Below are 122,451 nucleotides of genomic sequence, written 5' to 3'. Positions count from 1 at the left end.
AAACTATCATTATAATGTTTATACAGCAGCTAAAAATATATGAAAAAGTTATAATTTTGAAGTTGATACTCGTGGATTTGTTGAAAATACCCTGAAACTACTGAATATTTATGTAATTCAGTTTTGGGCTGGATATCTAAAGCTGGTTGAACATTAGAAATTAAGTTGTTATAGAGGGTCTCTCAAGTAAAATGTCACATGTGATCAATATAATTAGGCTATATAAATGGTTGTGTATCATATTCATAAATATCATATTTCATAAATTCATCATCCATCAGGTTTCTCTCCCAAAATAATCACTGTCTCTTTCTGAGGTGTTGCCTTTTAAATCTAAACTAAAAACACACTTCTTTCTGAAGGTATATTCCTAAATTTACTTGGTGCCAGGTTATTCTTGTTCTTTTATCTCTATTATTATTATAATTGTTGAGTGATTACTATTATCATTATTATTTACGTACGTCATTCAGATTTTTATTTGTTTTCTGTGGTGCAGCATTTTGTACTTTGTGTTTGAAAGTGCTCCATAAATAAAGTTATTATAATTCTGTCGTTGTATACAAGCTACTGTTTCCACACTTGAGTTTGTAAACAGAGTTTGTTCAGTAAAAGTATGTATGAATCATCTGCTAATTATTCGCTGCGTACTTTTCCATGTCCTTAACTTTTATGTTCGAAATAAATAAATAAAAGTGGATGAATGAATGCCTTTATTTTATAAAACAAACTTTGGTAGGTGTGTGTATTAAGATCATGGGGAGTAGTGTGGATGTTCCGAGGCGACCTGAACACGTCGCAGCGGGCTGGCTGGTCGTCAGCAGTCAGTCAGGTAGCGGTGCTGCTCGCTTCACGGCTTAAACGATGCCTGGGAAATGCAAGTTCCAGGACTCGTGGCTCGCCAAGCGCATCTACCAGGACTGGCTGGTGAAAGACGCGCAGGACATCCACTTCGCCCGGTGCAGAGCCTGCTGCAAATCCATCAAGCTGCAGACCATGGGCGAGGCTGCGCTCACCAGCCACGCAGGAGGAGCTGGTCACAAAGCTGCGGTGCGCAAACTCGCGGAAGGTAAAACCGCTGCGTTCGCTTCCCTCATCAGAACTACTAATACAGTTTAACAGCACGAGACACGTGCACCTCTGAGTGCATGTGGTAGAGATCAGAGGATGATCGGTGTTTCCTCAGCTCGTTTGTGTGTATGTTATGTAAATGTGTTCGATTTCTGCACGACCACAACATACACATGTTCTAATGTAACAGTTTGTTATTCATAATAATCCCTATTATAAATTCATAGTAATAAGCCTTGCTTCTGTGTTATTATACATTTAAAAACACCACTTTTGTCAGAAACTACAGTCCAAACAACTCTGATGCAGTAATAACAGTCACGATGATGTAATTATTGTGTGTTTAGGGTTATTTGCTAAATTTATCTATATGAAACTTAAGATGCACACATGCTCTACCCAGTAATCTATTAGAATAATATATTTATCCATGAGTTGACCCCAGATTAAGTTTAAACCTGTCAAATACCCAATTTTTTAAAATATTATTAACTTCACAAACTGTAACATTCAACCACAAACATATGCACCCTCAAATAAATATGAAGGTTATTGTATTTAGGTGTAAATACAGAAATGTTTTTCACGATATTTGGCAACTATTATTGTTACAACCTATTATTGAATATGTTTCACCATATATTTCTGGTAAATCAAAATATTTATATTTATCTTATCTATATTCATCTTAAATATAATATATTTAAGACCTGGTTATTATATTCATTCAGGAGATTACAAAGACCTTCTCTGTGTCACTGCTTGTGATCAGAAGTTTTATGCTAAGCAGGTTTATACATAAAGTTTGCTTTGATGTATTTGTGAAAGTATAAATATAAAAAATATAAAAACATAACATAAAACATACTATAAGCACCAGGGGAGGGATTGTGCAATACGTTGTAACAGGAGAACACGGTGAGGAGAAATTCAAAATGGTTTGAAATGTGTCATTGTTTAAAGGACAAGTTCATTCAAAAACAGGCAGCAAAACACAACAGTGTTATCAAGAAAATCTGAGATAGGTTTGTTTCTGTGAAATCCACATATCGGTCTCTGTGAACAGTTCATTCATATAGTAAATCCATAGTGCAACTTTAGAGTTTCCTTTTTCTCTTGATTACTTTATCAGAATCAGATACAAAACCTTTTTCTTCAGGGATGTGTTGTAATTCTGCTCAAGGGCACTTCAGCAGGGAGTATACTTGCTGCCATGGCAACTTAATGCCTTTTCTTTTTATTGCTCTGCTGCACTCTCTCTGTAGCAAAATGCATGTTCAGTTTGCTACACAGTTAGATTTTGGGAAGTGATGAAATAATGCATGAATTAATGATCACAGTGATCATGTGTAGGAGTTCTTAGTACTCGGATCAACTCAAATTACATCACTGACTGTAAATTTGTAATTAAATCTGACATTTTGTACTTTTTCATTGTTAAAATGAATATTTATTCTCCAACAATATACCCACGTCTGCTTCACATGCACATATCTAATTTGCAGTCATTCTTCATGACTTATAAAGTCTGAGCAGTTGTACTGATGCTGAGTGTGTTGGAAACACTGATAGTAAAGTGCTGCCATGATGCTGTAAGATGCTTTGGAAACGTGTGTTTGTGTGAAGGTGATGTTGTACCAGGCTCCACCAGAAGGAGGCGCTCTCTGTTCATTTTCCTGAAATGTATTCATCTGCAGCCTCTCCCTGTCTCCTTATTAGCAGGAAATGTGATGATGATAAACGCCGCGGGGCAGGTGAACGGCAGCGTCAGTCGGGTAAATATTTTAAAAGTGATGGTTTTGTGTAACATTTATTTTAGACACATTTGCAGAATTTAAACGAACCCTGAGGAGCTCAGAGACACAACACAACATTAATGCTAGAAATGACAAACATGACACCAGCATGACACGACCACTTAAATCAGCTCGTTCCCCTCCTCTCAGACGGAGGACACCAAGGAGCACGTGGCCATCTGCCCCCAGCGGGACACGTTGGACAGGGTGACAGGCAGCGACTGGTCACACCTGCACCACGGCCCCACTAACAACTCCACCTCCCACAATGCAGAGCTGCAGGAGGTGACATTCCCCTCCGCCTACTTCACAGCACCAGGTACCCACACATGAAGCTGTGCCAGCTGCTCCACTATTTACTGCCCAGAAACACTCATCGGATGTGGGTCCAGACCTATGAATGAACATGTGATATTCCAGCATTAACCTGATTAAGACAGATCAAGAAACTGTAAAGAGCTCAGCTCCACAGTATTTTTATTGGCGGGTCAATCAGAGGAAAAAGCTGAAATGTGAGGGAGTGGTAAAACATCCATGCAGCCCCTGAGGGTCTCTGAATGAGTTTGAGTTTGAAAATTATGTGAATCAATGAGTCAGTGATGTCAGTCATGTTTTTATCTTCAGTTCAACACCTGTGGTAAATATTGGAACAACATGTTAGACATCACACTTTTCCACCATCTTCAAACTAAATGACGCGGGAACATCTAGTGGAAGAGAGATGCTCCATCCCTCCAGTAGTGTTCAGAGTCTTGAAGAAGAAATAAAGCTGCAGACTTAACATTCTGCTAAAACACATTATATGAGAGTTTTTCATCTAATTCTTATTGGAATATCAATTTAAATCATATTGATTTTGTGACTTGGGGAAGTCATCTTCACACCAGTTTGTAGAACTCCCTGCCAGTGTGTTTTAACTCCATCCATTCATTTTCTTTACTGCTTATCGTTTTGAGAATAATGGGAGAGCTGGAGCCAATCCCAGCTGACATTAGGCGAGAGGCGGGTACACCCCGGACAAGTCGCCAGTATATCGCTGTGTATCGCCATTCACAGCCACATTTTAATTTCAGCAATTTATCTAACCCCAGTCTGCACCCAGGGAGAACAAACAAAACCTATGGGTTCATTTCCCGATCGTTATCTGAGAGCTGATGTTTCACGTGCGAGGAGAAGAGCTGAAGCTGGAGCACAGGAAATCCAAGCACAGGCAGGAGCTATTTGATTGCAAGCACACGGTTTTGAGTGATAGCATTAAAAGATCGGTCCTGCTCTCAAACTGGAAGACTACGCTCTTAAATAAAAAAAAACATCAAAACCCTGGCGGAACCAGGAACCTTGATGTAGTGAGGTGACTGTGCTAACCACTGCACAAATCATGAGCTTTATAGGGTCATCTAAATGGGTTTATAATTATTAGTCTATTGTACTGAGGAACTTTAGTTCATTCATCAGTAAAAAAAACTTTTTCAAACAACATATTCTGGACCATCAGGAGCATCAAGTTCCCCTCACTGACCTTTTTTCGAATCTGACCTCTCAGGCACCTCCAGGCTCATCAGCCAGCATCTCCTGTCGTCAGGCAGCGAGGCCGAGGAGGCCGGCCATCGCTCGGTGAAGCCCGACTCCGTGGAGCTGTCGAGGCTGGAGCACCATCAGAGAGCGGAGGCTCTGGAGCAGCAGCAGCAGATGAAGATCCTGGAGTGGGAGAACAGGATGAAGGTGCTGGCGTGGGAGCAGGAGCTGGTGAGGGAGAAGAGGAGAGCGGCGCGGCAGAAGGAGAAGGCCTTCAGGATGAAGAAGGCGTACTACAAAGCCAAGTTAAAAAGGATGGGAGAGGACGTGCCGCCATCTTCCTGCAGCAGCAGCGATGAAGAGGAAAAAAGATCTGATCCGACAGGATGAACTGATTTAATAGATTTTTTAACAGTGATTGTTTCACTCATTTATTGTTTTGTCTATATTGAATTAACTATTTTTATACTGTACATTGTTTTTGTACTTGAATGCAAAGAGAGATTTCTTTAAATTAGCTGAATTTACACAAAAATGAGAGTGAATCTACTCTAGAAGTACTGCTACTTAAAAATAGAAGTACGATAACTTGGGTTCCCCATCACTCAAAAGTATAAACATAGCACTTATAAAACTACAATAAATGACTTTTTCCAAATGGTCACAATAACTAACAACCAGTCCCCAGATAATCTGAAGTTATTATCAGAGAAATTCAAAGAAAAGTTTTTATTTGAAATTAACTGACAAAGCTACTAATTTTAGAAAAAGCTATTAAAGTACATGGGAGTTGTATGAAATGCTGATAATACTTTTGATGAATAATTTTGCACATTTTGTAGAAATTAATCGAATGAAAGGTTTGAGATATAAAATCAGGTCTGTTTTTCAATCTGTCGTTTATCATCATGTGGCTTCAATGTTCAAAATCACACAACATTCACTGATGTTAAAGTCTGAGGAGAAGGTGTTTTTAAAGAATGTACTGAAGTTAAATCTGATCACAACAGACGAGGAGACGAAGTGACATTTATAATCTTTTATCAGATGTTTCTATTGGGGCTTCTTGTGCATGTTGCCATGAGAATGTTTACTTATATACTAAACTAACTGTTTTCTTGCTTTGTAAATAAATTAGCATTTTGTACAAAGTTTAATCCGATTACAGACTATGAATATTAGTGGAGAATCATGTGGCCAGAAGTACTTGAACACAAAATTGTGTGATTGCTGAATATCTCATTATAATACCAGAGGCCTGGTGTGTAATGTTGACTGGTTTTCTCGTTGTGTGAGACAAGAGCTTTAAGGGGGTTAGCCTAGCTTAGCATAGACAATTAGTGGTTTTAGAGTCAGTTATATCTATTTCTGAGCTTTGGAGGTGACAGGAGATGTATTTTTGAATTTTGGACAGAATCGTTTGCTATTCCCACTTACTTCCAGTTCTCATACTGAGCTAAACTGAGTTTATCACCTTTTGATGCCCTAATTGGCTGGAAAATGTCCAGTACATTCAACTTTCCTATTCCGTTCTTTTGGGTTTCATCTGTGTGTTTTTTAATCAAACATTGCTTTTGAATTTCATCATTTAATCACGCCCCATGGGTGAGGACCAGTTTTTGCTTTTATCAGGTTTATGTTTCAGGCCTGATGATATTCAGTCTGCGCTGGGTGCCTCTATCTTGGACCGACTCTTTGCTCGTCATCAGTGACAGCTGAACATCTCTGCACCTCTGAACGTGACAGGATGCGTTTAGAGTCAAAACCAGTCCAATGGGGAGCCCTCCAGAAAAACATGTCTCTCAGTCAGGAAGTTTTCTCTCATCTGCTTTTTAGCCTCCAAAACATCTGCTCTCATGAATATCAAACAGAACACAAACACACACTCACTCAGGAAAAATACAAACATACAGTCTTTGGAATAAGCGTTTTTTTTTAATGTCCAACATTTTTCTGCGGTCACAGGGTACAGCTGTTTCCTGCCATCGGCAAGGGGATGGCAGGATAGCGACATCCCATAAAGAACACACAAGTCAACAAAGACAATCTCCCATCCCTCCTCCTCCTCCTCTCCCCGCTGTGCTCTCGCTCTGTTTCTTTCTTCTGTCACTTTCTTTATTTCAGAGCACATCACAACCAGCTCGTCTCAGCTCAGTCTCTGTGTCTCCCCCACCTGTGTGTCTCCTATTGGTCCAAACTATATTAACCTGAAGCTGCAGTGTTCACTGCCTGACGCGTGTGAAAGCAGGTGAGTAATTGGAATTTGTGCTCGTGAAGCTTCAGCCTGGGATCTATGAAAGTGAAGAGGAAGAAAAAAGGTTCGATTTGGGATAAAACGGCACCATTTACACCCAGAGTGAATCTGTCAGTACAGACGTGTTGACATTCAGCCTAGAGAGGATCAACAGGCGTTTCTAACAGCAGCCATTAAAGATGCTCCGCCCACTAATTAACTTCATTAGTTACCTGTTACTCTCCCTGCTGTCACATGTCAAAAATCTCTGCTGTGAAAAATACATTTGCACCAGACTCATGCTCTTGAGCTTTGTTGAAGTCGACCAATTTAAAGCAACACTGTGTAACTTTTACTGAGCAAACAGCGCCCTCTGCAGGGACGTGTCCGGGCAATTATGTGGTTTTCATCCAGAAAATAAACCAAGCTTATCGAGCACTGCCTGTGTAGCCCCAACACACGTGTACATGCTAATGTTGGTGTAAAGAAGTCACTTTGAACCTCTCGCAGGAGATTTTACCTGATCACCAAAGTTACATAAAGCACGATGTGGAGTGGGAGCAGCTCCATTCTGAGAGCCATGAAAAACATTTTGAAGCTGCTATTGTAAAGTAAAGAAGTTGCATAGTGTTGCTTTAATAAACCTTTATTTTGCAGATGTTAAGGCCAATGGTTAAAAGCTCAGCGAGGATCTTAAATCGCCACTGGTTCGTAAATCTGTGTGTAAATAGACACATTTTACCTTCACATTCTCCTCTTTTCTTGTCCTCAAACTCCAGATCCGGAGAAACATTAAATGTAAACAAAAGGAACATCTGAACAAAATAAATTACAAATACTTCTTCAACAACCGCCTCTCGTACAAAATGGCAACATAAATAATCAATACAATGTCAATAAATTATCGATAGATAAAATAAATCTCATGTCTGTACAAGTTAAAGGTATTGTCTGTTGGAGAAAAAAAAAATGGATCGTGAAAAAACTAAAAGGAAATGAAAGAGTAAGAGGGAATGAATGTAGGATTTTTTTTTTTAGGTGTGCCACTCTTTTAAAGGACTAGTTGGCAGTGGTCCCCTGCAGGAGCACTTGGCAATAACACAGGCGCAAGAAGAGTCATTTGTCACATCCCAGAGGAATGGGAATGACAGGATGACCGTCAGTGTGTGAGATGTGAGTGTTTGTTTCTGCTGTTTGCATTTCCATCCATTTCTCTGTGTGTTAGTTTTATTCCTCTGTGATGAGTAACGTCCACACCTTCCTCTCTGCGGTAACGTTTTGCACACAGTCATGGTTTCTGACCTAATTTGTTCTTCCTCAAAACTTGTCTGCTTTTCATATTATGTATTTTTTTTGCTAATTGTGTTCTATTTTATCCCAATGTTTTATATTCACTTCCTCTCTTGTTGCATTATTGTTGTAACAAGTATTTTTTGACTGACACAACGCTCCCCTTTCGTTTAGACACAGGCAACACAATCTGACAGGGCCGAAACCACATTTTCCTTGAGTTTTTGCCACCCACTGCATTTTTCGTCTTTCATGAAAATATTTTCAAGTTATTCACAATCCCTCAATCCCTCTCAAGACTTTTGCTTCTAAATGCCTGTGTAATGTTACCTTCAGGCGTGTTCTCCATGCTTGCTCCAACAGCTGCAGCAGCTGCAGGTGGAGAGACCTGCATCTCAAAACCACTTAAGAGGCTTTTAGCACTGACATAACTGACATCTCCTCTCCTCTCCTTTCCTCTCTCCTCTCCTCTCTCCTCTCCTCTCCTCTCCTTTCCTCTCTCCTCTCTCCTCTCCTCTCCTCTCCTCTCCAAACTGCTGCCGAGCTGCAGAAGCTGTGTCAGATCATGAGACCACATCTATGTGCACCGCCCAAAACAACGAGAGCAAATCTGTATTAATGTGTTCTGCTGGGGATCCCTTCATTGACGACATCTCATGTTGGAGGAGATCGGAATTAGCATTAGCTCTAACTCAACAGAAATAAAGCCTGTGCCTATTTTCGGAGAAATGTCTTGAATATAAAAGATATTGTGAAATAAATTCACAGCAGCCGTGTTCAGCCAAAAGCATTCTGGGATGGCAGTCATGTGCTAGAGACATGAGCTAATACTGTTACAGGTTGATACCATGCTGGATATGTAGTGCAGGTCTCCAAACACATGAGCACACTGCGATTCATAATATCTTCCCTCTGAGCTGCTCTCCTCCACGTTGACTTTAGACATGTTCCAATGGTACAATTAGTAAGAAAAAACCAAAAGGAAATCAAGATTAAAACAAAACTGTGAATTACATCCATAACGTTCACACCCTGCACAGTTTCAGTTTCATCACAGAAAACTTAGGATGGTTGATGTTTTATAGTGATATTAAGCAGTCGTCCCTTTGGCTTGGATTTGCACAGAACCTCTGCTTGAGAAGCTTCTATAAATAAGTCTCCCGGATGCTGCTGGGGAGATTTGACGGGGCCTGCGGCGTCTCCTGAGGCAGGCTGAGTCGCGATGCATCCAAATGCAACGATACCTTAAATGGTTGTTACGTGATACAGCCTCATGCAGAGAGGCAGGGAGATATCTACCTTCACCCGCCAGGTCCCCAGAACACCAGAGATAAGTTGTTGTGATATCAGTCGACTGATATGGTCTGCTTCAGACAGCACCAGGCACAAACACACACAGACAGATGAAGAGGTCACATTCATATACAGTGGATCACAAAACAGCACAATCTTGTGAAGGAGCTGACACGTTGACACCTTTACAAGCTGAACTCTGAACCTTCACGTGTTGTTTTACCTTCTTCTGCACATTTGATTCCATCAGATCTATTCTCTTATTATAATCCCTTCCTCTATTTACAATCACTTCTCACTACTTGATATTTTCCCATTCAACCACATGGTTCGTTAATCTCATCAGATACTATTGCCGGGCCCCTGATGCTATACACAAGGTTGACGTGTTTGAGGAAAGGTTTCTGAGGAAATGTGTTTTTCGGGGAGAAATTTTGGGGGGGTTTTCTGTTTCTTTTTTTTTTTCTTCAAGGGGGAAATCTCTCCCTCAGCCACAAACAAGACTGCACTCGCACTGACCTCAATCACAACCTCACATGGACACAATCATTTAAAAAAAAGAAAACATCACAAGAGATTTTGTCTTCATCTCCAATGAAAAAGATACAAAATGTATAAAAAATGTTATTTACAGTCTTTTCTTTTTTTCCCTTTAGACCGATCTTGTCTGGAATAGGCTGAAGTTTGTGTTTGAGATCTGAGGAATTTGTGTTGGACAGTTTTAGGTAGTAGAGGTGGTTGACTCATCGTCCAAAGAAACGTCAGAGATCACTGTAGGCAGAATGACTCGACAACCTTTGTACAATCTGCCTACAAACATCCTCCTCTCCTCTCCGTCCTTCTATCCATCTCTGTCTCCTCTGTCTTTAGCTTGTTTCCCGTCCTCCGATGTCTCAATGAACCCCAGTGGTTCAGGACCATCCATGACCTTTGAACTTGTCCCTGGTGAGCCGAGCTCAGTCGCAATGCATAAAGGGATATGGAGGCTGTCATCAAGACTGTCCTTCACTTCTGTTGGCTCTGAGGTGAAGAGAAGGAAAATGACTCATTGTTAAGTTCATACAGCGACTCTTCTACTGATTATAAATTCACTTCCACACAATGAGGACAGAGAAAATATCACAGCAAAATGGAAATGAGCTCCTAAAGGCATAGGGACAACGAGAGAGGAGGGAGATGGTGCTGGAAAATAGAACTAAACCGACAAGGGACCTGATGATAAAGAAGCTGAGCAGGGAGTGGAACTAAGGGAGCTGAGGAAAGTTAAGATGAAAAGACAGAAACAGAAAGAGAGAAGAGGTAAATAGTTGGATAGTGGAAATGAGGGAATCTAAACATAGAGGGAAAGGGAGAATACATAGGAAACTACAATTTAAAAGTGTGTTTACAGAGGATCAAAGTTCAGTTACAGACCGATGTAAAATAGAGGGGGACAGATGGAGGGTAAATCGAGGTTTATTTATTTCAATAAAAACTTACTCAGAGTCTGGGGAGACTTCAGATATGCTGTGGGAGGTGGCAGACTGGGGAGGAGAGGGGGAGTGTCCGTGGGCAGAGCCATTGGGTCCAGGGTTAGAGGCAGCAGGGGACGGAGGGAGGACAGTGGAACCGAAGGACGCCAGGATGGAGGACAGAATATCCAGGTGTTCACTCGATTGCGGTCGACTCAGAGGGTTGATATTTGAACTTGCGACCTGGGGCACAGTCTGACCTTGATACCTACATGGAGGAGCCGAGTCCAGTCGTCCTCTGGCATGAGGGAGCTGCTCATGTGGAGGCTCCTCGGTGATCGGGGGAGGGGGGGAGGCAGAGGGAGGCTGGTCGGGGTGTGAGGGCTGACGGGGAGGCAGAGTGCGAAGCCACTCCCGACACGGCTGAGCTGAGGCTCCCACTCCATTGGTGTCCAGCTCCTCCCTCGACCTACTGCTCATCACCGACCCTGCCAGGTGCTCCCGGGATGAGGCCTGCCGCCGGGTTAGCGTGTTCAGCTGCGACCTCGATCCGCTGAGGTATCCCTCCATTCCAGCTCCACTCAAGTCCTCCCTTGAGGCGTGGACACTGCCTCCGTGGTGGTTGTCCAGTCTGTCCCTGGATCCTGACAAATTTTCCCTGGATGATGAGACTCGCTGGTGATCAAGCCCCAAGCCCCCTAATCCTGGTCCCTGCCCCAGTCCCAGCTCCCTCCTCCTGGGTAAGAGATCCAGGTTGTCTCTGGAGCCCCTGGAGTCCAGTCGGTCCCTCGACCCCCCAACCGTCTGTCTACCGAGTGGATCCCTGGACAGCTGCCTCCGGGCAAGTGAGTCCAGGTGCTCCCTGGAGGAGTAGCGAGACGCTGGCTGGGACAGAGAGCCCGTCCCTCCTCCGGCACCAGCTGTGGCAGAGTACATGCGACCATAGGAGGCAGCAGGAACACCTCGATGGCCCAGAGTAGAGGTTCTGTACCAGTTGAGCTCACTGGGGACTCGGCCCATTGTGGACAGACCCTGGAGCGCTGGGGGACAGCCCATACGATTCTTCAGGATGCCTGGAAGAAGACAATATGAACATGAGAAAAAGAGTAAAGAGCACAAGTGGAATAAAATTAGCAAGAATTTTGAATTCATAAAAAAGTAATGAGATTCTAAAACCGGGGAGATTGGACAGAAGTGTACTAAAGGTGTTAAAGATGAGGGTGGAAAAGCTGTATGTCGAGGAAAAAACGATGTGAGAAGAAAGGGAAGAAAAGAGACAGATGTCACAGATGAAGAGGAGTGAATAAGAGTAGGAGACAGAAGTGTTTTGGACTAATTAATGACAGTTTTAGATCTCCCTACATTCACTGTTTATATTTTATGAATCATAATACCATCTGAGTAATCTGGAAAATCCTGAGGGAAACTTGAAAATGAAATTGCACGATTAAAATACCTTCACTATTGTAAGTGAGGTTTCCTGCTGTCAGCTTCTTTTTCTGTGTGAGTGTGTGCGAGTGTGTGTGTGTACATATGTTGTATGTTTTTGTGTAGTATTACGTGTCCTAGAATGTCAGCCTTTTCATCTTTCAGGGTACTCGTGTGATCTCCTGCCTTTCTTTCTCACTCCCTCTGCGCGTGCCTTTGCATGTGTATTACACCTTCGTGTGCACATGCCAGTTTTAAATGTGTTCTGAGCATACTGACTGCACAGTATATATAAAAGTGTCACCCACGGTTTTAGGGCCTGTGTTGTATAAGTTATGTTTTATGCAGACAGGCCACTCTGCTGACTCCAGAAATAGAGTGCTGTGTGGGGGATACACACACTCCTGCACGGTTAGCACACGTATGTCGAGAGTGAGTCATGACATGCTGACCATCTTATTATATTCTGACTTTGACTTCAGACAAACATGCTCTGATTTGCTCACCCCAGTAAGTGGGTGCTAGGTCAAATGGAGGGCGTTCAGAAACAGTTAAAACCTATAAGGTCTCAGCTATTGAGCTGTGTTTGGATTCAGCTCCGACGCTGACCTCATCTCCATCTTCCTCTTGGCACAATGCCCCATTTCATCACTGCATGATGTCTGGAGACCACACACTGATATTCGAAGATGCACAACCCAAAACATTTGCCTTTGAAGACTCGTATGTAACACAATCATAAAACTTGGTGCACTGGTAGATATTTAACAACGTGAAGTAAAAGAAAGAAAGACAACTAAAACTCAATGTGTTATTGGTAATTGTCTGTTAATTATTATTAGCTACATGGTTTTCACAACAAAAATATCTTCTCTGCTGCATCTTTGTTATCCAATTTTCCAAAGTATGTGTCATATCCAGTATTCATGTGCCATTTAATTTATTCGACAAGCAATGCCTTGGCAAACTACAAGAACAGAAACCTATGACTAATTTAAGAAGGATAAACTACAGATTATAATAATATTAAAAGCAATTTCAAATTCAGTGTGCTCTGTGTATTTTTAAAAATGTTTTTCTGTTTTTCTAACCCTTGCGGTGCCTGTGTGGCTGCGTGAGGCCGTTCTCATCCCCACTGGTCAGTGCTGCATCAAGCTGGTTGTTGTTGGCAGCATCCTTGCTGTAATCTGCTCCCAGGGGGCGCTCTGAGCCCCACTTTTGCAGCGTGTGCGTCTCACACTCTTCCAAAGCTGGCCAATAGGACAGAAGGTCATTTCCATCCAGATCTGGCAGACACACGCACACAAAACCACTTTCTGGTTACTGGAAGTTAAAAGGATGAAATCTGTTCCCACACCAGGTATAACTGTATTGACCAATGACTTCTGATAAAAAGCTCATTAAGTCGAGGTAAAGAAATTAAAAAGCCGACATTGTGGGAAACTCACTATTACTGCTGTCATAGCTGAACATAATTTATCATTGAAACCTGTAAACACCAAATATGAAAATCTCTCAATATGTTCTCTTGCCTGATTCATCTTTTTAATTTGACATTAACTATTCTGCAACATATTTGAGCATCTCAATGAACACAAAACAGATGCGTGTATCAAATACTGTAGCAGGTGTCAGCAGAGAAATAGCATGTACTGTATGTGCTGTGCTGTACGTGTTGAGCATGTACAAAGTGAATTAAGAAAAAGGAGCTGATGAGGAGAGGTGTCTAGTCCAATAAATGAATAAACAACATTTCATCATTGATTTTTCAGTGAGGTAAATAGACGGGAAAATATATTAAGGCTGTTACTTTCATTCCTTCCGTGATCAATTAATCTGTAAAAAGTGCTCTCATGTACTTTGGCCATTAACAAGTCTAATGGCCTCTTGAATAAAACCAAACGCCCCTCTATTAGTTTGACATGCAGACATGATCACTTGCTCAGTTGATGGCTCAACAGAATTGAGGAGAGGGTTTCATGCTTTGTCACAACGAACAGGAAACTGTGACCCTTCAGTCAGAAGCCTGCTCTGTTCTAACCCTTCACTTCGCCTGCACTGACCATCTGGATCCTGTCCTCCCCCATTTTGACAACATCAGTCTGCATTTCCCTCTGAATAGAGGTCATGTCATCCAGATGGCTTGATTAGCTGAGAATTGATTACTTATATGGATTTATAGATTTCCATGTCTGGTCTTTTCTCACAGTGAAACCTTTCACAGACCCTGTGTATGCATGACATTTATATTACACACTTCGAGGTGCATTATATATATATTATCAATGACGTCTTTTCATTTTTGATAGAAGAACTACAGGTATTGATAAATTACTACTTGCACTGACATTTCCGCTTTAATATATGCGTACACTGTTATTGTGCCCACACATGCTTCTACATATCTGAAATTTAAGATTGAACTTCTTCCTACAGCAGGAGAATACTGCTGTCTGGCAGGTACATGCGTTTTCTTATCAACTGCTCTCATCAAGTGCCTTTTACTCACTAGCTATTTGTAGCTTTTTGCCTGAGGAAAAGAAACCTTCAATCATCTGAATATTTAACAAATTGCTCATCTACCTTTGGTGCCGTTGTGGGTGGGCTCGGTGAGCAGGCGCTCACTGTGATTGGAACGCTTGAATCGCCGCTGGATGCGTCCACGGAGTCGGACGTTGTCCTCGCTCTCAGAGGAAGGGATGGAGAGACTGCGCTCCTCCTCCATGGAGAGGTCAGAGTCTGAGTCTGAGTCCTCACCTGGAAGCAGGGAGGGAGAAGAAGGACAGAGAGAGAAGAAGACAGGTGAAAGGAGAGACGGAGACAAAGAATTATAAAAGGAAAAGATAAGGGTGATAAATTGTTCATGTCAGCGATAGTAATAGATTAAAAGAAAAAAGCAGAGGTGACGAAATAAAGAATGTGTTGTGGCTGCTTGTCACAAGTGTGTTTTTGTGTCCTATCTCAGGGTGTCTGAGTGTGTGTGTGTGTGTGTGTGTGTGTGTGTGTGTGTGTGTGTGTGTGTGTGTGTGTGTGTGTCTGTGTGTGAGTCTGTGTGTGAGTCTGTGTGTGAGTCTGTGTGTGAGTGCTGACCTCCGTCTCTGTGGAACATGGCTACATCCAGGTCTGTCGCTCCGGTGTGGACGATGTTTTGTTCCAGAGTCTGACGAGCTAAAAGATTTTCTCTAACGGGCAAAGAGGAGAGCGGTGAGTGAACTCATGAACTCAACTACATGTGCATACAAACACACTCATACAGTAAGTTGTATGTGTACTAATACAGTCTGATACCAATTTTAAAAAGAGAGCAGCCACAGATACAGTATCTATAACGTGCGCCCACAAAAAACACACATATACACACAAACACACACACACGCACACAGAGTCACTGAGCCATATCAGCCCATCTTAGAGTATATTAGTGTTGCTCTACATACACTAAAGCACATTGTTCCATTCAATCTTCTTCATCTTTACCCCACTGACCCACAAAATACATGACATGATTTTTATTTGCAAGAGAATTTCCTCCCTGAAGCAATCTCATCTCAAATCAGAGCCACAGAGAATCAATGAAACCTGACAGATTTCTATTTGAGTTTTGAGTCATCATTCACTCAATATTAATTGGCCATTTTGATGCCGTTGGTATTAAACCATTCACTCTTGAACTACTATGATGAAGTGTATTTGGAATCTTCTCTTCCTGCCACAATGTGGAGGTTTTCCACTGGCTTCTTGTGTATGTGTCTGTTTGAAGATTGTTGTGTTTCTGTGAGTTGTATACTGTACCTGGCGGAGCTGACAGAGGAGATGGTGGAGGTGCCCAGGGTGATGCGATGCAGTCCGCTCTGCTCCAACAGAGATGCATTGTGATACGGATTCTGAGACAGGGACACATTGATTATTTAGAGGAGGGAGAACCATTTTAAGAGTCTTTTTGTCTATTGTTCGGAGCTGTTTTATATAGATCATAAAATTGTCTTTTATTTAACATCACAAACTGCTCGGTACAAAGAGCAAAAATCCCAATTGTATAATGGGCAAACCTTCATCATTTATTTCTACATGAAGGACATCTTTATGACACTGGGGTTTTCTATGTATTTAGTATTTATATAAAATTACTGGGTGATAATAATAAGCAATAAACTACAGCCCCCATTATATTTCAGTGTAGTTTCCAGTAGTTTTAAATGCTGAAAGCTGATGGAAAAAAACAGAAGGAGGCATGACCTCAGCTTTCTCTGCTGTATTAGGCCACTTTATGAATAAGAAATGATACAGTATGAGTCAGATAGTCAGATACAAAATGATGCTAATAGATGGTCATGGTTTGCGAGAGTGTGTGTGTGTGTTGATGTGGTGCAGTCATTTGTCCCACTTGGGAAAGTTCTCTAATGGGTAGGAAGAGCATTGGAGGGAAAGGGTGTTAAAAGAGTAAAAACTAACACGCGCTCACACACATCTGCATGCACATGAACATCTTACACGCACACACACACACACACACACACATCCAGGCTACAGATAGAGAAGATAGAAGAAGGAAAGAAATTAAACCAGGGCAGGGTCACACACACACACACACACACACTCTCTCTCTGAGCAGGCACTGCACTTTGCTGTGGCTGAGCGTGGTTAAGGAGCAGACAGGGCTCCACTGGTCGGTATTCTGTTTTAACTGGGTCAGCAGAAAACCCTGAAGGCAGAAGGAGAGGAGAGAGGGAGGACGGGGAAGATGGATGGACGGAAGGAGGAATTGGGGGCAGAAGGACTTTTGTGCTGTCTAATAATGGACAGTGAGAATGTGCATCCAGAAAAAAACTCTACTGTAGAAAAGATGCTAAATGCCTTTGGGATCATGTAGTGAGTTGATTTAAAGCTTCATCAGGCTCTTAACCTTCAAGTATGTATCGTGTAATATGACAATTTCATTATAATATCATAACTCATGCAAATAATGACATTTGAATTATTTTGTATGGTATTTTTACAAACTTGCTGAAAAGGTAGTTCAGGTCAAGATACAAAACCAGTTGAGAGCTTTTTGGGTTCAGAAGAGACGAGCTCCAACGTGTGCGTGGGACTCACTGTGTTCTGAGGAGCTCTGGGTGGATCTTCTCCAGGACTCTTCTTACCGAGAACGGCGACTCTCCAGGCCTCCTGAACCTCTGAGTTAAACACTGTGAACACCAGCATCACCGACAGACCCTGGGAGCGGTAGAAGGACAGAGAGAGAGATGGTTTTAAGGTTTTAATCTACAAGATCCTTACACTAAAAAGTTCGGCACTTCCCAAAGATAATACAATTACACGTATAAAGTGAGCAATATTAACACGTGTCAAATTAGGTGAAAGCAGTAATAAAAAATATTGTTTGAATTACTACTTTTTTTCTAAACTGTGAAATCTTATAGATTAGTTCTTCCCTGACTACAAACATACACTGTGCTCATACCTGCACTAGGCAGAGGACATCAAATATGTAGTAGAAGGCAAGGATGCTGTTGTTCACGGCCATGAGACCACACAGCCAGGTGGCGGTGGCTACCAACAGCAGAAGGATGGCATTACGGATAGTCGAACTGGATCCAGAGATAGAGAGACAGGGGAAACAAAGAGGGCAGTGGGGGAGAGCAAGGTTAAATTTGGATTTACCAGGATGATGTAACACACTTCCTGTGAGCTGTGCTGGAAGACTTCAGAAAGCAACAGAGAGTCAGAACGAACGGGAACAAGAGCCCTCAGATAAAACCAAAGGATGAATGCTGAGACGGAAATGTGGCAGTGAGGAAAAGAGAGACAGACACCAAATAGCTTAAAGTCCCACTCCGGTGAAAATCAGGTTTGGCTAACATGTCCCCCTTGTGCCTTTCATTTGGTAAAAGACACATTTTAAGTGAAACAGGCAGTCAACACCATGAATCATAACCTGTACCTTAACAGTGCAGTAAATAAATGCCACTCAAGAAATGTACAGTTTGTGATGTCACAAACCTGAGAAACCAATCCAATCAACTTGTGGGTGGGGCTCAGCAGCTGAAAAAAGGCCCCTAACCTGAATGTGAGCTGTTAGCATACTAATAGATCTTTGTCCCATAGGAAGGAAGGTGTAGAGATTTAAGCCATTTTTGGGCCATAACTTTTTTCCTGACAAATCTTTTGAATATGCAATTTTGAGGAACAAAGAAAAAGGTTTTGATAAAGAGTATTAAAGGTGTAAAAGCAGCTGGAGTGGGACCCTAAGGGATTTTCTTTTTTGCTGTTCTTGCAATTCTGATGAAAGCATGTGTCCACAGACTATTTCTATCTTTGTATCGTACTCTGACGCCAGTGGGTAAGTACTCACATGACAGGCAGCTTCTTGGTCTCCTTCTGCGATGGGTTGCAAGACATCTTGGCAACAGTCGTGAAAATCCCTCCATTCACCTAGAAAGAGGCAGATCAGGCAACTTTTTAATGCTTGTATGCTAATCCAATACTGCCACTAACCAGGCATAAAGATAAACAGACACAACAAGATCAATGTGGACAATATATACATATGCAAAGAAAAAGGAATAGTAAAGGCAAGTCATTTGCCTTTACTCAATGTGTCTTGAGTAAATGAACAACACAAACAATACTGATCATTTCAACAATACTAATCATTTCAACTATGACGACAATGCACTGAAACTATTCATAAGCATCATAAAACCCGGTACACTTTCTTATTTAAGCATTGCTGTGATGTTGTAAAAGGACACTAGCTTGATGTGGGGAGCAATTCAAATTATGGTCCAGCAGCAATCAAGAACAACAAAAACAAAGAATCACATCACTGATTACACAGCATTACATTACTCAGGTTTTTGTGGACACAACATGAAGCATATCAAGACAGTCAGGGAGACAGTTACCAGTATGACGATGGCAATAGGTCCAGCGAAGCTCCAGATGAGTTTGTCATAGATGGAGATCCAACAAAAGTCTGGGTTCCCATAACCCTCTGGGTCTAATCCCACTGCCAGGCCTGCAGTGAGGAGACACAGGCATGACACAGATCAGACAAAAGATCAACTCTAGAGATCTACTCAGAGAGACAGCAGTCAGAAAGGGTTTTACAATATCACAGCAGTCATAACAGGCATTATCTGAGTGACAGTGGCGGAAAAATGTCAAAGAATCAATGTTAGACATTAATCTTTTAATGATTAGTCCTTATTATATGATTAAGTAATATATAGTTATAAAGATAATCATTTAGGTGAAAAGCCGCATGCTGGTTTATCACATGTTTTATCACAGCAAACAACTTTTTGATAAATCCATCAGTTGTGCACATCCGCCTCTCTTGAGCAGACCGTTGACCAACTTCCATTAAGGTGCCGGCTGAGGTCGTCAGGAAATGTGTACATGAGCAATTCCTTGTATGTCCTTGTTTGAACACTGTCATGGTTGTAACAGTAATTCATTAATATAGAATTAATTGAATTAATTGAATTTCAAAAGTAAGAGAGTCACAACAGACAAACACACCTCTGAGCCTGAGGAAAGAAACATACTGCCTGTGTGTGTGTGTGTGTGTGTGTGTGTGTGTGTGTGTGTGTGTGTGTGTGTGTGTGTGTGTGTGTGTGTGTGTGTGTGTGTGTGTGTGTGTGAAAGACGGGAAGAAAGCAGACAGATATTACTTACTTACTGAGTGTGTCAAGGAAGAAATTGCTTGCGTGTGTGTGGATGTGTGTCTGCGCTTTGCTATCGCTATATTAAAATGTCACTGAAACCTGCTTAATACAAGTGTCAATAGGAATCCTTATCCACACAGCCAGACTCACTGTGAATGTGTGTGATGTGTGTGTTGGTGCATATACTGTATATACATACATATATATGTTGTCATATATGTTTTCACGGATGAGTAAATGTGGCAAGGAAAACGTTTTGACTGTGAGTATACACTGATGCAAACATACATTTGCATGTGTGTGTGTGTGTTACCTGTGATAATGGCGGGCACGCCCCAGCCGATGGCGTAGTAGAATCTCATGGCTCCATAGTTGATATTGCGCTGCTCAGTCTGCATGCGGTAGATATGAAGGCCCTCGACGAACATCCAGGCAAAGGTGGACATGAAGAAGTAATGGAGCAGGATGGCGACGACTGTACACAGAAACTGGAGGGAGAGAGAAAGAAACATATTTGAAAAGGGAAGGATAAGAAAGCAAGGAAAGGAGCAGAAAATGTGAGATAGCAAAGGAAAGAAAGATAGAAGGAGAAGAAGTAATAAAAAGAAGAAAAAAAAGCAGGGAGGAAATAAGGAAGGTGAAGGAAGGGGACGGGCAGAGTGAGGCAGCAGGAAAGTGTCAAATAAAAAATTGGAAATAAGAAGGTGAGAGGAAAAAAATAACGTGATCCTTTATATTGATTTTGTGACAGTTGAGAGCAGAAGTCTCGGCAAGAGACCAATACGTCTTTATTACAGCACAGCAGGTGTCAGCAATGAAGGAACAGGCATGTATGATTTAATTAGCAACACGACTAATGAAGGGAGTTTATGGCAGCGTGTTACTGTATATCTCCAGGAAATGCACAAAACAACTGATATGAATTCAAATGAATGTTGTTAATTTGCGGAATTATAGTAAAAACGCTCAAGAGCCTGTTTAGCTGTGATTACGGGCATGAAATTAAGCAGCATCAGAAGAAGAAAGCTCAGAAAGTATGAATAAATGTAGAAATATAGAAATAAATAAATGTTGAAATGTAAATATACAGAAACAAATACATGTGGAAAAAAATAAATGTAAAAATAAATAAATAAATGTAAAAACGTAAACAGTTTTTTTAAATACTGAGTTAGCAATTACCAAATGTATTTTATTTTGTATTTTTGTATAATTTTTTTGGGGGGGGAATGCATACGTTCATTTATTTATTTATTTGTGTATTTGTTTCTAATTTTGGCAGTTACAGTCCTCCATAGAATTATCATCTCAGTGCATGTTTGCTTAAATTCTTTGTGTTGTTTGAAATATTGATGAAACACAAGTGATACACATGGAGAACTTTGTCTTTTTGCCATCGATGTGATGCTGCATGAATCCTGAGGACACGTCAAGTCAGAGTTAAGTGATGCCGTAATCTGCTATAACTTGATATTCTGAGGTCAGTCAATTGGTTTGACTGCACGTCATCAGGAATGACAATGACAATTATTTTTTTGTCAGGGCAGAGGAAACTTCCAAATAGCTTTTCTCAGTCAAGTTCTGCTGTTTGGTTTCGGCAGCAATGCTGAACGTCTCCATGAATAATGCAGGGAATTAGCATTTAAGCTTTCTGTGAAATTACCCTCAGGCTGCAGTGAAGTCTGTTTGGAGAGGTTTATTCAGACTACAGCCTTTGGTCTGTTCCCTTTGTTTGGCCTGTTGAGACGATGCCATTCAAACTCAAGTGGTTCTGAAGCACAGCACCAATTTGTCTTGTCTGTGTTCGGCATTTTGGGTTCAAAGCTGAAATGATGATAACAGGCACTGTCTTCTATAACTGTGTTGTTGTTTGTCAGAAGGAAGAACAAAATCCAAACCAACCACAGGGAACAACTTGAAAACACACAAGTTGAAGTAGATAGCTGGCAGCTATCAGCCAGTTTTAAAAGCCAGAGTTTGAATACTAAGTACACTGTTACTTCCTGACTAATATAAGCACCAGACACAGATGGAAGCTTAAAAAGCCAAAGCAACCCACCCCAGAGAGATTCAAACTTTCCCCCTCTACCAGAATCTTCCATCCATCCACTATCTATAGCGCTGATGCATTGAGGAGAATCCAACCCCAGCTGACATTGGGTGGGAGGTGGGGCACATCCTGGACAGGTGTGAACTCAGAACTCAGAACTTTCTCCGGGGGTTTGCCGTTCACACATGAACAACACAGCAGGAGATTCTCCAGTCAGACATGTTTACAGCAACAAAGACATTTCCAGAGCTTTCAGGTGAGAGGTGGTGCAACATGCAGGAGGCGGGACTTAACGTATGAATTCTTCTGAGGATATTAGGTGTTTTTGTTTAGATCACATCCACACTGGTGTCTGCATTTATCATCAAAAGCTCTCTTGACATCTTCGTCTGTGTCTTCAACGTGCTTCTCTTTTTCTTTTTCTTTTAATCAGTTTTGCCTCTGTCCCGTGTTAGAAACGTCATCAACACGCCCACTCACTTGTTGAGAATCTTCCGAAACACCTCCTGTTGTTTTGTCACATGAGCTCATTCAGATATTATCCAGAGTTTTAAAGGTTCAGTGTGTAGAATTAAGTGACATCTAGGGGTGAAGTGGGATGTTGCAGCTGAATACCCCTCACCTCACCCTCCCCTTCCAAACATGAAAGAGAATCTGTGGTAGCCTTTAGTTGTCATAAAAACTGAAAATGTGTTTAGTTTGTCTAGTCTGGGCTACTGTAAAAAACATGGCGGCCTCCGTAGAGAGGACCCGCTCCCGAAGTTAATATAAATTAATGAAATATAAAGTTCCCATTTTAGGGTAAAGAAAACAACAATTCGGAAAATTTAGATTCTAACACATTAGTTAAAACACCAATAGGGTTATTTAATATTCAATTTCTGCCACTAGATCCCTTTCACACTGGACCTTTAACAAGACGACTGGCAGGAGAAACGTCTGAGAAAGTCTGCAGCTTCTCACCCGGCCCTTTGTGTTCTCACATACAGCCCCTCTGGAGATTATCCAGAGTTCAGTGCATGTCTGAAAGCAGCTATACAGAGACAAAAAAACATTTATGCTCACATGGTCCCAAGTCAACCTAACCCCAATATGCATGTCTTTGTACTGTGGGATGAAGGTAGGGGAATCAGGAAGGAATCCGAACCAAGGCAAATGTTCTTGCTGCGAGGACAGTGCTAACCACTCCACCACCGCGTCGCATTTACCAAAAACTTAATCTTGAATAATCTGACGAACGAAACAAGCATCTTGGGAATCAGTTTGGGTTTTTATAAATTGCCTGGCTGCCAAACACAATAATAATCTGTTTGTACATAATAATTATAGAAATGCATCAAATTGAACTTTTCCATTTGCGCTTAAGAAAACCATGGCAGCATCCCTGAGTTGTTGAAGGATGAGAGCAGTGGGAACAATTGAAATGTAAGATACGTCTCTCAGCCTTCGTGGGCTCTTTGTGAAAAGAGAGAGACACTTCAGTCATTACACACAACAGTTGAGCGTTTTACATCTTTACGTTGCGGGAAGGAAATGTATAACTCCCAGATTTTTTAGGTTAAAAGGAGCTCAGAAGAAATTCCTGACAACACAGCCAAAGACGACACAGAAATAACTGCAGCCTTGGCAGTGACAGAGCCAGACACTGAATTTCCCACTCCCACTCACACAAACACGTTCACACATGAATACAACCACTTCAAGGTACACACACACACACACACACACAGATAGATAAGCTAAAATATGCACAATCACATGACAACTAGTGTGCACACCAACACACACGGCTGCTGAGAGCACTGACATGTTCTCCCAAGCATGATGAACATGAATTAGAGAACATATTGTTCAGCTAGAAGTAACCAGTTGCACTCTAAGAGCCATACAGTCGACTGTGTGGGGGTTCCAGCTTTATTAATTAGATTTCATGCTGAGTGAGAACATATTTGCACTACTCTCTCTACAAGACTGCTCTTTAAACACACACACACAGACACATGCACACATTTGTGATGTAACCGAGACAGAAAGTGGTCAGAAGGACCGGGGAAGGAAACAAGAAGAAGGATAACACGAGAAAGACAATGACACCAACCAAACTGTAAAGGAGCAAACATTTAATGATAAAGATGAATAAAATTGACTTTATCCTTAGACCTGCACCAAAGTGTATTATGTTTTATTGTTTGAGGAAATTCTCTTAACTTGAATGTGAGCACATCTCTAAAGCTGCTTTCAGACATGCACTGAACTGAAATTCAGGGGCTGTATGTGAGAACGCTGCTCCAGACATTTTCCTGTCAGAGTGTGTAAGTGTGTTGAAGTCTTTTCTAACCCAAATAGACGTTAAATAAAAAAATAATAATAATACAAATTTCTAAGTATGAAAGAGAAGTGCCATACACGTAGAAGACTCAGACGAAGGTGTCGTCTTGGAAAGACAATGAAATTCGAGAGCTTTTGGTTTTTGCAGCCGTTCTTGCATGGTCTACCCAGTCACCACCTCATGTCTAAATGTTCTGGATATTGCCATGTTATTGTGAGCCCGTCAGACCCAGACCATCTCCTGCTGTGTCCGTAACATGTTAAAGACAAAGTCTAGAAAATGTCAAGACCAAATTTACCATATCTAAAAACGGCTTAAACCTGCATAATGACAATCCCAAAGCAAATGTTGGCCCATTCAAAAAGCTGCAAGCTGGGAACCGGGGGACAGTGATGTGGCAGAAAAAGAAAAAGACAGGAAAGCTAAAGCCAAAACCTACCTGTTGTTCTGTCTGATTGACCCCGATCAGGAACACCAGCTCCGACAAAAACATGGCCGCTGCAGTGTTTGAATGGATGCTCCTGGTGTTGGACTTGAGGCCTCGCAGGCAGGACAGCACCAGGACAGTTAGGATGAGGGCCAGCATGGAGAGGCACAGAAAGGAGTATGTGACGAGCGCCAACGTCTCCAGATCGCCCTCCAACTGCTGCTCGGAGGGAGATGACAGAAGGGAAAAGGGTGGAGAGACGATATAGAGAGGTCAAGGCAAAGCTGTCAGAGGAAAGGAAGTAAAGAGAGCGAGCTAAGAATGGAAAAACATGAGGTGAAATAAGGCAAAGAAAGCATCTAATCTACAGCATCTTAAATGAGTAAAAACGTCTCTTCTGATTCTGCTAGACTGATGATATTCAATAAATATTTTACAGAAGAGCTAAATCCAGTATAAACCATGTACGTTCAGAGAAATGTACCACTTGAAAATCATCACAGCGAGGATTCTGACTCTACAAGGTTCCTATTCTCTCGTCGACAAACGTCAAGATCTGATACACATCGTTGCTCAGTGTGCTGGTGTGCGATGGGCAGAGGGTTTAGCATTAAACCCTGAAAATCTGCTACAGCTGTAACAAGACTTCCTTTAGCCTTCAAAATGTCATCCACGATTTAATTCTTCAGGATTTCAAATTTCTACACCGACTAAATCCAGAAATCACTAGCGAAGAGGGTTCACTAAAAAAAAATGAAGGAAAACCAAGAGCAGTAGTATTGATGGTAAATGTATAATGAATCCACTAAAACTCGTACTGGGATAAAGAGACATAAGAATGAAATAAAAATGATTATAAGTGTGTGGTTCCTAGAGTAAAACTGAAAGTAGCTCTGCACTGAGAGATCACTAACCTCTCTGTGTGAACTGTCCATCAGCACGCCGATGGTGCCCAGTCTGTGGCACTGACAGCGGACATGAGAGGTGTTCCTGTAAACCACCGTACAGTCCCTCACCGTCCAGCAACCTCCTGTGTCATACCTGCACAGAGAGAGAGAGAGGGGGGGGGGGGGGGACTTATGAGCAAAATGTCCACTGTGAACCATATCAGGCATTTAAGGTTTCTGTGTACTATGTGTATGTAATATACACAATAATACTGTCTTAATAATTTAAATCAAATAATTCTGAACTGATTATTCAAATCATCTTATCAACAACCGGATCCCATTTCTAAAGAGCGCAGGTCTACTTCAAAGTGTTTCTAAATATATATATATCACTTTTCACAGCTATACGAGATGCACAGATTTATTACATTGATAATGACTGTATTCCATTTTAGGTGCCAGTTTCAGAATGCCATTAAAAGCATGCTGGCTTACTGCAAAGGCGTACTTGGATTTAAGAAACCGATCCATCATTACTATTACTATTAATTAAACTGTTGCTTTAGCTACTGTGTCAGGTCTGCAGAAAGGAAAGTGTATTATAAATGTGGCTGTACAGATATGTGCCTTTATTACACCGATTTATTTGATGAAGAGGACTTTAAAAACAAAAAGTGGCTCCATGCAGAGCCATAATATCTCCAATTATATATTGATTCATTCATGTTGCCATATAACATAATAAAACCTATTATCAATATCACATTTTATAGAATTTTAGCTGTTTCAATACTTCAAGCTTCATACAATATCTCAAGGTAGCAGATAATACCAGTCTGAAAATACAATATATATACAGATATGCGTGTGGGTGTGTGTGTGTGTAATAGTATATGAACATGCACTTTATATGTGTACTCACTGGCTGCTGTGGTTCCACTGTACACACAGTGGCTTACTGCGATTGGCCGTCTCCAGCAGCTTGAACTCCAGCAGGATGGGCTGGTCCAAGTGTCCGCCCACAAACGTCTGGTTGTTGTAGACAGAAATAGTGACCACCGGGGAGTTCATTACCGGATGTCTGGGCAGCCTGGGGGGGGGAGAGAAGGAGCAGAGTTACCGTACGTCTCCCACATCAGACGGTGGAAGAGTTTGAAATCCCTGTTAGGATGGTAAAAAAAAAGATGAGCAGAGAGGAACGAGACTTGTGTACTTGATGAGACACAAATTACTGTTTATTGAACACCTACTGAAAACCGCGCAGTTTGTTACTTAGTAATTATGCCCGGAGGTGAGATGAGGAAGAGCAAGACGGGAGAGAGATGGGAGGTGAGGGGGAGAGAAACAGAGCCAAAACAGTGAGTGAGGGAGAGAGAGAGAGAAAAAAACTGATGTCAAGCCAGGTGAAATGGGAATTAGTGCTGAAGTTATTACTCCATTGACCTACTGCTCAACTGACTGGCGTTAATTACCTTCAATTTTCATCAGTTAATCATGTTAGTCATTTATCAAGCAACAAGGATAAACATGGTCCAGCTTTAAACAGACTATCTGTGAGTGCTGGGACAGACACATATACAATGTCACCATTAACATTAACTATGTTCCGGCCCAATTGCTGCTGAAGGAAATCCAAGGTTTCATTTACCAAAGGAGCTGAAGCATATCTGAGCACAAGCAGGTTATATATGAGTGTGAAATCAATAAGTCCTGCTCTTCAACTAAAAGACCACTCTCTTGAATAAAGATAGGGGAAAAAAACATATTAGGTAAAGACATTGAATTTAGAATTGTTTGTGTAGTTTACATTGTAATTATCTTTACTAAAATCTGATCACATATAATCACCAATCAATACTGAAATTGAAACAATATATATCATATAACATATACACATATAACAGAAACTTTGTTGTACTGTTCACCACTGAATAAAAGGCACGTTGCTAAGCCAGATTTCTTTCTTTTATAGAAACACAACACAGTTCTGAGAGCTGCTGTAAACACATATTTATTGTTCTGAGTGTGACTGATTCCCACCTCACTCCTCTCCGGTCTGTGTGATACTTTGGAGGTAGAGCTTCACCCACACTTCTATAGATCAACATGATGATGATGGTGATGGGCGGCTCCGGCAGCGAAACGGTGCGTCTCGCTGCAGTGTATTCTCGTGTCTGATTGACTGAGGTACCAACAAGGGCTGGAGGAGCGTTCTGAGGAGCTGAGGCTGAAATACAGAAGTGATAGTGAGTATATTCTCTTGGTTTCAGCCACTTCAAGCCTTCATATCTACTTGTGCATCTCTTACGTTCTTTCTCTGTCCGCTCCTTCTCCTTCCAGCTGTGTTGTTGCTGCCGCTGTGGCACCAGGGCAGCAGGGGGCAGTATCACATGGGTGTAGGGATCCCACAAAGCTTGACTACGAAATAGAGCGTTGTGGTAACGTGGGAAGCGCCGACGCACATGGGTGTGGTTCTCAACGCGGTCCAGATTCATAACTGAAGAACACAGAGAGATAGGCATAAGTTTGGTTATTATATGAGTCACAAGTGTTTGTTTGTCTGCAGAATAAAATTCCCACAAACTGGAAGTCAGTGCTGAGAGGAAGGGTAAACAATGACGTCAGCAACATCCTGCATTCCAAAGCAGCGTTACACCATATTCAGCTATGGACAGGTAACACACTGATTGCAGGTTCATTCTTCATCAGAAGACAATTAATTGTTGATTACACAGCCACGCCATACAGATAGCAAAGTTAGTGCTAGCTCGCCGTTAGCCGCCATAGAACAATCCGGAGGAGGGGCAGTATTGGCGTTTCAGAGAAGCAATAGGCCTATTCTCTGAAGTTCTTTACTGTTTGGTTTTAGGGTCATTATTAGTAAGTCCGGAATAATAAGTTATTATTTTTTGAAGCATAGTGGTGAAGTGCGGTATAACACACCATTTCCCTGTTGAAATAAGATTATATCTCACACAACACAACAGGTGTCATTATCCAATTTTCTCACCACATATGCTTCCTATTGTCCTGTTCACTTTTTAAATTAGCCCCTGTTCCAACAGAGAATGTCATTCCTCATAAAGGGTTATTGTCATTGGTCCAAAAATTAAGATAAATGCGGATTACGAAGAAAACAAATAAAATCATTTCTATTTTGGCTAGCAAACATATCAAAGGCTCATGGGACCTGTAGTTGTTGAAACACAATAAAAAATGTTTTATCTTTGTTTAAATGATGGAGACTTTACAAGGAAGTTCATCAGTAAACACAGATTTAACTCAGACAAAGGGCAGCCTCTGTATAATGTGTCTGGTTTTGAGGAAGAATGGTGAATCAAGTCGTGTTTCCGTAGAGCAATGAAACAGCCTGGAACAGAATCTAACCCAGAAGTGAAGGAGGGGATTTGATCCATTGTGTCCCAAGTGTGTCTGCTTTATTTTTGTCTGCTGTGGTTTTTTTCAACTAGGAGTTCAAGTAACAGAGCAACGAAATGTGAGAAATCCCTCTGCAACACTAAGTAATTCAGTGGGAAATTTGTCACTTTATATCATAATGTGTTTTGGGACAGCTAAACATGATTTGATACCGGGCCTTTTTACTTAAAACACTGATTCACTTTAATCTCTGCTGCAGACACTTCCAGTGAACCTGTGTGGTTGTTTTTCAGAAATACAAGATGAGCAAGTCGAATTTTACATTGGCTTTTCAATAATCGACATATCAGTATCGGTCTGCTGATCAACGCCTGTATAAAAACTTTTAAATAACAAAATAAACCATGCATAAAGGATATGCATTTATGTTTACATGTTACATGCTACATAAAAAGATCATTTTTTAATTCAAGTTATATATGTGTATTATAATAATGTAATAATGAAGACTACTCATTGGTTGGAGTATCAACATGTTGCCAGGCTTTACAACTGGTCTGACCCCACTGCAACATGGACTCTTGTTTTCTGTTAACTTCAAAGGTAAAATTACAATTTTTACAAATAGCATTTTGAGGACTGACAAGAACCACAAAAAATGTTAAAAAATAGAGATTTGAAACATAGTCTGTGTGTGTGTGTGTGTGTGTGTGTGTGTGTGTGTGTGTGTGTGTGTGTGTGTGTCGGATCTATCAATATTCCTTTCAATGTTATCCATTCTATCCCGTTTGGCTAAGAGCATTAACTGCCTGTGTGTGAGGGAGTGTGAAATTTTGTGTTGGCTGTGTTTCTTATTCCTTTTTCTCTCGCTGCTGCTGCTGCTGCTGCTGAATCTACACGCTCCATCTGGGAATGTCTTTAGAGCTGCTGCTTTAAGGTTATTTAACAGCATTCTACATGAATTACAAAGAGGAAGCAAATATAGCTAAACACAGAGGAGATGAGAGTCACAGAGAAAAACATGAAAGAAGCCAATTCAGGTTGGCTAATACAGGCAAGGCTATTTTCTATTTTATCATTTCTTCAGGTCTGAGATTAGCTGTGTTAACAAACCACACTGGGAGAAGCTGGTGAGCCAACATACAGTAGCTGGTAACTTTGATGTGTTTCATGAGTTTTGGTATTTTACAGAACTTCAATCTGCGTGTGCAGCTAAGAGCATTAACTTAGTGTGAAATTCATTGTCTGGTTTCATCTCTGCCAGAGCTGCTGCTGTTGCTATTTCAACACCTCGTGTTGTTGTACGTGGTGCCGATTATTTACCAGTATTTTCAACCCAGCTAAAGTGACAGAAATGTGGGAAGGAGTAAAAACAGGATGAAAGAAACTAAAACTGTTTTCAGCCATGGTAAATATCTGGAAAATTGGGTCCAGATGATTTCCAGACTTTGCCTTTAATGTATGAAGAACGCAGCAGGAGATTGTTGAGGCGTTCACAACGACACGAACATGTCCAGAGGTGGCATCTGGCTAATGGATGTAGGAGGCAGTACATGGTGACGTATAAATTACACTGCGGGAATCGTGTAATTTTCAGTTGACATTTTTTTCGGCGTCTTCTAAATGTATGGCTCCTGTTTTTCATCGTGAGATATTTTAATTCTTTTTGTTTTTGTCTGTCACCTGTAAATTTTCTCGTCATTTTTCTTGCTGTGTTCTCACATGGGCGCACTCTGACATTTTCTCGACATTTTACAAGGGGGCTGACAGAAAAGTCAACACAGACACATTTGTGTTCTCACATGCAAGCCCTCCAGGAAAATGTCCGGAGTTCAGTTCATGACTGAAAGCAGCTTAAATGTCACAAGAACATGGCAAAAACCTGCAGGTGTGTGTCTTTCTGCGTGCAAAAGAGTGGAAAACCTGCTTTCCATTTACATTACATATCATTTAGCTGAAGCGACTTACAATAAGTAAGTAATAAGTGCATTCAACCATGAGGGTAAAAACCCAGAACAGCAAGAATCATGTACATTAGCTTCAAAAAAGCCAAACTACAAGTGCTACATGTAAGTGCCATATATCAGTGCAACTAAACTTAAAACATTTTTTTGTTTTTGTTTTGTTTTCTTAACCAAGGTGGTTTCAGAAGAGATGTGTCTTTAGTCTGGGGCGGAAGATGTCGTATGTCAATGAGGAGCTCGTTGGGAGCCAGCAAAGCAAATAGTCGTGATTTTGTTGAGTGGCTAGCTGTCCCTCGCAGTGAGGGAGCAGCAATCCGATTGGCCGATGCAGAGCAGAGTGGATCGGTTGGGGTGTAAAGTTTAACCATGTCCTGGATGTACACTGGGCCCGAGCCGTTTGCAGCACAGTACACAAGTACTAGTGTCTTGAAGTGGATACGGGCAGCCACTGAAGGTTACCAGTTACCATTTACAGGAAATGCTAAAATAAAATAACTTTAAGGATAGGTGTTCAGTAATGTTATACTCCAATCTATCAGAGTGTGTGTGTGTGTGTGTGTGTGTGTGTGTGTGTGTGTGTGTGTGTGTGTGTGTGTGTGTGTGTGTGTGTGTGTGTGTGTGTGTGTGTGTGTGCTGGAGTCATCAGCTGCTCAGCGTGTGTGTGTGTGTGTGTGTGGGAGTGTGAAATTCATCTCTGTGCAGCTGCCAGTGCTGGCTTAACCGTAATCATTTGCATTAACACCGTTCATCTCCCGCTTTACAATGAGTCATTCTGGTTGATTTCACAGCAGTGTTTTGCTGCATTATAAAGAAAACCGCTGCAAATCGTCTGTACAGATTAAGAGTCTATTAGTCTCTTCTCTTTTATTGCATCGACTAGTGAATAGCTATTGCACAGTGCCTGAGTGTCTGTGACTGAGTGAAGTCATTTTGAACTCACCAATGTTGGGAGCAACCAGCGCCACGGGGTTGAGATATGTGAGCTTCATGTTTTTAGCCAGAATCTGAGTGTACTGCTCCAGCAGCTCAGTTAGCTCGGCCGGGCCGCCACCTGGGACGTGGTTCTGACTCTGAGCGAGCGCCCGCCAAAGGCCAGAGGTAGCAGGGCCCAGCAGCACGCTGCAGCCTCGCAGGATGTTCTGGGAAGAGCAGAAAGTGGAAGCATTATTAAAAAAGGAAGGAGGGGGAAATGAACACTGGGAGGTTGCTGAGCCGGCAGAGAAGAAGCAGCTTCTGTTGAAAGCCCCAAAGGAGTCAGTGGCCATATGTGATATTGTGTTTGCGAAAACAGAAGAGAAAACACACAAGATACAAAATTTACAAATATTTAACCCAAGAGGATCAGGAAAGGGAAAACATGAGGGAAGGCGTTCTTTTCTTTTCCAAAGACTGGAGAAAAGATTTGACAACATTTAAACACAATACCCTTGACAGGGACATTTACAAGGGTTCTTCTATTTTTTTCTCTAACACAGATTTAAAGCTCTAATGGCTGCTATTAATGTTCCTCGGTTACAGCAGTGGTTCTAACCTCAGGAGAAATTACATCGATAACACATCTGAACATTTCTACAATCAGATCGTAATCCCGTTTAAATAAAGATAAAGGTACAGAACAAAACTATAGACACACGTCACAGAGGACAAACAAGAGGCAGAAGAATATTGAGGCAGAAGTGGATTCAGAGTTGGGAGGAGGGAAACATGAGAAGATTGAGAGGGTCACCAAAGAGGTAGACTTAATAAAGCATCAGATCTGCGCACCATGTCAGCGAAGGCAGAGGATATCAGGGAACTGACGAGGGGAGGAAAGGGAAGACGACTTTTGATACAGAGCCCGGGTTGGGGTTTGCCAAGGAATGACTGATAATGCACGGAAGGCTTGTAAAATATTCTGAGTGCAGACGGTGAGGCCTGAGGGGCCCTTCACATGTGGTGTATTTTGTGTGCAGAAATTCATTAAATGCAACGGAGAGGAGGGCACGCAAAACCGAAAGCGACGCCATCAGGGCACGTGTTCTTAGAGGGAGTGGCTGGGTAAGAACGATCGTAACCGATTGTGGTTCGAGGGAGAAGAAATCTGAAGTCCTGATTGTAAAGGCTTCAGTCTAATTCCTCTGACAGGGACCTGAGAACATGGCAAAAATAATTGTGAAGAAGTGACTGTCATGTAGCCATTTGTGCACAGTGCCTCCATTCCCATGCTTTTCTTTGACTATTTGTGATTCCGGATGGAAGCCTGTCTTGGGGTCTAGAATGAACAGAGTTTTAAAATGTTGGGAACAAAGAGTCATATTGGGGAAGGAGAGTGAGAAAGAAAGAGAGATACGGAGAGAGTGCTCGGTGTAATTCTTTGCAGTCAGACTGCACCAGGCCCAATAAAGCACTGCAGTCTCACACAATGCTCTGGGGAGAAAAACTCAGCTTCACACAAACACAGCAAATATCATATAGAGCTGAATAGGAAGAATGCAGTGAATTGTTGAGGGAGACGAACGGAGAAAGAGAAACCCGAATTGTGGATCAGTGAGCGACAAAGGGAATAAATGAGAGAACAAGAGAGATATGAAGTCGTGGACAGAAGCTTATGCTCGGCTCAGAGATACAGGAAAGAGAGAGGGAGGTGAAAAGTTGAAATGGAAAATGTGAGTGAATAAAGGGAGGAGACAGAAAAAAGGAACAAAATGGATGACATGGCATCATTACGTTACTAAGTGTATTGTATATTACTTATTCATGGCATCATTTAACTGTTCTTAAAAACACATTAAGATGTTGAGCCGTGTTTAACCGTTGATGTCTATTTTTGTAAGATGACCTCTGTGGTGATGTAATACGAACAGTAAGAATGTGTCATCCGCTGAGCCCTATTTAAGAGACACTGCTGGGTATATATAATGAAGCCTGACAGAGATGAAAAGTCATTGCTATGAATAAATGATTTTCTGTGAAAGCATGAGATCATGCTTGTTGTGTTATTAAAATGTGAACTGTAAATGCAGACTTGTGTGATCTCTTACCCTGCAGTGTCATTTAGAGAAAAATCAGGAGCACAGATTTACTGCAAAGGTTGAAAAATAAGGTGAATCTTATCTTCGGCTTTAAATGTACAATATGCAACTTGGACAGCTTCAACTTCGACTCAAGGAAAACAAAACAAAAAACCTAATTTGATAATGGGAAGCAGCATGGGATCATGGGAGTTGTTGCCTTCACCACCCATGCTGATAAAAATCTACCTGACACGACTCAGGGGCAAATCATGTTCACAGATGAGGAAAGAGTTTCATTCACGTTATGCAGCAAATGTCAATGAATTGTCATGATCCATTACAAGGGACCAGTACAAACAGTGGCAGGAAACCACAGGCTCTGTCACATGTCGATTGTCCCATAAGTTTTAGCAGAGATGGACAAAGCCACGAGTAAAGTGGATATGATGTAATTGAAAGGAGATCGAAGTGAAATTTCCTGTTACTTTAAATAAAATTGGGGATTTCAATGGGTTTGAACATTGTTGAAAACGTGCTGGATAATATAAGTACACAAGTCAACAAAATATATAACTACTTGTTGTCTCGTTGTTGTTAATGAAGACTTGTCATATGTTATTTATTTGAAACCAAGTACACTCAAATAGTTTTATAGCATCTTTTCTACACTTTACATTTCTAAATGTATTTGTATTTGATTAAAAAAACTAATTTTGCTTTGTCTACTCTCAATAACCCGTATTAACAAAGGAAATACATGCTTAGAATTAGAAATCTTGTTTAAAAAAGTGTTTTACTGTGAGAGCTCACTTGTGCTGTGTTTATCTGTGGAAAAGAAAATGGATGAAAAACAACAGATGAAGCAGAAGTGAATTAAAGAGGCGGCAGGTGACGGGATGAGAGGGAAGATGAAGCAGGTATGAAGCTGCATGGACGACAGGTTGGAGCATAATTCTGATCAGTTCAACAAACACGTGTGTCAATTATCACACTGGAGGTCTTTTCTCCATCTCTCTCTTCTCATCCATTCATTTGTCATGTGCAGATCCCACTATGAGAAACAATTACAGCACAGCCTGTCAGCACCACTGTGCAGAAGATTGTGTCATTGTGTCGTGCCAGATGTTTTATAAACTAGTATAGAAAGTATGATATTTGAGATTCTCTCCCTCATTCCACACACTTTTACTGAGACCCTGTCTAAAGGTACAGATTTGATCACAGGTTGAACATGAAGGGTTTACCTTCTTTCCTCCCTGCTGTCCTTCATTCCTATTGCAGCCACTGGGCTCTGTCCCCGCCGCTGTGTTACTATAGTAACTGTGGTCTACATTACCTGTGAGTCTGGACAAGTAGCTGCTTAAGTGAGGTGTCAGACATATGACATATATTTTTTATTGTTAAAGTCCTGTCTGCAGAGCCACTTCACTGCTGCCAGATTAAACCAGAGCTGCTGCATTAATTCCAGATGATGGGATGGACGCAGCGTGACTGATTTAGAGCCTGAGGTTGAGGTTGAGTCAGACGCGTTGAGGTTGTAAGATGGATAATAAAAATCACTGCTGTGACACGACTATTGTGACAACATGCACTGTAGCAGTTTCCTGCTGCTGTAAGCAATGTTAACTCCTGGCCATGTTTCTGATTTACAGTCAGACGCCAAATGTCACACAGGGAAATATTTTCATCTCACCCATTATAAGATTTCATTAAGATACTCCGGTGTTGCTATAGCTACTATGTATTGATGACATGAAGCTATGCACTGTACTTGGCATCCAAGCAAATGTTCATACAGATTGAAGACTGACGTGAAAAAGTCACTGTTTTTACTTCCATAGTCTAAAAACATCTAAAGCTTATATTGATAACAACATTATCAACAATAATGCAACATCATATGATAAGAGATATCAATAATGGTGTCATACTTGATTCAAAAATATATTGCATCTCATAGGACTGTAGAGAACGACCTAAAGCTTATATGGATCTAAAAGTAATTTATGATAATGACAGGAGTGATGTCATCATGACGTCACTACGAAGACAGAAAATAACATCAAATATCGTCCAAACGCATCAACTTTTGCAACAAATCACATTGACATGTCCAAACCACTGGTTTAGTCTTTAACAACATGGTTAACCAGCTTGTTAGATTATCTATTATTTAAAATCCTCATTTTAAAAGGAACTAAAGCAGTCAAATAAATGTAATGGAGTATAAAATACAACATTCTCTCTGAAATGTATCAGAGTAGTTACATACATAAATTATATTTACAGTATTTGTGGCGTTGTGTAGTGTAAACTGTCGAGCCTGCAGAAGAGGAGTTATCATGTATGTCTTGGGGTGCACATGTTGTTAAAATAGACTTGTTTAGTGTATATAAACCCAATAACAAGCAACTAGGGCCAACATAATGAAATCTACATTTTTTAATAAACTATGACCAGCAAAATCTAATCAGGTTCTCCTTGAGTCCAAGTGAATATTGTTTTCACTTAGACTCAGGGGGAGATATTGCGTTCACGAGAATGGGACCGATGGACGGACGGACAACCGGTATACATAATGCCTCTGCATTATTATGACAGAAGCATTGCGTGACTGGGCTATAGTGTGGCCACAGGTTATGCATGAACCCTCTGATGCGTCTCATTAATTTTGAAGTGATCTGTGATTTGTGTTCATGGTTGTCTTACTTCCTACCCTTGTGTGTTTCCTGCTTGTGTGATCGCCTGCATCGCCCAGATTATTTTCACCTGCTCCTGATCTCTGCTCACCTGCTCTACATTCATCCTTCCCCACTTACTATTTATACCTGTCTTTTGTCTTCTGTCAGTTGGTGTGTGTACGCTCCTGGTTATTTTCCTGTGTTAGTTCCTGAGTGTCTTCCTATGGAATCTGCGTTAGTTCCTGTGATTCATCTCTCCCGTTTGTTCCTGCTCATTTTCGCCAACCTGCTTCTACATCTACATCTGCAATCCGCCCTTCTGCCTGCAACTCACTTTTCCTTCTTTATAAAGTAGCTTCACAGCCCCTACCTGCCTCGGTGGATGTCTGCGTTTGGGTCCTGAAATCCAAGACAAGTGTGTGGTAAATCAGATTAATGTGAGTGCATTTACATTTTATAGTTCACCTCTGAGCTAACGTTCTCGTCTCCTGCCTCCTATCCACTGAATTTACAGCAAAGAAGATAAATGTCTGAAATTCTTTTGAGATGCTATCAGAGGTTACCATAGCCACTCAGTTTCTATAGCAACTCATCCTTAGCTGTATAATGATGATATTGTCACCGAGTGTGGCTACTACTGCTCCAGTTTTCATCAGGTGGCGAAAAAATCCTCCCTGTTAGCAGAGAAAATTGATGTAATGTAAACAGAAAAATCCATCCATTATCTGTATCACCTCTTCATTGAGGGTTGGGGGGGGGGGGGGGGGGGGGGGGGGGCTGGAGCCGATCCCAGCTGACATTGGACGAGAGGCACTTCATCAGTGTATCACAGGGTAAAGACAAACAACCATTCACACTAAGGGTCAATTTAGAGTCTCCAGGCAAAAAAAAAAAAACCATGAACATCCTTTACTTCTGACAAATATATCACTGTTGCTACTACTTCTAGTAATACTTGTTACTGCAAAAAAATTAAATGCTGTATACTGGAGCAATCTAACAAATTGTTATTGACTAATGGTGGTAGAATTAAAAGGAGGGTCTCATAAGATTTTTACAAAGATTGATATTTAGAGCTTGATCGATTGACAGTACACAATAAAAATCTGTTGATTTGACCCTCTCACAGACACATCAGTATCAGCGTTTGTTTTCTGATGTGTGACTATATGCAAACGTTAAAAATATGAAAAAGAAAGTTATGAAAGATGTGAAAAGATAAACTGTCCAGAAAATTATATAAATTAGGTTTATATTTTACATCTGAACAACGCTTATTTTCTATATTATTTTCAAGTTGTATGTATTTGGTTGTATTTGTGTTTTCTCTTTATTCATAGTTGTTTATAATAAAGTTTAAGGATAAACTGTAAAACATCAAGCCTCAGTTACATTTCTTGGTTTGATAACAACACCAGGAATTACTGCCAATTATTTTTTAATATGTATGTTTTAATATGTATATCTGCACCAGCCCCCCAAAAACCCACATCAATCCAGTTCCATTCAAATATTTGAACAAAAATGTCAACAGTATCATGAGGACATGGAGTATTAATTTCATATCCCTGCTTCCACAGCAGCAAGCAATTTGTCAATTACTGATACACAAGCCAGTAAAATGAAACATTCTTTAAAAAAAGGTAAGATGGTTTTTAGTCTATAGCTTCTGCCACTTCCTTGTGATGTATGGACAGCTCATTTCCTGTCAGCTAAACGATGATGTATAAGATAAATATTTGTAGCGGAGCGACACACAGATTTGTCTCTTGGAGCTTTTGTCAAAATGCCAACATGCTAAAATGATCCTGTGTGAGCTCGCCGTGCGTCCACAGCTGAAGCAGACGTATCAGGTGAAATGAGACTGTCAGTTAATATGTGGAGATGACATGTTGCAATATTTCATCTTCATTTCAGCTCCTGTCCCTCAATCACCATGGCAACATTACCTCCCATTTCAGAGGAAAGACATCTTGTTGTATTTGTGTTGTCACTGGGTCTGTACCTCATAATGGTAAAGGTATATGAATCATATTTACTGCTCTAGATAACACCAAATGTTTTGTCTTATGGCAGATTGTGTGCAGATTTCTAGATGCTACTAGCAGAAGTAGAGAGGATGTCTGGGTTTTAAATAACTGCAACCTTATTGATGGAGTATAAAATCATTTGAGATTAGGATTCAGGCATTATCACCTTCATCGTGGTTGGAGAGCTCGTTTTAATCTACTTTTTTAACCTGATAATCAGCCTGTTGGTTATATACACTCTGATGAATACAGATCCTGCACAGATGAATGTTTAGGATTTCCCACATTAGGATCCAGAGCACAAACTGATAACTGACCTCTGGTCTGCCAACAACCTTTTATTTACTTGCATATTTGCTATATTTTGAACATCATTTCCATTACTTCTCCCTTTTATGTAATATGTTGAATACTTGTAACGATCAAAAGATCAATATTACAACAAGTTTAGTGAGATAACCTGTAAAAAAACAGATTAGATTAGAAAGCTGTTGCAAACTCTTGTCCCAGAGGAGTCTCTTGGATGAGAGCACCAGGTGAATAATAACAGTCAATAAAAGAACTTTGTCCCAGTTTATTCCAGTTCAAGCCACTGCAAGAAACTCTGAAGGCTTAAGCTGGACACCTGCCCCCCACTCCTCACAGCTCCTTCTACTGTCATGTATGTAAAATGTCAGGGGGTGAGAAAGAAAATGTTGTTCTTCCTTGTACCTCATTAAAGTGTGCGTCCTGTGTAGCGGTGAGTCCGAACCCGGTCTGCTGGGTCTCAAAGGTCAGGAGGCGGGATAGTAGTCGTTCAGCGATCTGCAAGTCGTTGCCGTAGAGTCGAGTGGTCGCCTCAGTGACATCACGGAGCTGGTGGGCGAGCTTCTTCTCCATGATGGTGTTCAGCTCTGTCTCATTACGCTCCAGGGAATCAAGCTAAATGCATAAAGATAGATGTAATTTCTGGAATTTAATGACAGAATTAATATGTAGTGCAACACCATTGCATGTCTACAGAGAGGTATTTTACGCCTCGTTCATTCAAAGCTGCATACGTATATAAAATATCTGCATATTTCATGTCTGCATCCAACTGCAACAGCGAAATAATAATAAAACACTACAAAGGTGCTTTGTTCACCTCATTCCAGGTCAGATCTGACTTCACTAGTGCTTCCTTTCTATGCCTGAAGGAAAATAAATCCCACTTTTCCCCCAAAACAATATTTCAATAAAACTATTGTAATTGTTTTGAATTTACATGTTCAGAACCAACTACTTTTTAATCGGTTGGGAGCTGGACATCCGTCATAGACACAAGCAGAAAGAGTTGATCACAAGATTCTGGCTCAGTCAGAGATGACTTTTGTGAATCCTACTTTTTTTTAAACTGATGGGTAAATCATAGATTTGCCAAATATATGGGCACAACCTGCACATTCAGTTTTGATGGGTGCTGGATTAACTAAATAGAACGGAATATTTCAAAAAATGTCCGAGTTTGAGGAAGAGCATTGTGGTCCAAACATCACTTCAGCAAATTAATCCTTTTACGTGTGTGGATTTTCTCCTTTTGTCAAATCACAGATTCATCCAGAATTTAAAAAGATTTAGGTCAGGTACAAGTTGTGGGAGGACATGAGGCCGTGTTTAGTGGCAGTACACAATACTCTACTTACAGCAACATTGAGATCCACAAATGGAGGAGAGGTGCAGTTGTAAAGATCTGGCTCCAGCCATCCTCTCTCTGCATCACAGTGTCTGATGGCGGCACCTGTACAGTGAAGAAACAGGAAATATTAAAAACAAATGATCAGGAATTAAAGAATAAAACTGGCATCAGGTCGCATGTGAGTATATTCATATCTGTGTGTTGAATAGTCATTTTATTGTGTATTAATGAACCGACCGACAGAGCCTTTGGGGCAGGGCACTGCAGCAGGCAGGTTGAACTTGGTCCGAGGCCACCAGATCCCCTGAGTGATGGTCTTGGGACAACCATCGTAAATGACTGCAGAGAGAAAACAGTGTTTGAAATTAGTCTTATCATTTAGACAAACTTTTCCATTAAAAAAATGGCAAACAGTTACTGATAAAGTGGACATGTTTTTCTTTTGAAAATGAAAATTAGTGTGAAAATAAAACACAAGCTAGAAATTAAAGGAGGTTTTACAAGCAGCGAAACCAGAAAGTGACAAAACAGCACAGAAGAGTGACAGCAAGACAAAAATAAATGGAAGATGTTAAATGGGAAATGAATGTTATTACAGTTCTCTGTTATTTCAGTCAAGTTTGATAAACATGACCAGTTTTTGAAAGACTAAGTAGAAACTGAAATCCTGTGATTACACAGAGATGAATACAGGGGAAGCTCAGTGGTGCCTCGTTATTTCCATTCATGTTAGTCGATGGATAATTTACTCAGTTTGAACACTGGTTTTAAATGCATCTGGGAAATTATACATCAACTTAAAACTTACACAAGACACAGTCTTGTCTACAAATAATTCCTAAAGAGGCACAATAATTCTGACCACTGCTGGAAAACAACACACTATTGTTCATCAGCAGATCTTTTTTGTCCATGATCACAAAGGAGCTGCAGGATGGTGGCACATTTTTACTGATCAAAATCAAGTTGATGGTGGAACAATTTCAATCATTAGTCATTTTCCCACAAAAGACTAATTCCCCAAGTCATTAACAATATGTGGTTTTAACAACAGATCTTAGCACCTCCTGCGATGCACGTTACTTTTATTCTGGAAAGGACACAATGCAGCAGTGAGGCGCTTCATTTCTCTCACTTACAAAAAAAAAAAATCAAATCTGCTGTGTCTGAGACGTGATGCTGAGCCCAGGACAAATGAATGAATAAATGATCTAGCCCCCCTATTGGGTGAAACAAAGTACTTTTGAAATACATCATTGAGATACATGATTTCCCCCAAGCTTGATCAAAATGAAATGAAACAAAGAAAACACTGAAAGAAACCAACAACGAGCACCAGTCCCTGTCTGGTGAACAACTGAGCGGAAGTAAATCTGACTGTCTTTCATTCTCACCTTCACAGCCAGAATTTGTGACCTCGGCAAAGGGGCTGTCACACGCGTTGCACTGGCGACCAATCACACCGGGCCGGCACTGACACTGGCCGGCCTCTGGGTCACATGAGCGTGAGAAGGAGCCGACAGGGTAGCAGTCACATGGCAGGCAGGTGTCAGAGCCCCGCGGATGATAATGAAACTCCTGAATACACACGCAAACACACACACAGGTTTAATGCATAAGTGGGCATGCAGATCAAACTCAGTCAGACAAATGTTAAATGTCATGGCGCCGAGAACAGTGTCAGCAATTACACCATTCCCATGCATTACGGCAAGATTTACAGCATGACACAAAGCAAACGCTGGTGTGAAAGACAAATGAGGAATTCATGAACAGCGTGTTAATAATGATGCCAGTTAATTATCTAGTTTGTCGAATTTGCATTAGAATATATGTGAAACACTGCATTACTGAAAAAGTAGGATGGTGCTACAGAAAGGAATGATGGTGCAGGGGACGCTGCCACCACCAAACATAAAAGATTACCTCTAACAACAGTGTCAGGCTCCAGCGGCTTTATGTTCCATTTTACAAGTAATCTGCTGCGACTTGGAGGAACAACAGTGTTTATGGAAAACGTGGCTTTATCACAACTTACTTTATTATCATTACGAAAGATGCATTTTGCACCTTAAAAGCAATAGACTAACCCTAACCCTTTATTATGAATAAAACCTTTATGACAACACAAAGCCACTCTAAGATGTAAAGTCTAACACTTGATGCAGAGCTGGGTGTTTCAGCCTTGACCTGAGTGGCTCCATGTAGACTGAATGAGAAAATGTTTACCTTGTGAGCACGACACACACCAAAAAAATCCATTTATTTCAATCTTCATTTCTAAGAAGGTACAGAAAAGGAAGCCAAAGGCCAACAGAAATAATATGTGTAAGTCTTTTGCTGTAGGGCACGCTGACAGTTTTATTTTTCCACTTAAATGTTCAGTGACTGTACGATCAACAACCTCCATGTCTCGTCTCTGAGCTCCAGGTGCCAGAGTACAAATAACAGATTGTGGGGGGGGGGGGGGGCTGTGCTAATATCAGTGGAAATCCCTCCGCTGTGTATTTAAAGTCTACGGAAAAGTGTGTGTATCTGTATGTCAGGATGAGAGTTTATAGATTAGGGTCAAAAGATCAGCTTATGGCCAGGATAATATAGGGTTCAACATGTCTACAACATGTATGTGCACTCACACAATCATAAGAGGCCGAAATGGCAATATGAACTTAATATGAAGGGATGATGATGCTATCATGGTTGGTGTAGTGTTTCTGGATTAGTAGCCTGTCAGACCATCCGACTGAGGTGATTACTGTGTGAGCGGGTCAAACTGATGCCACAGGGAGCTCTATGAGTTATGATGAATTCAGAGTTTCCACGTCCACAAGTCCGCTGGGGTCCACTATGGTCCTCATGACACAAATTGACTGGAACCAGTATGCAAATTTTAGCTGAGACGGAACGCTGAAGGTTTGGTCAAACCTTTACACCACTGACATCCTTCTCACGGTAATGATTCATACCAATAGATCATTAACTGTTTAATCAGCTGATTAATATGACAAAAGGCTCAATAACACTGATAATGAGCCTCTGATGCTTTAATCCTCTAGTTCCCATCTGCTTTAATGTCATATTCTCTTTACTGATACATCAACTTCTTCACTTCTATCAAGTGTTAATGCCAACAGATGTGTTTCTTCATGTGATGTACAAATTAGCAACCTAACCATGAATGGCTCAAAAGTTGTGCCGTGTATGTTGAGTGTGTTTCCTGCTCACCTTGCAGTGACAGTGTCCGCTGGTCTTGTTACAGTCAGGGTCAAAGCCTTTGTTGGTGTCACAGTGACACGGTCCACAGGTCGGAGACCCCCACCAGCCCCGGGGACACTGGTGATCAATCCTTCACACACACACACACAAACAGATAGAATCAGCATGGAGAAAAAAACTCATTTCATGTTTGCCTCTGATCTCTAACTGATAACTAACTTAATAATGAGCTGAGAAGAAAGAGATTAAACAAGAAGAGAGATGCAGTCAGGGAGAAGACTGTGAAAGAAAAACAGCCAAAAGAAGAAGAAAATATAAAAACTGACATTTATGGCACGGTTTCTTAATTTCCTTTCTCAGTCTAGGACATCATACAAGTTCGAAAATATTCCAGGGACACCCTCATATACATCTATTGGAATAATTTTATTATAACCTGGTATCTTTACACGTCTACTTTGGTATGTAAGAGAACAACACAAGAGAAATGTCTATAGATATTTGAAATGCATTGTAATTTTTAACCATACCAACACTAAATACCCATATATCATAATTATTTTCATGAATGAATCTGGAAACCTTTTACAAACCCCTGCAGTGTGTCATGGACCCCAGTTTTAAGACCCTATGTTTCCTTGGATTCATAAAAATTCAATCATCAATAACTACATTTTGCTGGTCCAGCCTCAGAGTGAACAGTAATGCACTAAAGAAGAGCTCCTCTTCCTCCCATCAACAGCGGTTAATGGAGCTAGTCATAATTGCTGTGGGACCGAGAATGTTTTGTGAAACGTCTGAATTTCTGCTCCTGAGAAACCCACCTCAGAATTGATCACTCTGGTTTATTGTACTTGTCACTTAGCTCTTTCATTCTCTTTGTTCACATCTCACTTAATGTGCTCTCTCCATCTGTTCTCTGTGTTAAATGGATCACTGAGGAGATGAAGGCGGTTGATGCAGATTCTAGCGTTTCCTTATTGCTCTGCACGGGGAGTTTAAGAGAATTCAGATGTCAGTGATCTTAATAGAATAGTTAGATTTACTCGATTCCTCCAGAGACATTTTATGACATCTCCCAACTGAATCTCTTTTCTTAATAAAGTGTTCTTCCCTGCTGCGCAGGTTTGCTGCTTCTAGGGCTTAAAAGACAAATGTCTTGTGTTGACTAATGGAAGGAGGCTTGGCCTTCACATGGAGCTGCAACAGCTGTGTAAATATGTCTTACAGGGGTTTCCCCTCAGTTATAAATGAATTCAAACTGTCAGGTGATTTAATAATATTTATCATGTTAGTTTCTCAGCTGGTAAAAGTATTTTTTCTCATTTTTGAGATGCTATTCATCTGAGCACAGCAACTGTTACTACATATTTCTATTGATATATATGATGATTTTCTTGACAATGTAAAATGTCTTAGTCTGTGTGTGTTATTACTTGCTATTAACACACACACACACAACCACAAGCTAAGATGACCTGCAGGGATCATCAAAGAGCTTTACTCCGTATTGGCATCTCCATCGGCATCGTGTGTGTGTGTGTGTGTGTGTGTGTGTGTGTGTGTGTGTGTGTGTGTGTGTGTGTGTGTGTACCTGTGTTGACAGTACTGCCCATAGTGGTTGTCTCCACAGTCACAGATGTATCCATGGGAGGAGCTGGGTTTCCTGTGGCACTGAGCCTCATTTTCACATGGATTCAGATGGCAGGCGTCAGTGCAGCCTTTTCCATAGTAACCTGGGATAGAGAATGAGACAGTGAAGAATTAATCGGACAATGTTTCAGGTACTTTTGGTTAGTGGAGTGGATTTGTGCCACTGGTACCATCCCGTCAAAGCATGTTTCTTAAAGTGAGTTCATAAAGAAATAGTTGACATTGTCAAATACATGTTGGAAGAAACATAACTGTTTTTTACAATCTAAGTGTAACATCCTTGTAGTCCACTAATGGAGAGGCAGCTGAGAGGAATGTTTGTCAGTCTCACGATTCAAGTCAGAAATACATTTTAATACTCATAGTCCTAATGAAGCAGATTAGCTGAATTTTCTAAATTTAAACTGTACTACTAATAAATTATAACCACAGATGTTATTTTTTCCATTCTTGTGTTTTGAGGGCTTTTACCTCAAGGTGGCAAAATCTGTTTGATGTTTGAGTTATTTAGCCGTGAAGAACATCATGGAAGAAGAGCATAACACTAAATATGCAATCAAATCTAAATATGCTGTCGTTTCCTCGTTTATTATTATTATGATTATTTACCTTTGGTACATAAATATCGAAATAACATTTAAAAGACGTGATATTCGGCTGGGAAATAGTTATGGGTATTATTTTTATTTGTTTTACCTTTTCAAATATTTTATAGCTTAAACAGTAAATAAAACCAAACACTAAAAAATAATAAATGATTGTCACTAAATTAGTTATGACAAAAATCAACAGTTGCAGTCATATCATGAAGTATTTTGGATAATTCCTCTCTATAACAGCCATCATATTGAATTTTCAGGAATACATTTGTGCAGCATCAGTGCAGGTGTGACCACCAGAAAGTAATTTGCTTATCCTCCAAATTAATGTTTGTGCCAAATATGTAGAAATTCCCTCAAGGGGATTGTCTTCACAAAAGTGGAATGGACAGATAGACGGAGAGGAGGACGGACAATCTGAACGTGTACTGGCCACAGTTGTCGCTGGTGTGGAAGCATTCAAAAGGAACAAAATCAGGTGGAGCCAAAGAAAAACAGATGTTAAACGTGAATTGGAGCAAAACCTTTAAATGCCTCTTCATCATAATAGCTCATAAATGTGCTTTGGTTAAAGCAAAGACGGCACAATCCAACAATGCTAATCGAGCCACTTCGACACAACAATGTACCGCACACACACAGTCCCACTGTACACTCCAGTGTGTGTGCTGGTGCAGCATGGTGAACAAATCCATCATACACTTCAATGCAATCCCCAGACACTCCACACAAACACAGCAGCATCTTATATGGTAATACAGGCCAGCACACAATAGCCCTCTTTAGTCTAATGACTACAGCAGAGTGCTTCACACACACTTTGAGGTGTATTTGACAAATAAAGAAAACCTCTCACCCAGACCTGCTGTTTATCTAAAAAGAACATGTGTTGTATTTAGTCTTTAACGTACCTGTATTAATGGTGGAATTAAAATATTACTGGACTGAGCTGTTCCATTGACACCTCACTTAAAGGGGACATAGCATGCCCATTTTACCACAAGTTGATATGGTTCCTTGGGGTCTTAATGAAATGTCTGTAACATACTTTGGTCAAAATACCACAAGGATCATATAAAACAGCACCCTTTTTACCCTGTCTAAAACAGCCCTCCACAGAGTGACCTGTTTTGAGTGCCTGTTCCTTTAAATGCTAATGAGCCAGCTCCCCCCTCCCCCCTCTCCCCCCATGATTTTAAACGATATAAATTACATATTTTATATGATATAAATTATCAAATATGCATCCCATACTTTGTATTCCCCTTGTTGTCCTGGAGTTTTAATTTTCCCAATCACATAATTAAATGTCCCCCTCTGCCCATCCACTACAAGCACACAAGCAGACAGACAGAGAGAGAAAGAGAGGGGTGGGGGGGGGGCTATGAAGACCATCATTTACCCCCGAACCCCGACATTCAACGGGTACAACAACAAGCGGAGAAAGCAGAATCGCGGGCTGACCTCATATATACAGTCTATGGGGCTGACCAGCGCGGAGAAATGCTCGTCCCGTGTGAACAGCCAGGCGGCTGCGCGCTTGAGAACGGCGCTGCGCTGCCTCGCTGCGGCGCTTCCGCGTCCGGTGTACCCCGGCGTAACTACTGTAACCCGGCGTAACTACTGTAACCCGGCGTAACTACTGTAACGCCGGGGTACAGTAGAGCTGAACACTGCGGAAGTCTTCCACACAGCTGGCAGTGTGGAAGACGCTGCGAGGCAGCGCAGCGCCGTTCTCAAGCGCGCAGCCGCCTGGCTGTTCACACAGCAAGACCATGTAGGGAGACTTCCAGTTCCTTGTTACGACACAATACCCAGGAAGCGCAATCGAGTCGCTCAAGCATGACGTTTCTGACTTAGAGGAACTATAACAAAATGCGCGAGTGTTTTTTCCCCAGAGTTTTTGGGTTGGTAGACATGCCAGATACCCACATTAACCTGTAGAAGCACTAACAAAGTGGAATTTGCATGCTATGTCCCCTTTAAAAATCGGGATGCAAAGAAAAGCCAAAAATATACAAGATATCACATTTATATTGGATCTGAAGGACTGAGTTAAACTTCTGGTCAAAACACATATACCAAGAATAAAAATGATGATCAAAAAACACAAGAAGACGTAAATTACCATATATCTATTAATATGTCTGACACATTTTTTGAGATGATCCATTTGAGAATCCCAACATCAAGGTATTCTGAGATCTTAACAAACAGTATATTTGAATCGAACCATAACCACATCTTCATTTGGAAATAAATAAAAGTAAGCAAGAAGGCTTGTGGTTCGAATCCCAGTTCAGCCGGGGTCTAAGTCTGTGTGGACTTTCTGTGTTGTGTGTGCAGTTTGCATGTTCTCACCATGTCTGTGGATTGGGTTACGTGGAGACTCTAAATTGACAGTAGGTGTGAGTGTGAATGGTTGTTTGTGTTTTGACCCTGTGACACATTGGCTACCTCTCCAGGGTGAACCCCGCCTCTCACCCAACATCAGCTGCGATTGGCTCCTGTGACCCTCAAAGGATAAGAGAGATAGATAATGGATGGATTGATTGATTTTAATTGTTTGTCGCCATCTTTACAAAAAGGCTCTGCGCATATAATAAACTCATACCTGAAAATATATTAAGCATGAAAGCTTTAAATACAGGATTCGATTTTTTTCTCTCTTTCGCTTTTGAGAAATATTCTTCCTCGTGATCAAAAGCCCTATAAACACTCAAGGACAAAATACCAATGTATATTATTGTATCAAAATAAATCATCCAGTGACAAACAGAAAACAATATTTGCATTAATATATCACATGTTGCCCAAAGCGTCACACTGAACACTTTCACCAACAAGTACCTCTGCCTCACATGTAATCACACCCCCCTCCCTCCGTGAGGGTGTTCTGCTTTCAGGCAACCCTTTTAATTTACAGCCTTGAATGGAAAATGTCTCGATAGATTGAAGTGTGACTTGAGTGTGTGCAGTAAAGGTCTGAATCGCTCCCTCTGGATCTGACAAGCGTGTGCGAGGTCTGTTTCTTGTGCTCCTCTATAGAAAATACAGAAAGCACTCTGCATTCAAACCTGTGGCCTTGGCTGCAGCTTTAGACACACACAAGCTTTCCAATGACTCTCTCTCTCTCTCACACGGTTATTATGTTCTTTGTGAAACTACTAATACATACATACTGTAATGTGGCTACTGTGGCATACTTCTTACCTTCAAACTGTCAAACAAAGATTTTTTAATTTCATCTCAGTTTCTTTGTCTATGTCTTTCTGGAAAATATTTCAAGAATAATACAAATCATCACAGCTATTGTTCACTATTTAATTATTCGTTTCACAGTCTTTTTTACACACACACACACACACACACACACACACACACACACACACACACACACACACACACACACACACACACACACACACACACACACACACACACACACACACACACACACACACACACAGGTATGATTATGGGAACACACAGAAACAATGGCAGTGTTCTGTGTCTTTGTTTGTTTCATCAGGTTCCTCGCCTTGGCTTCTCCACCTCTGATGTTTTCTTTTTCTGTTGCTCTCTCACAAACAAACACACACTTGTCTCTCTATATTTGTGAGGACACTCATTGACATAATGCATTCCCTAGCCCCTTACACTAACCTTAACCATCACAACTAAATGCCTAACCCTTACCCAAACCTAAATCTAACCACAAAACCTCAAACAACCCTTAGAATTTTTGAGGACCAGCCAAAATGTCCTCACAATGATTGTATTGGACCAAAATTGTCCCTCGTAACTATAGAAAGACAAGCACACAAAATCCTTCTCTATCAGCCCTACACATCTTTACACTTTCACCATGGCAACTGACAGAGAGAGGCGACGGCGGCCTTGGCTGTTTTCAGACACTTGTAATGACACTGGCCTTGTTACAACAATATGAGAGAGAGAGGGAGAGAGGGAGAGAGGGAGGGAGAGAGAGTTTGTAAGAACAAAGAGCTCTAAATCATGTGTGTGTATGGGGCATGTTTTTGTCATTCACAGTCAGGGTCCAGGCCTTATGCCTCTTGAGCTGTAAACACACACACACACACACACACACACACACACACACACACACACACACACACACACACACACACACACACACACACACACACACACACACACAGGGTGACTCACAGCTTCTGGTCTTACACTTTACTGTAACATGACAGCTTGACTTCTCGACAAGACTACGATGAGGAAAAGACAGATGAGTCATCGGTTCACTGAACCATCCATCCATTTGATGTCTATCCGACTATTTCTTTCTGACAGTGAAAAGATTGCGGAAATCTAAAATTATCCAATAAAAATGTGCTTGTGGGAAAACACTAAACATCAAGTCCAACGACTGTGGTTCATCACCATGAGCCACCACCTGCACATAACACAGTGCAGCTCTACAGGTCTCTGCAGCCTTTTCTGACACACGGTTTTGGATTGGGAACACATTGACTGAATGGTTCTGTCTCATCAGTTTTATCAACCCCATTTCCAACAGCTGTTTTCAGCCAAATATTCTGTCATAAACCCGCAGTCTGCTCCCACTCAAGTAGTAAGTAAAGTTAAGCTGGGGGAGAGAATGGAACATCAAGCAGCCAGTGGGAAGGTTTATTTTTCATCTGCTCTGAACCCAACCGTCAGTAGGACAACATTGGTCAGTGTCTTTCAAAATTCTCACAAATCACTGTTGAAATGTAGAAATATTGATAATGTGAGAACTCTATGGTTAAGTTAGTTTTTAGAATATGTGGTTTGGGTTAGATAAGTAATTCCACTAGCAAGGACCACGCCCCGATGACATGTAATTTAAAGGTTTGAATAGAAATTGATACATTGAATGTTGAGGAGAAATGAATGGACAGTGAGAGCAGTTTTTTTTTTCTTTTCTTCCTTTGTTCTTTTCTCTTTCTCTAGGGATGGGAAAGGGTGGGTTGGAGAATCTGAGTCCAACAGAGCGTGACGGGTTGACCGGGTTTATGCCTTGACAGGTGATTAGAGGTGTGGTTAATGTGTGGCCCTGCTCCTGATCCGAAGTTAACTAGTTAACATCATTTGATGAGGACAGGAGACCTGCATCGTCATGGTTACAGTAATAGGGATAGTGAAGTCATGCTTTAAAAAGAAAATGAGCCCATTGGAAACAGGAAATTAATGGCAACTGACAAGCAGCCCATTTTTCTCTTTTAACAAACCTAGCTTTATGTCCAACAGTGCTTTATGTCCTTCTAGTGTTGATATCAAGGCTGATCAATAAATGCCCTTTCTCAGTGAAGCATGATTTGTCATTGAGAACAACTTTGCTCCAGCTCTGCACCTTGAAGATACAGTGGCTACTGTAGGCTGGAACAAGTGAGTAACAGCTTGAAACTCAAAAATCTCTCAATCCAAGCTTAATACACTGCGGCTGAACACCACACACATTAAAACAGGCTCCAGCTAAAGGACAAATATATATTTGTCATTTGTTGTTTTTAATCACTATTTTAGTATCTTGACAAAAACAGGAAACGCTGATAAATGATCAGAGTTCTGGTTCCAAAACCCTGAACATATTTTTTCTGCATTTAATCATGTTGGTATTTTAAACATGCTCCGGGAACTGGAGCGGACATAAATCAACATTGCTGTAATTTATCTTATTAAATTCAAATTTTCACCCTGGTGAATTAGCCTGTAGCAACTGGCAGCAACTGTCACACACACACACACAAACGCACATAGTCTTACTACATATTATATACTGAATCTGAAACACACAGACATGCATGGTGAAGAGATGAGAGAGCAGATGTCTCTGTGATTTGTCATGCACAATCTCGTCTGTGTGTGTGTGTGTGTGTGTGTGTGTGTGTGTGTGTGTGTGTGTGTGTGTGTGTGTTTTCTAGGATGCTGTATTGCACAAATCAGAGGCGCTGTCAGTTGGATGAGAGACCCATTAGGCTTGTTTCAGTACCAGCACAAGCCACACATAAACACACACACATGAAAGGGAATTATTCAGCGTGCACCTCTGTCTTTTTTTGTCCCGCTGCTTTTATTAAACTTTGATTTGTCTCCGAGCAGCAGCAGTCATTGTGGAACAGTTTTCAATGCTCATTGTGCTGATGAAATATAATGATAATGAGAGTGAGAGTGTGTGTGTGTGTTTACAGTAAATATACATGTACATCTGGTGTGTGTGTGTGTGTGTGTGTGTGTGTGTGTGTGTGTGTGTGTGTGTGTGTGGGTGTTTACTCTCTCTGAGTCTCTGCTTCATGTTAATTAGCCAAAGTTCCCGCGTTAGCTTGCGGGCTGGTGCAGGATGCTACAGGGATAGCAGCTCCTCTCTGCTTCCGCTCCCATAGTGCCGACCCCGAGGCTCTCTCACTTTAACAAACTATATCTGTCACCTGACACAAACTCTAGCACCGTCTCACTTTCACTCCTCTCCCCTCAACTTTCATCTCATTCTCCAGTTCTTTCTTGAACGAGTTTGCTTTTAAAACCCAAATAACCAACAAGTACAATGCTTTTAACGTGCCACTTTGTTTAGCCACAATGAGTTGTGGTAAAGAACAAGTGGATTTGAAGCATTAACAGCCGTAAACTGTCTTCAGAGGCCCATAGCAAACAGGAAACTGGAATGGTGAATAACACACTCATCATCAAAAGTCCCTTAAATATGTCAGATTATTTTTAATCAAATGAATAATTCACTGGGAAACGTGTGAAAACATGAAAAATGCCTCACAATGTCAAATAAAGTGGTAAAAGATTCCTGGTTCCTCATCAACATTTAATCTCTTCTTTCCTGACATAACACACCAGTTTACCAAGTTTCGTGATAATCCGTCCTGTAGTTTTTTTGTAATCTTACTTTCAAACAAATAAACAAATAAAGAAAAAACATTTAGAGAGTCGGGGTTCATCAACTTTCTTGTTTCTTTTCAGTTTTTTTAAGACTTTAATTTTAAGTTCAGTGCTGTGTTACCGCCCTGCAGAGTTCATAACGTTTGAGCAGTAATAATGCACCGTTATCTCCATTGTTTCCTGCAGATAATAAAATTGGAACATCATCAAATGTTTTGCATAAAATCAGCGCCTGACTGAACATTATTTTGCACTTAATGAGGAGGAAATGTCAGAGTTTCACAGGAGGAGAGGGAAAGTAGTTTTTAGAAAAGGCTGATCAAAAGCCAGCTCGAGAGGCACAGACGGAAGGTGATTGATGGGGAGAGAAGAGGATCAATATCCAGACAAACTCAAGTGAAAAGGTGGGATTGGCCATTTTCTCTCTCTCTCTCTCTCTCTCTCTCTCTCTCTCTCTCTCTCTCTCTCTCTCTCTCTCTCTCTCTCCTTTGTCTTTCATGTGGTTATTTTTCAGTTAATTTGCCATCCAATCGCTTTTCCTTTCATTATAATATAATATGAATAATCTCTTTTAATCATCTCCGCTCAGAAGTGAACTGCAGCTGTTGCATCAGTGGCTGCTAATAAAGCTCAAAACAAATATCAAATAACCTTCTTCATCCTCTACTTCACTGTCACACTTCTTTATGTGTGTGTGTGTGTGTGTGTGTCATGTTCATTTACTTGATTTGTGTGTGTATATGTACATATATACGAGTGTTGTGTGGATCTTTTCCCAATTGTGTCACCCGTGCTTTCAGGCTGTTTGATTTGACTTTCTCATGCCCTCTTTCTTCTCCTCTTTCTCTTTGCCCCAAAACTTTTGGTGTTTGTTTTACACTATTTCTGTCAGCCGCCTCTTTCTCTTCATTAATAATTAACGTTTTCAGCTCTCTGTTCATCCTCTGCCTCTTTTTTCATCTTCCTATTATTCTCTTTCTCCCTCCACTTCTCTGGAAGCTGAAATTTGAATATAGATTTCCTTCCCCTCTCCTCTCTTCCGCTCCTTCTCCCCTCACACTCTCCTCCTTTAATCAGGCTCCTCTCCTCCACATTACTTCTGCTCCATTATATTCACCTGACTAAGGAGATTTTGGAAGTTAGCCCGAAGTCAGACTCTTTTTCTTGGTCTCAGGTGGAAGAGAACTCATTATGTGTTCACAAATATCTGTTTAACCCAGTTAGAGCGCTGGAGACACCTACGAAGATATGCCCACATTATAATTATTCCCTCTTTTTTTTTTACCTCTCTCTAAGTTATCAGGCTTCTGTCCCCTCCTTCTCTCACTCCTATTTTCTTTCACATGCTGTATAGAGTGAAAAATGATGGACTGTTTTCCTGCTGCAGAGGTTAAAACATTATATCATATGATTAATGTGGGTTTTGCGTTACTTGTCTTGTGAAATTTATTTCTAGAAAAAGTGACACAATTTCTTGGTTTGTCCAACAAAACATCCAAGGTTTTTTTCACAATAATATCAAACAAGCAAAAGTAGCAAATCCTCACAAATTAGAAGATGGAATAAAAAACTTCAGAATTCAGATTATTGGCCTGAACCAGTAACGCCCTGTCAACACTTGGCTGATATTTTTGTAGACAAACATTTCCCTCTGCTTTTGGGCCTCTCGTCAACACAAACAGCCCTTTAAGTCACTAAAGTCGAGATCTTTTCAAAAAAAGATTTTTATGCGATTGGGAAACAATGATGTCACAGCTTACTTTGCACATGCCCACTGTTGCTTTGTGAAATGTGCATGCACCAGAAATGACAACAATAATAGTTATGGCTATATACCCGTTTCTCTAGCACTGCTAGGTCTAATTGCAAGTTTGCAGCTAAATTTAGAATCACTGCAACACATTTCCAGCCTTCACAGGCGTCTGCCTCGCCCAGTATCATTAGGCTTTAAGGATTCTTCTCTGGTATTTGACAAATCGTTGAGGGAGACTTAATTGTCACCTGGCCCGGCATGATTACTTAAACGCTTGGTTTTGTGTTCTCTTTTGGACGAAGATCTTTTGTAAAATGAAGGTCGTGTGGACAGAGATTTATTTTCAAACAAAGGAGAAGATTTCCATCCAAAAAATATCTGCAGTAGTGTAGACAAGGTCGACTTGATCAACAAAATTGTTGCGGATTAATATTCTGTCAAATAATTATTCATGCAGTATGTAGTAACCACCTATGAATGAGGTGTTGTTAAAGGTAAAATCAGTAACAGAACGGTTTTGGACATGTATTTTTTATTATTTACTATTAAAAACTTTTTTTAATAGTAAATCTCAGTAGCCTTTTTCCAGAGGTTGGTAGTTTTAAATGAAACAGTTCCTTATCAAACACTGTGATCAACCTTATTCATTGTTCTTGCTCACTCAGCAGTCAAGTAACATCGCTGCTTCTCTGTTGCCGTTATTATTTTACTGTGCAGTTAAATAAATGAGAACAAAGACGATTCTTCGGAGAGGTAAAGTCCAACTGGCCGGACACTGGGTAGCGTCATGATGTCACATGTCAGTTCACAAGAGGAAGATAATACATCCTGCCTCCTTCGTCAATTACATCAACCTCAACCAGCAGCATCATCGCTCTGTTTACTCACCAGATTCACAGTCGCAAGAGTGCCTCTCCCACTGGTCGGAACAGCGGCTGTGGGAGGGGCAGGGAGACGAGACGCAGGGGTTGCCAACATTGCAGCCAGTCTCCACTTTGACAGTTTTTGATGGGCGTGGCAGGGCAGGGGAGTCGGGTCGTACACCCAGCCGAACACCCTGCCGAGACAGAGGGAGGTTTGCGTTGACGGTTGTGTTGGAAAAAAAAACTGACAGCCTCATTAATTTATTGAAATCAGTGTGTCCCAGGCTCGTGTCTTAGCACAATTCCATCTATTATTTGTAAACATTTCCAGCCTCCCTCCACCCACCCATCAACAAACATTAAGCATTCCATCCATCCATCCCTCCTCACCTGTATGCAGCCTCTAATCCCGTTCTGAACCTCTCCGGAGCCCAGCACTCCTCCCACATGCAGATGTTTCACCTTCAAGCCATGAATCTCATTTCCCACTATCACTGTTCCCTAATGGGGAGAGAACGGGGGAGAGAGGTGGGGGACAGATGGAGGGCAAAGATTATCATTATTAATAGCTGTATGCCAAATGTTTACCTGCACAAAAATACACCCAATGCACATTGGAATACAATTTCACAACGAAGAAGAACTTGGGTTATTTACTTGATATGAACATTATCAGGCAGTCAGGATGAAAAATGTGTCACAGGGAAGGAAAATATCTGCCACAAAAGCTTTGTGCAATATTAGACAACGAGAGGTTCATTTTTTATTAGTTTACAGAACTGAAAGAGTCTTTCACCCAGAAAGAAAATAGATTTTTCACAAACTGGAAGTCACTATTCTTCCATATTTTCATTTACCACGACATCTCTGAATAGTCAGTTTAATATAACGCTTACATCAGAGAATGGATGAGAGGGGGGGAGGGTGTGAGCAGGTGGGATACTAGATCTAGAGCCGCACAGTAAATGATGCACCTTTGTCAATAAAAGAAAACAATAACATGCAGTCAGTGGTGAGAAGGTCAATGCTCAGCTGATAACAATGTTATGGACTATGACAATGTTGATGGACAACAGCCATGAAAACACAATCAATGAGCCCCATCTATCAGCATTTCAGCAGCAGTGGATCATGGGACTACACATTTCAGAGGTAATTACTGTTTAATTGGCAGTGATGATGTTTAATACTTTCATATTTAAAATGTGTTCTGTATCATTTACTCAGTGTGTTTCTTTTGGAAATAGCCTGGTGAAGGAACATATGGAAGATAAAACTCACTGCTAGTTATTATAAGATATAAATCAACATGAGAACAAAACACAGTCTGCGCTTTTCCTAAATCACAGTCAAAAAATACAATAATATAGAGTTTGAAAGTGTTTGCTTCTCTCTGTGACTCTCACACACACACACACACACACACACACACACACACACACACACACACACACACACACACACACATACACACACACACACACACACACACACACACACACACACACACACACACTTAATAGACATCATCCAGTACAATGTGATGTTAGGAAAACTAGGATTACCACCGCCTGTTTATTAGAGACTGAAGCCATCAAGGGTTTATAAATCTGAGCAAATTGTGAACGTTGTGTGTTTTCACAGTGTGTGAAATTGTAAATGTCTTTGCACAGAAACGGGAAATTGTGTGATGGGATAATACAGTTACAGACTGAAGCAGAAAAGTAGGTGCTGCAAAATGGAAATCTCATTGTGACATTAATTAGATTAAAACTGACTTTATTTAATTGAATTAGCCAAATGTCATTGTTTTCATGACACATTTATTTGAAGAGCCAACAGAATGGCTGCTGACAGCTGAGCTCAGATAGACTACGTTATATACCATGCAATAATCAGCACAAGGTTAATCCTGCCAGCAGACCCAAATTTAAGTTTCTGGGAGCACAAACGTTTTCATGTGAAATACTTTACGATCCTAATTTCAGTTCTCTGTCGACAAGACTGAATAAGTTGTCCCTCAGAGTATCAGCAAATCAAAGCCCCCCAAAAAAAATCCAAGCTGAAAAAAACCCCTACCTATTTCTAACTGAACGTTTAATTAAAGTTGTGAATCTATTCTGGGAAGTGTTGGAAGAAAAGGACACAAGGAATTTAACTATTAAGATAAATTAGGTCTTTGATTTTGATTGATTTAGTGAAGCAGAGATGATGAAATCCTAGTTATTCATTTGTCGTCTGTGCTTTCAGGGCAAATTAGACGTGTTAAAAAACTGCAATTACTGTATTTTAGTTAAATTGGCTGCACTTAAAGTTTCCACTGTATCAGTCCACATAACAAATTGAGGCCTAATCACTGGAACATTTGTCCTAAAAACCTTCCCTTCAAGATTTGTATCACACACGTTACCTGATAAAGTCCAAAGTCGAGCCGCAGGGTGGCAACATATCGTGTCTCGCGGCCGCTACGAACATCTCGCAGCTCCAGCTGGAGATCGTGCCACCGTCCATCTGCCACCTGAACCTGATCCAACCGCAAACGCACCGGCCTGGTTGAACCGCGGGTCACTGAGAACACCAGCTGACCATTTATCACCTGGAAGAGGAAGAGGAAGAGGAAACACACAAACACAAACAAACACATAATCAGACAGAGAGAAAACACAAAGAAAAACATGAATACATGAAAACAGGTTAAGAATGATTTAAACTGTGTGTGTGTGTGTGTGTGTGTGTGTGTGTGTGTGTGTGTGTGTGTGTGTGTGTGTGTGTGCGCGTGTGCGTGTGTGTGTCTCTTGTCTTGGCAGATTGCATTCAGATGAACAAACAAAATTTAAACAACACATATTTTGAAGGAGAATTCCAGAACTTGCAGTTTTAGATGTTTGTCTTTCATATAGAAGTAGAAGAATATTTGGTATTAAAAACTAAACAGTATCACATTAACCATGAGATATAATTCCCATAATCAACATGACCCTGCTAACACATTAAGTATACCACATCGCATTTTACACACCACTGTGCCACCTGATCAGATTTGGCTTAAAATGGGCAGCATTCAAATGAAGAACAATAATTAGTTTATGGTACAAAAGAGCAAGAAGGTGTTGCCATTTATGTTTTGTAGCATTAGTGGAGCTAAAGCTTTCAGGGCTGTTGGTGACGGTGACAGGCAGAAATGTCATTAGCCAGAGAGCGAGAGAGGCAATGACAACAATCAAACAGGAATCAACAGGTTGATGAGAAGCTTGGCCTTGTTTTCAGACGCATAATTATCCCTGGTGTGATCCGACAGTTAGTTGATGATTATCTATGTCTAATTTGTTAATATACAAAACTCTCACCATTAATTTTGTACGTCATTGTTTGTGTGTTAGCGGTTGGATGACTTCAACATGAACAGTAATGTGATCAAATCGAAGTCGGCGGTGGTGATTACCCGATGCCACTGACGACGTCACGATGACTGATGGTTAAAAAATAACAGGAGAAGCAAATGCTTTACAACAAGCTACAATCTGTTCTCACAGAACTTGATGTCTGTTCTGACAACAGACAACTCATAGACGTCATTAGCACAGAATGGAACGACAAGCCACGATTCTGGCTGCAGTATGTCTCGCTATGTCGTCCTTCAGTTTCCATGTGTCACTGACATAGTGGGAAGTTTCTATAATGTGGGGCTCCATGGTGGACAATGTCCACAGGTCTGTTTTTAGAGACACAGAGAGTCTCCAGCTTTTCATTTCATTTCATTGCTGGCTGTCGTATTGGTGATTATAAGTATTCCAGTGTGCCAGGATTTAAATAAACTGCATTTCTCTAGATTGTCTTTTTTCTGTTTGGTAGTGTGACTAACTGACAACTGTTGGATTTGGATCGTGTCTCAGCTACAGTTAGAAGATGCTTTTACAGATGAGTGTGAATGGCACTTGTACGTTTGTTGTATTTCTGAAGGATTTGCATATTATGCGAGTGATAGTCGTACAGGTTTGAACTTTTTATTTAACACACCTGATGCCCCTGGTTTGCTGTATGACCCTTCAGGCTCCTCATCTGTTGCTTTTTCTGAGTTCTTGTGTGTGTGTGTCATAAGCACGTGATGTCGATGTCAAGCTGAATTCATCATCACAGAGCAGGCACCTGCGTGTGTGTGTGTGTGTGTGTGTGTGTGTGTGTGTGTGTGTGTGTGTGTGTGTGTGTGTGTGTGTGTGTGTGTGTGTGTGTGTGTGTACCTGGAACAGCAGGCTGGTGTACTGGCCAGCCTGAGCCTGCAGCAGCGTCCCCTCTCGTGCTCTCGTTCTGAACACCAGACCCAGGTACCATGGCGTGGAGATGGTCACGTCGTTTTTCAGATCCCACCAGAGGGCGCTGTTACCCAGGAAGCGGTGGGGGTGTGGCATCACTGAGGTGAAAGGTGAGAGGGAGGGTAAATATAAAGCCGAAGAATGTCATGTTAATTATCAGTCTCTCTATTTGTTGAATTTGCCTTACGTACGAATTTGTATTTGTGTCTTGCCCGTTTTGGACTATATTAGTTTTTGTCCTCGTAAATGTAAAAAAATGTTGTTATCGTGATAAATAGCTGAGAGACATGATGCCTCACAAGCGGCTTCTTGGTTCAAATCTGGTTTGGGGCCTTTGTGGAGTTTGCAGGGATAAAAAAATGGCTCAGCACTAAATGAAGATGACTGGATTATTATTATATTTGTTTTTTTGTTTATCTAAATGCGTGAATAACAAAGAACCACATTGTCAATTATTATCTAATCATGATAAAACATCAATAAGTAATGCCACTGAAGACGGGAGCAATTTCGCTGCACTCTCATCACCACAAATGATACCACAGCCGGACACTAGATGTGACCACAGGATGAGCACGAACCCATGCAGTGTCTCACCGTGGCTGCAGTCCTTCCCTCCGTACCCCAGAGGACAGTCACAGGAGAACGTCTCCCAGCTCACCCTGCAGGTTCCTCCGTTCTGACAGGGGTTGGACTTGCAGAAGGGCAGCTTGGCACTGCAGCCTGTGAGGAGCAACAGAGACAGAAACACCATCAATGACCTTTTCAGAAATGTGTCACCATGATATGTGATGCAGGGAATAGTAGTTGAGAAGTGAGGACACTGAAACCTTTCGGCCTTATAAAATGTTTCTTAGTTAACAATGTGCATATCAGAGGAACCGGACCTTAAATATTGCGGCTAGACAATCTTTGGTTGTTTGTGTTTTTTTCTTTAAAATAGTACTTGAATTTTAAATATTAAATAAAATGGGTTCATCAATGTATAACAATAAACAAAGAGGACATTAAACGCTAACTTAAACAGTCATGTGTCATCAATGAAAATTCAAATTCAATAAATACAGAGCTTCTTCAACTGATTACAATAATTTGTATCTATTAATTTAATGAGGGCCAAAGAGTAAATATGAAATTGATAAATGTTATTCATTTGCCATCCTTCATGTTTTTAAATATAATTTGCAGTGCTGACCGGGAACTGTTCCATTGTTAGCGATAAATCCGGCCAGGTCCAGCGGCTTGCTGTCAATGTGCAGCTCCTTCATGCAGCCGATAAACTCCCTGGTGGCGAAGGGGAAATTGTCGGGCACGTTGGGGACTCCACCCAGAAACAACGGACCAGTCAGATCCAGAGACCTGAAAGAGGAGGAGATCAAGGAGAAGAAGAGTAAATAAGGTGCAGAGGATGAAGTCATAAAAAAAGGGAATAGAGGATTATCCCTCAATGATTGAGGGGAGGAGGGAGGAGAGGGACGCAAGGAGCCAGGAAAGGAAAAACATGAAAAGAGGGTATGAGAGAGGAAAAGGGATTAAGCTAACCCAGAGATTAAATATGTCACCGTAGGTAAATGTCACATGGAACAAGATTCAGTGAATAATAGAGGATGTTGAAGAGATACGAGGTGATGATGATGATGCTGCTGTTGAGGATACAATTAGGAACAGCAGGAGAAAAGAGAAATTGAATAGATGGAAAAGGAAAGGAGACACACAGGAGATTAAATATGAATTACAGCAACTATCAGGAGAGAAGAGGAAAAGTTGGATGAGAAGGCAGAGGGAGAACAGAGAACGAAAGCCAGCGACAGGAGGGGGTAGGTGTGAGGGAACGTCAGGAAAAGCAGTCGCAGACATAAAAATGAAGAGAAATGCAAGAAAAAAAACCCGGCAACAACAAACAGGGAAATGTGGAGGCAGCCAGAGAGGCAGATGAACAAACAAGAGATTAAGTGTGAGTTACAGCAAATATCAGGAGAGAGCGAGCGTAAAGGCGGATGACAAGACAGATGGAGGATGGGTAGAGAGAGAAAGAAACATGGGAAATATGAGGAAAATAACAGTTAAGGGACTGGAAGTGTGAGACAAATCGAAGAGACAGGAGCAGTTGTCAGTGTTGTCATTCTGAGAGCATGATATGTTTTTTTTTATTCACCACTGCGAGCTAAGGTATTTTTCTTCTATTTAGCTCAGTTTGGGGACACATGCATGTGTCGAGCCAATGAGCTGCTGTGGAATATAAATCGAAGGAAGCTCAGGAGACAAAAGGCGCTGGAGTCAAACAAAGAGATTAAGAGCGAGTTACAGCAAATATCAGGGGAAAGCGTCATTAGAAGAGGATGTCGAGACTGAGCGAGAGGAGCTTTAGCTGTTAATGAGAGATGGAGGAGAGTCGGAGGAGGAGGAGGAGGAGGAGGAGGAGGAAAGTGTTGAGACGTTAGGCTTTGGCCTTCGCCTTTGATCTGTCTCCTCCTCTCTCAGCCTCACTTAGCGCTGACAGAACACGGCCGCCGTGATTATAGCTCACACAGACGAGGCCAAGTGTCAACACTGTCATGACACCATGCTTTTTATGTGCATGTGTGCAAATGCAGTGTGTTATATCCATCTATATTTATATAGATATATATAACACACTGAGTAGACTGAAAAAGTTTTACGAGGTCAAATAGAACAGACACTTCAAAGTCGAGTCAGATCAATTTAACTTATTTATAAAGAAATGCGTTGGATTTAAACTCTTGTACGTCTAAGAAAAAGTAGCGGAGAGTAATGAAAAGAAATGAAGATTAACACCCGGCAGAATTAGTAACACGCCCATCAGAGAGATATAGGCAGAAGTAAAGGAGCATCAAGACGTCAAACATTCTCTCCTCATTAAAGCCTCAGGTCCCCACAGATTTGCTCTAGCATCACCTCATCAGCCCGATCTGACATCTGCTGAAAATCCTTCGCAAAAGCAACAGTCAGAGTTTTAGCAGGAAGCAGATTAGACTCCGTAAATCTTAAAATGTGTGCTGAACATACTTTTCATTTCAAAACAGCGATGAGCTTACAACCCTGTTTAACCTTACTGAATTAATGAAATAGTTAGTGTGTGAAATCGAGTTTTCTTCTGAAGAATTGCGTAAACATAGACACAAACGTTACATTGTACTTGCTCTGTGTTAAAATGCAATTACTTTTATAAAATAGCAAGCTAGAGCTATTATACATGTCTTCTTAAGGAGCCTGGAGCAAAAAACATTGAGTCCTTCCAGGACAGAAGAAATACATAATAAATAACAAAAGTATGGAAATGTATTTGTACGAGTACAAGTGTATGTCTACAAAGTAATTTTTTGTGTTAAATAAATTGTGTTATTTCTAAATGGGAAATAAGTCCAAATATAAATTGCAAAGACACTAACAAATCTGTTTTATGCTACAGACTGGTGTGAACATCCACGTTTTTGTAAACAAAAAACTACATTTGGTGCAATTTGGACACAGAAAACGTTTAATTAATAAAATTTGAATAAACAAGCCACCAGCGCTCTGTAGCAGCAGCGGCTGGGACTCATCAAGGAAAGTGAACCTTTAATAAACAGGTGGACAGCTCTTTGTGCAGAAGCTTCAGGGTTCTGTGGAGTCCAGCAGCCTCAGTCTTTACTTGCCACAGCTCAATTACTGCAGGTCATTTTTACATGTTTCATGACGAAAAGCTGCAATCAGCATCACCACAGGCCAAACAAACAGCCCATTCCAAACAGGCAGAACTGCACTAGTACTTGTAATGCAGCAGCCACCAGCTGCCTGTGCTGTGTGCTGCTCCACACACTGACACTGACCAGCTCTATTGGTTTTCTACTCAGTTAAAATTGCCTCTGAATATCTGTTAAGCCTCTGCTCAGTCACAGATGATGTTTAATGAAACTTGTCTCTGCAAAGAACTTAGCACATCCTGTGCAAACACCGCTCACAGCTCGGGGTCAATGATTACTCAGTCTGAGTCTTTCAGTTGCTGCCGTGGTGGTGACAGAGATTTATGCGTGAATGTACTTCACAGAATCTAATTGATCTAATTCTTCCACTAAGCTACTTTGAGTCCGTTTTTTTCATGGGCTAATGGTTGACGTCATCCATTTCAGAGAAACACCCTTGTTGTTGGGGCGATTTCTCAGATGTGTTCAAGTCAACACATTTAAGAGAAAACACAGTGTAAAGACAGACAGGAGATGAGAGAGGTGGAAGAAAGATGAACTCACTTCTTGTTGCTGGTCTGTTTGCCCTGCGCTGCACAGCTATAATTTCCGAGCTGTGTACCGAAGCGAAGCGACAAGGCGGTATCACAGTCGTCAACGCTCACCACAGCAATCTTCTCATCTGACGGACCCTGGGCCTCACCACTCATACTGCGCTTAGGCTGAAGACACACACACACATTCAAGATTGAATACAGACTCAGAGAGAACAAGAAAACATCGTGACACCCGACAACATGCAAGAAATAGAATAGACTACATCTAGAGTTTATAGGACTGCAGTCATTCACCAGGTAACATCAACACATCAGACAAAGTTCAATATCTACATTGCCACTGCGTATTATGTTAGAAGGAAAAGGGGGGAAATTGAGTTAGTAAGACAAGAAACAAAAGTAAATTTATGCATGAAAAAGTATATTTATATGGAGTGGAAGCAGAAAGACTGACAACACACTCGCTCTTCACTAGCTGACTGCTGGTGGGAAATAAAAGACAGAGGGAGAGAAAAAGAAAGAAAGAGGTGGATGGAAGGAGGTGTATGTGTACCCTGACACACACTCATACTCACATAGCGTGTAGCTGGCTGAGGAAAATGAAAGAACATGAAGAAAATTAAAGGAGATGTGTGGCGAATATGCATGAATAAAGTGTTGAAAAGCAAACGCCCACACACAGTATGTACACACAAAGACGTCAGCTTAATTGAAACTGCTTTGTTGGTGTGAAGGCTGAGAAACGAATCCGCTGATGCATCAGAAGTAAAAATGATCACAACAAAACTTCAAAAACTTCAAAGGATAACTGATCAAACAGACATCGCTAACACAAAATGTGAGATCAGAAATCAAAACGGTCTCAGACACACGCACAAATTGAGATGTAAACCCACCTTGTTGTAATAGTGGATGTGAACTGTGTGCCAGTTTCCATCGCTCACGCCACCGGGGAGGAAGGGACTCACTTGAGTGGATGATTCACCTGCAGGGAGGACATTTGTGTCAAAACATCCGCAGGTAATAGTTACACTGACTGAATGGATTTCTATTAAAATCCACTTATAGCGGCACAAGTTTAATTCTATTTGTTTTTACATACCACTGCATAAAAAAACATTTAGATGGAGTATGAATAAACAGCCTCTAGGTTAAATGTATAAGAATGATTATAATGCTGATCTCATTTCCTCCCATTTACAGCTTCACGTGAGCTGTATGTGAAGGTTCTAACTGCTGAAGTCGGCTCAGTCAGGTGTAGAGTGATGAAGGATTTTTAAAGCAGGACACCAGCTACTGCTATATTTGATGAAAACAGACAGAATGCTGGAAATGTGGAGGGGCAGAAAAACATTAGCTGCTATGATGAACTGTACATTGTAATTTTCTATAGGAGCGCAAATACAACAAATACGATCACACGCACACAGAAACCATACCTGTAGAATATTTGAGCACCACTTGTCCTTCTTGGATCTCCAAGGCCATGAAGTCATGTTTCTCATTGAAGCGTCCATTATAGAAGAGAAGACCACTGTTCTCCAAGGTGGCAAAACTAGAACATTCATGCACATAAAAAACATTGTCTAAAATAAGTTTATTGATAAAAATTCTGTATGTAATATGAGATTTATCAAATGTTAACTGTAGAGTACATTTTTACAGAATATTGTATGACACAGTGATACAATTTATTGACTTAGTAGATACAAAGTTTGATCTTGACAAAGCAAATCATTCAGGACCAAATTTTATATTGAACAAAACAGGAACGATTCACGGAGGCTTAAAATGAAAGAAAGAGGAATTCAACCTGCAGCAGAGCTGATTAACCATGATGCTACAGCCCTCCACTCCCTCCAGCTCTTCAGAGTCATGTAATTATAATACGTTTATATTTTTATAAATTCATTTATAATGGAAAGCATAGGAGGGGGCTATAGAAATTCCTCAACTTTAAAAAGTACTTTTTATTGTTTTGATCATAACATCTGTTGGACTGTTCACTTTCAAGGAGACTAAAATCAGCTGTAAAATCGTATTAATTACACATATATTATTCCACTATTACACTGGTAAAAAAACAAACACCCGCTAACATCTGGCTTTTGTCTGCAATAGGAATGGATTCAGTCGATATTCACTCCCAGGAGTTGCTGCTCTGATCGGTAGTGATGGAAACCTGACTCCCAGGTGAGAGGGCTCCAGTTTTTGCTGCATCAATGAGGTTGAACAAAACACGCTGAGGAAAAAAACTGAAAAGCTAATTCTTCTTCTGGCTTGTGATATAAAAGAGGTTTTCTTGAGAGTATAAATGCTTTATTTGTGCACTGACTCTAAACAGTTACACCCGACACCTGCAGGTTCAGTAAATTGTTATTCTGGTTTAGCTCCGTCAATGATTGGATATAACCCACCCTGCTGGTCTGCAGATGATGGAGGTCAGGTTCAGCTACAGAGGAGCAGCCCTGGAGCTGAAGGCTGCAAAATGTTTTGCTCTGTTTTATTAACTGGTGGCTTAAGCCCAAGTCCTTGAATAAAAATGTTCCTATTCGTTCCTGTTTTGTTGAGTGAAGAGTCTCTGCATTTTACATCCTTGGCTTAAACATTGCAAAGATCACTGCGGCTGTAAAAATAGGTAAGTTGCTGCAATACAGCAGTGTGAGGAAATGTACTGGAGAAAAGGGCAAGTTATCGCCAGTTCTATCATGACAATGTTTTACTGCTGTTATCTGAGAGTGCTGTTATTGATTAAAATAAACACTGGGTTATTCAACAGCTGACATGTGTCTTATTTGCATGGCTCCGCTGTAATTCAAACAACATGCTCTCCTATCTTGTAGTATGCAGATCTAATCTCCTCGAGCCGCCAGAAATATAGCTGGAAAATAATGTAACCTTTGCCAGAGTAAATGGAGTCTGTGAGAGGAGTCAGTGAAGTGGAGATGCAGAGGGGCCATAAATAAAGAGCAAATAAATGCAATACAGCATGTCTTATACATTATGTCTGTTGCAGTTAGTGGGCCCATTGTTTGGGAAATGTATTATGTGAAAGCAAAGAACTGCAGATGAAAAAATAATATCAAGTGACTGTTCTTCCTGAAAGCAATAAACTTAATGAAGTTAAATCATGTATACACTCAGAGCCCCTTTAACTGAGCAGCAAGATACAATTTCAAACATTACTGAGGAAATGGAAGATTTCCATGATAAACAACACCGTCATGCCAACACTCTCCAGTAAAGACACGACTATACTTTCACAGCTCTGCACAACCGAGCCTCACTACCCATCAAACTTTCCCAGGCAGAGATATAACAGCAAAAACATCTGAATCAGATAAATTCAATAAAAGGAAATCAAACGCTGAGAGGAATAAAATGCTCTGGGAGAAAGTGAGTCACATGAACAAAGATTAAGGCCAAGGAGGGCAAGGACTGCAGCAGTAAACAGGACACTCCTTTAACACTGGTGTCAGGGGAAGAAGGACGCTAGTCTGTGAGAGTAATGCACATCTACAGTCAGACACAACTGACTTAGTGACCAGATAGCATTAAAGAAGCTTTCCCCATCAACAGGATCAATGGTTAAAATGAAAAGTATTTCACTGCCTTTGCAGGCGAACTCTCCCAACGTGGAGCCCTAGAGCAAGACGGGACCTAATCGTTTGTTGAGCCAGTCGACTAAATGTGTCTGAACAAGTGGAGCAGAGCAGTCCTGTAAAATACTGTTCAGTATCTGCTCAGCTACATCCCTGTCCTCCCCAAGGACAACTGGATTGTCGATGTTGAAAGGAAGGAGAACATTATTTATTTTGTCGACCAAATATTTCAAAACACTTTGAGAATTTGAATAATCAGCTGCCACCACTGGCCTGCAATGCAACATTTGCCTTACATTTCTATCTTTTCTTTATGCATCCTGATTAAGCTCCTGCTTTTCTCATGACATCAAGCTCTGTGCTGAGACAAAGTACTTTTCATTAATTAACAGATACCTGTGTGTAGACTCTCCCTTCTTACTTATAAGATTTTATTCTTACATGTGGATAGAATTGACCAGAAACCACCCCTGATGCAGATAGAGGCTCCGTTCAGACTTGGTTTTAGTTGTGTTCGAGGTGTTCTCGGTCTGACTGCAGCTGACTTCATCTGCCTATGTGAACTACAGGCGGCTGCCGGGGTGGAGCTGTCAAATTGGACACTTTCTACTCCTCATAGAATCAGTGAGCCGAGAACAACGGCTGGTCTGGCGTCCTTGCCTTCGCTTTTTTTCGTTGGAGATAAAAGGATGCCTTGGGAATCAGGAAGAATGCAAAGAACAACGAAGGTGACTGAGAACTTTCTTTCAGCTGAAAATTAACTATAGTGTACAGTGACCATGTGTAAACTGTCAGAGAGATGAAATTCATCACATCCTCTTAGAAGAGAAATAGTGGGTTATACTGATTGATCTCTCATCTCCAACTTAACCTGCTCCGGAGCAGGTTGGCTGTTCAGCACAAGTTACCATGGTGATTTACCCTGACAAGAAGTGAATGAGGTCAAGAAACCCCGAACTTAACCTGAAGTTACCCCGATAAGTGCAAAATCCGGCTTCGGAGTAAAGGGCCCAGTTCACACCTGGTACTGAAATGCATCCACTATGTGTCTCCTGTTACCACTTGTGATCTGATCTCACTCCCCCACTCTATATGAAAATAAACATGTACGACAGTTGTGTTCGATGTCGCTGCAAGTGAGCAAGTAAGAGAGAGAGAGCGAGTGAGCAGATCGGAGCTCAGGCCACATTGAAGATGCACGTGGGTGTGTTCAGACCTGAGCTTAGCGCTGACCTTGCTCTGAATGTGCCGCATTGTTGTGATCTTCTGTCTCCACTGCACAGTGAATAAAACTCCTCTGAACTAGCCACAGAATTTAACCTGAAGGAATTTTTATTCCTCCACGACAGCCACATCTCCTTTTGTTCCATAATGTACCATCACCACTCTCCTGGGGCTCGCAAATCAATGGAACAGATCACAAACTGTACCTTTACGTTCCTTAACATTGCACACAAACTCAGTCAGTTAGAATAACTTAACCACAGTGTCTCATAGCAACCACTACAAGGTGACCACATAAGCCAAGCAACAGCCCCATGGGCAACATCACCCTAGCAACCATCATTAAACCACATCACCCATGGCAACCATCCCATAACCCTGCCTGACCATTCTTAAAAACCACTTCAGATCTCCCATAGACGACCACTCGGTATGTCAAGGGGCAGAGAAGAAGCAGGGAAATGATGGAGGACCTGAAGTAAAGAACATGATCACTGACCTCTGCAGGAACATGTATATCACATTCATCTCCATGTACAAAACCTAAAGCTCCTTTTTCACTGGTCAAAAAACCCAATAACATGTGGCTTTTGTTTGCAATGGGAATGGATACAATTGACAGTCGACAGGTTTTTATCAGCTCCAGCTCCAGTCAGCAATGATGAAAGCATGACGCCAGGGTGAACACACTAATGAGTAAGACAGCGAGGTGAGCGAGCGCCTCAGTGGTCGATGCGTTTGAGACATCCAACATGATGCCTGGGGGGGGGGGGGGGGGAACAAAAGCAAACTCCTCTACACTCAATGGGAAATGAGGCAATAACCTTTTTAGCAGATTTACCCATATTTAAAAAATCCCACATTTACCCAATACATTTTGGTATAAAAGAGGATTAATATAAAACAAAAAAATACTCTTTGAGCAAAATAAAATCCATGGAGATCTCCTTTCAGTCACATATCTACGGGTTGCATGTAGTCCACATTTACATTTTAGGTAAAACAAATTGTATTTTCAGTTTGAATCTTCTCAATAGGTTAAAAGCACTCGCAAAGGTCTGATACCAAGCCTGGTTTTAAATATTAATATTAACTAACCACAATTACATCAGTAATGTGAGAACCTTTCTGTAGAAATAAGTCAAATAACAAAAATAACAAGGGATCTGACCCTGTCAAAGAGAGAGCGTGAGGTCACCAGAAATCTTATACTCGCTTCAGAGACTTTGTGGAAACAGGAGAGTACAAGTGTGATGAGATAAAAGAGGAGAGGAAAGAGCGAGAGCAGAGGAGACGTTAGAGAAACCAGTAAATTGGCAGATGAGAGAAGAGTGAGAGGAGAAACCAAGAATAATAAGATCAATCTCTGAGACGGAGATGACATAAATTGATTAGAGAGGACTGAGAATCAAACAGGAGTGGTTATGGATTCCTGTCTATTTGAAGAGGGACAGGAGCTCCAAGACAGGGAGGAGGGAGGGGCTATTGCAAAACTCAAAACCACAATATGAATTTTCAAAGATAGAAACTTAGAAACTAAAATCTACTCACGTTAAAGAGAGGGAGAGGTGAAATCTCTGCCGGAGGCCCCTGAACATGACGAAGGATTTGGGTGGGAAGGATCGGGCGGTGACGGTGCAGTATGGACGCTCATAGCCTCCTGCAGGGCACTCGCAGCGGAAGCCCCCACCTGAAAGCTCCCGACACGTTCCTCCATTACGACACACGCCTGGCACACATTTGCCCTGTCGCCGGTCAAACTCACATCGGTCACCTGGGGGTTTACAGAAATGAATAAATGAGCATCAATAAGAACAGCAACAAAACTGAAAAGTCAAAAAGCAACTCTCAAAACAATCAGTGACATTGGAAACCCACGTTAGAAACCAAGCCAGATAACTGCTTGGCATTAGTTAGTGTGACGTGTCAATAGTTACCTGTTAAAGTTAAATGATAACTGCTGAGTAAAAGCCTGAAGGGCCCTCAATAAAGGAGCTGCAAGTTTATTCTTTCTCCACATTAAAAAAATTGTCAAAACATACATAGCTATGGTTTCACTTATTCTGTACCATTAAAATCTGAATCAGTGAGCACATCTGATGATTTTACCACATTTATCAAGTATTCATCTGAAAATATTATTATTATAATATTATACTATTATTTTAGTTTAAACATAACATTTTACATAAATAACTGCAGCGTAAAGAAAAAGAAAAAGCAACCAAATATGTACAACTTGAAAACAATACAAACAACCATATTATTATCGTGTAAAATTGTTAACATAAAGGCACATCTTTTCTGCATTGTTTACTGTGTAAAATTGTGTAAAATCTGTACATATCGGCAAGCAGATATTGATATGCCTGTGAAAGGCTCATATTGGTAATTTTTTCTCAACCAACCAATGCATCAGTCTAGCTCTGCTTAGTTTGAAAAGTTAGTTGCGCCTTCGGGAAAGCAGTCAGCTAATCAGCGTCACTGAGCTATCACCACGCTCAGGAAAGGTTGTGTTGTGTCTGTCACTCAGGAGCCTTCTGTAGGTGTTGAAGAAGGCTACTTCAGAGCGCTGCTGGTTTCCTTTCCTATCAGGCAGTGAGCTGCATTCACCAGATGCTTCAGATGTAAATGAGTCTGTGATTAGACAGTGGAGGCAGCAGAGTGCTGAGCCCTGTCAAGCAGGAGTAAGAGCTCCTGTTAAAGAGGACCAACCTTTACCTTTAGACTAGACAGTGAAAAGATACTCAGGGTACAGTATTTGGAATCATAGTGTTTTCCTGCTGACAGCGATTCTGCCGTTTCAGAAGTGTGGAGAAAACAAAAAAACAACACAAACAAATCTGCAGACGAGAATAAATAGATTTAGCTGCCAGTCAAACAAGCGCCAGTCTGTAGTGTCTCAGGAGGCAGAAACACCCACGCAACACACACACACACACACACACACACACAAGAAAGATATGTAGAGGTGCACAATCACTCTGAACTTTCCTTGAGCATATTTGGACACACACATTGTCCGATATTTAGCAGCTGCACAAAAAAACACACCCACACGCTGAGCTCTCCATGTAACGAGAGCAGACGGGGTTCAAAACTAGCCTTAAGACAAATGGCTCCTTATGGACCCACTTTAGAACCTGCTGACGGCTCCAAACACACACACACACACACACACACACACACACACACACACACACACACACACACACACACACACACACACACACACACACACACACACACACACACAGAAAGAGAGAGAGAGAGAGAGAGAGAGAGAGAGAGAGAGAGAGAGAGAGAACTAACAACTAAACACAGCAAATGCAACATAATATAGAAATGAAAAAGGTTTTTCTCAAACAAAGACCTAAACACACATTCAATCTCTAAAGAGAAGTATTTTTTATTCCCTTCTTACCCCCTCTCCTTTTCCCTCTCACAAACACACACACACATGTTTGTACAGCTGTCTTAGTGAGGACACTCATTAGCATAATGCATTCCCTAGCCCCTTAACCTAACCAATAAATGCCTAACCCTTAACCTAACCCTTAACCTAACCCTTAACCTAACCTAAACCTAATTCTAACCCTAACCGTAAAACCAAGTCTTAATCCCTAAACAGTCCATTAAAGGGGGGGTCACAAAGTGAGGACCGGCCAAAATGTCCTCACTTTCCCAAAATGTCCTCACTCCGTAGGTTGTAGACTCAAACTGGTCCTCACAAAGATAGCTGTACAAGAGCACACACACACACACACACACACACACACACACACACACACACACACACACACACACACACACACACACACACGGATCATTGCCCCTGCCCTCGAGGCTGTTGGGTTTTATCATGTAGCTGTCTCTGTTGGCACTTTGTTTGTGCTGCTTTTAGATGCCAGAGTACCCACTGGCAGAGTCCTCACATCTTGACAGCCACACACACACACACACACACACACACACACACAGACACTGCAGTTGTAAGTCAATAGAAACCTTCACCTTTCCTCATGATTGTTTGGATACTTATATTGTCTGACACAAAGAAGACATGGACACACACAAACACACCTGAGGGCAAGTCATGACCACACACACAAATGCACGATTCATACACAGAGACACACCCCGAGGGAAAAGCTGCAAAAGCACACACAGGCATGTTTGATACACACTCTCATGCTGACTTCATATCACACAACTAAGGTTGTAGCTAACGATTAGTTTGTATTGATTATTAAACGTATTGTTTTTTCAATTAGTCGATTATTCATACAAGGTATCAATTATTTCCACTTAGCCTCTGTCTGAGACACAAAAAGACAAAGGAAAATCAATGACATGTTTTGAAATCAAACAGGAAATCTATTAATGAAGCAATCTTTTCACAGTTTCACTCAATCATTCAATTCTTTCATCCTTTAATTAAACTCATCCATCTATCAATAACCTAATCTAGTCCTGTTTAATCACTCCCCCCCTTTTGTCACTCAATTGGTTCATTTGTCCATCCTCTTCTTCATCGCTCAATTTTCCCACACCACCTCTCCCCTCATGCCAACGGCAGCTGATATCTGCCAGGTTTGGCTGACAAACGTACTCTCTCACACCACCAATTCACCCCGAGGACACGGACAGACACACAGTCACCCACTCAGCTTGATTACTAATGCCAAAGGACATTCAAATCATCACATCTGTGTGTCCCTGTTTAGCTTTTACTCGTCCTCCCACCCCTCTCACATTAAACATATAGTTCTGTGTAAGTGCACACAACAGGGAACCAATAAAATAAGGACACGGACACACACACACACACACACACACACACACACACACACACACACACACACACACACACACACACACACACACACACACACACACACACACACACTTCCTTTATCTGTTGCACCCACTCATCAGTGCAGACCCTCTCATTAATATTAAAATAAATAAATAGAGATTAATGCTCATGAATTATGCACATGGTGAGACTTAAACACACGTACCTACAAACACACACCCTGGTCTATTATGCACACCCAGTTGAGACAGATTGTCAGACCGACAAACAAAAAATACACAGCTATATGCACATATAGCAAAAATAAAACATGTAAAAAACACACACACACACACACACACACACACACTAATTAGAGGAAGGGAAAGAGAGCAAACACGATGTCAGACTGACTCAACGATAGTCTTTTAATAGTTGTCTTTTCCCAGAAGGTACGAAGGCGTACGTTTCACAGAGGCACTGGCGCCAATCAGCAGTGATAGGAATAGGATGTGCTCGCCTGCACACGCACACAAACCCACACTCAAGCAGAGTGAGATAGTGTGGAATTCCTCCTTTTACTCAATGTTCTCTCACATGAACACAATGGACTCAAGTGAACGAACTGTGCTTGATAGTAAGACACACACATACACACACATGGTTGTATACCAAAAACGTATTATGTGAACGAAGCATCCCATAAACCATTGGAAACCAACAACTCCCATCACCTTTGTTTTTGGATTGAACCCTGTTGCTAATATAGTGTTGCAATATATTGTAGTCTGTGTCATATATGTATGTATTAAGTGTTATATAGTGTATCGTATAGCAACCAAACATAGTGTAGTAATGTAACATTAGTGTCGTGAGAAACGTGGTTGCGTGCTTCGTTCCTGACTGACTCATACTGGCTTGACAGAACGCGCAAGCTGGTCTTCACTAACACTACTCTCTCTTACAGAATATAATAATAGTCTGGTGTGAGTTTCATCTCTGTTAAAGCATTTTTCAGTGTCGTATTGCTGCTTTTAATTAGGTAGGAAATCAAATATTTGACCACCAAAGCATCTTCACAGACGTGTCCTTTTGTATACACACGATCTAAATCACACACTGATAAACCACATCAACTTTGGAACAACTCCAAGTTGCCTGCGAGTCTAAAATGTTTTTTTCTGCTCGCTCATTGCCTTGTTTTAATGCAGAGTACTTTCATTCTGCCCCTTCATTTGTCTTCCTGTCCTCCCTCTTGCTTCCTTCCTTGCTTTCCTCTCCTCCCTCCACTTTACATCTCTATATATAAAAAACATGCTTTGCTGTGTCTTCTTCCTCCCTTCATCTCTTTCCATGTCTTGCCATTTCTTTTTTCTCTTCTTCCCCTCTTCCCCTCTTCTTCCTCTCGGCCTGGGTTAATGCATTCACACCACCCCTTCATTCACGCGGATGTTTTATTCATCAAAGCCAGTATTCTTCAACCACCCCCCAGCATCTTAGTTTGCTCCGCCCTACCTCCCACCCCATCACCCCAACACATGGTTCATCCCTAGAGGCCAATACACTCCCAGTTGCTTCCCTCTCCTCCTTCCTCTTGTCTTGCATCTGTAGGTCTCGCTCTCGCTCTCGCTCAGTTTCTCTGGTGCTCTTTTTTTCCCCTGGTACAGCCCCGCAAGACGTGGGTGCCTTCAGGGGATCGTCTGATTTTCAGTTCTGGGACACATCATTTTTCTTTAATTGATGACTGCAAAAGTGTTTTTGTACACAGTTTTTTAGGAAACAGGTGATGCATTGTACCGTTTCAATTTTCTTGGACAGATGGAGGTGCAGAGTTGACTGTGAAAGGTTTTTGATAAGAACTCGTCTGCACTAGCAGTATTTTTCTCTTTCTACTGGTGTCTTTACCCCTTATCATGATATTTCTTTTGCTTTGGTCTCTTTGGTCATTTATCTAGTCGGAGTTCACGTCTGACAATGGCTGTGACTGCACTGTGGCCAAAGTACCACAAGAAAATCTCATCCAAAGTCACATTTAATTCTTCACATTACATGTACAACTCCCATAAACAATGCAGACGGGCCTGAGGTAGTGTTTTTCTTCACCCTGCTCTTTCTCCTTCCTGCCATGTTCACCGATTTGTCTCCACAAAACTAATTTTGTCTGCTCTTTCCTTCCTCTCGAACTGTAAAATGCATTTATCCCACTCAACTCAGCAAATCAGTTTCCCTGCAGTGTCTTTTTCATACAACGTGCACATTTACAAATCATGTCTACTATCTATCTATGTTTCTGTTTCCTACATTTTCTTTGCTCTATCCGTGCTCGTTCCAAACCACATCCCCATAGTCATTTATTCTCCTTGTGTGTGCTGCACACTTGCTGTTACACACATAGACACACACAAATACTGCCAACAACTATTTATTAATTTCCCCAAGGTAATTCATTGTACCTCTGTTTTACCATTTTATACTGTTGTATCTCTCCCTGCTTCACTCTCCAACCAGCTCGGTTTTGTCTTTTTTATCTTATCTATTGCATCCTCTCTCAGTTTCTCCCAGTCCTCTCATCCACTATTTTAACTCACATTTCTTTCATCCCCCACTTTCGGTCTATCTTTTCTCTTAACTTCATCTCTTGCCTGATATATCTACACATCACAGACAGAATAAGAAAGTCCTTTTGCGTCTGTCACACAAAAACTCATCCAGCGGAGAATATATAGCTCCAGACATCAATTTTCTTGGCTCCATGCGGGACTTGTAAGTTGTAAGAACATAATTAGCTCAGATTAGCTTAATAATTAGCTAAGATTTCATGGCTCAACTCTGCCACTGGGCATATGCTGTGTTTAGTAGGCTGAAAATAATTTTCTGCTTTATCAAAGACTACTGGGTGTTCCACAGGGAGAATAATCCACAGATTTGCAGGTTTGTCTGGTCAGATTTCACATGTGTCATAAAAGTTAAAATGTTGTACTCAGTACCTTTACATTTCGCAGACAAGCACCTTGTGGAGCCATACATGTTTTGATATTCCCTGTTGGACTAGTTCTCGTTTCTGGATCTTTCTCTTCCAACAACCGCCAAGTCTGGAGCCTTAATTATATGGTATGTAAAACAGTGAGTAAAACCGGTATGTAGGAGAGGGTAGTGGCCACTCATTCTATGGGCAACATTACAAGAAGGATTAGTTTGACTCAACCCAGTTCAACTTCATCATTAGAGAAGGTTTTAGAGTGAAGAACCAGAAGGAGAGTTCAAACCATTCTTGAGTTTGATGGTGATCCCCTGTTGATCGGCCTTTTACTTAACTGATAAATATTTGTAACTCTGCAACTAGGAGACTAACTAGCTTCATGCATGAGTGATAGTCCCTGAGTGATATGTCCCTGATATTTTGTATATTCAGTCCAACAATTCTGAAGAAACTAAACTGCTTTCAGAAATCCACTGAAGTCCCAACATCTTTCTGAAATTTTCCAGAAGGGCTGTTTGTGAGAAGGCCAATTTTCCTGACGACCCCCCTTGTAAGATGTCCAGAAAATGTTGGAGTGAGCCCATGTGAGAATATAGAAAGGAAAATGTCTGGAAAATTCACAGCGAGCTAGTGTGAGTTGCTGTGCACATAGAGGATGTGGATGAAGATGTCAAACCAGATTTGAGAAAATGTCCCCTACAGGCCGACACCAGAGTCGATGTGCTGTACACACAAACATATCATTTCTGCAGCTGAACTTTTCGTTATGCCCTACGTCCTGCATACTCTACTCAGACGCCACCCCTTGTCTGAATGTTCCTGACATTTTGATGGAGTTCATGTCTGAAACCAGCTTAAACATTTTAGTACCAGAACATCTACACATTTAAATGTCTCTTTACATCCTCTTCACATCCCTTTTCTTTCATTTCCCTCAGGTTTTTGGTGTTTATCCTTTTCTTTTATTCATGTCGTCTCGATTCCTCTTCCATACTTTCCCCCTTATCTTGCCACACATAATGTATTGGCCTCCTTCTTGGTGTTCTTCACTCTTTCATCTCATCCCCCACACTAATTCACTCCTCACTTTGCTCTCTCCGTCTTCCTTAACCTAACTAACTAATTAACTAATTCAGTCTCACAGTCTAGACTTCAATCTCACATCAACCGGCTAAATAACTTCCCCCTCTCCTTCTCAGTTCCACTCTGCTCATTCTGTTCCTTTCTGTGTCTAACTTTCAAACCACCCAACGCCTCTTGGAAACACTGAAGCTGAAATAATAGATAGCATGACTCTTCATATAATCTTAGCCACCTCAAGCTAATTTGTTGCGTGTAATCTGTTTACCCTCACTGTCAACTGGATTTAATTTCTCAGAGTAACACATATATCTGTCTGATTAATCCAAAACTAATCTCACCTCTCTCTCTGCCTACCGCATTCCTTCTCTGTCTCTTCCTCCGACTCTCTTCCTCGAACGCAGCTTCCCTCTGTGTAAAATACTGATAGCTTCCTCTCACCATTTTATCTTCTCACAAACTAATTTAGTCTGCATCCATTGCCTCTCTCTCTGTCTCTCATCACCTCTTTCCATCTCTCAGCTCTATCAAGAGCATCCATGGTATTATGTCTCGCTATGATCTGCATAATGTGCGTCTCCATCATTTTCTGAGTCTATTTTCCTTTGGTTTATGAGGAACGATTACATATCCTCTCTTTCTGTCTTCTGTTCTCTCCATCTTTCAGGTTTATTCTCACCTGGGAGCTTCTCTTTATATACGTGTGCAAACTTTTTTCTTATTTTCAGGGTTAATGACTGTTGCACATTCCCATCAGCGCTGCCAGCTTAGCATGTTTTTAGAGAAGTGAGCCCTGGAGGTTAGATATATTTAAATTTTTACGCAAAAAAAAGAGTGCAGAGCTTCAGCTGAGTTTAGCAATGTACCAGCAGGAGGTGGGATTACAATTTCCCTCCTAGATTTGATTAAGTCTATGAGGCTCCCTGGAAATAGACCTGTTTTAGACGCTCATTATCCCATATTTAATAGGAGAGTTTTCTCACTAGTCGTAAAATGATACCTACTTGATAGTCTAATTAAAGTTGAATTTAAGAGCACAGGTTCATGATGTCAAGAATTATATGAGATAAACAAACAGGTCCATTGAAAAACAGATGCCTAAATTAGCCTTGTGGCTTGACAGACACTTGAGAATTCTTTGGGGTGTAATATTACTGGGTTCAAATACCACGACAGCCATGTTACCCATCTGACCTAATTTTACTCCCAGAGTCAGATGTGTGGCCACAAGAGATTTGCAAAGAGTGGCAAAGAAATGATCACGTGCAACAGGATGCTGTCGGGTTTCTGGGATATTTTGCCATTATTTAGAAAATCAACAGCACATCAACACAGAAGTAAAAGATGTGGTGATGAAACGTTCAAAGATGGGCATGAATCTTGCTTTTCAAACTGTTTAATTGACTTTTTTTTCTATTTCAGAAATATGGAACACTCCTTTGGAAAAAGCTCAACATATATCCATACTGTATATGTGAATAATTTATGTTTGGCTATTTCGTTTGCCACAGCAGCAAACAGCTTTCTACTTACATGGGACTTAAGTTTAAACTTTACCAGTGTTGAAAAGCCTTTAATGAGTCATATTCATAGAGGACATGTTTGACATGTCACAATAGAAAAGTGTAAATAATATAATTACAATCATGACTGAATTTTATTGAACTGCTTCAGGTTCAGGGTGGTGATACAGAGCTGGAATAAAGCAGAGCCGTGAAAAAAGCACAGCAGCAAATCAAAGCATGACTGGTAAATCTTTCTCAAAGTGAGCCTCAAGAATTACTTTTGCACATTTACTGATTTGAGAACTTCAAAAGTCCAGTAACGCAATCAAACCAAAACTTTACTCTTTTACATGCCAGGGTTGGATTTCACTTCACTGTAGTTTCGTTTATACCTCGGGCTAACACTGGGTGCTCAGCTGAACGGTACATGACCCCTGTGCTTCACATTCTTTTTCTTGGCGCGATTTCTCTGGGGTTGGCACCATAAAAGGTAGAATTAACATCCCTCCACAGCAGGGTTTATTATCTCATGGGCAAAAAGCCGTGGTAACTCTCTATCCCAGTGTGAAGCCTTACTTATCCCAGGGTTAAATGGGTGGTTCAGGGAAGGGTTAGCCTGAGGTTACATGTATCGTGAAAGCCTTTGTGCGGCTTTGCCTCAGCGGTGGAGGAGGTGAAGACGCTCAGTTTTTCTTATACAGAGAGTCCAGTTTTACCTGGTTGGTTATTTATACTGGCTCTGGCTGACTCAATAACATGAAATCTCTTCATTGTGTATACGTTGATAGTCGCTCTTATCTAGATTTGACTTTTATTTATATGTAGATTTTACATGAATTTTCTATTTATTTATTTCGTTCTACCTTATTTTACTTTGTTTAACTTTGCTTTTATTTTTGCGCTTTTATCACTGTTCATCTCAATGCTTTGTTCCATATTTTGAAAAGTGCTCCTTTGGAGATTTAGATGTGGCGCTTCCTTTAATAAAAAATGTCCAACACTTACCAAATCAATAAATGATAACTGGCCCTATCTTAACTCTTACTCAGGGTGGACTCGATACTCCTTTCATTCACAATTCATGGTTTAAACCTGTGTGAGTATTTTTACATTAAACACTGCACATGTTTGCCCTAAAGAAATAGCAAACAGTCACTCACAAATCACGCCTGACCCAGGTCTTTTGGAAGCTACTTCAAAATACTTCTCATTTGGGTCAAACTAAAAGTTTCTACTCTCAAGCAAAACCCCCAGCTTAACTCCTTCCTGTAAGAGAAATCCATCGAGGTTCAGGGAGAAGCAATTCAAAGCTACAGAGAGCGTATGAGGGGACTGATACAGGCAGGTTAGATGGAAAGGTGAAAAAAAATGGATGAGGGAGAGCCAACGTAGTTTGGGGATGTCTGGAGATTTCTGTGTGTTGCAGAATCAATTCGTCCCCGTTTATTCGTTCTCTCCTCCCCTACCTCCGACTAGCCCCGAGCATTGACAAGAAACCGCAACACCCAACGCCTACGCAGGAAACGCACAACAGCGGCTACCCAAAACCCATCTGATTTCCCTCGCTCTACCCTTACCTCACAACCCCCCCCCCCTTCTCTCATTCCAATTTCTCTTGGATATCTCTCACCCCATTTTCTCCCTGCAGCCTCCTTCCATGTTATTTGCTTTGAATTCATCCGTCACTCCACTCTCTCATATTGCTGTCATACCCATCTCCTCTAATTCATCACTCATGTTCTCCTGTTTTCTCTCTCCCAACTTTCAATTTTCCCATCTCACTCTTCTCCTTTGTTTCTCCTACAATCAATTATCCACTTTTCGTCTGTTTGATCCTTTCTGTCTCCCGCCTTGAGGCCTCGCCGCACGATGACAGGGATCTCGTAGGTTCATTGCATGTCACACTGTGCGAGACGAGTCCAATGAACTCTTTGTCACAATTTATGTCAGACGCTATGATGTCTATATTTTGAGGTTTGTCTGGTCAGGTGCAGCGGTATGACACAGAGGCACATCACCTGTCATCCAAGCTTTAGCCATGTATCACTGGCACAGGTGTTCTTTCTGCTCTTTCACCTGAAACAACGGATTCTACAATGTTGCAGTAGACTGAGTCATTCCAATGCTGCAATCTGATTGGTTGGTTTGTTTGATCTGGGTTGTAGCATTGTGAGAATTTGGTCTTAAATTTCGAACGGTGTCAGGGTTTTGACAGAACCCATCTATAGTCGGCAAAAGTCCAAATCAGCAATTGGTGGGCATGTCACACTGAGCAATCTAAGACTGATGAAAAAAGACTTGTCTGCAACCGTCTCTCAATTATCCATTTTTCACTCGTCTCAGACAAAATCGAAGAGTATCTGGGTCTATCGTCAATCTATTTCTCCTTTCTCATTATTTTTATTTCCCATTCCCATTTTCCGTCTCTACTTTTCTCAAACGTTTCTACCTCCCTCCATCAATCTTTCACTTTCCTTCCGTCATACTCTATTCTCTTTCTCCCTCTCTTTATCCCTCTCTCTGTCTCTCACAGTGGGAGTTTGGAAAAACACTCTGTCTCTCTCTTGAAAGAAAACTGTTACTTCCCTCTCCCAGCTCTGTTTTTGATTTGAAATAAAAGGCAACGTGAGAGACCCCCCTGACGCACACACGCACACACACACACACACACTTACATTCATAGCATTTCTCCTCTCCTGGCTCAAAGACTGAAGCGGTACAGCAGAATGAAAGGGCAGGAGAGAGAGAGGGAGTCTGAAATGAGCCTGGTGTATTGGGAAAGGTAGGAGGATTTTTTTGTGAGTGTGTATGTGTGTGAGCGTACAGGGGCAGCATGTGTGTGAGAGTGCGTGAGAGGGAATCAAATTAGTTTGGTGACAGTTAAAAAGAGTGGGGGGTTCATAGTGTCAGTGAGTAAAAGATTAAATATCAGGTGCTGCAGAGGACAAAGTTCTCCTTGGAGGCAGAGTGTTTGTTTTCATGTTGTTCAGCTCGACACAATAAAAGAGTAAAAAACAAACTGATCAAAAAGGAAGTCAGCAACAACAGAGTAGCACAGTCAGCTTCAGTTTACCTGGATACAGATAAAGACCACACCAACACACAACAAAGACCCACAAAGCAAAAACACTACACTCAATGCTTTCCACAGAATCACTCGAATTGTAGAATATAATGCAATATCCACTAGGTTTGTGTGAGACACTCATTATCACATCCAGGATCTGAATGTTTCCTTCAGTTTAAAAATACGACAGCATCCAAGTATAGAAGAAGAAGATATCATATGAGGTATAGACATAATGATTAAAGAAAAATCTGATTGAAGCTCCTAACCTTACAAATACTATTTAAACTGAGCAAATTTCCCTCACTGTAAATAATAAAAAATTAGAGATGATCTATATTAAATTAGACCTTTTTAAGCAGGTTAAAACGTTGAACTAGTCCCAGTAAAAATGTTGTTTAAATGTAGACCACATTGATTAGCTTGGTTTTTCATGAGCTGACATTTTAAACTGCGTAATAACTCTGAAGTGTCTCTTAGTATTTAACAAAGACGAAGGTGTTTCTAATGAAGGACCTGTTAATGGGCGAGCTCTCACGTCCTGATTTGACTTTTAATTAATGCTCATTGAACCAAGCGCAATGGAAAGGTCAACAACTTAAACCAGTCACATGTGGAAAGCTCCTGCAAGACAAATGGGTATGAATGTATTCTAAACTAAGTGAAACATCAATACCAGATAGACGTGAGTGATTACTATCAATCTAAGTATGTTTACACGTTGTTATTGAATAGTAAATAGTTTGCGATATTTCCAGTATATTTAATTGTCTGTTAAAAACATGGAAAAATGCAGACGAATCACCGCTTAGTAAGAGATGGATGAATCAGTGTACATAGTATTACTTCAATGTATAATCAACATGTGTACACCACCATTACTAGCACATAAACCCACCTGTGAGTAAGCCCTCATGTCAACCAACACAGAGCCAATAAAATCGGCTTAATTTGTAAGAGCTTAACACACATACACATAAACACCGCCCCCCCACCAGAGCACGCACTCCAATCCCCGCACTCACCAGAGTAGTCTTCACGGCAGATACAGGTGTAGCCTCCCTCTCTGCGGGCACACACCCCTCCGTTCAGGCAGGGGTTGGAGTAACACAGGTTGATCTCCGTCTCGCAGTAATCACCCGTGAAGCCCACCGGGCAGCGGCAGCGTAGGCCCGCGATGGGGTGGATGGGCCGGAACAAGATGGAGGGCGAGGAGATGAACGGGGCCGAGCTGTTGAAGCGCAGCACGGAGATGCACTTCATGTAGTTCTGACACGGCTCGCGCAGACACACATTGTCGTCAAACGGGAGAACCTGGCGTGGAAAGAAATGGGTCACTGTGAAGAACAATACCAATTCATCTAGATTCAGATCATATACAGAACTAGTCACTGTTCAGTTTCCTTAGGACTTTCCAAACAGCGAAACTTGCAATACACACTTTTTACAGCAGACATTTTGATTTGCTGTAGGTGTGGAACCACGTGTTTGACAACCAAAAGTTATGTTTGCTCTTTTTTCTATGCCTGGGGGCCAGTTAGGAAATAATACATGTTTGTTCTGTAAACTGAAACAAAATTGACAACAAAAAAAACTAATCTGATAAACAAAAGTATGTAAGTAATATCACAAATAATTACATAAATATTGAATGTAAAAGTTCTACTTCTGCAGAAGAAATTGCTTCTATATTTGAAATATATATAATTTTATAGCAGTTGTGGAAATATTACAATCTGGACCAAGACATACAGACATATATTACTCTTTAATAAAAAAAAAAAGCTTATTTCTCCTTGACATCGCGAATAAAACATGTTTCTCATAAAACGCAGACGTGCAGCATTTAACAATGTCACAATCTCGTAGCTTGAGGTAAATCTACCTTGTATGGTTACAATTCTATGGCTGATAGAACTCTAAATCTCTATCAGAAACAGGATTTTCGCTTCCTGAAAACCCCTGAGCTCTATTGCATCCAGACATATTGTTTTTTCTGCTCCTAATCTGCTTTGTAAAATCAGTGACTTTTAAGAAAAGGGTAAAGAAGTTATAGATCATGTGGCTGTTGATAGAAGTTCACATACACTCAGCCTTACACTGGGTATCACAGAGCTGTGGAAAACATTATGCTGTGTTCAGGTGTGTGTGATTCCATGCACGAGAACATATAGTTCTCATTATCATATCAGTGCACTGTTCCATAAAGCCATATGGCTGCCATTACATCTGTATTACATTATTATCAGTTCACATGCAATATGCTCAGGTAATTGTCTTGAGATGCATATGTTTGCATTTACTTTTGCTTGGCCTGTATTATCACACGTCACCCAGATTTGCAGCTGCAGAATCCGTGTGCGTGACAGTGTGGGCACATGACCACACAATGTTGACTTGAAAAAATGTCTAAACTTTGGTCATGTGTCTATAAATAGACTGTACATGCAGTACTTTTCACACATTACTGGCACAGCTGGCAAACCACTGAAGAAGAAGAAGAAGAAGAAGAAGAAGAAGAAGAAGAAGAAGAAGAACAAGAAGAACAAGAAGAACAAGAAGAACAAGAAGAACAAGAAAAAGAAGAAACCCTTATTCCAAAAATGAAAGACTAACTCCCAGAATAATGTATTAAAACACAAGAGCTAAAACTGGATAATAACAGCATCTGTAATCAGTAATGGTTGTGAAGCATGTGGTAAAATAAGCCCTTCATTTTAAAATCATTATATTTCTCAAAACTCTTCAGTTAAGCTTGTCAATATAAATCATAGTGTGTCATAAAAATTGAAGATTGGGCCTGAAAATGTTAGACTTGCGTGTAAGTTAAAATTTGCCTACTGTGTAAACAATGTTTTTGCACAAGCATTTCAAATTGTGCTTTGTGTGCATTTATGATTGTGCACGTGGACTAACCTCCATCTGTGTGAGTGACGTCAGCCGCAGCCTGTTCAGGTACAGCTGTTCCTCCAGGGCGTCAGAAGGGAAAAAGTGTCCGCCAGGCAACGCAGCAGAGAAGCTGACGTTCAGGATCCCACCCGGCGCCGCATCCCGGTCCGGCTGGATGTTGAAGATGAAAACGTCCTCGACCGGCACTGAGAGCACCGCCGACACGCCCTCCAGGAAGTTAGTCAGCAGCGGTGAGAGGAAATGCTCCTGCGACATGTTCTGGAGGCGCACGGTGACGCTGCTTCCCAGCATGTCCTCAGTGATGATGAGAACACGGAGCACGCACTGGGCTGAAATGCTGTTGGCGCCATCTGAAGAAGACAGCAGAGGGAAAGAGGTTAAGTAGATGAATGGATAGAGGGTTAGATGACGAAGGAGTAGGAGATAAAGGAAGCAAAGGACAGAGAGGGTGGGAAGATGAAAGAAGGCGACATATAGGCGAGGTGAAGGAGTAAGAATACAGAGATCGATGAAGAGGGGAAGCACGGGGGAGAGGAGGTCAGGGCCGGGAAAGGATGAAAAAGCAGAGAGAAGGAGGTTAAAGAGACAGAGATAAATGAATATTACCCACAGAGGAAGGATTGCAAAGAGAAAGAGAAAAGGTGAGGAAGTCACATCAGGGCCATGAGATGTGCAGCTCAGGCAGCAAACATGAGACGCTATCTCACTCATGTTATCACACATTACATACATTCACACCTACACACAACACGCACACGCATACACGCAAAACAACCTGTTTCCTTTCAAATGTGTATATAGAGTTGTCAAAAGTAAAACTAAAATTCAATGACTTACTTAAATGTATATCACATAAATGGTGCGATGCCTGCGAGCTAGTTCAGGCAGCCAACTGGAGCTGCGCTGCTCCAATCATGTGACATATACCACATGACATACCTCACTCTCCACAACCATCTACAATACACACCCACCTTATCAGGTGGTCTGTTTAGGCAGAGAAAATGTCCCATCACTCCCTTTGCTTGCCCCGTTGCTGCAGTATTACTACCAGTTGCTTCAGCGCCTCCACCACCCCAGCATCCACCTGTAGGCTCCCACGGGGGGGTTACAAGTATTTGCTTATTACTCCCATCGTATCTATGTAATCATATCGGGGGGAGTGATTAAGTCGGAGCCTAGACGTCAAACACGAACATGTTCTACTGCTGCAATAGACGTTTGAGCGCGAGTTGTCTGACTGAAATATGATTAAATGTAAATTATGGTAGAATTTATCTGCTGTGAATTAAACGTACAATACGTAACTTCTGCCGCTCGGGGTCTATATCAAAACGATAACAAAAGACCTAGTTTGCTGATGTTGTGAAGCAGCGTGGGATCATGGGAGCTCTTGTCTTCACCACCATTGCTGATGAAAATCTACCTGACGGGACTCAGGCACAAATCATGTTCACGGAGGAGGTATGAATCAAAGTTTTATTCACATTATGCAGCAAACAGGATCAATTTTGGATAATATTAGTCCACAAAATATCCCAAATGGGTTTTAGTCATTTTTAGTATATCACCTCACAACTCAGTGTTTAATCTTCACCCAAACTGTGCTGTGCTGTATGAAACAGTTGGCGTCACACCCACAGCCTGGCTCTATAGGGAAGGTCGATGCACCACTTTGGTGCAGTCCAATGTATCTCAACAACTACAAGGTAATGTCTCCCAGAGCGTAGTGAGTTTGGTCATTATATGTAAACAGCAAATTCTCCACTGGACCCTCATGGCAGACAATTATGCTTTGCAAGGGGTTGTAAGACAGCAACAACATGTATTTTAAGACTCACCATTTCGAGCAAAGAAGTTGCCATTTCTTTGATTGTGTGTTAAGACCCTTTTCCAGTGGTCAAACAATCACTACCACCACTAACATCTGGCCTCTGTCTGCAATGGGAATGGATTCAATTGGTATTTATCGATTTTATTGTTTTTTTTATTTCCTCCAGCTCTAATCGGCAGTGATAGAAACATGACACGACGGGTAGATGAAGATGAACACAAAGCACTGCGGAAACAACTGAAAGGCCAAATGCTCTTATGTGGAGGGATTCAATCGACTTATTTCAGCAGGTTTACCCATGTTTAAAAACCTGTGTACACTCGCCAATTCTGGCGTAAAAGGAGTTTTACACAAAGACAAAAATTAGAAAACGTAACCTTGGAAATCAAAAAAGTGTGTGGATGGATGGAGGGTGAGGGGTGAGAGAGACTGAGTGTTGACGCGTGGAAGAACAGGGAGACCGAGAGGGAGGTGGAGGGTGAAGGGGATCCAAGGTGGTTTATGAAAAACTACAGAAGCGAAGGAGACGATGGAGAAGAAGAAGAGAAGAAGAAGAAAATAATAAGAAAGAACAAGGCAATAAGGAATAAGGGATGGACAGAAACAAATGGTGACTCATAAACAAGGGATTAACAGTGATTGATTGATTTTTGTTTGTAGCATCTATTAATTAGGTAATTTTTTGGTCGTTTACTAAATAGATTTTTTAATTGTAAGGTGTTTTTACAGAGATTAAAATAAATTTTAATGAATCAAAACATGTCCTTCACTGAGACCCAGTGAAGGAAAGGATGAAAAAGGAGCCAAGTAATAGTGTGAGAATATGAACAAGAGATGGATGTAGACAGACATGTAGAGAGGGAGATATATAGAGAGAGAGGTGGAGAAAAGAGGAAGAGAGAGGTATGGAGGGATGGGGGTTGGGTCGGGTGGCAGCTGGTTTGATTACCGGATTATGAGGAGCCTCACTCCCCACTGACCTCCAACACACACACACACACACACACACACACACACACACACACACACACACACACACACACTTGCTAAAATCCAGAACCCTCATAAATGAACAGCCAGAGGGAGGAGTAGCATTATGAAGGGACAGAGGAAGAAAACTCTCTACAAAATCATCATGTTTAAATGGAATCATGTGAATAAAAGAAAAGAAAAGAAAAGAAAAGAAAATATAGATAGATAGATAGATAGATAGATAGATAGATAGATGGGTTAAAAGCCAGCTTTTTTTATCAAGCGTCTGGATCACGTTGCTAAGACTCAGCACTAATTGCAGCTGATCTACCATTGTCATTGAAATGAGACGGGGATCTATGAAAAGACCCGGGATAATCTGCTGGAGTAGGAACCCATTACACACACACACACACATACACACATTTACATTATAATTCCACGCGCGCACACAAGATTTGCACGTGTAAGGGCCATCTTTGACATAAAGCATTCCCGACCTCTTAACCATCACAACCTCAACCCTTAACCTACACCTCATTATCACATTGAACAGTCAACAGTCAATTCAGGAAAATGCCCTTATTCACTTTCTTGTCAAGACTTAGATGGAACGATTGACATCCTCCTCTTCCCTGTATGTTGTACTGGTTTAACATATAAAGACTGGAAGCAGTGGAACACCGCTCGCCTTTAGCGTCCGTACTGCTCATTGACTAACATGTCACATCTCATTTACAAAACCGGTGAAGTTAAATAATGTTCATGGGTGTGCTTCCTGTAGAGATGGCAACATTTCAGTTTTCACTTTCGAACGGTTTTTGTGTGACAAATTCACCAGAAATCTCCAATGATTTTTACAAAAATAACGATAGAAAAACACACACATTTGTTGTTTCAGCACGAGTTTTCTTTGGATGACACAATCAACTGATTTCCATGAAATTTTGTGGAGGGATGAGTCATAACCCCCAAAAAAAACATTATAATTTTGGTGTCTGGATTAGGGGGTAGATCCAGGATTCTTTTTCACTTCCTTTCACAATGAAAGATAGGGTGTTTTTGAACATTTCCTTTGTTTCTCACAGAATCCTGAGTGTCATTTAGTTCATTTAATTTAATTTATTCAATCATTTTTTACAATTTTACTTTAAAGAGAAGATAAACCACTTGTTCCATGTTAATTCCCATTGCTAGAAAGTGCTCTTCGCCTCAAACCATTCCATCTGCACCAAAGTTGTTTAATTGCTTTTGTCTACACTGTTTTTTGCATGTGGTGCCATGCTAGCCCTCTGCAGAATATGTGTTTGACTGATAAGGAAATAAAAAAACACTATATTGTTTCCTTCGCCAGACAAAATCACCCTTCAGTGGCCCACAGGGGACAGACAAAAGGATTTCAAAACTCAACAAACCACGTAAGAGCCCACAACTGGTACTAACAAGTAATCACAACGTCACAAGTATGAGCGTCTGTTTGCTCTGACAGTTTTTAACTTGATTGCGATTTTATCAGCCTTCAGAGGAATTCTTACCCCGAGCAGCCATTTATTTCTGACTGTAAACCTGACACACATGCACAGTAAAATCTTTATTTCTCCACATGGGTAAAGCTCAGCTAATTAGGCCAAACTGATTCAGGGTAGTTTTCACTTATCCAGCCACATAAGAAGCCATTTAGAGGCTTGAGATAAAAGGGAAATACAACAATTCAGGGTAAACGGCCTTTTAAGGAATTAAAACCAAGCTCTGTCCACTTAGTGTCACACGGTCAATAACAAATCCTCCCTCTTCTCTGGAGTTGGCTACACAATTTACACACGTACATTCCCCGACATGCTAATTGCACTCTGCTGAAATTATAAAAGTCATAACACTTCAGCAGAAAAAAAAAATAAAGTCAATTTTTGACCATTTCCGTCACAAGTTAGCCAACTGGGGATTGTTAATACAGCAGAGGAATCTCGGAAAAATATCTGCCACCAACAAGATTCCTAATTATAATGTTCCCTGCTGAGTTCAAAAGCACATTGTTTTATTTTTGTATATCTTCAAGAGTTCAATAGGGAAAGGGTGATAAAAAGTACATTAATGCAACAACAAGTTTGCAGGGATTTCTGACTTTAACACAGCTTTTACTTTAATGAACAATTTAAACAAGTGTTGTGCCATGCCTTAATACACATAAAAGTGAAAATATCATTTTGAAATGTATCCTCTACTGTATTTTTAGAGTCAGCTTTCCCTCTGTTTCTAGAAACATCCATCTGTTTGTCTACCACCAGGGGAATTACAATTTCTAACAAAATGCCAGGAGACACAAGTAACACTGCTAAACTAATTGATCAGAAAACTGCTTCTTCCACATTGTTAGCCTTCAAAAATTAAATCATCATAGAAGTGTGGCCCTCAGTTAATAATTTGAACAAACACAAAAGATAATTCTCACTCAGTAAATATCGGATATGACGTGCACCCCTTGCTCAGCCTGTGGTGAGGCTGGTTGCAGCTTTCTTTCTGAAACTGTAAAAGTGACCTGCGGTAAAGACCACTGCTGCTGCACAAAGAGCTGTTCACATCTCCAAATATAGACTCAGTACGCAGAACCCTGAGTTGGCGAATCAGTTGTCGTTGCCATTGTCATGAATGTGCTGTTGTTGTGATCAAGCCCCAGCCGCCGCTGCTGCAGAGTGCTGGTCATCAAATTTTATCAATATGTAACTTATCACGTGACCAAATTGCACCAAATACGACACAGCACTTTCTTGGGCCCTTCACATGTGTGAAGCCAATAAAAATGAATGGCTCTAGAGATATGCGTTCCACATTCAGACATGCTGTACAAACAGAGAGTTTTTAGTAGATATAACATGGAACAGATGGATATAGATAATCTCAAATTATAACATTTGATTTAATTTATACCATTATAAATTACAGGCACCAATTGATCTGTGTTTGAAGTCTAATCTGAGTAAAGAGCATTTCATAAACATTTCACAAGTATGATAAAGTTCTATGAAAGGGACTAACAATAATGATGCTCCTCAAACAGACAGAATCCAATATTTAAACTTCACCTACTATTCTCTAAGTCCCTTCCATCACTTATGGGACTCTGAGGTGTTATTGAGTTTGTCTATGCAATACTGTGTCATATCTATATAATACTGATGTTTGGAAGGAGACCACCCAAAGGCATCAGATCTATCTCAGTGGGATATAAGAACCATGGAGAAATTGTGAATTATGAATTAGAGGTGAGTAAAGGTGAGCTTGTCCATAACTTTCCAATAAGCCAGGAAGTAATAACTAATGCATCGCCCTCTCTCCTTGCAACTCCATTTCAGCATGCATGCAAACAATGAAACATTAATAACCTCCAAACTCAAAAACCCACAAATGGAAGGTTATTTTGGCGTCTTTAGCACCACGGGAAAACAAAGCGTTTCGTAAATAACAACTCAAAGACACTTCCACAGCTCCTGTGGGCGCCGCGCCAACGTTTTCCCCTTCGTGTGTCCGCACTTCAAAGAAGGGGGGGGGGGGAGCTCGGAGCTAGCACGCCTAAAGCTTCCAAGAATAACCACACTGATCTGGAATCATCAGCGCGGTCCCACGGATGCGTGAACATCAATATGCCATGAGAGAGGCTGTCCTCCGATCAGCGGTGCAGCTCTAAGACTCTTTGTGGGTACACGGTCCCAGGCATTTCAAAGGGTTGAGGGAGTTCAGTGCTATCTCTCTCCGCCAGGTAGCCTGACTAATAGCACACTCAAAGCTTCTTGAATGTCAGAGCATCCAGAGCTCGCTTCCTGGAAATCCGGACGGAAATAGTCTGCAAAGTAGTGTATAATAGGAGCCCACAGCTGGAGCTGAAAACAGACCCAGAAACATTTTAAAAAGCTGCGATGCAGGGCAGGGGGACAGGTCACAAGGAGGAGGCCCCGGCAATTTCCTTCAAGGAAGGAAGCAAGGAAGTCACAGGTTTGAAGACACTGATTTGTGAAGGAAATGTTTGTTTAAAAAAACCCTACTGCAGCCAAACAGGCTTCATTATTTTGTCCAAGAATCCCTCAGAGTTCAAACATGGTTTAATTTTAAGATTACTAAATTTTTATGGTTTCAGAGTTAGGATAATAACAGCCGAGAAGCTCCAAGTGGGACATCAGCAGCACAAATGGCTGCTGATACAAAGAGGTGATTTAAGTGTTCACATTGTAAAATGACTAAATCAAGTGCACTCAAAACCTCTTGACAAAAATAAACACTTGATTTTCTATTATATTGTTTCAGAAGTGGGAAAGGAAAAAGGAGCGGCTCACAATGTATGACGTAATCTGTAAAACGTGTTTCAGAAGAATCACAGATTTGTGTTTATTCGTCAGACCTTCATGGCCTCAGAGGAGCATCTTACTGGAAAAGCAAAAGCTGTTCGAACAATGCATTATTATTGATTCAAACTCCTCCCGCGGTTACTGTTGTAGGAAACGTCTGAATGTCTGAATGTCCAAGTAGATCATTTCCACTTCGCATTTCTGTTTTTAAGGGTCCAAGGAAGTGCAGCGTCGGATTTGGTGTGATATGGACACGTGATACGTTCAATAATAAACTTTAATAAACAGACGACCAGCACTGGGACTCATCAGAGTAAGTGCCAGTGTTGATCACAACGAAAGTGATCAACAACAGCGACGACAACTGATTCTCCAGTTTGGGTTTTGTGTACTGAGTCCAACTTCAACAAACCAAAGCCGGTCTTTGCTTTGCTGTGGCTCAATAACTGCAGGTCACTTTTACAGTTTCAGAAAGAAAAGCTGCCTCCAAACAAACAGCCCATTCCAAACAGCCAGGTTTAGAGCAGGCACTGCACTAGTCTTACCATTCACGGTGCATGTATTCTCCACAGATGTCCATTTAATCTGGCTATTTGTTGGTCAGTTTGTAAAGGTCGTAGCTGGAGTCAGTGGTTCAAATCCCTACACAGTTCAGTCATTCACACATACCATTCACACTGCCATGGTTAAAGAGTCTTACTGTATGCATGCTGGCGACTAAAAGGAGTTGGGATTACGTTTTTTTTTTTAAAGCTCAAAAGGGGAGACACATTACAACCAGCATGCAGACACCAAAAACAGTAAAATTGGATTTACACTGAACAAAAGCCGTAGGCTGCTGCTCTGAATTACACTACCCTCTGTCATGGTGCCTTCAGCCCATTAGTTCACAGTCCATGCACAATCACATGGGTTTAAATCCCATTTCACACTGTGCTGTCACATCCCTTTGTCTGGCCCTTTCCTGCCTCCACTCCACATTCAGTGTCCTCCTAAAGCCCTTATAAAATATGTGAACGTTCACATGTGAGGAGATTTGTGTTTTCAGCAGCACAAGTTGCCCTCTGGTTGCAAAATAAAACAAGTACAGTAGCCGCTGAGCAAACAACGACCTTTTTCAAATACAAACAAGTTGATAAAGAAGTGGAAAAAAGAACATAAAGACTGGAAGCTCCAGCGAGAGAGTAATAGGGTTGGGTACCAAATTGGCACCGGTTCCTCCACGGCCAGCACCTACTGCACCAAATCACAACACAGATTCCAGCGCCTCATTGTGGTGCCTGAGCTACGTACTGACATAGTTTCCCTGCTTACAAGCAACATCAAAATCACCAAACATGTCTAGTTAACATTACACTCAAGTCCGGTGCATGGCAACACACACACTACATGGCTCCGGCAGCACAATTGTGTGGTTTTGTTATGTACATTTGTTAAGAGTTTTGCACATATTTATATTTGTATATTTAAGGTAAGTATACTTTAAACGGTTCACATTTAAAATGTTAAGTTTCAACTTCAATTTATCAGCTATAAAAGGCCATTCTTATCCTTGACCCTCATTTTGTGTTTTTTAGTGAAAAAAGTGTTTCTACTATTTCAACAGTATCTATTTAGCATTGATAACAGAAAAAACACAAACGATCCGAAACACTAGAGTAACTACAGGAACTGCCCAAGTGGAACTTACATACAAGTAAGGACAAATAAATGGAGAAGCGTTAACAAAATTGTGTACGCATCATTACAAAACATGCATGCACACACACACACACACACACACACACACACACACACACACACACACACACACACACACACACACACACACACACACACACAGAGGTTGGGCACTGGCTTGACAGCTGATTTCTGCTGCTCTGTTTGTTTTTTAAAGCCTTTCTGCCCTGAGGTCTGGGCACTCGCTTTACTCAGTGCAAAGTAGAACAGACAAGACAAATAAGGCAACAAACACACACACACACACACACACACACACACACACACACACACACACACACACACACACACACACAGTGGCAGCCTCACCAACATAATGCTTTAAACCATCCTTTTACAACAGAAGCACTAATCCTTTACATTAAACCAGATACACTTAACTTCCACAAATACTGGCCACAAAAATCCCTGAGTCCATATCACACTCACACACACCCTCATGTCTATTGTACTTGTGGGCAAATCCACAGAGTAACACCAATCCACTCTCAGACTTCTCTGACATCATGGCATCAGTTGGCAGCTGTTTGTTGCAGTGACCATCCTCCATCCTGCATCTGTCTCCTGTTTGTACTGCTACTACTGCTGCAGCTTGTCTATTAAATGTGCAACCAATAAGTTTCTGTGGAAAACTTGGGTTTATTTTCCGTGCAAAAAGAAGCTCATTTTTGTCTATTGGCACTGCAAACATGTTTTCACCTTATCTGCTATGAGACATTGTTGTTTTTTGGTTTTATAATTTGGGATTTCGGGGGGCATAACATGACAGGGTTGAGTATTCTATCTTGTGTACGGCTCTAGCACCTGAGGCTGGGTGTGGCTGCAGCAGCTTTCATCACCTCTATCGCTGTGAGGACGTTCTGTTGCCTGAAAAGATCCCAAATTTAAATTTTCCAAACAATTGCTCCTGTGGGGCGGTAATGGTGCAGCAGTAATGGTCTGCTCAGTGCGGATGGTATATGAGCAGCCAAAAGGACTCCTGTGATGTTTACTTGTGTATGCTAATCAGTCACACACACACACACACACACACACACACACACACACACACACACACACACACACACAGCGTGCAAAAATACGGAACAAAATCCAGAATTAAATGGTTAACATTCACAGTTATGAAAGATGAAAATTTAGGGGAAAATGCTCAGAATGGTAAAGCTGTATAAGAAATTGGAGAATGAATCATTTGAATCATGTGACAGTATTGAGATCAAATTCCGCACCAATGCAAAATGACTCTAAGAACATGTGTAGAAAAACATCAGTAATACCACTGTTCAGTTAAGGTTGATATCTGCTCATCGTGCCACATTCAAGGTAAATAAGGGTCAAATGGCCCCAATTCAAAACAGATCCAATTGGAAAGAAAAGAAACCTGATCATAAAGGTACCAACCAACAGTCAGACCTTATCCCCGTCCCCTTTAATTCAATCAAGCTGCACCAGATCACACACACTTATAGAAATCAGTTCCCTAGACACCTATCATCTGGCTGCACAAAAAAATTGAATGGGTCTGCACTGTAATATTTGCATAATCCTGTGAACAAACAAACAGATGAAAACATAACCTCCTTGGCAGAGGTATTAAACCCATGTTGTACCTAAAAAGCCACATCCTTCCAGATGTACAGCCTTGAACACAAACTTCTGACAAAATTAAACCGACTAATCAACACCAGCCTGAAGTCTCACGGTTCAAATGCAGCGCAAAGGAAGAAATACTGTCCTGATTTTGTTTGTTTACAATAATCATGGTAATGCTGTGACGCTAATGTGGAAATTATTTATTGATGCTACATCGCTAAACATAGAGTAGAAGTTCCAGACTGTGAATGATATTTCCATATTTCCACTGCCTCCTGTAACTTCCTCTGGACTTTCTTCAGTCCAGAGCAAACAAATCGTTAAAATGTTATTATTGAAGTACTCGTATTTCCATTTACCATCCACCACTTGGCTCTTTGCTGTCTGAGAGGTGAAGAGACTTGGCTCTTAGGTCATATACTTTCGCTGTATGTCTTCAAGTCTGTGATGCACTTTAGTTTCTCATACATTTTGCCTCTCGTTTCTTTCCTCTAATGACTGTAAACCTAATGGCATACTAAAAATAAAATGTGCCTGCAGGGGAAGTTTTTGACTTATTATCCCGTTTTGTCAGTAACGATGAAATAAAGAATCAAAACTTTATTTTTAGTAAAAGGTGAACGGTGTGTCCTGGTGTCATTAGCTGGATTCCCAGAGGCGTTTTTTCCTCCTCATTTGGTGCAGTTGTCTTGGTGTTGCTGTTGCCCTCTTTTCTTCCAGAAAACTCATCCAGCCATGTGAATATAATGGATGAATGTCAGCCTTCCTAATTAAAGAAACAGACAAAGTGACAAGCATCCTGCACTCTGCTGGGGCGAAGCAAAAAAAGAAGATGCACAGCGTTTCTCCGGTGTGTGACATTTAGCACAAACATTCATTATATTATGATTCCTCCTAAGTTTAAAGGTAGTTTGTGGTGAAACTTTCTGCGGTAGAGAGTTTGAACATTTTTTTTCTTGTAATCCATTATGCAGGCTGAATACGCCATCAGAGTTAAAACCAGACTCTGCCTGCATAATACAACTGAGTGATACGTCGTCAGGCTACGGAGGAACAGCGTGGAGAACTTTGTGCTCTGGTGCTTCCTGGCGAGTCAAAGAGTCATAAGTGAAACTTTGACAGCCAGTAAAGAAAAAAAACTGAGGTTGTATGTGAGCCTAAAGCCTGGACTGTCAATGTCAGTGGAAGAAATCTCAAATATTCTGAGGTAGGAGCTTAAATTCACCATCACAGAAGCTTTATGCAGCTCATATGTTTGGTAATTGTCCTTATTTGTCGGTAGTAATATTTGAAGGTTTTAAGTGTTCACATTCTTCATGTTAGCCTGCTGAGTACGACTGTAGGCGACAAAGAGAGGAGGTGTGAGAAAGAATTCAGGTCCAGAGGTTCCTCTCAGTGGGGAACATGAACATTTCTGCTGCAAATCTCTCAGCAGGCAACACAAATTTGTTATGCTCTCAAGTCCCTGAAAACTTCTGTCAAAATATCCAATGGTGGATGGCCCACCATGCCTGGGTTCTCACTGCCACAGAATTCCCCCATGCTGCCTAATTTATCACTGTGTGCCGGCAGCCGTCCTCTCACTCAAACCGCCGCTCCCCGATGACGACGACTGCTCGACTGCAGCTTGGCATTTACAGTCAATGACACTCGAGTGAGGATCTAACAAATCCTTATCACTGAGTTTAACTGTCACTCTGATTCCTCACTGTAACTGCCTCTCTCACTTTATCCATTTGCATAACATAACAGAATCCATCTACTTAAGCTTTGAGGTTCACTTTGCCTTTAACACAAGCTTTTTCTTGGAGTAAGTACTCAAACGTGTCATGGCGCTGTATTGTCGGACAAATGTGGCTCCTCAGCCTCATATCTCTGGTCTTCACTGAGCTACAACCCACTGCATAACATCAGATTCATGTTCTTACACACAGATTTAAACAGATACTGGATCTTTGACAGAAACACTGGCCACACTCTTTACAATCTCATACAAAGCAGCAAGGGGCACTGCTGCCCACAACACAACTAGCCAACAACCACAACCAACCAACTTATTTTATGTTTAAGAAATAAGCAGATTTGAAAGAGGGGATGTGTCAAACTCCACAGCCCTCTCTGCTCCGCCTGAACCATTTAGCTTGTGACAGGTGGCTGATGCATTGTGGTCCCAGACAGGTTTAAGATGTGGACTAATGGATTCTAGAGGGCTGGTGAAAGTTTCTTATAGTGAAGCTGCTACATTGTGGTTGGTCAGTAAAGTGGACAGTATATAAGTCATCATGGCTGCTAAGTGAGCTGTAACAAGTGTTGTGGGTTTGTGTGTGTGTATGGTCTGTGTATACATATATGTCATATATGTGTATATGTAAAACAACTGAGTAATATAGGCTGTTGCCTCATTTTACATCTTGTCTTGTACTTGTCAGGGTTGTGCGATATGGAACACTTAATAAACAGCTAAACGTTTTACAAATCTGAGGTACAACAATTACATACATCATACCTCACTGTGCTTGCACAATACATAAACATTATATCAATATATATTGATCTTTTGACATATTTCTTATTAATAAAAATTATATTAAGATAATTATTGTTATTGTTTTATTGCCCAACCCTAGTACTTTTTACTTGTAATGTAAATGTATTATGAGTTATATTATAATGATGATTTAAAAAATGCATAATTCATAACATTTTACTCTCTTGGGTTTTGACCTTTCTCAGCTGACCCACATCTAAAAGCTTTAGCCGCCTCACACATGAAGGAAGCATCAGTGTACTCGCCCGTGTACATTCGCTGGTACGGTTTAACATCAGTGAGTTTAATTCATGGTGCACTGACCTGTGGCAATTAGCCATGACATACATAGAGTAAAGCCGTATGTACATTTATCTGGCTTTATTTCCATCTTTAACCCTTTTATTTGTGTGAACTGTGTTTATTTCTGTTAATTTAAATATCTTAGAGGAAATAAGGAGGTCACAGTCAGGATTAAATGCAAATACGTACAACTAAGAAATAAACTGCTAGTTTCCCATAATGCCTTATAGGAAAAATACACCAGTATAATAAATGTTAAAATCCTGTTAAATCCTGTTTTAAAGTTTTTCTAAAGCTTGGTTAATCAATATTCTTGTTTATACCAAGTATCAGATGACATTGCGTCACAATAAACACAGAATTAACACTAACTCTCCAGTTATTCTGAGCTGTTTAGCCTCTTTTATCAAATATGTTGTTCTTTCAACAAATGAAGTTTACTAGTTAACTTCGATTCAGGAGCAGGGCCAAGCCCAAACCACACCTCTAGTCACGCTGCGTTTGACTCAGATTCTTCAACCCACCCTCTCCCTTCCCTGGAGAAAGAGAAATAAGAAAATAAAAGAAGAGGGAAGAGAAGAAAGAAACAAAGAAAAAACTGCTTCACTCAAAGTCCATTCATTTCTCCTCAACATCCAATCAATTTCCATTCAAGCCTTTAAATCATATAGAAGACCCTTGCTTGTGAAAAGTTCTGATAAATCCACTCTAACCCCTCAAACAGTAGAGACAACTATAAGAATCCAACCTGAAAACTGTATTTAAAAATCCACCAGCTTACTACTGTGAAACAGAGAGATGTGTGCAACTACTAAATGTGAGGGAGGGTGAGGAGATGGTGTTTGACCCGTATAGGCGGTAGATGACCTGAGGCTGGTGGCGATCCACAATGTCTCCATCTCTCAGGGTTCGCATAACACACCCTCTGCTCTGGACTTCACTTGTGGATGTATTTTCTATGTAGATTCAGGGTCCACGGAGCTGAGCAGAGCTTCACGTTACTAGAGAGCATTATAAGATATGGTATAACAGCCTGGTGCTGTGATTTGACAGGTTGACCTAGTAACATATATAGGTACATGTTACTTACTAGAAACGGTAAAGTGCATTAATCTGCCAAGGCCCAACAGTCCCCTTAAATTCGATCAAGCTCAACCAAATTGCACATACTCATAGATATCAGTCCTCTACATATGCCTGATTTTTTTAGTCAAGGTCTCAGCATTATTTCTTGACAAATTCGCCAAAATGTAAATAAATCTTTAAAAAATGTTTTTTTTTTAAGTGTGAAAAGTAATTCCTGGATCCACCCACTTAATTTATTCTGCTCAAAATTGGATGGGTTCTTTCCTGGCCTATCACATCCTTTCACCAAGTTTCAAGAAACTATATTTTTGCATAATCCTGGAAAAAAAGACAAGATAGCAAATAAAACATCACATTACCTCCTTTGCCGATGTAAAAACATCAATGATCCCTCAACAACACCACAACCGTGAATCCAGCCATCATTCATTTTTATTGTATGATTTCCCACATGTCATAAAGACCGACTCACACCACAGAGTTGTTATTTCAACCTTCATCGACTAAGGGAAGTCTAGTTATGGACATAACTAGACTATGGAAAATTTATTTTCCATTCAAAATGCTTCACACATTCACATCTTGGAGTTTGCCTCTACGACCACGATCTTTTCTGCCGGACACTCAAACAGCTTTGCTTTGCTCAAGGGCACCTTGAGCTGATGTTGTTGGGGGTGCCAAACTAAAATTACTTTTTTTTCATGACTTAACTCAACCAGCTGACCCTAAAGCCAGCGTCATGTGTGTTTATGTGTGTGTGCTTTAACTCCTGGCAACACACTCTATGCTCCATAAATATGGGTATTATCCTGAGAATCAATAGCCTGGAACTAAAAGTACCACAGAGAGAACAGAGAGAAAGAAGAGATGGAGAGTAGCAGAGAGGATGGGAAATGGGAGACAAAGAGAGGAAGCAAGGGAAGAAAATGTGAAAGAGTGAGGAAGCAAGAAAGCAAGAGAGGCAGACAATAAGGAAGAGCAGAGTCCCAGCACTCTCTGGCATGCATAGATATTATTCATTGAACAGACATGAATACACTCTCAAGTGCAATGCTTTGAACCACCTGAGAGTGCACACACACAAACACACACACACATTGATGAACACACATGACACAAGACTATGTGCAAGCACAAATCATGCACAGAGAAAATCTTTCTGCTACAAGGAAGTATTGTTCAAACACACACATACAAGTCAGACGTGTGCACGTCTGCAGAAACACACACAAATACACAACACACTCGTGAATTCATACAGACACAAATAAGGAGAGAAGAAACCAGGAGAGGGGAAAGAAGGAAGGAGGAGCAGGGTTGAAAGGAACAGGCCATGGAAGAGAAACAGCCCGTGAGAGTTATGTGAGGAATACAGGGAAGTACCATGTGAAGGGAAAGAGTTTAGGCAGAGAAGAATGGATTACTGAGTGTGGACGGAGGGAAAAGGAGGAGAAAAAGAAAGAGGAAACATCATATGACTAAATAATATACAGCGGCATGAGGTGAAGAGAAAGAAGGAGAAGGGGGAAAAAAAGAGTAAGGCAGATGGGAATATAGAAGAAATGGAAAGCAGGATGAGGAAAAAGAAGAGAGAGAAATTCGAGGAATAAAAGAGAAATATTAATACAGCCATCCATCCGAGCATCCACAGACGGGTGGGATAAAGGAGAGGAAGAAAGTGATGGTTAGAGGAGGGACGAGTAGTCCCAGATAACACACAGCACACAATGAAAGTGACAGCAGTGCTCCGAGCCTGACTCTGGCTGACTGTTGTTTCATTATAATCTCATAACTGTCAAATCCTGGAGCAGAGGAGAGAGAGAGGAGGGGGAACGAGCGAGCGGTCGAGGGAGAGAGACAGACACAGAGAGAGAGGAGGGAAGGAAAGGGTGAGAGAGAGAGAGAGGCTAAGAGTAAGAGTGAGAAAGGTGACAAAGTGGCACACGCAAAGATACATACATACAGTTCAATGTATGCACTCACACACTCACACAAACATGCACACACGTACTCACTCACTCTCTTATTCACTCGCTCACTCACACAGTTTTTATTCTGGGAAAGGTCTTAAAGAGGAAACAAAAACAAGTAATACATTGTCATAGCGTTTGTTAAGTTAATGAACTCAGATTTTCTCAAAACTTTTTCTCAAAACCTGTCTTTAGAATAAAGTAGATTCCCCTGTAGAAATAATTGCACAGGTTGTGTTGATGTTGGACTGGAGTTTAAATTATGAATTTCATGTGCTTCTATTGTTCAGGCTTGTGGACTTTGGCTTTTAAGCCCCTCTTCCTAATGTCCAACTCCCAGGCTCACCCCTTTCCTTCCCACCCCCTTACCCTTTACCTTTCACCCAAAAATAAACCTTTCACCCCCACCCCCCACCTGCATGTTATTCAATGCAAAAAAGTAAATAATGTAAATAATTCTTATCATATTATTTCATTATATATAATTTCATATCCTTTTCTAATGTATCATTAAATAAATATAATTACACATTACATCAGCCTGTGTCTGTCTGAATAAAGATACAGGATTCATGGCTCTGATCAATTACTAAGGAATTGGTTTGGTTCTTACTATTTTGGTTCTATATTTCTTATTATTTTATTGTTTCCACCCCTGTGTGTGTGTGTGTGTGTGTGTGTGTGTGTGTGTGTGTGTGTGTGTGTGTGTGTGTGTGTGTGTGTGTGTGTGTGTGTGTGTGTGTGTGTGTGTAATCAGATAACATCTTGATACTGGTGTCTATGTAAATATTGTCTTTGTCACTTACTCACTAACTTATTCATTTACTTATTTGGTAACTGACTTCACTCGCTTGATGGGTACCTCACCGACTCCATTCGCTCGCTCGTTCCCTCCCTCCCTCACTCCCTCCCACTGACTCCCTCACTCACTTACTCCCTCCTTCACTCACTCCCTCACTCAGTGTAAATAGGGTAGCAGGTCACACACAGTCCCATGCCAGCTCTCATCCATTACAGCTTCCTGACAGAATACAAGCCGCACTAACCACGCCTTCAAAGCAACAATGCTGCTCTCGTTTTTTTTTTTCTTTTCCCTTATTTGTCTTCTAAAGCTTTGATCATTGACAGCAAAGAGGTCTGTGGAGCTTTTAAGAAGCCTTTATCCTAAAGCTGAAGCCTGGAAATGCAAATAAATAAGCAGCAACATACATCTAAAAAAATAAATTAGAATAGAATTCATTCCAAAATGTCAAGGTACTGTTTTTTAAATAAACATAGGCCTACTCATTGGATGGGGGAAAAAGAGATATGACTATTTCCTTGTGTTGTTGACATAGTCTCAAAACAACTTGTAATATGAATTTAACATTGAGCCAAGAAATTATTTTAATTAATTATTCAGTAATTACTCAGTGTATGACATGAACAGCACAACAGCTCGTCATTATGCTGTTGAAGCTTGCCAGTTAAGATAAGATGAAGGATCCTGTGAAACTTGAATTTTCGGGGTAAAATTACATTTTTTCCTGGAAAATCAAACTGTGTTCCTCTCCATAATGTGCCATGAGTTTACACTGTCCCATTTCATTAGGAAATATATCACATTTGCAAACTAGAAGGGCACTCGGAGAGCACATACATCTGCCAGGGCTGAATGGCCACTTTATCATAATATTGCATATACGTGTATTGAGATCAGATTCAACTGGATCACTATTTGGAACCGTACCAAATTTCCCCTGTTCATTGATATTATCACCCCACACACGCTTGATTTGTTTCATAAAGATCTCTGCATTATTTCTTGACAAGTGATCTAAGATTTTGAAAAACGGCCTTTCACAAAGTTAAAGAAAGGGAAAAGATATTCCTGAATCCATCCCCTGAATCAAATCCGCTCCAAAAGTGAATAGGTTGTTCATTAGCTTATACTACAACCTTTCAACAAGTTTCAAGTTCAGTGGTTTTTGTGTAATCCTGCTGACAAACAGTAATGAAAACATTACCTCCTTGGCAGAGGTAATAATGGTTGCTTATCTCTCTTGTTACTGCTGTTTAGTAGCATTGATATTGAATATTACCTGTTGTGTACAAAAAGTAACTGAGATTATTTGAGGTTTGCATCGGTAAGGACTTAGTTTAGATTTTAAATCACTTTTGATGGGGTTAGAAAATATACGTTTTACTTATTGTTAAGAATAAATACACCACAGAAGTACTGATATAATCGAATGAAACATCTAACAGCCCGTGACAGCAGATATCTCAGAACGAACTGTTTCCCTCCTTGTTTCTCAATTTAATATGTATTTCTTGAACAATCCTTAATACTTTAGGCAACTTGGCCTGCACTTCACTCAGATCATCTATCAATCAATTAATGTGACTGGTACTGGTACTGGTACAGCAGCATATCTCATGAACTGGCATCATGCTGAATGATAATTTGATTGAGAAAAATACTACTAATTACCCTGACTTATCTCACAGTGCCTTCAAACTGAAACATGTATTAAATCTGTTTCTTCCCCTTACACATTTCCTCCCTCCTCTCTACTGTCATTCTTCTCACACAAACATCCACATTCACACACTAAGCATTACCCTTTTTCTTTTCCTCATCCTTTTTTCATACACTCCTCACCTTTTCTGTGCTTTAAGACGCCAAGTCACCAATAACATAAATCTCCCTTTTTTTTTTCACATGCTTCCAAGTGAATCTCACGTAAGTAACAGGTCTGTCACTCTCACAGTCACATGCTCACACTCCCATGAGCTCCTTACAGGACTGTGCAGGTAGTAGATTTACTACACACAGGTAACAAATCTAATTTTCTTCCTCTTTCTCCCTCCCCTCATTAAATTGGCTTTCTCTCACACACACAATCTGCAGAATGTGTTTCAAATTGTTTTTAAAACTCATTCATGCACACAAGTCAAGAGAAAGAGACAAAAAAAGAAAAGGCAGAAGCAAAGCCCACAACTCAACCAAATATCATCCAGCCTTATCACTCTCCTTTCTCACTCACAAACAAACCTGTAGAGTCAGAGTCCTTATCTTCACAGTATTTGTTACAGTCAATAAAGCTACAGGTGAATCTAAACTGACTACACACACACACACACACACACACACCCTCTCATTTTCCCCCTCCATGGTCTCTTACCCGTGACGGTGATCAGCATGGGTGCCACCAGAGGTCTGTTGTTATCCAGTTTTCGGCTCAGTCGGATCTCTCCACTGGTGTGATTCAGGAGCAGCAGGTGAAGCTCGTTCCCCCTGTCGATGGTGTAGTACAGCCTGTCTGACACATCAGGGTCGTGGGCGGGTACCCTCCCAATCACCCCGCTGGGGAAACTGTTGGACCGGTTGGACACGAAGTTGTTGAAAATGATTTGAAAGTCCTGTAGCGTGGGCTCATTGTCGTTCTGGTCCAACAATCGGATCCGTACAGTGGCCCTGCTGACTAGAGGTGCTGAGGTGGCCTGGACCACGATGACATACTCATTGCGGGCCTCGTAGTCGAGATCAATGAGTGAAGTGAGCTCCCCAGAAAAGATGTCCATCTGGAAGATTTCAGGGATGTTACCCTCCACAATCTGGTACATGATCTGAGCGTGTGCGCCCTCGTCCGGGTCAGTGGCTGTGATCTGGGCCACCACAGAGCCCACTGCACTGTTCTCCTTCACTAGAACTTCAAAGTCATCAGCTGGGAAAACAGGGGCATTGTCGTTCACATCCAGAATTGTTACCTGGATGTGGACAGGCGTCCGCTGAGGTGGAATGCCGCGATCTACAGCATAGGCGGTGAGTTCATAGAATGGCACACTCTCACGGTCCAAACGCCTGACAGATCGCACGATCCCAGAAGTGGGTTCAATGGTGAAATCTCCATCACCGTCCTCGCCGTTTTGGAAGGTGTACTGAACACGTCCATTAGCGTGTGCGTCGCGGTCAGTGGCTGAGATTTGGAGGACACTGGTGAAAGGAGGGGCATCCTCGCTCACTGTTCCCTGATACCGGGGGCTGAGGAACTGAGGTGAGTTGTCGTTCACATCATTGACGTTCACCTCCACGTATGTAGTGTCAGATTTCTGTGGTATGCCATTGTCTTTAGCTGTTATGGCCAAAGTGTAGGTCATCTGGTCCTCATAATCGAGCTCTGCCTGGAGTGTTATGGCCCCTGTGGATGGGTCAATGCGGAATTGCGGGATATTATCCTCAAGAAAGTATGTAATTCGAGCATTTTCACCAACATCATCATCCGTGGCGCTGATCACAACCACAGTGCTTCCAGGTGGCCGGTCCTCATTCACACTAACAGAGTAGTGGGCGCTCTGGAATACAGGCCGATGTGTATTGGCATCTGTGATGTTGATGTGCACTTGACAGGTGTCGTGCAGCGTGCGGTCTGAGGCGGTGACTGTCAGGACATAACGCCGCTCCTGTTTGTAGTCCAGCGGGAGGGCTAAAGTGAGAAGTCCAGACCCTCCCGCTGTACTGATGGCAAAGCGGTTTCTGGTGTTTCCTCCTGTTATCTGATAAGTCACTGCACTGTTGACATCACGGTCCACAGCTGTGACTATCCCTACACTGGTACCAACCACAGCATCCTCATTCAGACGGGAATAGTACTCCTTCTGGACGAACTCAGGGCGGTTGTCGTTAACATCCATCACTGTGATTGTAACGCTTGCAGTAGCAGAAAGAGGTGGCATGCCATAATCCCTGGCCTCTACGCCAAAGAAATAGTGCTCTACAGATTCTCGGTCGAGGATGGAGCTGACAGTTACCCAGCCTGTTGCAGCGTTGATCGTGAATGGTGTGTCAGAGCTGGTGCCAGTTAACCTGTACTCCAGACGGGCGTTATCAGCAGAATCTGTATCGATGGCCTGGATGTGGAGGATAGAACTACCAACTGGGGCGCTCTCGAGCACAGACGCCTGGAATGGTGTGGAAACAAAGATTGGGGGGTTGTCATTGACATCTGTCACCTGTACACTCACAATCCCAGTGTTGTTTGAGAGAGGTGGCCGGCCATTGTCCTGTGCACGGACACGCAGGGTATACTCCCGTTCAGACTCGTAGTCTAGTGGTGCCACCACCTGGATCTCACCGGTGACACTGTCAATGGAAAACTGGCCACGACTGTTACCGCTGATGATATTATAGTGAACAGCAGCGTTACTGTCCTTGTCACGGTCTGTAGCACTCACACGGAGGATCTCAGTGTGAGGCCTCATATCCTCTTTCACTGCCACCACATAGCGCTTTTCACTGAACTGTGGCACATTGTCATTTTCATCCAGCACGGTGATGAAAACTTTGACGTTGGCGGAGCGTGGGCCCGGGTCCTTCCCTTGGTCGCTGGCCTCCACCTGGAGAGTGTAGTGCTCATTTGTTTCCCGGTCCACTGCCCCACGGGTTGTGATGAGGCCAGAGCGTGGGTCAATCTCAAAGGCCGATCGTGCTATTACAACCTTGTCACCAACAAACCGGTAACGAATATTGGCATTGGATGGGGAGTCTGAATCTGTTGCTCGAAGCTGTAAGATGGGATAGCCTTCCTCTACATTCTCCCTGATTGTCTCCCTGTACTCTGTCTGTTCAAATATAGGAGCATGGTCATTCCGGTCTGAAACGGTAATGGCCACCATTGTGGTGCCAGAAAGGCGAGGGGAGCCATAATCAGTCCCTGTGACCCGGAAGTAATGCAGATCCATGTGTTCTCTGTCAAGAATCTGAGTGGTGGTGATGAGACCTGTGTCTGGGTGGATGTGGAAATAGTCAGACGAGCGACTGTTCATCAGCGGGGCAATTGTGTAGCTCACTCTGCCTGCATCTCCTGGATCTTGGTCTAAGGCAGACATGACAATGACTGAGGTGCCGGGTGGCTGGTTCTCAGCCACTTGTACTTGGTAGTTATACAGGGAGAAATGGGGGTGTCTGTTGGCTGCGCGTCGAGAGCGAGGCCACGGCATCAGCATCTTTCTCTGCCTCTCTCCCTGCGAGGTTTCATCATCTGCTATTATTATCAGCCGTTCCAGACTCCTCTCTCCCCTTGAGCTGTGCCTCCCTTCATCCTCTTCCTCCCTCTCCACCTCTCCCCCTGCGTGGCTTTCATCCGCCTGGCTCTCTTTCTTCTCTCTTTCCCTATCTGGCTGTGTGATGCCGGTGGTGCTACTGCCCCTACCCTGACCCTTCCCTTCCTCTGCCTCTCTCTCCTCTGCCTGGCTTGCCTTTGTTATTCCTCTCTCCCAACCCTCCTCCTCCTCTCCCCCTGGATCTCTCCCTCCCATCAGCCGCGCCTCTCTCTCGCCCTCCCCCACCTGTAATTTTCCTCCCCCAGTAGCAGCAGCAACAGCAGCGGACCCCTCTGAGCCCTCTCCCTCCCACTCTCCGTCCCTCTCCCCCTCGGCCCCCATCTGCTGCCTATCTGACTGTCTGACACTTCCAAGCTCTAATGGCACTTGCTTACCGGATTTTAATTGCACATGTGCACGGTCCTTGGATGAACAGTCGGTTGAGAGGCTGTCGGGGCACCCTGTTTGGACCCTCTCCCACGGGTCCTGCTGCTGTGCTTGACCATCCCATTGTAAGGTTTCCATTTCGGATTCAAGATTGTTTCTTTCTATCTCTTCGTTGTTGTTGTTGTTGTTGTTGCTGTTGAATTTGCTCCAGAGAAACACCCGCACAGAGTCTAAGGGAGCTGTCCAATGTGCTGAAATCACGTTCTCCGCAGGCAGGGGATGAGGTTGACTTTGAGAGTCATTGTGCCATGTGGTCAGATTTGCTTTCGTGAGAAGACGTGGCTTGATTGCAGCTGCAGAGCGAGACGTGGCTGACACAGCACTTGGAGATTTAATGGAAAACTCAGCAGGCGAGAAAAAGCCTGAGTCACCGGCAAGCTCTGTCTCAGAAGTTGCTGTCACTGTTTCAGCAGACAGGTGAAGCGGTTGGGATAGTTTTGCACTTTCTGTATAATCATGAGTGGGTGTATTGGGAACAGGGACAGGGTATTTTGATGCAATATCCGGATATTGGCTGTTCGCCTCGGTGATGCTGCTGGGGGTAAATTGGATGGGGAGATTCCTTTGAGCTATGCCTCCCTCTGGGACCATAAACTCTGCTAAATATCCATCCCCCATTTCTATTCTGTCCAAACAAATGCTGCAACCACCGGGAAAGCCCCTGCTCTCTCCCTGGGTTTGGCTGCCCTGCCCTCTTTCTGGTGCTGATTTCCCATGCCGAGGCTCATTATCAGCCCTACATAGGTTTGGGGGAAAAATTGGAAAAGCCAAATCATTACAGGGATAATTAGATAAATGAATCTGTTTGTTGCCTCGGTTCATCCCCCCTCCACCCATCCCCTCTTTCTTATCGTCCCTCCCCTCATCCCTAATAGTGGCATATTTATATCCAGCTTTTGCATCATGGAGAGGGGGCCCACAACCTTCTAGGTGTCCCCTGGAACCGGGGTTAATCACTGTTCTACACCTGTTCTTCTCCTCCTCATCTCCCCCACTTCTCACCTCCTTATCCCTCATGCACCCAGTCAAACAGCTATCATCCCCCCCCTCTCTGTCGCTGCTGGGATCGATAACATTGTGCCTACCCAAATGAGAACAATTACTGGCCCTGCTGTCCACGCTGGCTGAGCCCCCATCATCAGCCTTGTTGTTGTTGCCCTTCCTGTAACCTGGATATGGCTCAATTTCCTGTGTGCAGCCGGTCTGAGAGGAATCACAAGCTGGAAAATGACACACGTGGTCCAAATGTGATCTCCGATTACGGTCTGAATCCTTGGTGAAACGGGGGTTACATGTAAAGGTGTAGTTTGAAGCCTCAGCATGTGGCGAGCTGTATCCAGAAAGAGCATGAATGCAACAAGAGCAACTGGTTGATGGGGGGCCAGGTGAGGGGTTGTCGGCAGAGAGGGGCAGTGAGGACCGGTGGTGATGCTCACGTGTCGGGGACCAGCATGTACCAAAGATCCTCCTCACCTCAGGAGCCCTCTCCGACCACTCTCCCCATCTCCCCCCGCCACTTCCGGGTGCCCCGCGCAGGCCAGAGGCGCGCACAAAGGCTCCTGCGGCGCCACGCTTAGCGAGGTGTGGCCTCGACGCCGGCCACCGTTGCGCACACGCTCTAGTCCTTTGTACTGCCCGTTTTTTGCCGCTCAGAACCGGCGACGAGGTGGAAGCAGGTGAAGCGAGAGGGGAAACAACGCCCTTCCTCCCCATCCTCCCTCTCTCCACTCCCTCCCCTGAGCCGACGCCATCTGAGCCACCTGGGTGGGGAGGAGGAGGTGGCGGTGGTGGTGGTGCTGATGCCGGTGGACCGTCTCCACTCCCCCAAACCGTCCCGACACGTTTCAGTCTCTCCTTCCTCGCCCCATCATCCCGGTGATATCCTGCCGGCGTCTCTCCTGCGCGCTGCGCTCCAGAGCATCCCTCAGTCCGCTCTACGGTGCACCTGCGCGGGCGGAGATCCCAGCTGCCCCTCGGCGTCCCCCTTGCTCCCTCGCACCGCTGTTGCTCCTGGCTGACTTTACCGGCGTCTCGGTAGGACAGGCCGGGGGTCCATGGGTTGGAAGCCCCTCCTGTGTTCCCCGTCCCCGGGGTGAGGGCGAACAAAGGGCCGAGAAGAAGCAGGTGGAGTGCCAGAGACGAGAGCAGCAGCGGGGTGAAGCCCGGTAGCGGTGCAGCCATTTAGTCTCTTCCTTTCTCTGTCTCTCTCCTCCTTTCTCCTTCTTCCACCTCTGCCTATTCTCTTTTTCCTTCTCGCCTTCCCTTCTTTCCCGTCACTTCTCTCTTCTCTCTCTCTCCCGCCGGCACCGCCCGACACCTTCCCCCAGGCTCCCCCGTCTCTCCGTCGGCCTGGAGAGTTGGCATCTACCCGCTGTGGTCCGTGGAGCTGGAGGTCTGAGCGTTAGGAGCGGGGCGGCAGCAGCAGCATCTCTCCTCCCGTTCATTCACATCCAACATGGCTCACACACTCACTCTGACTGGCTGGCTCACACACTATCCTTCAGTGTGTGTGTGTGTGTGTGTGAGAGAGAGAGAGAGCGAGTGTGTGTGTCTGTTATGTGTGTGCGCTCCGCAGCACAGCCCGGTGGTACAGGCTACTATCCATCCACACACACACAATCACACTCTCCTCCTCTCTCCTTTTTTCACCCCTCCCCCTATTGCTTCCATCTCCTCTCTCTCTCTCTCTCTCTCTCTCTCTCTCTCTCTCTCTCTCTCTCTCTCTCTCTCTCTCTCTCTCTCTCATTATGGGTGGCTCCGGTGCACAGGGCTGTTACGCAGCACCCGCGGCGGCAGCCATATCCACAACTGGAATAGGACCTGGAAGAAGGGGGGGGGGGGGGGGGGTAGCCTGTATCTTACAAAATCACAGCGTCATCACCATATCATCTGAATAACCATCACTTCAAACAGCCCCGCAGGTTTGTCACCCCTCATGAGGGTTATACACACAAACAGCACTGCTGCTGATTCCTAGAAATGACACCACACATGTACCATTTGGAAGAAAATGAAATGATCCAGCAGTGGGATATGGGAGAAATGCAACAAAACAAAAAAATTCCTGGAAACTTTTCTCAGAGTCAATTGTGACAAAATATCACAATCTATTATGACAAACTATTTGTTTATTTCTTCTTTTATATACGCTCCAGCTCATCAGCATAACTAAGGGCTATGGATTTACTTGTTATCGTGATATCATCTGATGTCAAGCTGCAGCGTTCATGTTCCAGTCAGTGTGAGGTAAAAGTAAATGACGTCATCTCCCGTAGTATCACCGATGAGTAATTCACACACACACAGAGAGAGAGAGAGAGAGAGAGAGAGAGAGAGAGAGAGAGAGAGAGAGAGAGAGATACTTCATCGTAAAAAATGTTTTTTCTATGGCAGGATAAAATAGCCTATAGGCTTAATAGTTCCATGGGGATTCATATATTTGCTGTAGTAGCCATATAGCATCCCACTAAAATCTATTATAGGATTACTGTGATTCATTTCACTGTAAGGCACATGCGCGCAATCCGGCAATCATCCCAATTTAACACTAATTTGCGCATGGCTAAATGGGAAGATCCATTTCCTGATACTTGTTGCAACAAAAAAAAATTACATTATGCAAAGTAGGCTACAAATTCCCTCCAACATCCTCTCTCGATCTCTTTCTCCTATTCAATACCAATTTATAATGCCGGCTGGGTGGTGCAGTTTTTCTAATGACACGCCTGGAATTGAGAGTGATTTCCTCCCGTGGCTGATGGGTGGAGATACACAACAAGGCGTGTCAGTCGGGGACGCCGCGCATCAGCGCCCGGAGAGCTGAGGAGCGGTAGTCACAGACCGCCGCGTGACCGTGCGCGTGAATGTGCGCATACACCCCCCCCTCCACATGGGCTCGTGCTTTCCCCTCGGTCTCTGCTGATTGTGTGCGTTTTTGTGCGTGTATGATTTGTATGGCTCCAGGGGAACAAATGTCCTCAGCGATAGAAGGAGGGGGAATCCTCCAGACTGGGAACATCATTTAATTTCTCATTTTCTTTAAAGGGGCTGATTAAGGTTTTCTGTGACTAACTTAAAATGATAGGACCAACCTTAAACTGCAGGGTTAAGTTTAAGGTCAGTGTTTGGAGCAGGTGGAGGAAGATCTCTAACATTTCACTTAAGAAAAGGTACAAATAAATAGACAAAATGTTCCACATTTACTTTTCTACTTGAGTAAAAGTAAGTAAGTACTTGCTTTTAATTATACGCACAAAATGAAAAGTAGAAGTACTTGCTTAGTGTTTGCTATTCCCTATAATGCTACTGCATCATTATGGCAGAGTCTTGGTGGTGGTGGTTCTTCACCAGTGATGCTGCTGCTGCAGGAGGCGGGGTCTAACTACCAGCTGTGATTGGGTCAGTGGATCAATCCCCCCCTCTCTAGTGATTCGTTAAAAAAAATATATAAAATGTTATTAAGTAACACAATGCATTGTGAAATGTAATGGAGCAGACAGATATGTCATGGAGTAAAAGTGAAAAGTACCTGAAAAAATATCTACTGAAGTGAAGTACACATGAAAAATGTACTTAGGACAGTAACAAAGTACTTGCACTTTAAAACATCCCACCACTGCTTGGGTGTATGTGGGGGGATCATCGCCAAGTTTCTAAACCTGACAGGTGCAGAGAGCTTGCATCAAAATTTTTTACCACGCAATTAAACTAATAATTTGGATGGCATTTTTCACGACATTCATTTATTTTGCTTAAGGTAAAGTAATTAACATAGAACACACATAACATTGTTGGGAAATTGTTGCTAGAAACTGTTTGAATTGAATGTTTGTTTTTGCTGGACGGTTCAGTGTAGGTTGCTGCTCACTCAAATGTCCTTTGATCCATCTTGCTGCCCAAATATCAAAGACCACAGTGAACACGAGACTATTGTGGCCTTTGCTACAGTTTGAATGTGAAATTAAAACTGTCTCACAAAATGAAAAAAAATGTTGCGACCAACAGCTTTTAAAAATGAGTTGTGTGAAAATATGTATGTGCGTGTGTGTCCCAGTCAGTTTGGATCCCTGCCTCTCTCTCTTTTTCTCAGAGCTGCTAAACACTTGGATCACAGAGCAACACGGGTTTCCAAAACGCATATCCTACTTCTCCAAATAAGATTTGAATGAGCAGTAAAAAAGACGCGCTCCCTCCCTCCCCTCTCTGGTTCTCAGTTGTCTCCCTCCAGCCATCATGCCCTGTCACCAGGATCCGCAGCAGATTTACTGTGTCGGCTCCTTACGCCTGCGCTCAGTCGGTGTGATCACTGTGGAATGTAGGTTGTTGTGTGACGCAGGCTGGCAGCGTTAACAGGATTTGGGATGGGGTGCGTGTCGGGGGAAGCACGAGGGATGTCTAGACAAGTAGTGATGCAGCAGCGTAAGAGACAGTGTGACAGGTATTATTCAAGATTTCCCAGTCAGCAGTAATGGTTTAGATGTACTGATGCTCTTTTCCGCTTAGAAGGATCTTTTTCTTTACCACCCAGATGTGAGAGGTCAAAGTGTCTCCGTGCAGCAGAGGACGTCACTGGAGCAGGATGTTTTCTGCTGGCTCCCACGGACGCTTTGATTTTCTTCTTGCTGCTCGGCCCCACTGAAACCCCTGAAACCCAAATTGAAATAGTATATTGTTACAATGCTCCTCATTGGGAAATTAACACACTAAGGCTATTATAGTTTCAGTTTCAGTGATTATACCAGTCACCAGTAATTAAATGCCATTGTTAATATCCTCCCCTCTTCAGTTACGCAAAAGCTGCAATATATATACTTCCCATGTTTAGTTGTTGAATGGGCATATTAGTTTATTGTTTGTGGGTTTGCCAGATTAATTTCCTGTTAATTGTTCTCTCCACCACCAGTTAATAGCTGATTAGTGATCCTCTAACACAACCAAGTTTAGTTTTATTCTTCAAATTTGCAAATAACGCTCCCTTTGCCTGGTCGTAAAAACACATTATATTTAGGGATGTTAATCCAAAAGGAGATGGGGTGCTGGTCACGTTTTCACATTCTCATGTTATTAGAGTTTCCATTCGATATAATTAACCGTCCATCTTCCAGAATAGGAATCAAAATTACTCCATGCCAGATATTTTCTTTTCTTTTTTTGGTTTCACGGCTCAACTTAACAGACAAGGACAGTGCACTGCATTCTCTAACTTGTTTTCATTAAACTCTTTGATATTTGGGCAGCAGCTCAAAGGAAATTTGGTCCAGGAAAAATACACAGTTGAATTATTTTTAACAATTATTTCCCACCAATGTTATTATTATATTTTATCCACTCATGCATACAATTGTTTATTTTATGGTTGACACAACTCTTCTCAAACTGAGAAGAATTTATTCTCTGAGGTGGGAAATATTGTTTTAACTTAGATTTTGTTTAGCTGAAACCGGACACAAGCATTGATGATCAAAGTTGTTTGTTCTAAGCGCTGAGTAAACTGAGAATCTCAGTTCTTCTAAGGGTAAAGAGGATATATTTGGAATAGAGTACGTAACATTACAGAATAAATTCACACTTTGATGGAATAAATACTGTATACACAATAGTTCTAAACAACAATACTAACTGGACACGCACATACACACACACACACACAGCATAACAGGAGGGGATTACACAGCATATCTCACAAAAATATTCCCAATCCACATTACAAAGTATGGAAACTGGTTTAATCCTCGTACGCCCTTGAAAGTCTTTGAGGTATTAATAGGCTCCGGTCTATCAGGACGAGACAGCAGTGAGTGCACCAGGGGAACATTTCTGGCATGAAGTAATTTTGATTCCTACTCTAGAAGATGGACGTTTAATTACACAGAATGGAATAACGTGCGGATGTGAAAACGTGATGAGCACCCCCGCTCCTTTTGGATTTTTCTTTCCCAAAATTAAGTGTGTTTTCATTTCCAAGTAAAGGGAGTTTCATCTGTAAATTTGAAGAATAAAAGAAACCTTGGTTGTGTTAGAAGATCAGCATGGGCTATTCTACTATTAACTGCTAGTAGACAGAGAAATGAAGAGAAAATAATCTGGCAAACCCACAAACAATAAGCACAGCAACAACTGAACAACACACACATCTACATCCGCAGCTAAGGATGTAAATTGTCAGTGACAACTGACAGTGTCTCAAGGCCTACATATATTTCTTTTGATTGGCATTTTGAAGGACTAGCAGCAGATTACATCACAGACCTTGAGACCTTGAAGAATCCCAAATGTACCCTTGAATTATAAATAGCTCTGCCTGTCAAACCAAATAAAAATCTGATACAAAATCAACTGGGACTGCTTGTCTGTGTTGCTCCAATTAAGTGCGCAACATGATTCAGCATGCCTAATTAAACAGACACAAATAAGTATTAGTAAATAAGTATGGGACCTTTTCATGTTTTTTGTTATTTATTGACAAGAGGCGAATAGGAGTTTAGATTCAGGATAAAACAGCTTCATGTCCAGCTCAATTTTTCATTCCGAGCAACTGGTCAGATTAATTAAGCTGAGTAGGAAGTCTAATAGACAGAGTGTTGAGTGACAGCGGGGAGGGAACGCTGTGCCACTTAGAGCCATTTATTATGGATCAGAGAGGCTGGACAGACTAGACACAAAACAAAACTGACTGACAGTTACTGTAGCATGTGTGGCTCTGACACCAGGGAGAGAGAGAGAGAGAGTGTGTGTGAGAGGAGGAAAGAGACTGGGAAAAGAGGGCAAGTGATGAGTGAGAAGGGGAGTTGGGAGAGGGAGAGGGGTGAGGAAGGAATAGAAAGTCGATCCCCTGTAACTCTTGAAAATTGAAGAACTGCAGTGTGAACTTTTTCTGGCTATAGCAGAGGTTTATTCTCCTCACGCTGACTGCGCCTGGAAGTTACTTAAAAAGTGCATTTTAAACACACAAAATACGAAACAATAAGAAACTAGAATTACCCCCAACAGTGCGCTTTTCAGATTTTTATTTGGATCCACACCAAATTACACACACAAATTAGTCCCTTAAAGATAATCAAGATTCTTGAATTATTCTCTTGGAAATTGATTAAAAAAATTTGAAATTAAATTGATTAATTAATAAATTTTGCAATGTTGAAAATAGTAACTAAAAATTCCTTTGTCCACATCTGCACCAAACCTAAATTGATTTTCTCTTGGTCCATGTCCAATCCTTCCACCGAGTTTCATGGAAATCAATTTTAAATTTTTGCATAATCCTTCTGACAAAGATACAAACACAGAACACTCAGTAGAGCTCAACAGCGACTTACATTCAATGAGGTTGCACCAAATTTCTCACTATTATAGAAATTACTTACCTAAATATGTCCGATTTTTTAATCAAGAACCATGAAGTATTCCACAGGAAATCTGCAATATTAAAGAAAATAAAATCCCTGAATCTGCCCCCTGAACCGGTTCAATGCCAGAATTTAATGGGTTCTTCCCTGACGCATACTGCATCTTTACACCAACTTTCGTGGTAACCCAGTAAGTCCAGTGGTTTTTGCATAATTTTGCTTACAAACAAACCAATCAACAATCAAAATAACCTCCATAACCTCCTTCGTGGAGGTAACCATGAAACAAGAAATAGATTGGATGGTGGATAGTTGATCATTCTTCAACTGTTCCCTCAACACATCACCTCAAACAAATGATGAACAAAAACACCAGCCTGCGTTCTCTTCTGATTGCTTGAAGTTTGTATTATGATCAGGCTCTGCCCTGAAGTGTCACAGCAAACATTCCTGATAATGTATCTAAGTCCCGATTGGAAAAACTGCTGTGTCACCTTATTATTTCCGAATGTCAACTTGAGTGCCTGTTAACACGCAATTCAAATACTTGATGAAAGTGCAGTCTTAGAAGGGGGAAAGATAAAAGAAACAATAAGTTAAAAAAAGACACAAGCAGTAAGTGATGAAACTGATGAAGAGCTGAAGCATCAAGGCTTGTGTCTGAAAGTAATGCTTTAATAGCAAACATCATCATTGAATCCACATGCCACCTCATTCAGGCCTATGTAATTACATTAGGTGATTTAATCATCTAATTTCACACTATCAAACTCCCATTAACAGATTAAAATGTGACAGGTGTCTATGGTGATGCGGTCTTTGAAGGTGCCGGCCTATTTCACAGCACCATGTCCTTACATAATCCAATTATTTTAGGATGGCTACACATGCTCCTTGTAAGCACATTTGTCAACCTCAACCTGCCACATGTGTATGTCTATTGTATTCAGTCATCTCTTTGGTATATTTAGAATTTGCCCTACAGCCATGCATTGTACTTCTTGGAGAAGAGAGTGAGAAATATGTATGTAACTCTTCATTTCATTCCAGGTCTATTTTGTCTAACGTATCGGTCGGGACAGGTGTTCTCTCTACCTGCTCTGCATATAATAACCTGACCGATTTTTACATGTCAGCGTAAAATGGTTGTATTGACTGATCAAACTGACCTTCCAGATATCTGAAAATGTTTCTGAGGTGCAATATCCAAATGAGATGTTGTTATAAAATCTATTGAGGCTAATCCGCAATATAAACAAGACAAAAACACCATCAGATGATGCAGGTATATGTTGTGTATCTTCTTTAAAGTGGTAAATATTTAGTAGCTTCTTTTAAATAGTACATGTTGGCTAACTTCTTTTAAATGGTACATGTTGGGTACTTTCTTTTTAGTGGTGATAATGAGTTGGGGACTATTCTTCCTATTCAGCACCATGGACAGCTACGTGTTGTTTTTGCAAAGTGAAAAGTAGAATATGGTTCCTGAACTTCCTTGCTTGATTTTATCTTTATTTCAAATGGCAGCAGCATTTGGCGTATTCTTCAGAAACTTATGGCAAGATGTTTGCATGATATTAACTCTGACTTCAGACCAGAGTTATTCTCACGATTCAGTGTGCAGCCTTTATAATTCCCACTCAATGTGGAGTCAGAAACGAGTAGATCTAGATGAGAACATCTTATTCCTAGTTTATGTGAGGTAATGTGGGTCAGAAACAGTTGGATCCCGCTGCTGATCCACTCTGCTGATGTCTGCTCTGCTATCCATTAATAGCTGCCTTTATGCACACATGAACTGAATATCTAATACTGTTGTGTCAACTGGAAAATAATGCAGCCTGGTGTGACCGTTTTAACAGGCTCGAAATGACCAGATGTTTTTCCAACTTCTATGGCCCGCTGACTGCATCTGAAATAAAAGCTTTCTGATGGAAGACATTACATGGCAAATTAAGCAAATCAACTGTTTTTGAACAACACTACATGTTTCTTGGTGCTTAAGATGATGACAACTGAGTATTGTTGAACAGACCATTCAAAGGGGAGTTCAAATAGATATTCAAGTGTGTGGCGCACTGCAACCCCACGTTCACATTAAATCAGAGGAGGTGGAAAACAGGATTTCATCTGCATATTCAAAATTTCAGCTCAGCTTGGGGGAGCACTACAACATTTATACAATTTCCTGTATGTCAGGCACAATATCTGATATGCTGTGAATTGGATTTCCACAAGCCTTTGGAGAATTATTCACTTCAGTGCTCAGCTGTGATATTTTCTGGCATTTCCTGGGAGGAACATTATTATGTTTGTTTTCGTGTTGGATTTTCTGGGAATGATCTCACCAGTGTGTTCTTACATCTTTAAAACTGCAAACATCTTTGGGTTTTTTTTCTTCTTCTTTTTGATGTGTCAGCTGTAAAAAAAAAAATCATTGAACTAAGATTACATCTTTTAAAAAAGTAATACATCTGGTGGGATGATACCATTTAGCAGAGATGACACATGTTAACTGTTGCTGTGCTGATTTTAAAAGCAGTGGTGGGCCTGTTTACTGTTGAGTGTTCTCCTTAGTAACCTTGGCAAAACCAAAACTGAGACCTGTTTAATGGATCATTTTTTTGTGCCAAGTGTGTGTGCATGAGTGTGTGTGTATGTGTGCATGAGTGTACGTGTTGGTGGATGCAAACATGTGTGCATGCTTGGCCAGTCGGCCAGACTCTCTGTACTGAAGGATCAATAACCAGCTGACTCCTCGCGGGAAGTCTCCTCACTGCCTCGAGCCTCCAGGCAGGGGCCGCATGCTTTCTGTCTGTGTGGGTTTCCATGGGAACAGTCAGTGAAAGCATCAGTGTTTGTGTGTGTGTGTGTGTGTGCGTGCATGCGAGAGAGAGATAGAGAGAGAGAGAGAGAGAGAGAGAGAGAGAGAGAGGTTGAGGGGGTACACTGAGACTGGCAGATTACTGCTGTGTGTGTGTGTGTGTGTGTGTGTGTGTGTGTGTGTGTGTGTGTGTGTGTGTGTGTGTGTGTGTGTGTGTGTGTGTGTGAAAGACAGAAGAAAAGGTGGTTACATAGGTTCAAACACGCAAACACACACACAAAGAAGCAGACAGATAAACAAAAAGAGGAGACAATCTTTTCAGAAGAGGTCGTTTTGGGTTGTCATTGCTTTTCCCCTCTCAAATAACGCTCCCCACTAAGTGCCTGCTGCCATCGCCTCTTTGCCTCTCAGTTGAGCCATCCCACAGGGGGTTACAGAGGGGGTTGTGGATGTGGTGGGAAGGGTCACAGGCTGTTGATAACCCGGCTAACAACCCCCCCCAAAAAACCTGGGGAGATCCTGAGCAGCAGGCCAGCAGGTGGCCTCTGGCCTGCTGCTCATCTGTCCGGCTTGGAAGTGATGTAGCAGTGATGCATATTCAGCACGGGGCGGGGGTGACAGAGGTGGGACAGGGTGTGAATATTTGAGTGTGTGTGTGTGTGTGTGTGTACGTGTTTGTCAGAGAGAGAGACAGAGAGAGAGAGAGGGAGGGGTAGGCATTTCCTAACATACAGACAGGCAGTCTTTGACAGAAGAGCCACTTGCTGGAGCCCCCCCCCCCCCCCTTTACACACACACACTCAAGCACACTCAGAGGGCGGCATATGGTGGCAGCTGCCCGGCACGTGTCTTGGTTGTGTGAATTAGAAGCAGTGTGGTGCGTGTGTGAATAATGAGCCTCGCCTCTCCATGGGGACGCGCCTCACTTGATGAAAAGATGAAAGAATTATGGGAAGGAAAAGAGGTGAAACCCTCCTGTAGAGCTGCTTCTCCACCTGTGATCCATAACTGTTGATTTAACAGCTGGCTACTCAGTTCATCATTAAACTCTTGTTCACATTCAATTTGAATTTATTCGCTCTCGGCCCATTTTATTCTCTAACATAAAGGAGGAGCTCTCAGACCTTTTAACTGATGACTTCTTCAAATACAAGCTCCTGTCTACCTCTGACCAACTATGACATAGATGTACAAATACTTTATCATTTTCAGTCATGTATGGACGTTACTCCCCTGAAATACTGTAGCTTGACTAATGCTTGAGCATGAAAATAATCTCGAGTTCAAGTTCTATTAGTTTCACAATTGTTGCCTGTGCTCCATGTACACCCGGCTCCTCGTCATGTCTACTGATCACCAGTTTGTCTGTCCTGGTGTCCAGCCCAGTCCTCTACTCTGCTGCAATTACACCCATATCATGACTTTTCTAGCCTTGTAAAGTTTTTACAGTTTAAAATGTTTAAAGTTCTTTTTTTTTTACAGTATGAAGCTTTACATGTTCCCGCATCAATGCATAATACTTCAACAAAGCAATTTGATGTTTCTAGCTTCTTCTGTTTATGAGTAATGGACATTCTTTTGGGTGGCATTCATTTAAACTTTTTGCCAGGAGCTTTATTTCTTTTTATATATTATCTCCTGCCTAATATCTCTAAACCTGATGTGTCCATAGGAAATGCCTCCTCGCAGTTTCTGTTCAGAATCACACACAGAGGTCCCTGTTTTCTTGCACATCACAAACTTTCTATTGGTTGAAATTACCAAAGTAGAAGTTTAGCGATATTCAGTCTTCTGCTTATTTGACAAATGATTTACTTCTACCATGAAGTATTCTACATCAACAGTCAAGAACATTACATAGACATTATATTTACGTTTAAGTTTAAACTGCTGTTGATGTCTGATTAAAACAAAAGGTAATTTTTTTAAGTAATGAATGAAACATGACTTCAGCATGAATCACAACTCTTAACTCTTAAACATCAGTGGGTCATTCACATTCACCTTGACTCCTTCAGTGTTCTGTACATGGCAAAGACACGTGAACGCACCACAAGTCAGCAGCACTGCTAAATTCGTGAATCAGCCTTTTCTTTCTTCACAAGACAACACATGTGATTATAAAGTGATACTAGTTAAATACCTCGAATACGAAGTACATATGTACAAGTTGCTGTATTCTGTCGTAACCTGTGAAGATCTTAACACCGAGCACTGTCATCACATCACAGGTTAGCATGAAGTCACATCTGTTAAATGCAAACAAAGTCACGTGTCGCTACATATTTAATGTTGGTCGTGGGTTACATGTTGTTGTGCTGCTGATGAGACCGTGTATTACACTGCAGTGATTTCTGGATTCATGTAGTTCAGTTTTTCTGGCTTTTGTCCAGTTAACATACTAATATGTGCCAGTTTATTCCTCATAACTTCATTTAGAGTTGCAATCTTTTTTTTAAACTTGTCAACAATACAACAAACAACAGATTAAAAACTGACTGAATACAGTAATAAAAACAAATTGAAAACATGATTATAAAATGTTACTTTTTCTGATGTTAGACATTTGACATTCAAAACTGAAAAAATGTAATCTGCAGATTTTAGGGATGTGACAGGTTTATAAAGCCAGGGTGTGATCTCAGGTGTAAAATATATCTAAATGGTTTTAAGTTTGCTTTTACGTGCACTGTGATGTGTGTAAAAGGTTATTGGGTGTTGTTCATTGGTCAGATGACAGAGAAGGTGATATGAGGGGAAACAGGTCCAGGAAGTTTACTTTGAAATCCAGACAGTTTACATTGTGAATTCAGATTTTATTTCATAATCCAGAGAGTTTGCTTTGTAATCCAGAGAGTTAACGTCGTAATCCAGAGAGTTAACCTTGTAATCCAGAGAGTTTACTTTGACATCGATGACACACAGGACAAAAGTGGTTAAATCCAACAAACCCCAAACCAGCTACTCTGGCCCTCACACGCTGACGCAGGTTGTGTGTAATCAATGTGCAAATGCTGAATTTTAAGAATATGACTAAAGAGACTAGGAGAAACAGGTATTTCCTTATTTTCCGGTGGATCAAACAGGAGACTCTCAGAATATAATGGTGAAAGTAAAGACTCCAACGGGATGCAAATGTTGCTCTGTTTCTGCTGCATGTGTAAGTAACACTAACCACCAAAGTTGATTTAACACAGGTTATATTTGTGCTGCAGCTTTTCATTTTCTATTTCATGACTTGTTTCTGTAGTTGCTCTCAATATAGACCAATGTAGGCCTGGTTTTTAGACTGTAAGAGTGCTTTAAGGTCCAGTGTAATGTCAAAGCTAACAATCTGACCAAAGCAGTTTATGCTATATATACAATTTATGATGATTACAAATACCAGTAGACTTCTACTCCATCCACATCCTCCATGTTTCAGTATTTTTTCTCATTTCACTTCTTGATATTGTAGGAAATTAAACTTCTGACCTTCCTTTACCTTGTCTCTGTGGTTTCTCAGATCCTCAGCCTCTTAATCCTAACTCTCCTTTG

The 122,451-nt window shown here is 41.5% G+C and overlaps 2 protein-coding genes across 6 annotated transcripts; one reads left to right on the top strand and one right to left on the bottom strand.

The window, feature by feature from the left end:
- The first annotated feature begins 802 nt into the window (after positions 1-802).
- On the top strand, positions 803-4,783 carry LOC117764510. Of its 2 annotated transcripts, none has more exons than XM_034590358.1 (4): positions 803-1,069; positions 2,794-2,846; positions 3,018-3,186; positions 4,411-4,783. In XM_034590358.1, exons 1-4 carry the CDS (start codon positions 865-867, stop codon positions 4,770-4,772), a joined length of 789 nt encoding a protein of 262 aa, XP_034446249.1. In that variant the 5' UTR covers positions 803-864; the 3' UTR covers positions 4,773-4,783. The 2 variants fall into 2 exon arrangements, with proteins under 2 accessions (XP_034446249.1, XP_034446248.1); XM_034590357.1 differs by having other exon boundaries at positions 2,791-2,846.
- A 3,050-nt stretch (positions 4,784-7,833) lies between these two features.
- On the bottom strand, positions 7,834-110,337 carry celsr3 (cadherin, EGF LAG seven-pass G-type receptor 3). Of its 4 annotated transcripts, XR_004614416.1 has the most exons (38): positions 104,382-110,337; positions 84,859-85,202; positions 82,968-83,256; positions 70,064-70,286; positions 65,126-65,241; positions 64,583-64,671; positions 64,262-64,276; positions 63,694-63,851; positions 60,642-60,805; positions 60,044-60,169; positions 59,375-59,544; positions 57,547-57,732; positions 55,527-55,637; positions 55,162-55,330; positions 44,957-45,098; positions 43,372-43,492; positions 41,541-41,724; positions 40,384-40,485; positions 40,154-40,248; positions 39,201-39,410; positions 31,726-31,924; positions 27,752-27,940; positions 27,484-27,670; positions 26,366-26,533; positions 25,468-25,594; positions 24,566-24,772; positions 20,061-20,235; positions 18,983-19,095; positions 18,430-18,509; positions 17,539-17,665; positions 17,172-17,291; positions 15,870-15,961; positions 15,168-15,259; positions 14,661-14,834; positions 13,169-13,363; positions 10,678-11,722; positions 9,501-10,218; positions 7,834-9,033 (listed from the first exon to the last, which is right to left on the bottom strand). XR_004614416.1 is itself a non-coding variant. In XM_034590563.1 (37 exons), exons 1-37 carry the CDS (start codon positions 109,924-109,926, stop codon positions 10,191-10,193), a joined length of 11,877 nt encoding a protein of 3,958 aa, XP_034446454.1. In that variant the 5' UTR covers positions 109,927-110,337; the 3' UTR covers positions 7,834-10,190. The 4 variants fall into 4 exon arrangements, 3 of the variants coding, with proteins under 3 accessions (XP_034446454.1, XP_034446456.1, XP_034446455.1); XM_034590563.1 differs by having other exon boundaries at positions 7,834-10,218; XM_034590565.1 differs by lacking the exon at positions 13,169-13,363 and having other exon boundaries at positions 7,834-10,218.
- Between the last annotated feature and the right edge of the window lie 12,114 nt (positions 110,338-122,451).

This window comes from Hippoglossus hippoglossus, chromosome 7 (genome assembly GCF_009819705.1).
Source record: "Hippoglossus hippoglossus isolate fHipHip1 chromosome 7, fHipHip1.pri, whole genome shotgun sequence".
NCBI lineage: Eukaryota > Metazoa > Chordata > Actinopteri > Pleuronectiformes > Pleuronectidae > Hippoglossus > Hippoglossus hippoglossus.
This window is presented reverse-complemented; position numbering and strand designations above follow the sequence as displayed.

Coding starts and splice junctions, on each gene's coding strand:
- LOC117764510 (XM_034590357.1), top strand. CDS start 865: ATGCCTGGGAAATGCAAGTTCCAGGACTCGTGGCTCGCCAAGCGCATC. Junction 1,070..2,790: donor GGTGCGCAAACTCGCGGAAG/GTAAAACCGCTG, acceptor TCTCCTTATTAG/CAGGAAATGTGATGATGATA. Junction 2,847..3,017: donor TGAACGGCAGCGTCAGTCGG/GTAAATATTTTA, acceptor CCCTCCTCTCAG/ACGGAGGACACCAAGGAGCA.
- celsr3 (XM_034590563.1), bottom strand. CDS start 109,926: ATGGCTGCACCGCTACCGGGCTTCACCCCGCTGCTGCTCTCGTCTCTG. Junction 55,331..55,526: donor GGATTAGAGGCTGCATACAG/GTGAGGAGGGAT, acceptor CTGTCTCGGCAG/GGTGTTCGGCTGGGTGTACG. Junction 27,671..27,751: donor GGAGCGGACAGAGAAAGAAC/GTAAGAGATGCA, acceptor TCTGTATTTCAG/CCTCAGCTCCTCAGAACGCT.